The 144,179-nt window shown below is 42.5% G+C and overlaps 1 protein-coding gene across 1 annotated transcript; it reads right to left on the reverse strand.

The window, feature by feature from the left end:
* Positions 1 to 9,274: 9,274 nt before the first annotated feature.
* On the reverse strand, positions 9,275 to 110,372 carry IL17RE (interleukin 17 receptor E). The gene is made up of 16 exons (XM_063428147.1): positions 110,080 to 110,372; positions 64,716 to 64,731; positions 62,908 to 63,045; positions 49,247 to 49,338; positions 48,690 to 48,813; positions 40,406 to 40,548; positions 39,305 to 39,367; positions 36,477 to 36,543; positions 35,967 to 36,157; positions 35,812 to 35,859; positions 35,065 to 35,113; positions 28,162 to 28,307; positions 22,785 to 22,853; positions 16,921 to 16,972; positions 13,602 to 13,709; positions 9,275 to 11,201 (listed from the first exon to the last, which is right to left on the reverse strand). Exons 1-16 carry the CDS (start codon positions 110,212 to 110,214, stop codon positions 10,567 to 10,569), a joined length of 2,076 nt encoding a protein of 691 aa, XP_063284217.1. The 5' UTR covers positions 110,215 to 110,372; the 3' UTR covers positions 9,275 to 10,566.
* Positions 110,373 to 144,179: the final 33,807 nt, after the last annotated feature.

Raw genomic sequence — 144,179 nt, forward strand, 5'->3', positions numbered from 1 at the left:
AACAGGGTTGATGTTCCAGGAGGGATAAGCCAAATGGCTAATGATTTAGGTAAACTAGAAAAATGGTCAGAGTTGTGGCAACTGACATTTAATGTGGATAAGTGCAAGATAATGCATCTTGGACGTAAAAACCCAAGGGCAGAGTACAGAATATTTGATAGAGTCCTAACCTCAACATCTGAGGAAAGGGATTTAGGGGTGATTATTTCTGATGACTTAAAGGTAGGCAGACAATGTAATAGAGCAGCAGGAAATGCTAGCAGAATGCTTGGTTGTATAGAGAGAGGCATTAGCAGTAGAAAGAGGGAAGTGCTCATGCCATTGTACAGAACACTGTTGAGACCTCACTTGGAGTATTGTACGCAGTACTGGAGACCGTATCTTCAGAAGGATATTGATACCTTAGAGAGAGTTCAGAGAACGGCTACTAAACTGGTTCATGGATTGCAGGATAAAACTTACCAGGAAAGGTTAAAGGATCTTAACATGTATAGCTTGGAGGAAAGACGAGACAGGGGGGATATGATAGAAACATTTAAATGCATAAAGGGAATCAACACAGTAAAGGAGGAGACTATATTTAAAAGCAGAAAAACTACCACAACAAGAGGACATAGTCTTAAATTAGAGGGACAAAGGTTTAAAAATAATATCAGGAAGTATTACTTTACTGAGAGAGTAGTGGATGTATGGAATAGCCTTCCAGCTGAAGTTTAAGCATGCGTGAGATAGGCATAAGGCTATCCTAACTATAAGATAAGGCCAGGGACTAATGAAAGTATTTAGAAAATTGGGCAGACTAGATGGGCCGAAGGGTTCTTATCTGCCGTCAGGGGCGGAATGACCGGTCGGGCACTTCGGACATGGTCCGAGGGCCCGACCGGGAGGGGGGCCCGCCATCAGGGGGCCCGGCCGCCCCTTTAAATGCTGCAGCCGCCTGAGCGCTCTCTTAAGAGCCTCAGGCGGCTGCAGCTTCTCACCTCCCCTCCCCTGTAGCGTGGCCGAGCTGCACTCCGGTCCGCGGTGCCCGGCCGGAGTGATAGGAAGGTGCACACTTCCTGTCAGTCCGGCCGGGTACAGGAAACAGAAACTCCTGTTCCGCGAGTGCAGCTCGGCCACGCTACAGGGGAGTGGGTAAGAACAAAGGGGGGGTTAAGAACAAAGGGGGGGGTAAGAACAAAGGGGGAGGGGGTAAGAACAAAGGAGGGGGCGGGTAAGAACAAAGGGGGGTAAGAACAAAGGGGGGGTAAGAACAAAGAGAGAGGGAAGGGGGGTAAGAACAAAGAGGGATGGGGGTAAGAACAAAGAGGGATGGGGGGGTAAGAACAAAAAGGGGAGGGGGGGTAAGAACAAAGAGGGAGGGGGGTAAGAACAGATAGGGCTGGGGGGGTAAGAAGAAGGAGGGAGGGGGGTAAGAAGGAAGAGGGGGGTAAGAAGAAAGAGGGGGGATAAGAAGAGAAAGGGAGGGGGGGTAAGAAGAAAGAGGGAGGGGGTAAGAAGAAAGAGGGGGGGTAAGAAGAAAGAGGGAGAGGGGGTAAGAAGAGAAAGGGGGGGTAAGAAGAGAAAGGGAGGGGGATAAGAAGAGAAAGGGAGGGGGGTAAGAAGAGAGAGGGAGGGGGGGTAAGAAGAGAGAGGGAGGGGGGTAAGAAGAGAGGGGGGTAAGAAGCGAAAGGGAGGGGGTAAGAAGAGAGAGGGAGGGGGGTAAGAAGAGAGAGGGAGGGGGGTAAGAAGAGAGGAGGGGGGAGTAAGAAGAGAGGAGGGGGTAAAAAGAGGGGGAGGGGGAGTAAGAAGGGAGGGGGGGAGTAAAAAGAGGAAGTAAGAAGAGGGAGAGGGGGGAGTAAGAAGAGGGGGGAGGGGGGAGTAAGAAGACCTGTCGCAGGTCTTGTGCCAGCCACGGCTAGAGTAACAGGCCACTCGGGCCGGAGGGCTACGTTGGGGCACAATGTGCTTGGCTGGACAATTTTGGCGTGACCTGCAATTCACGAGAGGGCCATAGCAATGAGGTGTAGGCTTAGATTGCTGCTTGTGGCTGTTCCCCCATGGCGTTTTTCCTGAGTCTCTTGGTGAGTGTTTGGGTAGACGGTGGTGCTGACCGGCCAGGTGGTCTCGTGGTGTTGCGCTGCGACTTGCATGCTTGGTGATAGGCCTCTGAGCTTTAGGTGTATTTCTCAGGGTGCTATGAGGAGTGGTGGGCTGAGGTTGGTCCAGTGGGTGAGACCAGGTTAGGCTCCGAGTGGCTCCCTGCTGGCCGTGTTGCCTCCGCTTTCCATCCAGCCTCTTTGTGATTTGTTTAAGGTTTGTCTGGCTTAACTTCTTGTCAGTCCGTATGTTGCTTTGGGTTGGTTTTGTCATGGCACACTGTACCTCTTTCTGTAGGGTTAGTTCTCTATATTTAGCCCAGAATGCATTAAAGGCTTTGACGATGCCGTCCTCCCCGGGTAGCCCTCGTTTTGGGGGTTTCGAGTGAGATGGGCCTTGGTTCGGCGGCCATCTTGGCTTCCTCCGTGTGGAAGTGTAACTCTTCAGGGCCTCTCCGGCTAGGACGGGGTGAGTATTTCTGCGCCTTATGGCGGACCAGGATGACACCCCTGCTGGTCCATGGGGGGGGGAGCTATTATGGGCTCCACAGTCGACCGGAGTGCAAGGAGAGCGGCCATCTCCCCCCGCTCTGGCCTCCCGTAGGCCGCATGGTTGCGTCATCGTGGAGTTGCTGACCGCCGGCGGATTTTACCGCACGCACTGTCCCCGAGCTGTTTGCGAGTGCCCAGTAGGTGAGTGGGGTGGTACACAGTTTGTTTTGGCTGGGTAGTCAGGCGATTTCCCGGTCTTGGGCCCAGAGCTCGGGTGGCATGCGACCGTCCGCTCCGGCAGTCAGGCTCCGCCCCCCCTATTGCTAGCATTTTTAATAACAAATATTGGTCAAATGAAGACTCCGAAATTCACATTGATACATTCATACAACTGAATCTGTCATTGCATTTCTCCCTTTTCTAACAGAACAGCTCAAGCACCATAACCACTAAAGCATGCTGCAGAGGTTTTAATAGCAAATGTGCTCTCCTCTCCCCAGTTTTGACATCCTGGGGTCTGCCTACCTCCTGCTGCAGTCACTTCTACAGTCAGGCGTTCCTGCACAGAGCTAAGCCTGGTGGTGCAGAACTGTTCTCATTGGCTGAGTGCTTAGCTGATAATCTTGAGCCAATGAGCCGGCCCTGCACTAGGGCGCTTAGCTTAGTGAAGCTAATGAAAGCTCCTTGCAAAGAGCTTCCGGCATCAGGGGAGGCCGTGACGGACACTCAGCAGGTCCCAAGTAAGTTGTCAAACTATTCTTAAATGGTTAGATTATTTACACTGGGAGGGCCCTACTATGTGGTATTGGTGCTTCGAGTATTCATTTTTGGATGGGACACTATAGGCACCCAGAGCACTTTATCTCATTGAAGTGGTCTGGGTGCAATGTCCTCGCCCCCCTTAGTCCTGCAGTGTAAAACATTGCAGTTTTAGAGAAATTGCAATAATTACATTGCAGTGCTTAGGCTGTCTCTAGTGGCTGTCTACTAGAAAGCCACTAGAGGCACTTCCTGCAGTTTCATGGAGTGTGACACTGTGAAATGCTGCTGGACGTCCTCACGCTTTGCATGGGGATGTCCACAGTTTTCTAATCCCCTATAGAAAAGCACTGAGTCAATGCTTTCCTGTGAAGTCCTAATGCATGCGCGGCACACACTGGCAGATGGCAGAGAAAGAGCGCGACCCAGGGCAAAGGGACATCATCACTGGAATCAGGATTAGGAAGGAAATGGAGTGCAGTTTGAGCATGTATTAGGGATAACCCCTGGAGCATGTCTACTTTCCTAATCCTTGGTAGCCACATCCACAATTTGAACAAAACCGATATAGGCAGTCCAGAAAATTAAAAAAAAATTGTATATAAAATTTTGACTTTTTTGAGTTTCTACTCTTCTTCATGTGGCACAATTCCCCATAAATGCTATACCTCCAAGTATTTATTTGCAAAATCGTGTCCATTCTTTCCTCTTGTACTTGATAGGTTGCATGGAAAACTTAATACTACTTTTCAATACCTAGCATGGTATTCTTTGGGGGTCCTCTAAAGCTCCAAACCCTGTCTAGCCAATCTCTCCAATTATGTGGATTCCCATCTGCTTGTTTTGCAATACGGAATAAGGGATGTTCTTATAATTTATTAAACTACGTTGCCTTACGAACCTTTCGTTAGTATGGATCTATGGAATGTTAGTTATTCGTTGTGATTCATTATTCAACAATCTGCTGACCAATTTTTTTGCACTCTACCTGTCTTAACCCCTTCAGGACGGAGTCAATAGTACACGTTCTGATCAAAACAAAACGTAAACAAAAACTGGAATTTGCGCTATATGTCTGTTCACCCGTAGTTTCCCTCTTTCATATTTTATGCGCCCACACTAATTATATATAATTTTGTTCAGGAGAAACAGGGCTTTCATTTCATATCAAATATTTATATATGAAACATAATTTATTATGAATAAAATAAAAAAAACTGTGAGAAATTTTAATTAAAAAAAAAAAATTGTAGTTCCGCCTCACATTTTAGCTGTAAATGTCATAATACGGTTAGGTTTTACTGCAAAAAAAATGCACATATTTGTAATCAGCGATGTCTCACGAGTACAACAGTACCCCCCATTAACAGGTTTTATGGTGTTTTGGAAAGTTACAGGGTCAAATATAGAACGTTCCATTTTCAAATTGAAATTTGAGACGGTGTGGTAGCCCAGGAATGAGAATTACCCCCATAATGGCATACCATTTGAAAAAGTAGACAAGCCAAGGTATTGAAAGTGGGGTATGTTTAGTCTTTTTAGTAGCCACTTAGTCACAAACACTGGCCAAAGTTAGCGTTCATATTTGTTTTTGTGTGAAAAAAGCAAAAAACTAATATTTGGCCAGTGTTTGTGACTAAGTGGCTACTAAGAAAGACTGGACATACCCCACTTGCAATACCTCGGGTTGTCTACTTTTGCAAATGGTATGCCATCATGGGGGTAATTCTCATTCCTGGGCAACCATACGCTCTTAAAGGCAACATAACCAATCTGGCAAATTTCAATGTCAAAAAACTGAAATGCAAGCCTTATATGTGACTCTCTAACTTTCCAAAACACCATAAAACCTGTACATGGGGGGTACTGTTATTCTCGGGAGACTTCGCTAAACACAAATATTAGTGTTTTAAAACAGTAAAACATATTACAACAATAATATAGTCCATAAAAGTGCCCTTCGTTTGTAAAAAAAATGCAAAAAACTTCACTTTTACTTAAAATATCGTTGTAATACAATTTACCAGTTTGAAACACAAATATTTGAGTTCAGCGAAGTCTCCCGAGTAAAACAGTACCCCCTATGTACAGGTTTTATGGTGTCTTGGAGAGTTACAGGGTCAAATATAGTGCTTGCGAATTAAATTCTCTGCATTTTCTCCCTGTGTTGTCAGGCATGTCAATCAAATTTTAATTAATAAAATCACATAATTATGTTAAAAGATTATTTAAATATACACGTAGAATTTTAATATACATGCATTTATAGGTATTTAAATTCTACGTGCATACTAATGTACTCTTTTATGTAATTATATGTATTTATCTATATATATATATATTTGCGGTTATTTGTATTATATATATATATATAGAATGTCATTCTCAGTGTATTTTGTTACCAATATATATATTAATAACAAAATACAGTTAGAATGAAATTACATATGAATATATAATTTATATTAAATTTTGTTTCAATATTTTATTTATTTATTTGATTATTTTATTTATTTATTTATTATTGTAATTATACGTATATATATATATATACTAATATTAAAATACACTTTGTATGACATTACATATATATAATATGTATATATATTATATATAATATATATATATATATATATTATATATATATAAAAATACTTTTAATTTAATTTTACACTTGTCTAATATTTTTTTTTTACACTACCTACCAGCAGGGGGACTGTCTGATATTTTAGACAGTCCCCCTGCTGGCAGATCCATAGCCAGCTATAGGGGGCCATGTGATCGCTCTTTGAGAGCGATCACATGGCCCCCAGGGGCCTGATTTGCCGGGGGAGGGCTGTCTGGGCTGTGAGGCAGCCCTCCAGAAGAGGATCACGGCGGAGGTGAGTACATCTCTCCTCCTGGGGCAGAAAGCCGTTACGGCGTTCTATGCCGCCGCAACGGCTTTAAAGCCCTTTAAAGCCGGGACGGCATAGAACGCCGTAACAGCGTTAAGGGGTTAATAAAGAAATTTTACATTAATCAGCTGCATCCTACCACAAGATTGGGGACACATAATGTCAGCGCTCAAAGGCAAGACGCCATTAAAATTCAAAGACTCCCAATTGACTTTCTACCAAGACCTAACAAAAGCTACTCTCCAATGGAGAAAACCCTCAGCGATTTTACTGACCAGTTACGCTCAGCGGGAATACCATATCGTTGGGGAAACCCACGCCACCTACTGGTCACACATCAAGGAAACACATACAAAATAATCTCTGGTACAGACACCACTGCGATACTACAAAAACTAGGTCTACCAACCACGAACAACCAGACCGTTACTCCAGTGACGATCGAGCCGTTCACTTCGAGGACCCGGAGAGTGGACACTCAGGCCACCTGACGGGTAAGGGGGTAGAAGTCTCCCAACCCAACCTGTTCAAAGGCTAAAAGCTGTTAATTGTCTCTCAAGTTAATGTTTTACTAAACTCCTATGTTGATGGCCCGCAAGTTAAAAGTCTGGCCCATTGCCGCTCAAAGAGCTTGCCAGAGAAGGCGCAGGCAACCTGGCGCACCAAACACACGCACAACAACACAGAGCGCAACTTTCCCCCCCGACAGCCCCTAGGTTAGGGTCACCACCCCTCAAGAGCAGCTCCCACAGACCACAGAACAGACACCTCCGTTGAGATAAAACACTCCCTGACAAGCTGCTACACGAACAAACTGACTGACTGCCCAATCTATTGGTAACCATTACAGATCCATGAAGGGGACCAACCGCACACACAACAACCACTCTATTCATATAAACCTGAATACCCACGACGGATTGCACCACCAACCCACTGCCTAGGATTTCATAATCGTTTCACATATATAAAAAAGGTGCCAAATCACAACATATGTATTAAGAATCTGATGTTGATTTCCACTCGAATGTTCGCTATTGCATATGGCAACTGTACTTCTTGTTACTCGGCACACAAAAATAAAGAATTAAAAAAAAAAAAAGAATCATTTTACATTATGTTAGAGGATTGTAGCATTTATCCAGAAAGCAAATGCCATATTGTCTCTTTAAAAATACATACTCACACACTCTCCTTGCTCTCTTGCAGTATGCATATTCCTATTGCAAATGAATCAAAACATATACATGACTCTAGGGTATAGAAACACACTTTTATCAATGTATACATTATTTTGGTAGTCAAGGTTTTTACAGAGGTCTGTGTAATATAAACTCAACAGACAACACTGTAATATTATTTAAATAATTATGCTTTACGCTCACTGATGCTCCCTGCATGCCGTTGTTTTGGACTTTTCTGGTTGGGCCCTGCTCACCACTATTTTCATTTATTTTAGAATATTTACTGCATTACTTGCATCAACAAGACAATTAGTCCTCTTTCTTAAATTTGGGCCCTTTACGATTTATATAGGAGAGAGGTCTTGGATATTAGATGGGTATTAGATATGTAGAGGCAGTGGACTGGGAACTATAAGGCAAATGTGCTCCGTGCTGATGAGACTCACAAGGTCAGAACTGCAGTCCATGGCTCGTTTCTGATCACTGATCTTTTAGATCATAGCCCATGCTTACAAAAGCTGTGTTTAAAACAGTGTCCGTTGCGAAGGGTACCTGCAGATTTCCAATATGCAACTCTTGAATAGTTGTGGAAACATGATTTTTTTCAAACTTCTGATTTCTGTGCCCCAGGGGCCTCTTTAAAGTCCAAATGATGCATTACAGCATTTAATTTAATATTCTCCATAACATTCTATGAACTATTCCAGTTAGGCTGTATGGAATGGGTAAACCCACTACAGACATATATTAGATACACTGCGGCCAAATCAGCAACCTACATTAACATGTGGTGGTTACGCCCAAAAGCATAGTCATACTGGAAAACAATAAATTCTCTCCTCAAATCAGTATTTCAAAACGAAATCCCTCTGTATATCTTTTGTCCAGAACTTTGGAAGGTCTGCATAAAAATAAACTGCTACGATGAAAAGCATTAGCTGCTAGAAGAGTTCTGAAGGATATTTAGACCACAGGCAATACCTCTCATGTAAAGTCATTCTCCAACAGTTTAACATTAAATGAGAACACTGGGGCTCCCACACTGTAGGTATGGCTAATGCAGAATGTACCAAGTTATACCAGCAATGGTATACTGGGCAACAGTAATAGACTGAGAGCATTCAGCTGACACTGTCTGTGAATCACTGCTTCCTAATGGTGCTTGGACTTATTGATTGCAAAACGATTTAACACTGAACAAAGAACCAGTGCCAGAGGAGTCCAGGTACCATAACCACTTCAATGAAATAAAGAGCTTATGTTGCTTAGATTATCCCTTCCCTCCCCCCCTCTCTTTTGAGAGTAATCGTACTTCTGTTTGTAAATGTAGCATTCTACAGAAATTATTTCATCATTTTTTATACTGATTTGAAACACGTGTGATGATGCTTGTGATGAGTCTTATAAATAAGAAATACAAAACCACATCAGCTCTTGGTCAGGATTTAATTACATTTTTTTAAATAAATAAAAAATTTGAATCATCCAATACAAAATAACATTAAAAAAAGGCAAAATGACATCAATTGCACTAACAGTTTTTGTTTTTTTGTTTTTTGTTTTTTAAACACCCCTCAAGGACACATGACGGAAATATTCTGCCATGATTCCCTTTTATTTCAGTGGTGTCCTTAAGGGGTGACTGTTTTACTTACTTCCCTTGTATATCCTTATACATATAAATACTTCAGTAGAATTTATATAATGAGTAAAACAGGAACCGTCACCAACAGAAATGCAAGAGTTCCTTTGTATATATTGTCAACAGTTGTAAAAAAGACTTTAACCCCTTAAGGACCAAACTTCTGGAATAAAAGGGAATCATGGCATGTCACACATGTCATGTGTCCTTAAGGGGTTAAAGGTCTTCCAAAGTTTTTTATTCTCCATTGGTTTGTTATAGTGTGCTCCCCATGTACTTTAAATCCAGCATGAATGGATGGTTTTCAATAAAGTGGGGGAAAGGCCTGATTTCTTCTTCTGATTTCTGCACACCATCCCTTATTTAATTAAACTTTTCCTCCCCCTACTCAACACCCCCTTTCTTTTCACAAATTCTCCCCTTTATGCATTTGCCAGTATTTGTCTATTGTTTCTTGGGTTCCTCATTTTCTCCACGCTCCAGTTTCTTCCCTCCTTATTTTCCATTTATGGAGCTTTAATTCATTTACACTCTTTATATTGTGAAAGTTTTACAGGTGAGTTTACCAAAGACTGGTAACACCATTGTCTGCCTTATTCATACGTATGTTGCCATTTTTCTTCTAAAACTTAATAAACATGTCTGCTCTAACAAAATGCTTTATGCAACAGTCAATACATTGTTTAATGAAAAGAGAAGTTGCACATGACTTACTGTGCATCATTTATTTAAATGAAGATGTAACACAATGATCTTGTTATGAAAAATAAAAAAATAAAAAGAGAACTGAAGTTAAACTGTGTTGCAACAAAAGCACAATGAAAACTCAGACTCAAACATTCATATTTCTTGGGCAATATATTGTTTCCAAATATATCCAATATCTGAAATTCCTAAATCTTCTTAACCATTTGACTATATCAATTGACTCTGAAGTCAAACCTTTCATTATCTGTGGCTAGCACATGGTTCATTTCCAATTCAACGCTAAAACGTCTAAATATTCTTCATACCAACACTCCATATCCCACATAATTTAAACTCAAAAACAACAACACAAACTTTCAACTGGATAAACCAAACTGCATGACCACAGTAAAACGGAGGGAAAGTGTCCCACTGCAGTTTTTCCACTTCTGATGATAAAATATCCCTGTGTACTAGTTTTATAAAATAAAAATTCAGCAGCAGGATTTTCCAAAAATGCTGGAGGAGAATGCACCACGTGCCCAAGTATCCGCATAATATGTAACCCAGGAGGACGGTGTGAATAGGCTGTTTGGAGCAGAGCTAAAGTGGTGGACTACATCCCAGGAGATTTCTCTGTCATCCCTGAAATCAAAGAAATTATATTAATGACTTTGTAGGTAGGCACGTGTAGAACTGGAACGGACTTAGACATGGACTCCTCTCCTGTGGCACTCTAAACATGTAGACAGTATATGTTACAGGAGCCCAGCCATAAAATACTCTATTACTGTGTACAACAAATCTGGTAAAAAGTGTGTTCCCTATTAACCAACTCCTTCGTGAAGTTTCTGCCTGCATAGTTCCACGTGTTTCTTGAGTTTCATGGTGTTCTCTGAGCTTATTAACTTCTTCATTAAGTACTTGGCCACTGCCTTTATCAGACAATGTGGTGACAGGCAGGTGGTGTCCTGCAATTTGCTAACCAGTCTGTAAAAGTCCTTCAATAGGCGAAACCTGGAGAGCTTCTTTAAATTAATGGGAATATCCTGTTTTTCGCAAAGTCCTTCAAAGTAAACCACATTGTAATTATTTAGAATTTCCTTCTTCTCCTCTTTCTCCAAGTCATGCTGCAGGCACGCCATAGCTGCACCAAACAGGTTTGTTGGATCTGTCCACCCATAGGCTGCAAAACCTCTGTTTCTCCATTGTTCATACATAGACTTGCTTCTTTTCGTCCAAACAAGGATGACACTCCCTTTCCTTTGGCTCACCAGTTTCCTTTTTTGATAAAACCATGGCACCATTCCAATTTGACTGACTGTATTCATGTCCCACAGGTCCAAGATGACCTCGCAGCCAAGGACACTTTGCAGGAAATCGGCAAAGGCACAAATTAGAATTTTGTACTCGGGAGAATCTGGAGAATACACCAGTAGCACGGTTCTTCTCCAAAGTGGAGCTATAAGGAAAGAAGTAATGGAAAACGGTGAAGTTCTTTAAGTAAGTAGTATAAATTAGATCCTGGAAATCAAAAAATATACCAAATTAGATGGATTTCAGAGCTCATTTATTGCTCTTCAATCTGTGAGGATGATTCACTAAAGTTGTGGCTATGGCTGCATTGGAGAATTATTTCAGCTAAGACCATTTTTACCTCAGTTTTCCGATTCTCACTTAATACAATAAAGAACTTTTAACCTGATTTGATTTTAAAAATGTTTTGCCAAGAATACATTAAAATCGGCCTTGTTTTCAAGTATATCCAGGGAACTAGCAAACAATATAATTATACTGAATATAATACTATATTATAAGAACCTGCCATGATAGTATTTAATAGTTTGAAATGTTTACATTACACTTTATGCGCACACTATATACATATTGTTTTTTTTTTTATAAGCAGTAAGACATGATTATGTAACCGCATGTATGCTCCATGAGATACTTTTAAGCAAGTAAAAACACACTGGGTTTTTTAATAAATTGAGAATTTAAATTGAATTTCAAATTTAAGGTTAAAATAGGCAAACTGGAAAAAATCTCTAAGTCAGTTATGCTTTCTATTCAGTTACTCTGAAATTCCCTTTAAATTCTTACTTTAGTAAGTAACTCTGTAAATGTATCCTTCAAATTAGTTAATATTCATTTTTTTTCTCGTATCTATTAACCAGCGTAAACCGTTTCAGTATTGATAAAATAATCAATCGTAGCTACAGATGTTTATAATCACAATTACATGATTTATAGTTTTGTACTATGCATGGTCACCTTTTTATGGAGCTAATCCCACTTAACTGCAAGGGGTAACATTATGTTTTCATTTTTAGTTTGGCACAGTCTACTGCCAATAGAGGATGCCACAGTATTTGCTTTCCGTAAATCTCAGCCAATCTCTAAACAACCAACACATCTTCACTCGTACAGCTTTTGCCTACGTTTAAATCACACGCGCTCTTCTACAAGATTGATACTGCCCCCCTTTTCCACAAATGGGGAAGTTATACAAATAATGATTAGAATTGCAACTCAAAATCAATGTATCAAGATGTACCAGCATGAATACACACAGACAGGTTACCAATCAATAACAACAAATTTATGCAATTTTTCTTACACCCACTTCTATTGTACTTTTTAAATATAAGAATCATTGTTTGGGTGGAGGAGATACCTTTCAGGGTTATTCACTAAGGTGAGAGTTCAAAGTGAATGCAGAGAGAATTACAAATCTGAGGTCAAAATAAAACAAATATAGGTAGATATTTCCAAAAGGTGACAAGGTGTGAGCCATGTACTGCAGGATCACAATGTCACCTGTCATTTTTAATGGTTTGTTGAAGACATTCCCTATGCAGTTATTTGATTTGTGTCACTAAATTATTTGCAGAATTTTTCCACCCGGAAACATTTTCTTAGCCATCTATACTTTCCGTTTGTCTACTTTGGCCTTGAATTTGCAATTCACTTTGAAGTCTCACTACTATGTTTATTTATTGTGTTTTAAGTTTGTCGCAATTGTGCTGCTTTTGAAGCAGGGATATTTGCACGTTTGTCAGTGTGGTTGCTCCCGGAGGTGCAGTCTAATTGTACCCATACTGGATAAAGGGAGGTGCTTGATTTACTATGAAATAGGCAGAGTCTGTGCTTTTTAATGTCAAATTGACACGTGCAATTGCTACTATAACTGGAAAATAGAGAGAGTTAAGAATTAGCAGCACATAACTACTACTGTAAGGTGGGAACCAATGCTGACACCCAACTGTGTTCGCAGAGTGTTATTCAGTTATTATACAAGTGACCTGGCAATGCTTTGACACCACAGTGTCTTTGTCAAATTGAGTGGATACAATTTGAACAAATTAGTCTCAGCATTGCTTCTATTGCAGACCACTAGATGGAGATCTTTCCAAGAATCCAATGGATCCATCCATTCTCAATCACTGATTACTGCAGGAACAGTCAATTTAATGGTCATAAGCTATGCATATGTCATTGCAATACAACAAGGATAATATTGTTTTGTTATCTGAATGCGAAGATTCTTTGAAAATGTGTTTATGATTATTAACTGTGGCCGTTGCAGAGCTATAAATCCATGCCCCAGGCAGACGGGGAACTTGCTATCAACAACAATGTTATTTGGAGACATCTGCTAAAAACTGAGTGACATAAATCAAATACCTGCACAGGGAATGTCTGCAATAAAGTATTTCAAATGACAGGTGATGTCGCCACCCTGCAGTAAATGGCTCACACCTTGTTACCTTTTGGAAATATCTATCTAGGTTTGTTTTTAGTAACCAGCTTGCACGAGGTGAAGATGAGTGTGATAGAATCACTAGATATTTTTTCTCACCTGTAAATATTTTCCAGATCCTTTGGTAGGCCAGGAATAGAAGTACGATCAATATGGAAACCGCCAGCATCGCGCCAATAGACACCAGGCCCAGATGTTTGTGGGAAACTGCAAGAAACAAATAAATAGAGATAAAGCTATAGACATGTAATACACCATGTATGTATAAACTGGTTTGCAATGATGTGGGCCTAGCACCAGAGAAGTGATTCACTCAGGGGTAAGTACTCCAGCAAATCGGATTTCTGGCAATTTCCCCTTTTCCATTTTTCTGCGATTCATAAAATGACAACCACTGAGTTAGGTAATAATAACATCCAGATCCAAGGACAAACTCAAATGTTACTGAAAGCTGAATACACCCTTCCCAGTATTTGGCCTTAACAGAAATATATGTATGAGTCCATACTAATCAGGCTCCTCACTGCCATATGTGGCCCCTGACCTGAATAGAATGAGGCATGCAATGGTATAGAATGAGCAAGCACAGACCAAATTTCCCCCTCTTCTTACATGGTATAAAGTGTAGAAGTAAATGGAGACATGTATGAGGTTATATCCAGCACATGCATTCACTAATAATGCAGCTAACAGGTAGGGGAAAGGATGATCTCGCTATTATCTCGCACTGAATCATCCATGGAAGGCATTGCAGAAGGGTATATTGTAGTTCTAACTGCACTTGTTACAATCCATATTTTAGAAGACAGCTGCCCACTTGCTTCTGGTGTAAACTGAACACAGCGGCTGACAAGATGAATTCTATGAGGTTAACATTGTAAGTAGGGTTAAATGGTCTAGGAATATTGGAATTAAAAGGTCAGCCTACGTATTATAAGCACGCTGCATCATTGCAAAGTGTATGTTGTTTAACCCCTTAAGGACACATGACATGTGTGACATGTCATGATTCCCTTTTATTCCAGAAGTTTGGTCCTTAAGGGGTTAAAGCACCCGGAACCCACTCCTTTTCTCAAAGAGGGCTATAGCAACCATTATTTGTAAAAATCACTGCCGTTATAAGACTGCTCAGACTGCCAGCTCACTTGCCAGTTTCACTTTCATTCTCATTGTGCATGCAGCATGCACACACCACAGTTTGCATCTCAGTTGATACTGGCATCTTAATAAAGTGCTATCAGCCTCAGCACAGCTGTTATCAGTTTACTGAGCAACTCCAGTCATCCTTCCTGATAACTGAAACTGCACTTTGTGGATACTTATCTTTACTACTTAACTAATTATCTCATAATCCTCTGCTTGACAAATGTCACCAAAAAAACTAAATAAGACACTCCTTAATGTTGGAAGGGTGTGCCCGCAGTGAGTAATTTCTTTCAGCTTTTTTTAATTTGTCTTGCCGATATTTATTCATTACAATATTGATATAATGCATTACAAATATATGGCCCACTTTTTACTAGGCAAACCAGTGTTCTGTTTATACCACTTCTTGCTTCAACCAATCAATCAAAACTGGTACCTGCCCAGGCGCACACTATGGGAAACATATGCGACAACTCTTATCAAAGAATAATGGGAAGTCTACAGCAGCTGGGGGTATAAAGGCTATTTTTACCGCAGATGATATCAGGGGTGGGGGATCTTTTTCATATACTCATTTGCACCCTTCCCCACCTCCCATATATCTACAGGGTGTGCAGAATTATTAGGCAAATGAGTATTTTGACCACATCATCCTCTTTATGCATGTTGTCTTACTCCAAGCTGTATAGGCTCGATAGCCTACTACCAATTAAGCATATTAGGTGATGTGCATCTCTGTAATGAGAAGGGGTGTGGTCTAATGACATCAACACCCTATATCAGGTGTGCATAATTATTAGGCAACTTCCTTTCCTTTGGCAAAATGGGTCAAAAGAAGGACTTGACAGGCTCAGAAAAGTCAAAAATAGTGAGATATCTTGCAGAGGGATGCAGCACTCTTAAAATTGCAAAGCTTCTGAAGCGTGATCATCGAACAATCAAGCGTTTCATTCAAAATAGTCAACAGGGTCGCAAGAAGCGTGTGGAGAAACCAAAGCATGCAGCTGCCAAGATGCCACTTGCCACCAGTTTGGCCATATTTCAGAGCTGCAACATCACTGGAGTGCCCAAAAGCACAAGGTGTGCAATACTCAGAGACATGGCCAAGGTAAGAAAGGCTGAAAGACGACCACCACTGAACAAGACACGCAAGCTGAAACGTCAAGACTGGGCCAAGAAATATCTCAAGACTGATTTTTCTAAGGTTTTATGGACTGATGAAATGAGAGTGAGTCTTGATGGGCCAGATGGATGGATTGGTAAAGGGCAGAGAGCTCCAGTCCGACTCAGACGCCAGCAAGGTGGAGGTGGAGTACTGGTTTGGGCTGGTATCATCAAAGATGAGCTTGTGGGGCCTTTTCGGGTTGAGGATGGAGTCAAGCTCAACTCCCAGTCCTACTGCCAGTTTCTGGAAGACACCTTCTTCAAGCAGTGGTACAGGAAGAAGTCTGCATCCTTCAAGAAAAACATGGTTTTCATGCAGGACAATGCTCCATCACACGCGTCCAAGTACTCCACAGCGTGGCTGGCAAGAAAGGGTATAAAAGAAGAAAATCTAATGACATGGCCTCCTTGTTCACCTGATCTGAACCCCATTGAGAACCTGTGGTCCATCATCAAATGTGAGATTTACAAGGAGGGAAAACAGTACACCTCTCTGAACAGTGTCTGGGAGGCTGTGGTTGCTGCTGCATGCAATGTTGATGGTGAACAGATCAAAACACTGACAGAATCCATGGATGGCAGGCTTTTGAGTGTCCTTGCAAAGAAAGGTGGCTATATTGGTCACTGATTTGTTTTTGTTTTGTTTTTGAATGTCAGAAATGTATATTTGTGAATGTTGAGATGTTATATTGGTTTCACTGGTAAAAATAAATAATTGAAATGGGTATATATTTGTTTTTTGTTAAGTTGCCTAATAATTATGCACAGTAATAGTCACCTGCACACACAGATATCCCCCTATAACTAAAAACAAACTAAAAACTACTTCCAAAAATATTCAGCTTTGATATTAATGAGTTTTTTGGGTTCATTGAGAACATGGTTGTTGTTCAATAATAAAATTATTCCTCAAAAATACAACTTGCCTAATAATTCTGCACTCCCTGTATATATCCTTATTTTCTGTATCTCTAGTCTATATGATTACATTCAATCGTTAAGGGGAGGTTTTTCATAAATCCTCACAAATCCCCCCCCCCCCAAATCATAAATCATGTCAATATTAAAATATAATAATACTAATACAAGGACAGTGAAAAACACTTACAGTCTGGGCAAAACAGATATTTGTGTGAAAACCGGACATCAGAACGCCACACCTGAAATATCATGAAAACGGCATTAATGGAGATATCAGAGCAGAATTATATATCTGGCTGTTAATGTATAGAATTTACAGGGAAAAAAAAATGTTCAGATTTTTACCTATAATGGCAACATATAAACATTATTTATTTTTATTGTTTTTGAAAAATGATTATTCCTTTTTTTCCAACTTACAAAATAGTGTATGGATTTAACAATGAAATCAGACATGGTAGGAAACAGAACCATGAATTGCAAAGTTGACAACACACGCAAAGCACTATAACTGCTGCGTAACTGCTGAATTTACTGGTAATGTTACTATCAGTCTGAAGATGGCATCCATTGTTCACTGCTGTTCAGGTTGGATGGACTCATACTTGTGATGCAGATGTTTTTTTTTTTGCGAGCATAAGGTCCAACAGTTGCTTAGGTAACAGTATACAGTCGTACAATTCAAAATGCGCAAAGGTAATACATATATTGTGCCCATTTTTTTTAAAGGTATACAAGAATATACAGTGGCTGTAACTAACATATATAACGTTGGCATTTTAACTCTATAAGGGTAAGTCGAGTGTGTAAGGTGTTGGAGGTGTCTAGAGGACATGCCTATCTCTGTATCCCTGAGCTCGGGGGGCGGGGGAGAAGTAGTAGATGTCGCCCTGTGGTTTGGTCCACTAATGAGTGGTGCGGTTAGTGTCATGTCCCCTTGCTGTCATGCCCTCTCCTGAGGTAGTGAGACATGTGGGTGATGCAGATGTTTAAGACAACAGACAGGCAGTCTGTGGGTGCTGGGGAGATTCTCATTATTGTCAACCTACTTTAACCCCTTCAGGACGGGTGACGGACGAGGTCCGTCATCAAGGGAATACCCTTAACGACGGGTGACGGACCTCGTCCGTCACGCGGTAAAATTAACCCCAGATCGCCGCAATCGCGGCGATCGTGGGGTTAATGGTGCTCCCGGTCTGCCTCTGTATTAGAGGCAGACCGGGAGCACCGAATCCGGCTGCCCCAGCACATGTACCCGCTCTGACAGCATGTCAGAGCGAGCACATGTGCTGTGTATACTTACCTTCCGCCTCCCTGCACTTCCGGGTTCACTGTGAAGTTCAGGGAGACGGATCAGTGCTGATCCTGCCCCCTAGTGTAAAAAAAGTAAATTTAAAATCCCACCCCCCTTTACCCATTTTAATAAAAAATTAACCCCTTCCCTGCCAATTGATCACTGACTACAGTGATCAATTGGCAGGGATTACATTTTAATATGATCTGATTTTTTTTTTTTAACCCCTGAGGGTTAATTTTTTTTTATTTTTTTTTTAACCCTCAGGGGTTAAATTTATTTTATTAATTAGTTTAAATATTTTAAAATTATAAATTTAGCTAGCTGGGGAGGGTGGAAGTTAGTGGGGAATTGGGGGATTTAGTGTTAGGCTAACTAGGGGTTAACGTTAAAAAAGTTTTAAAATAAGCTTTAAAAAGTTAAAAAATTAAGTTAAAAAAAAAGTTTTAATAACGTTTAAGTAAAAAATTTAAAAAAATAAACCCTTTACCCAGTCCAAATAAAAATTAACCCCTTCCCTGCCAGTCGATCACTGCCTACAGTGATCAAAATACAGATCACAGTATTATACTGTGATCTAATTTTTTTTAACCCCTGACGATTAACTTTTATTTATTTTTTTAACCCTCAGGGGTTACATTTATTTAATTAACTAATTTAAATATTGTATAATTAAATATTTTGCTAGCTGGGGTGGGTGGGAGTTATGGGAAAATGGGGAATTTACTGTTAGTGCTGCTTACTGCTAGTTAGGGGTTAACGGTAAAAAAAAAGCTTAGAAAAATGTTAAATCTGTAAAAAAAGTTTTACGAAAGTTTAAGAAACTTTAAAAAAATTAATAAGCATAACAAAAGTTTAAAAAATAGTTTTAAAAAGTAAAAAAAGTAAAAAAAAAGTTAAAAAATACATTTAATAACGCTCATTACCACTACACCTGGTACAAGCTAGCGGAAAAATTATCCCACGCTAAGGTTCAAAATATGCCTTTTGAAATACCCTGGGATGTCTTCTTTAAGAAATGGTATGGCTTTATGGGGTATTTGGATTATATAGCCTGGTAAAATACTCTAAAATGGGACATGGGCACAGCGTAAAAATGTAAAGTTTGAAAAAAATGGAATGGCTGTGTCCCAAATGTGCCCCTCCGATGTCCACATTTACCTGGCAAAGGTAAATACGGGGGTATTTTTGTACTCAGCCGACATAGCTAAGCAACATATAAAGTACTATAGAGTGGTGGTACACCTAAGGTTTGCAAAATATACTGTGCAAACTCACTTTGTGTGTCAAAAAGGCAGAAAAAACGCTTATTACCACTACACCTGGTACAAGCTAGCGGAAAAATGATCCCACGCTAAGGTTCAAAATATGCCTTTTGAAATACCCTGGGATGTCTTCTTTAAGAAATGGTATGGCTTTATGGGGTATTTGGATTATATAGCCTGGTAAAATACTCTAAAATGGGACATGGGCACAGCGTAAAAATGTAAAGTTTGAAAAAAATGGAATGGCTGTGTCCCAAATGTGCCCCTCCGATGTCCACATTTACCTGGCAAAGGTAAATACGGGGGTATTTTTGTACTCAGCCGACATAGCTGAGCAACATATAAAGTATTATAGAGTGGTGGTACACCTAAGGTTTGCAAAATATACTGTGCAAACTCACTTTGTGTGTCAAAAAGGCAGAAAAAACGCTTATTACCACTACACCTGGTACAAGCTAGCGGAAAAATGATCCCACGCTAAGGTTCAAAATATGCCTTTTGAAATACCCTGGGATGTCTTCTTTAAGAAATGGTATGCCTTTGTGGGGTATTTGGATTATATAGCCTGGTAAAATACTCTAAAATGGGACATGGGCACAGCGTAAAAATGTAAAGTTTGAAAAAAACTGGAATGACTATGTCCCAAATGTGCCCCTCTGATGTCCACATATACCTGGCAAAGGTACATACGGGGGTATTTTTGTACTCAGCTGACATAGCTGAGCAACATATGAAGTATTATACAGTCGTAGCACACATAAGGTTTGCAAAATATACTGTGCAAACTCACTTTGTGTGTCAAAAAGGCAGAAAAACGCTTATTACCACTACACCTGGTACAAGCTAGCGGAAAAATTATCCCACGCTAAGGTTCAAAATATGCCTTTTGAAATACCCTGGGGTGTCTACTTTAAGAAATGGTAGGCCTTTGTGGGGTAGTTTGAATTTAAAACCTGCGAAGATGCTTGGAAATTGCACATAGGCCCAGCGTCAAAATCCAAAGTTCTGTAAAAACTGATATGGCTTGGTCTCCAATATGGCACTGTAGCTTCACAAAATAGTGCCAAAGACATTCATTGGGGATGTCTTTTTACTCAGAAGACTTAGCTGAGCATAATTTGGAGGTTTTGAACTTAGTGGCACATATGAAATATACAAAATGCCCAGCAAAAATGCAATCCGTATGTAAAAAATGCACAAAATTATTTTTTACCACATACTTTGGCATGTAATGGTAAAAAAATGGGGGCATGTTAAGGCACAATATGCACCTTATGAGATACCCTGGAGTGTCTACTTTTACAAATGGTAGGCCTTTGTGGGGGTTTTTTGAACAGTCAAACTGTTATAATACCCCAAATGGAAGCATAGGCTCATTAAATCCGTCTCTCAAAATTCTACTGTGAATACTGAAAAGGACAGGTCTCCTGTATGGCACTGTAGCTTCACGAAATAGTGCCATAGACATACAATGGGGGTGTCCTTTTACTCAGAAGACTTAGCTGAGCATAATTTGGGGGGTTTGAACTTAGTGGCACATATGAAATATACAAAATGCCCAGCAAAAATGCAATCCGTATGTAAAAAATGCACAAAATTATTTTTTACCACATACTTTGGCATGTAATGGTAAAAAAATGGGGGCATGTTAAGGCACAATATGCACCTTATGAGATACCCTGGAGTGTCTACTTTTACAAATGGTAGGCCTTTGTGGGGTTTTTTTGAACAGTCAAACTGTTATAATACCCCAAATGGAAGCATAGGCTCATTAAATCCGTCTCTCAAAATTCTACTGTGAATACTGACAAGGACAGGTCTCCTATATGGCACTGTAGCTTCACAAAATAGTGCCAAAGACATACAATGGGGGTACCGTTGTACTCAGCAGAAGTAACTGAACACATAATAAAACTTTGTACAGGAATAGCACACACCAACTTTACAAAATACACATGAGAAGTTCTTTGTTATAAGTTTGTGTGCGAAAACCCCCAAAAAACACAATTTTACTCCAATATTTAGCAGAGGTTGGCGGTAAAATGGCTACGTAGAAAGTGTCAAAACAACCTTAGGTAAATAGCCTGTGGTGTCTACTTTATATAAATATATACTTTTGTGTGGCAATTTTGTTTTCTTTTATGGCTATTAAACTTACAAGACAAACATACCAAATTCTAAAATCGCTCCACATTAAAAGTTTATTTTACTCCTTGTGCTTTGTGACCTGTAACTACCAAAAAATCTTAAAATCCCAGACACATTATATATTCTGTAAATCAGAACAACTAAATGAATTTATTTTTAATTACTTTCCTTAACCTGCACTAATTGTGCACACATTATTATTGCAAAAACTGTTAAAAAAAAATCAAGATTTTTCATTTTTTTTTTGCATTTTTCTGTATTTTTTAATAATAAATAAGCATTTATGTAAATATATGTTACATCAAATTAAAGCCCTTTCTGTCCTTTAAAAAACGGTATATAATATGCGTCGGTGCAATAAATTAGTAAAATGCAAATTGCAGTTGAACGCAAACAGCAAAAAAATGCAAAAAATGCTTGTGTCATTAAGTGAAAGACAAGCTTCTGAAGCTCTGTCCTTAAGGGGTTAAAATGGTTTAACAAAGAAAATAAACAGAGAACAGCAGCCGTAAACCTATAGCATCCTATCCACTACATTGTGCTGCAGTGGTAATGATGATTAGTGTGCCCATCTAGTGAATATGCAAACCTCTGCAACTAGCTGTTTTTTTTATTTTGCTTATTGTATATATTGTGCACTTAAAGTGCTAATTCTCTAAATTCTCTATGACTTACAACAACCTTTTATGAGTGGCATTATATGTCTTAACTGTGAAGTTTGTGCTTGTAGTAAAAAGAACCAAAAACACTATGCTAGTTATTTACATACACGTTTCTCATTTATCTCCTCCCATTCCACTTAAGTACACATTTGCCACATGAAGCAACATACAGATTTTGGCCTTGCTGCATTATTGACATGATTATTTACTTAAGTGTGAACTGTTCAGAACTCAAAGTGAATTTCAAAATTGAAATTAAAATCTCCAAATCAGCATTCTGGCTTAAAATGTGAAATTCACTTTAAAGGGTTACCCCAAACATCATAACCACTAAAGACCGCTGACCCAGATGCTCTGTGATGGGGCAAACCATTAAGCAATGGTTTTCCCACCTACCTTGTTCTCCACCAGGAGCCGATGCACCCTGGTGATCCAGACGTACTTCCAGCTTCTGCGGTGATGCAGAAGCTAAGGCAAAAGGAACAAAAGTTACACAGAATTGTTATTATTCATCCTAGAACTCTACTTCCGGGCTGGCTGATGAAGTGGTCATGGTGATTGGAGTAACAGTTCAAATTCACATTACTGAATAATCCTAAGATTAATAATATAAGTAATTACATATAATTCTTTATATAGCACAAAATGATTTAATAGAGCTGTGAAATCTAAAACATGTTACCTGCACGCAGTTGCCCAAACTTAGATTGGGAATAGTAATGTACATCTGGCCTCCCTTGGTTGCGTTCCCCTGTAAGAAAGAAAATAATGTATTGATTGGTGTTTATATATCTCAGATTTTTTTTTTCCAAAGGATGTTTTCAATAAGGTGGGGTAATATCACTTCTATGAAATGGTGTGGCTGTAAGAGCAGCATTTGCTGCATCTATAGCTAGTCCCTAATGATCTGACTTTGTGGTAGCTTCAGCTTTTTATTCATGCTGATAGAATAGCGATAGGTGGTGCCCTCTGCACCTGAAGACTGATCTTCCAGAGGGGCATGGACTACAGCACAACATTGATCTGTCCACTGCCAAGTTTGCATGTCATATCAGTCATCTGTTGGTCACACATAAATGTATAATTTGATAAATTGTATTTATTTACTTAAAGGGACACTATAGTCACCAGAACAACTACAGCTTATTGCATTTGTTCTGGTGAGTAGAATCATTACCTTCAGGCTTTTTGCTGTAAACACTGTCTTTTCAGAGAAAATGCAGTGTTTACATTACAGCCTAGTGATAACTTCACTGGCCACTCCTCAGATAGCTGTTAGAGATCCTTCCTGGGTCATGGCTGCCTAAAATGCATCCAAACATTCAGTGTTTGCATTCAGACACTGAACTTTCCTCATAGAGATTCATTGATTCTATTCATCTCTATGAGGGGATGCTGATTGGCCAGGTCTGTGTTTGAATTGTGCTGGATCTGCCCCTGATCTGCCTCTTTGTCAGTTTCAGCCAATCCTGTGGGGAAGCACTATGATTGGATCAGGCCACCACTTCTGATGATGTTTTTTTTCTTTGAGGCAAACAGCATGCATAGTTACAGCTTCTGGCTTGAATACAGTCAGGGACGGACTGACAGCCTTCTGGGCCCTCTGGCAAAATTAGATCCTGGACTCTTCGAAAACCATATTAAGTATTAAAGGGACACTATAGTCACCAGAACAACTACAGATTAATGTAGTTGTTCTGATGCCCATAGCTAGTTCCTGCAGGCTTTTTAACGTAAACACTGGCTTTTAGAAAAGGAGGTGTTTACATTGCTGCCTAGGAACACCTTAAGTGGGAGTCATTCAGACAGCCACTAGAGTTGCTTGATAGGTCAGTGCTGCTGATGTTTAGTATCTCCACACTCTGCATGGAGACACCATAAGGATTGATTCATTGCATCTCAATGCAGAGGTGATAATTGGTGTAGTGTGGCATTTTGCTGCGCATGTTTTTCTATGAAAAAGAATTTGTGTAGTGCCAGAGAGTATAAAATGCAGACGTGTAGCGTAAATGGGTAAATGCATTGTTCCATGAGTGAGTAGAGCAGATGTTTTTAAAAGCAGGAGTGTATTTGTATGGAATGTTGATGTGTGAATGTAAGGGTGTATTTATGTTGAATGTGAATACAGGGGTGTAATTTGTGGAGGACTTGTGTGTTGGTGTATGAATGCCAGTGTGTATTAGTATGAAATGTCTGTGTGAGAATGTAAAGATAGATTTGTATGGACTGTTTGTGTGTGAATGCAGTATGTTTGCACAGTATATATGTGAATGCAGGAGTGTATTTTATGTGTGCAGAGTTTAAGCATGTGAATGAGGGGTGTATGTAACATTTGTGTAAGAGTACATGTGTATGTGTGAATTAGAGGTGTATTTCAACCTGTGTCAGTGTATGTGTGAATGAGAGATGTATTTTAAACCTGTGTGTGAATGAGAGGTGTATTTGAAACCTGTGTGTGAATGAGGTGTATTTGAAACCTGTGTCAGAGTGTGTGAATGAGAGGTGTATTTGAAACCTGTGTCAGAGTCAGTGAATGAGAGGTGTATTTGAAACCTGTGTGTGAATGAGAGGTGTATTTGAAACCTGTGTCAGAGTCCGTGAATGAGAGGTGTATTTGAAACCTGTGTGTGAATGAGAGGTGTATTTGAAACCTGTGTGTGAATGAGGTGTATTTGAAACCTGTGTCAGAGTGTGTGAATGAGAGGTGTATTTGAAACCTGTGTCAGAGTGTGTGAATGAGAGGTGTATTTGAAACCTGTGTCAGAGTGTGTGAATGAGAGGTGTATTTGAAACCTGTGTCAGAGTGTGTGAATGAGAGGTGTATTTGAAACCTGTGTCAGAGTGTGTGAATGAGAGGTGTATTTGAAACCTGTGTCAGAGTGTGTGAATGAGAGGTGTATTTAAAACCTGGGTCAGTGTGTGTGAATGAGAAATGTATTTGAAACCTGGGTCAGTGTGTGTGAATGAGAAATGTATTTAAAACCTGTGTCAGTGTGTGTGAATGAGAGGTGTATTTGAAACCTGTGTCAGTGTGTGTGAATGAGAGGTGTATTTGAAACCTGTGTCAGTGTGTGTGAATGAGAAATGTACTTGAAACCTGTGTCAGTGTGTGTGAATGAGAAATGTATTTGAAACCTGTGTCAGTGTGTGTGAATGAGAAATGTATTTGAAACCTGGGTCAGTGTGTGTGAATGAGAAATGTATTTGAAACCTGGGCCAGTGTGTGTGAATGAGAGGTGTATTTAAAACCTGTGTTAGTGTGTGTGAATGAGAAATGTATTTGAAACCTGTGTCAGTGTGTGTGAATGAGAAATGTATTTGAAACCTGGGTCAGTGTGTGTGAATGAGAAATGTATTTGAAACCTGGGCCAGTGTGTGTGAATGAGAGGTGTATTTAAAACCTGTGTTAGTGTGTGTGAATGAGAAATGTATTTGAAACCTGTGTCAGTGTGTGTGAATGAGAAATGTATTTGAAACCTGGGTCAGTGTGTGTGAATGAGAAATGTATTTGAAACCTGGGTCAGTGTGTGTGAATGAGAAATGTATTTGAAATTGAAACCTGGGTCAGTGTGTGTGAATGAGAGGTGTATTTAAAACCTGTGTACGTGTGTGTGAATGAGAAATGTATTTGAAACCTGGATCAGTGAGTGTGAATGAGAAATGTATTTGAAACCTGGATCAGTGTGTGTGAATGAGAGGTGTACTTAAAACACCCTGTGTACCTGTGCCCTGTCTAAGCCCTTTATCCCCCCTATTCCTCTCCCCTTTTCTCCCCTAGCCTGCTTACTTGCACCAGTTTGATGTTTTTTTTCCTTCCCCCAGCTTTCTCAAGCAGCACCTGGGGGCTGGGAGGGATCTGCTGTGCCAGGCTCCAGTCCTCACTATCCTTCCATGCTGTGAGAGCTCCGTGTGAGAGGAGAGCAGGGGTATGATGTCCCATCTTCACACGGAGCACTCTGTACTGATCGCAGGCATAGAGATGAGACCTGGCAGTGAGAGCAGGTATGCTGCCAGGTCTCACAATTAACGGGGGATTAATTTGCAAGGAGGTGTGTTGCAGGGGCCCTCCTATGTCATCATGGGCCCCTGCAACCTTTCTTTTGACTATGGAGATCTCTGATCTCCACTTCAGAATGATGCAGCCAGCCGGGCCCTGACTCACTCGGGCCCTCTGTCCATGACCGATCTGCCAGAGTGGTCAGTCCGCCCCTGAATACAGTAGATTTTGCTATATTTATGGATGCATGAGGGGCTAGATGGTGGTTTTAACACTATAGTGACAGGAATACATGTATGTGTTCCTGACCCTATAGTAATTCTTTAAACATATCAGTTAGTTAGTTTCGTATCCTCACCCCTGTTGTTCTTTGTTTCATTATTCTTAAATGAAAGCTGAACTTCACCCATTTTTTCAATTGCTCTAAACCAGCGTTTCCCAATTGTTGTTCTGTGGAACCCTAAGGTCCCGCGAGAACAAAATTGGGGTTCCGCTGTGAATTGCCACATCCAAGATGGCCATTGCTGTTCCTGGAAGGTCGGAAAGAGCAGAGATCACACGACCGCGATCTTATTAAGAGATTGCAAGACTGTGCCATTATGCAAGCCTTCTGTCAGCCCGCCCTCCGTTAGCCTTCACATCCACTCCAGTGATCCAGTGATAGAGAGTGGAAGCATTCAGACAGACGCTCAGCTCACATTGTTGGCCACAGGAGAAAGGATTTATTTTACTGCCTTTATATATAACAGCCCTTTAGAGTAGTGCCCTTTGAGGCATATGGGGGATAGGTTTATTTATTTTAATTTTTTGTAGAGATTGTGTTAAAAGTCTGCAGCTGAAAACAAGTTACTTGGGTTGAACTTCTCATATTTTTGTTGGTTAAACTTATTTACATATATTTTCTTATGCTTACTATCTGTTAAAACAGTATCCTTTGCAGTCAGGTAGTGAAATCTGTACTGAAGTGTTTTTTACACTCCAAGACTGCCTCAAAGTCCTGCTTATGGTTAAGTTCTGAGTGCTTTATAAAACATCCTTTGCAGTCAGGTAGTGAGATCTGATTTTTTTTCAGGTCAGATAAGTGTTTTTGTTATTTTACCAACCAACAACCATTAATTTAGACATCTGGTTAAAACAAGGAACTATCAAGAGAAAATTATTACTACTCCTAACTGTTCGTCACTTATAGAAACTGAGAAAAAAGATACAACAAGAAATCGAGAAAATAGGTCCCAATATGCTGAATCTACTGTTTCTCAAATAGCAGAGACAAGTGACAAGGCAAAGTTAAAGAGAAAAGCACACACTGCTACCCAATCTTCTTCTCAAACAAAGAAAAGAAAATATAATGAAAGATACTTATCATTTGGATTCACACGTGCCAAAAATAAACATATTCCTCAAGCACAATGCTTACTTCGCAAGAAAATATTTCCAAACAGTTCGTTAGCACCTGCTAAATTACGTCGTCATTTTGAGCAAAACCACACAGAGTACAAAGATAAAGACAATGCCTTTTTTAAGAGAAAAGCTTCAGAAGTATCATAAGACTAAACAGTTTATGAGCAAAATATTTTTAAATGATAATAAAAAAGCCGATTATTAAAAGGGTTGTGGTACGGCACAATTTTTTTCCGGGAGTTCCTCGATGTTGGTATACTGTATCCAAGGGTTCCACAGAAAAAAATAATTGGGAACCCCTGTTCTAACCAAAGGAATGTTTCAAAAGACTCATGATACTGTGTGCATGCGTATCATACATTGTGTGTATGTGTTATACGAATAATTTAACTACCCTCACTTGTCTTATATGGTAAAAAACTAAAGCGGGGCATTATGGTTGGGGAATGCTGCTGGATATAAAAGGCAGCAAAGTAATAACAGTGGCAAAAGGAATGGAAACGAAAGGGGGGAAAAAAAGAAAAGGGAAAATTAAAAAAGGAAAAGAAGAAAGGGAGTGAAGGTATTTGACAAGTGATTCAGTAATCATTTATAGTCTTTTAAAAAACTATTAGAATTTGTTGACTGCTCAGGACACAAATCCTCTAATGCGATGACTTACATGATATACAGATGAATGAGGATCACATTGTTTTGTGGTAATATTTGGCTTGCATATTACTACATCAAATGTCATTGGTACTGGAGTGGAGACAGTGATGAGTGTGTTAAAAAGTTGCCTTTCCACATGTACATCCCACACTCGATCTGTAATTAAAAAAGAAAGTAAAATTCAGTTTATAGGAACCCAATACTTTCATGTAATGTGTATGTCATTTGTGTAATTACATTTCTTATTTAATACTGGAATGAAGGCTATTGTTTGCACTAAATGATAGCGGTTTAAGCACATTTCACCATAACCATAAGTTTTATTGTAATCACATTAAGTTTTACTGTGGGCTTTATTGCCATGGTGCTCTGTGATACCACACCATCTGAGCTCCTACAAAGATGGACAGTCAGGAAGGGGAGGATTTTGGCTCCAAAGAGAAACTATCCTTCAATTGGTGTATACAGGGAATGCAATGCCTTATACAAATCTCACTCACAAGTAAACTACTGTCACTTTCAACCAGACAGTTTTAAGAAATTAAAAAGTCTCATCCACAGAATTAGTGTCCAATGGAAACAAAATATATCATACATTGTGTGTCTGCTTCCCTTTTCCTGGATTGCCTAGCTTTTAAAGGTCTAGCATAACTGCTGGCACAGTAAGTCATTGTTACTTTGGAGTCACAAGAGACTTGTCACATGCTGGTGGTATAACGAGATAGAATTCTCATTATATCATCAGGACTGGATCTGCAAATTAAGTCCAAATAAGATTATTTTAGTTTAAATGTAATTTAACCCCTTAAGGACACATGACATGTGTGACATGTCATGATTCCCTTTTATTCCAGAAGTTTGGTCCTTAAGGGGTTAAATAACATACAATGCAAATTAAACAACTGAAACTATACATATAGCTGTCGTAAAAGGTGTGTATAAAATAATCAGACAAAACCAGTTTGTTTTTAAAAATATGTAGGAAGTAATTTTAGCGCTATTGTTTAAAGTAAATTAACCTGGTTTGTTTTTCTAAGCTATTTAGTAAATTTGAACTATAAATATATAATTGTATTTATCTATGCTTAAATGTGCATGTTCTCTGATCCTATTAGTTCAATTTTCTTAGTAATTAGCTGTCATGATTTTGTGTTATTTTTTTATACAAATCCTTAGTGATTAAATATAATGACAGTCAACAAGCAGGATATCTTAGCATAGCCATACAGATTTACTGTATATGCATATACCGGTACTTTTATTTCTTTAGAATAAAATACACATGTATCATAGTTACTATATGCAACGTTACTATGTCTTTTATATTGTAAAATAGTAGTTCTAAGTGACATTTGTATAGTTCAGTTCATGAGTAAAAGTAAATGAATGTACAGCTTTGTTAGAAATCTGTATTATAGGATTGCAAAGAATTTCAAGTTGCAGACTGCTAGTGTTTGTTTAAAAAAAATCTGCGACCTATAAAAGACGTGTACAGTTGGGAGAAACAACACAGAGTTGACTATGATGAGCTATAAAATAGCTGTGTTAGAAAATGAAACTTATTTGCTAATTTGTTTTCTAAAACCTGCAAGTGGGCTGTCAACACACTGCTTAGTGACTAACCCTTAAATAGTTGCCTGCACATAAACAACAGAAATGTCATGCCTTGGTATTACACAGGCTATTAAATGCTATTTAGCAAATAAATGAAATTTCTTAAAGAAACATATTTACCGTGAGACATGTCAACAACAGAAAATGCCACTGACCTGTAACAAATGCCATTACTAAATAGAAACAAAATTAAAATGGCTTTGTCACCTTAAGAGTACATTTCTGCTATTGCTTCTCTTCCATTATCGGTTCTTCTATTCTGATCTATTTCTCTTTATAACATATGACAAAGTAGGGACTACTTTGCCGTATGTATTTTTCCTAAGCTTGAAAACGGTGGAGCTTGAAGGACAATTGTCACCTCAAAACTATTTTTTAATATAAAAAGAATTTCAAGTTTTGAAAGAAAACATATTCTTAAATTAACTATACGCAAAAAAATAATAATTAGAAAACCACAACACTGCCTTTAGTATAAATCAAGATTATTAAGCCATATAGATACACCTTGGGTTAGACAGTGTTTGTAAACCAACAGTTAGTCTCTATGGTCTTCCCAACTTCACTCCCATAGAGACTAATTGTCTGTTTTCAAACACTGTCTGACCCAAGATGTACGTATATGGCTGAAGAATCAGGTCATATACTAAAAGTAGGGTTACGTTTTCTTTTTTACACATACATAATTTTAGAAAAAAAATCTATTGGACGTCTAAACTTGCTAAAAGGATTATTATATTAATAAAAAGCTTTGAGGTGGCATTTGTCCTTTAAAGGACCACTCTAGGCACCCAGACCACTTCAGCTTAATGAGGTGGTCTGGGTGCCAGGTCCCTCTAGGATTAACCTTTTTTTTTATAAACATAGCAGTTTCAGAGAAACTGCTGTGTTTATACTGAGGGTTAATCCAGCCTCCAAAACCTCTAGTGGCTGTCTCATTGACAGCCGCTAGAGGCGCTTGCGTGCTTCTCACTGTGAAAATCAGTGAGAGCACGCAAGCGTCCATAGGAAAGCATTGTAAATGCTTTCCTATGCGACCGGCTGAATGCGAGCGCGGCTCCTGCCGCGCATGCGCATTCAGCCGATGACGTCGCAAGGAAGAAGAGGAGGAGGAGGAAAGCTCCCCGCCCGGCGCTGGAGAAAGAGGTAAGTTTAACCCCTTCCTCCCCCCAGAGCCCGGGCGGGAGTGGGTCCCTGAGGGTGGGGGCACCTTCAGGGCACTATAGTGCCAGGAAAACGAGTATGTTTTCCTGGCACTATAGTGGTCCTTTAAGGCAAGCTTGACAAAGGAAGTGGAGCTCGATTTGTGCCTTTGTCAAATACATAATGCAAAGTATTCCTACTTGGTCTTATTTTTTTTTATTTGTTTTAAAGAGAGCTAGATCAGAAATAAATTAAAAAGAAAAGATTCTAAGAGAGGAATAGACGAGGAAACACTAGGAGAAAGGTACGTTTGAGGTGACAGAGCAGATTTATAGAACCAATAAATGTAATTGTTATGAATACAGCCCATGATGTACTGATTTAATGAATAATGATGATATATACAGTATATAGTTTACATTATGCAGTCTGGCAGTGCGTAGTATTATTGGTTCTCCCTCCCAGTGTCTGATACCCACTGATGGTCACACGCTGACTCCACGTGCTTCCCATGGAGGCCGTCCCACACTCTCTGCCTGTGCTGGGGGTCCAGGCAGCAGCCAATGGCAGCCTCGGTCTCGCGGATTCGTTTCCGGAAGCGACTGTGATCCCGAGCGAACTCCTCCCAGACGCCTTTGCGCGCCATTTTGTTAGCATAACTCCAGGTGACTATGCGACGCACGCTGATAACTGGGGAGAAGCGGACTCTCCTGGCCTGGCCGGCCGCGTGCTCCAACTCCTCACCGCTCTCCATCTCAGGGTCCTCTCCCCCCCCTGGGCCACAGTCCATGCCTGTTGGTTTTGCCTGTCTCCTGTTGTTTCTTATGGCCCTGGGAGAGTCCATGTGCGAGCAGGGGGGGCGCTCTGCTGCTCTCTGGGGGTGTCCTGTCTGTCGGCATGGAGAAGGCCAGCGGGTGGTAGGGGTCCTGGCAGAAGGAGACCCACAACTCCTCGGCCTCTCTCTCCTCCTCGGAGTCTCTCTCGGAGTCTGAAGACCAGAATCCGTCTTCATGGTCGCAGAGCCGTGACCGGTCTCCACCCGCGGAGCTCCCCTCCATCTCTTGCCGAGACCTGCCCTCATCCGCTTGCATTGGAGCCCACAGACCGGAGCCCAGCTCTGACCGCTCCTACTGGGACCGGCTCCTACTGCGGGGCTCAGCCAGCGGCCGACCTGCTCACTGAGGGTGTGCTCCTCACACCGGCCGCCGGGGGCGCTGCAGCACATGGGCCAGCCAGGGCTATAGGGGCGTGACGTCACGGGCTGCAGCCCGGCCGAGACAACGCTACACGTGGGGGGGGAGAGGGGGAATAACTTATAGAGCATGAAAACCCAGAGAGAGCTATAACTTGGGGGTAGATGGATAGAGACTGGCAGGGTGTAGATATAACATGGGGGTAGATGGATAGAGACTGGCTGGGTGTAGATGGACCAAGAGGGATAGAACCTGGGAGGGACCACAAAATGGGAAAAGTAGAGCAAATAAAAGCCCCACACAGCTGAAACAGGAAAATCTAATCTTATTAGTCCATGATAAAGCATGCGAACAAAAAGGACTGATAAATGTCAACTCTTTGCTTTTACCTAAATTGATAGAAAAGCAGTAGATGTTAACAATGTTAGGCACCAGTTGTTTCTGAAGCCCCCTAATGATTGTCTGACAGTCACTAGTAGGTATGGAAATAGCAAAATCCTTTATTGTTTAATTTGCAAGACTGCAAGGGTCACCATGTATGCCCCCAAATCACTTTATTAAGATTAATTGGAAAATGTTTTTAGTTTGATTTTGAAGTGTTATTATAAAATATTGAGACACATGCAGAACAGATTGATGAAGCAAAATTGGATAATGTGGCACTCTGCAGCAAGGCCCATATCATGATGTGTCACATAATGAAAGAGTTATGGTGGGAAGAGGTCAGCTGTCTATAGATTACAATCTCAAAGAAAAGGAGGAACTGCCTCAAGGATTAAACTGTTGCAATTACAGACCCAAACATATAGTGGGAATTAACTGGTACACGAGGTTGCTGTTTGAACGTGCCATCTAACAGTTATCAGACCAGATATATAGGGTATAAAAGAGGAAGTGACTTGTTTGAGATAAGAATAGTTTTCAATTCAGCATGCAATAGTAGCAGTTAATGGACATATAGTGAGAATGTTGACTGACCAAGGTATGGAGAAGGGGGAAGAATATACAAAGGATGGGATGGAGGTAAACCATGTTAAAAAATGCAAAGGTAACCATATAGAAGCTAGACAGTCATCAAGAGTCTGAGTTTCGACAATTAAACTCTGGGTATGGGGCAGTATCGCTTCCTGTCGTTTCAAACTACTATTGATGCCATCCATACCACATTGTACATGAGTCTACATGGCTTATTGCTGAATAGCACTCAGAACAAACAAGAAATTAAGTAGGGCTCGGAACTCTCAACATTTGCAGGCATAATAACGGTCTGGGAGTTAAACTGCTACAGCCTAAGAACATGTTAAACTTTAAGACTATACCTTATTTTGATACATCTTAATATGGATTGTAATGAAGATTTTTAAACTCGAATCAGTGGTCCATATAAATTTCTGTGCATAGACGTAATGCCCTTGAGTGTCTCCTGTAATAGCAGCCTGCAATTCCCATTTGAATTGTTATTATATGTAAACATTATATCCATACTTTCTGATGAACTATATGACTAATCTTGGCACTCACCTTTTTGTAGACAAAAAAGGTAATCTTGCCTGGGTGCAAATCTCAGCGTTGTATATAAAAATACCAAAAATATATACAAGGTGCACTCACAGGTCTTGATAAGCAGTTAAGTTTATTCACTGGTGCAAATTACATGTGCAGGAAAAAAATCTGTGATCAACGTTTCGACCCTTATAGATCTTGAAAAAGGCCCTATAAGGGTCGAAACGTCGATCACAGATTGTTTCCTTCCTGCACATGTAATTTGCACCAGTGAATAAACTCAACTGCTTATCAAGACCTGTGAGTGCACCTTGTATATGTGTGTGTATATATATTCCATACAATGCCCATCAACAGGCTATTTGCATTTTTTCTTTCAGCTTTGCACAGACAGTATTTTACCAACTGGTCCTTTGTTTTCCTACACTATTTTTTCTTAACCTGTTGTAACTGGGTGTATTGAATAAAAACATGCATAATAGCTTTTTGTGGGCTTCAAATGTTAGGTGCAGCTTATGCCCATAAACGTAGAAAACTGTATGAAAAGGAACCTTCCAAGCACTATGACAGCCCTGGTACTCTCCCAGTAAGTGTAGTAAAAACCGTTAAAGGACTGTGTAGGACATAGCCCATTGGCTCAGAGTACTCCGCTGACACTCCTGAGTCCTTGAGGCTGATCTTAGTGGAGCTAATGGATCCAGAAGAGAAAGCAGTCGAGCTGTTTTCAAAAAGTTTGAATACTAAAACTGGGAGCGTGATGTAGTGGTTATGGTCCATTGAATGTTCCCTTAGGTCAAGGCTTTCAAACTCTTGTCTCCCTAGGTTTTGTTGGATTGCTACTCTCATAATTCTCTTTGTCTTTAGCATGCAAAGGAGTTTGAGAGATGTCGTCAACCAGTATATGATATATGGCACACACGTTTGTTTTCCTACATACTATAGAGTATTCAAAAAAAATGATCTTATCGCAAACGTGACACTTCCTCTTTCAGATTCGTTGGGCAGCTGTTGTAAATATGTTTAAACAGGTGACTTTGAGTTAACTTTGTTTAGTTTTTTTTGCTTTTATATAACTCTTCTACTTTTGTGATTTTTTTTAAAGTCGAATCTTAAGTCAGCTCAACTTACATGCTGTACAATGAATAGCATCCCAGTTTAGTTGTTGTGATGCCTAGAAGGTTTCTTTAATGGAAATTTCTTCTTTTCCAGCAACAAATCCACTTTAAAAAACATAAAATGTACGCTTTTGTTTTATTATTATTTAAACGTAAAGCACCAACAAGGTGGACTAAAAACCAAGTATTTGCAAAAGCGTTGCAAACGTTGGATGGGAAGTAACAGGCGACGCTGAGATCCCTGCTCAAACTAACTTACATTTAAAAGAAGAGGAGTGAACATTTGATGACCGTTGTTCTTGAAGATATAAAAGTCTATTAATGTTGCGTTTCCAGATATCTTACCTTTCGTCTTGTTAGGGCATTTTATGTAGCTTCTGTTTGATACTTCAAACTGAAAACAAAACCGACAAAAAACATGAAGATTAAAGGAGACCTCATGAGCAATGAATAAATTAGAAGCTAAGAAATAAATGAGAAGAAGATAATTCATGGTGGACTGCACTGCTAGTTTTCCTGTTTTATATATTGTATAAGTAATAATAAAAAATGCATAATTTCACATGTTTCTCTAAATCTTGGGTATCTTAGCCAATTCTTGTTCTCCTGTTAAAAAAGTAATGGGAAATACCACCCCATATATGCACATGTAAGATGAGACTACCTCGCACAATTGTTTGCTAAGCTCACAATTTGCATCCAGAAAAGGACAGAATAGCTTAATGTAGTTGTTCTGGTGTCTATACCATGTCTCCGCAGGCTTTTTTTTAATGTAAACCCTGTCTTTTCAAAGAAAAGGCAGTGTTTACCTTGCTCCCTAGGGACAATTTCAGTGGCCACTCCTCAGATGACCACTAGCAGTGCTTCCCGGGTCAGTGTGCAGCACTGCAACATTTATGTATTTTTATGCACTTTTAGTACATTTCTCCCTAAACAGTAAATTTTTGGTAAGTTGACAATTAACTTGCAATACTTTGACCAAAATAGTTTGGCTGGCAACAAATCTAAGCCTAAATCCAACTCAACCATAGTGGCCTGATATTTGCCAATCACTTGTCAGCTCTTTCATATTTACAATTGCTCCTGAAATACCTTAAAACAAAGGTGAGGATCCACGTCGGCACTGTCAAGCGTATACTCCTGTTGAGAGAGGAAGATTTCACATTACAGGCTTCCTTTCCATATGTAGAATAAAGAGCTATAAAAACTATCAGAGGATAAAATAAAGGTGTGTTTATTTATATTACCATTAAACACTGTTCATAGGTATGAATGTCCTGTGTCTTGATTACAGCATTGTGCAGTGTGGTGCAGTGAGAACTATTTTTTTGACACACAGAAACTCTTGGATCGTCAAAGCATTTCTTAACCATGCTCATGATGATACTGGAATGATCATGCGCGTTCAGCAAGGAAATATCCCAGAAATATTGGTTATCTGTAAGAGAGACAGGTAAAAAAACACTCAGAGAAATATTCACTGAATAGCAGCTAATCTTGTAAAATAGCAGAATCCTAACTTTTAAAAATACATGCAATTGTGAAATTAAAAGTTTGCCACAGTAGCCCCCTCAATGCTTCCCCATGGGCTTGGCTGGGATCATCATTGATTAACTCGGCCATATCGGATTAGCGACTCTGGATAAACTGGCGAGGGACGTAGGCAAGTGAAAGAATTTTATGAAAGTATTATAAAGAGGCCCTACGGTACTGAAAATCATGGAACCAAAAAGGTTAAATTTATTTGTATTTCTCACAGGCATTGTCTTCATCTTTAAATGGGCAAATCTGCTTCCTTCTGCTGTTATATCCATCATAAAAAACCTATGGAGTAAAAAGATAGTTTATAGATACATTAATAGGCCTTAGTAACATTACGAGCTATTAGCACTGTCACCTTTGTGGTTTTCCATAATGATAGTACAGATAGTAAACATAAATACTGGAATATGTGTGTGCGCTCCACAGATAAAACAAATGACAACAATTGGGTGTAATAGTACACTAAGTATGATAATAGTAAATATGAAAAATACAGGACTAAAATTCAGACAATGAACAAAAATGTATTGAGAGGTCCCAACATTGTCCTGCTACAGTATCAAATATAAAGAAGCAGCATGTAACAGCCGAGAGTGGGAGGTATATAAAAAGGGGGTATCACTCCTAAGTGTGGAAATAACGGAGTAGATACTATATATACATAAACAATAGTAAAGATAGTAGAAAGAGTGTGTTAGCTATAACCCAAGATGGTTCATGGAAATATGCATCTGCGTGTGTGTTTTTCAATAGATGCCCTGGGCAATTCAATTGCAAATATGTGTGTAGACTTGTGTCTATTCCTTTATAGTACTCTGATTTTTCTCATCGCAAATTACCCTCCATCTTGTTAGCGGACATGTATATCCTGGGATGTATTTACCACAAGGCAAACAAGGCATTTGCCTAGGGCGGCATTTTCAGGGGGGCGCCGAAAAATGCCACCCCAAGCTCCCAGACAAATGCCTTGTTTGCCTCATGTTCTGGGGCTGTCCACCTTACTGTGAGTGAGTGTAGCTGTCAATGGGTGTCTTTTCAGTGAGAATGGGTGTGCCAGTGAGTATGTCATTTTGTTTGTATCGTAGAGTGTGTGCCTGCCAGTGAGTCAGTGTGTCAGTGTGTGCCTGCCAGTGAGTCAGTGTGTCAGTGTGTGTCTGTCAGTGAAAGTGTGTGTTGGTTAAACAGTGTGTGCCAATGACTGTGTATCTGTCAGTGAGTGTATATCAGTGCATGTATCAATGAGGGCATGTGTCTGTCAGTCCAAAAAATGGCCTTGACACGAATTGGGGGCGCAATTTAGATTTTGGGGGTGCCCGAATTTAGTCGTGCCTAGGGCAGCACAAATCCAAAATACACCACTGTGTATATCATGTTATAATCACTGGTCTTATCCTTGTATTTTACTTTTTTTAAATAGAACTCGAAAAAGAAGGAATCGTCCTTTCTATTCCCTGCCTCTTTACCTTTAAAATAATAAGTTATTTTTATAAAAAGAAAAATGACTAGGGACAATTTTTGGCAAATACCAAAAAAGAGAGAAAAAATGTCCGTGTACTCATTTGGGTCTACATTTTAAATTTTCCTCCCAATTCATGTGTTTTGTAAATAAAGCCATATCAGGGTTATTTGGTAAATTGTAATTTGTTGGGAATTGCCAATAAAAAATCATATTTTCGGCAAAAAATAAAAGAGAAAGCTGAATGAAAAAGAAAATAGCTGAGATGGATAATATCCATTAGGCAACCTGGCCTCTAAAACTTGCATTTCCCTAATTACTTTCTAGTTACTTTCTAGTTTAATAAATAAATGGCTTGTGTTAGTAAGATGAATTTGCAACATTCCCAAGCAAGGGTGTATTTGGTGCAACATTTTATAAGCACTAGATGAGATCACAGATATTCTGTATCGATAGTAACACACTCCCATAGAGCAAAAATTTGTATCAGTTTTTTATCTTACCTTTAATTCAATCATCCATCATCCATTTAGATGTAGTGATGTCCCGAACGGTTCGCTGGCGAATAGCTATGGGCACCCAGATCACTTCATCTATATGAAGTGGTGTGTGTGCCATTACCCTGTCTGCTTAACCTTGCAATGTAAAACATTGGTTTAAATGCCTCTAGCACAGCGGTGCCCAAAAGGTAGATCCCCAGATGTTTTAAAACTACAGTGCATTCCAAAGGATTGCAAAGCATCATGGAAGTTGTAGTTCTAAAACATCTAGGGATCTACCTTTTGAGCACCCCTGTCACTTGGCTATTCCTATCAGGTGGTCTCTATAACACCTTCTGATTGGCGCAAGAATGCGCACTAGCATTCGGGTGGCTGAGTGCATGCGCAACTGCATTGGGTTAGCATTGGGGTGGCTGAGATCATCAGTCTTGATCATCTCAGGTAAGTAGTCAGGATTGCAGAGGGGAAGAAAAGATAAGTAAAATCACCTTTCTCCGTCACAGGGTGGGTCAATTTAATATTGCTGAACAAGCTTTCCAAATGATTTCACATTTTTGGATAAACTTTTAAAATGAGTTAATACTATAAAAATATGTGGGTTTTTTTAAAAATTTACATTTTGATTTTTTTTTATATATGAGATATGTGACGATATTTTAATATGCTGAAAAAAATTATCTGAAAAGTTTATCCAAAAATATATAAACACTTGGAAATCCAATCCAACAATATTAAATTGTGTCCCTGGTTATAAGGGCACTATAGCATTAGGTTTGTATTCCTAAAGCTAGCGTTTTCTTTAAGCACAGACTCTAACGTATTTGAGAGAGCCTGTCAGAGGCGGGGGGTGGCTTCCATAATTTAAGTATACTGTGTAATTATTTGTATGTGTATGTATACAGACAAGGACAAGCTATGTGGAGGAATTTGTAGAATTGGGAGCACCCAGCACTATAAGCTATGCAAGGATACGTGATCATTGAAATATCTTTAACTTCACTAACCACAATTACCATTTTGTTTTTATTTATAAAATGCCAACACAATTCACAAAAATAGACTTTGAACATTAAACAATAATTAATACCTCAATGCACAGGCAAGGGAGCAGATGTTCATACTTTAAAGTGAGTTTTTTGGATGCAGATACCTGTAAAAAATAAAGTGGGTAAGAGTTGCTTGCGTCAATATACCAAACCAGTACTATATAAACCACTATAAAGATTTACGACATTAGCGAGAGGCAGGCTGGACAGTTTTGTTTGCGTACCAAACTCTATACATATTTGATTGTGGGTATTTAGAGTTCTCCCCCTGCTGAGTCTGTTTGCCTACAGAAAATGTGTATGGAAGGCACAACCAGAAAGTCAAGGTGACAATATGACTAAAAGAAAACACAACAATCCTATTAACCTTTTGCTGAGAGATGTCACATGTCTCTCGATGATTGCCAGACTGAAGCAGACTATGCTGGAATATGATATCGTAACCCATCAAGTTGAATGTAAATGCGAGAAACTGCACTCAGTGCCAATGAAAGTGTTTGTTTTAGAAGGTCCAGAATTAAGTAAAACACGTAACAAATACAAACAGTAACAACGTATTACCGGGCTTTAGAATGGCCGGATTTAACGTAATAGAATAAACAGTCACGAGCCGAGGTCAGGAATACAGAAAGGAACAAATACGGAAAGAACAAAGCCAAAGGTTCAAGGATACCAGGAATACGGGAAGTCAAGCCAAGCCAAGATCAAAAACCAAATAGAATCAGGAACGCGCTCTCGGATAACCAGTGACAAGGAACTGAACAACCGCAGGTTTGGGTTTAAATAACCCAGTAAATCCTGCTATTCGCATTAGCCTCCCAATGCTTTCCTACGGGAACACAATGGATTGGCTGAGATCATCAAGACTGATGATCCCAGCCATGGAGGCGGGGCCAGCTATGACTAGACTGCATAGCCTGGGAAAAACTGTGAGTAAAATCACCTATTCAGAGTGATGAAAGGGGGCAGTGGACTCTAAGCTGCCAGTCACACAGGTACTATAGTGTATTCCTGACACTATATTATTCCTTTATAAATAATAAACAGCACACTCTGCCAAATGGAATATTGTGACTTGATTTGTACATCATTGGGTATAATTACAATTGAAATGCAAGGTGAACGGCCAGAAATAAGTTTACCATAAAGACTTCACTTTCGTTTATTTTCAGATCTGTGCATATTCCGTTATTGTAACATAATCTAGCAATGGCATCACGGTCTCCAGATAAGGATACTTCAATTTCACGATTCTCTGGGGAATGCTTGAACTGGAATTCAGGTGCTATTTTGGGGGGAAAAAAATACTATTAAGGGATATTTATTCAACATTCAAAATGTATGCAAAAATTTCTGAGCAGGAAATATAATTCCATTTCTATTCCTTCTAAGGAGGATATTTTGCCCTGAATTCACTTGACAGCCTGCATGTTCACAATTCCACAATGTCACTGTTTGTTTGTGTGTTTTGGGTTTTTTTTTTTTTGGGGGGGGGGGGGGGGGGGAATATATAAATCTATATGACAAAATGGAATATCCACTTTTTGTATTCTGTTTCTGCTTTATGGGCCAAATGGTTTTGGTTTGGTTTCATTACCACTATTTGGTATTCTTGAACCAAAAATAAAGAAATTTATCTTATATCAATGTAAAATGTATTAATGATACCAAATTTATATAAAAGGAGAATCGAGTTGTTACCTGTTTTATTAAATCAATCACATTCATTCGTAGGAGTCTCATAACCAACATTTGCAAACCTTTCTTGCCTATGAGAAGCCAATATTTATAATGCAGGGTGCCACCTAGTGGGTACAGTATTATTACACACTCTACACAAGATAGTGTTTTCTGTATATTTTTTTCTCGTTTGTTTAAAGTGACACTATAGTCACCAGAAGAACTACAGCTTAATGTACTTGTTCCGGTGAGTATAATCATTGCCTTCAGACATTTTCATGTAAACACTGCCTTTTCAGAGAAAAGGCAGTGTTTACATTGCCCCTAAGGACACCTCCAAGTGGCCACTCCTCAGCTACTGGAGGGGCTTCCTGGCTCAGGGCTGCACAGTAAGCAGCCCTGCCGTTCAGCGTCCCCACGCTCTGCATGGAGACGCTTAATTTAATGCTTCTCTATGAGGAGGTCCTGATTGACCAAAACGGCATTTAGCCCCGCCCCTGTGCCGATTTTAGCCAATCCAATGCTTTCCCTATGGGAAAGCATTGGATTGCAAAAAAAAATCAGCCATTTTGATGATGTCAAAAAGGGGGCGGAGCCAGCACTGGTGGACCCGCGGAGCATTGGAAAAAGGCTGAGTTATTACTTTTATAGGGGGCTATGGGGGGCAAACCACCTAAATGGTGGGTTTAGCACTATAGGGTCCTGACCATATAGTGATCCTTTAACAGAGCAATAAAGAAAGCTAAGACATAGGGTACAGTATCTTTCAGTGCAGAGAGCATATAAATCCTAACAAGTGCAGAAGATTCAAATTTTGCACCAACCTCTCGTCAAATTCATGCCTTCTTAAAATTAACCAAGAAACTTACATTGTATGTTACTCAATTGCGTAATTATATGCTAATACAGTGGTACCTCGGTTTACAAATTTAATGCGTTCTCTGGGACGTTTCTTATTGTGAAAAATTTGTAAACCGAAATGCAGTAAATGATTTTTATATCATGAAACATAACGAATTTTGTTTGGCTCAAACAAAATAACATTTCAGACAAAACAATAATTGCAACAACATATCACAGCCATTAGACATGTTACTGTATTTCAGTCCTGTTCAAAATACATCAGTTATGCTAACAAGCCCAAAAAAATAAGCAAACGAGGGAGATTTCTAGTCTCAAACAGATTAGATGTAGTGGAAATAAAGTTGATAACTATATATATACTGAGCTAGATCCGTGACTTTTTAGCGGAATACAGTCAATGCTTGAAGAGGTTATCTGGTTAGATGGAGCAGCTAGAACAAACTCACACAAGAACTTAATTTTCTTGTAAAAGTTTGTTCGAAAAAAATCAATTACTGGTACGTATTACATAGAAGATAATTAACCTAAAGGTAAAAGACTATATTTTTGTGCTTGAACGCCCTCAATCTTGCAATTGTAAATAAGGTCATTCTGCATGCAAAAATTATAGGCCAATCTCCCTTAGACATTAGAATTTCTGCAAAAATACTAGCCAATCATCTACACCAGATTGTGCCTCAGATAATATATCATGACAGAGATTAGAGAGTCATCATTTAAATAAGCAGAATAAGAGCACTTCATCTGATAGACTATGCACAAAATAGGCAATCTTGATATTACTAGGATTAGGAGTTGAATAGGCTTTTGACAAGATGTACTGGCTTTGTTTTTGGGACATCATTGCTCACTTCAGCATAAATAAAAAATATCTAGAGTATTCAATGTCTATATACCTCCCTAACGGCAAAGGTCATTACAAAGGGATTACAACTTCAGAAGAATATACATTTGCACTGAGTATAACAGCTTTTGGCATGGCAATCATGGAAAAGTATGACATTGTAGGAGTCTTCTGTGGTCTTCTGTGGGGACATGGAATTTAAAATCTGATTGTTTGCTGACAATAGAATACTGAACATAACTAATCCATAAATCAACTTACTCAGTCTGTACATGTCAGACATTTTGTGGGTAAAATTCAATTTTACATTTTTTTTTATATTGATAGATAGTATCTGTTGAATAACTTTTTTATATAATCCTAACACTAAATAACCCTACCGGTAGCTAACAGTCTGCAGTGAAGCAGAGAATGGTGGCGTGCTATTACGGCTCCAGTTAATTCCATCACATACTTACCTCCGCCTGGGAAGGAATCTGACACAGCAAGTCTCTGTATCACCAGACACAAAGTGAGAGCTCCTGACCAGGACTGGAACTGGAGTGATGGCCCTGCCTGTTGCTGCTTGGTTGCTCCAATAAGCAGCATGCTACCCAGACAGGGAGAAGGTTGTCCCCCTGCCTAATAGCAACAGCCTACTCCTGAGGTGCAGATCCACTGTTATTGCTGTAGCGGTCGCTCGGATTCTAGTGTTTCTTTAACTAGGGGACTCTAGTTCCAGAATAATAATAATATTATTGCAGTTACTTTCCTTTCAATTATCTTTTCAATTATCTTTTAGTGCATTCTTATTTTATTGCTCTGCACATACAGGCTGGGCCTGTGCAATGATTTTTGGCTACACAGGCGAATATGCCCCCCCCCCCGTGCCCCAAAAATGTATATTCACCTTTGTGCCTCATAACCCCTCTTGAATTTCTTATTCCCTTTAGTGTTACATAACCCCTCTTGAATATGTTATCCCTGTATAGTATATTATATCCGCCTTTAGTGTCTTACACCCACCCCCCGTGTCTCTTACTTGCCCACCAGCCCCTTTCTCTGTCACTGTGCTTTAGTGTGGGGGATAGGGGCAGAATTGAGTGGGATAGGGACTTCATTATTATTACAATATATATAGCGCCAGCAAATTCTGTAGCGCTGTACAATAGGGCTTTAGTGGGCGGATAGGGGCAGTAGTGTGTGTGTGGGACAGGAGCTTCAGCAGTAGTATCGAGGAATAGAGGCAGTATTGTGGGGGGTATAGGGACTTTAGCGAGGGGGGAATATGGTCAGTATTGTGGGGGAATAAGGGCAGTATTATGGGGGATTGGGGCGTTAGTAGTAGGGTTAGGAACAGTACTGGGAATGGGGCTTCAGTGTGGTGGGATATGGGCAGTATTGTGTTGGACAGGGGCATTAGTGAGAGAATAGGAACAGTATTGTGGGTAATGGAGCTTCAGTGTGGTGGGATATGGGTAGTATTGTGTGGGACAGGGGCATTAGTTAGGGGATAGGAACAGTATTGTGGGGGATTGAGTCTATGGTGGGGGGGATAGGAACAGTATTGTGGGGGATTGAGTCTGTGGTGGGGGAGATAGGAACAGTATTGTGGGGAATTGAGTCTACGGTGGGGGAAGATAGGAATAGTATTGTGGGGGATTGCGTCTATGGTAGGGGGAGATAGGAACAGTATTGTGGGATCTGGAGTTATGGTGGGGGGGGATCAGAACAGTGTTTTTGGGGTTGGAGCTTTAGTGGGGGTACAGGGGCAGTATTGTGGGAGACTGGGACTATGTTGAGGGGGATAGGAAAAGTATAGGGGCACAGGGCAGTATAGGGGGTTGTAGGACAGCATTGTGGGGGACTGGGGCTCTGGTGGGGGTATTGGAACAGTTTTGAGGGGAAGGGTAGCATTATGGGGGACTGGGGCTATTGTGGGGGGAAGGAACAGGTACAGTATTGTGGGGGACAGGGGCTATGGTGGGAGGGGGGATAGGTACAATATTGTAGGGGACTGGGGTTAAGGTGGGAGGGGGGATAGGGACAGTATTGTGGGAGACTGGGGTTATGTTGGCTTTACCTCTGACGAAGGCGCACTTCAAAGCGCTGAAACGTACGTTAGGTAGTCAGGAGTGGTTCCAGATTCTGTTATCTTTAGTTAGCCTAGTTTATTCTACTGATCCTGGGTTTATTTGAATCTTCGGAGGTTGTTGCTGGGAGGGAATTTGAGGGTATTTGAATTTTTTAGTATTCCTCATCCTGAGCTCTACTACAAATTTACATCCTTATTTATTTATTTAAGTTTTCATCCTTCATTTGACGTTCTGCCTTCAGGGGGGTGGTGGGAACTCTGGCATTTTTTTTGCTATATGGGAGTCTGGGCATGTTTTGCCTGATTGATACTCAGTGTTACCAACTGCATTTGCAACACTGTACTCCTATACATATATTTTTCCTTCCTCTCATGATATAGGAACGATCAGTTAATAATTCTGAAGGTTGTCTCTGGGAGGAAATTAGAATTTTATTTCCTTTCCTGGGCTGAACTTATATCTAAGTTTGTATCCGAATTTGATTCAAGTGTGTATCCTTTACTTGATAACATTTAATAAAAAGGGGGGGGGAGGTACTTCAGCTCCTTGTGTTATATGGAAGTATCGGCATGTTTTGCCTATCTGATACATAGTGTTACCGGTTACCGGTGTATCAACACAGGAGCCACTCTTCAGTAACCCTTCCCTGTATGTTATAGGATCGATCAGTGACTAGGGTTAACTCTGGATTTGAATCTCAGGTGGTTATCAAGGACAATAGATTTTTTCCATTTGGTGTTATTGTCCATTAACACAGTAATATAGACACCACTCCTTATCATCTTTTTTATTTATTACTTTTTATTTTTCTTTTGTTTTCACTGTGATCACTTACACTTATATATTTTTTTCTATTAGTATTTGCATTGTTTTATTTTACTTCATTAAAGGTTAAGTTTTAGCATTGCAGCAAGGTAGGGGTGTCCAGTCCTGGTCGACCTGGACAGAGATTAGGAGTGCCCTATTTCTCTCCAGTTCCTCCTCATTTATATCTTTCTTTAATTACGTATGTAAGGGTTACCCCCTTGTTTTGGACTCCCCTGGACACACTTATAGTCTGGTTACCGTTTGGCAACTGACTTTCTGTTCTTTTTGTCTTTATGTTGGGGGGATAGGAACAGTATGGGGCAGGTGTGGTATTGTCGGTGGTAGGGCAGCATTGTGGGGAACCAGGGCTCTGGTGGGAGTGATCCAAACAGTTTTAAAGGACACGGCAGCATTATGGGGGACAGGGGCTATGGTGGGAGGAGGGATGGTAACTGCATTGAGGGAGGAGGCCAGCAGTGTGGGGGGCTGGGGCAATGGTAGGAGGGAGGGACAGTATTGTGGAAAAGAAACCTTCTTCCTACCTTCTGGAGACCTGGAGTGTATCCACAGTCTGGGGTCCAGTGGGCTGCCGCAGTGCTCTTCTAAAGGAGCTCCGACCCAGATCCGCATTTACTGTATATGACATCACATTCCGGCTCCCAAGACCTCTACAGGATGCGCGAGGGAGCTATACAGGAAATGACCATCAGGAGATGAGTGCTGTGCAATTCTCTCCTGATAGTCAACTGGATATTTGCGCACCCTAAGGCCTCCTTATGGTAGTGCTGGCCCTGGATACAGGCTGCCTATTGTTGTGTGTTTTGCTACCCAGTGGTAACTCTCTATGTTTAGTCTGGCAAACCAGCTCTCACTAATTAATTGTCTTAAGCTTCTGGCTGGCTGTGCTGGTGTCACTAAATGTCTGATATTTTGCCATGCTTCTCTCAACTCTCACATGAGGCAGGTTCGGTTTAGCAGCCACAGTTTAATTTTTATATCGCTTGTGTGTTTGAGATGTCTATCTGTTTTATGCTAAAAGTGCAGAGATATACTACTTATGTTAATTGCTGTATATCAGTCTCCTTGTTGTTAAAATTCTTGCTACTATGCTATATTTATGATTTCTCTATGCACTCCAAAAATAAAGAATTGTAAAAAAAATTAATTAAAAAAAGGACATTAATTCTTGGGAACAACTACTTAAGAAACTTTTTCTGGAACATTATCTCTTGGGAACACCTGCTTAACACACTTTTTCTGGAACATTATCTTTTGGTACACATTTCTTTTCCTCTGGAATCTTGACACACTCTGTAAACTTCTTTGTTAGTCAGAAGATCAATTCTGGGACTTAGAAACTTTTCCAGAATGTCTCTTACTTTACTGTTCCATCTCCTCACACTTTACTTAATCTTAATCTTTACATTTTTCATCCATGAACATGGTCACACTGCTTTTACATCCACTCATAAATCCATTGGCTTACTTCCAGAACACAAGTGAAATTACTAGAGAACATATACAACTATAATTGGTTTATAAAATATACCTGGATAATGCTGATGCAGATTCCAAAAAAACTGGGAATCGTATCTAGCCAAAGGGAATAATATAATTCAGGATTTCAGACTCGGCTGAAATTAGTCAATTATATTGATGCACTGGTAAATTGCCAAGTTTAGCATATCAAGTTATTATCCAGAGATATTACACTCTTAATTGCTGCCAGCTACTGAGGAGGTTGCATTTAGTTGTAATATCAGTTAATTCAATTTGGATAACTGTTAAATACTGTAATAGAAAGATGTTAATGCCTAAAGTCTTTTTGGTTACTGGATGGTAAAGAATCAAGGAATGAATTGTGTGAAATTGTTCAAAGGTATTGAAACTTGTTTTTTCAAGTTTAAGTATTTACTCAGTGAGAATTACAGCCAGCAATGAGCTAGTTAAACAGCCGAACTGCTTTATCTTATCTGATTGGCAGCATCTGTGTTTTTATTGCTGTGTGCTGCATACAATTCCCTTAACATTTTTGTGATATCTGTAATTATTTTTATTGGTCAAAATTATGGAAAACTCATGTTGAGTTCTAGAGGTGATATACAAATGTTTGATGTGTATTATTTCTTTAGAAAGTGTTGGCTGATTATTCATGTGTGCTAAAATCTGTACTATTACTTGCTATATATACTGACACCTACTGGTAATTTGACTACTATAGTGATTTAGAAGTTATCTTGTGGTTATTGTAATTGAAATATTGTCATATTCTATCTCATATTGATTGTTACCAATTATTCACTGATTGTCACGCATATTATAATTATTTGTCAAAATAAATAATATTTTTATACATTTTTCTGAATTATAGTGTGAAATATAAATCCTCCAGCGTGTAATAGAGTTAAAAAAAATAGTGAATTAACTCATAGCTTTAATTAATAAGGGGATACATTGTAAGTATCACACCAGAAGATTTTGATGAAATTATACAATGGTTCCTTTTTTTAAACAAAACAAGTTATGCATTAAATACATAGGGGTACAACTGACAGTGAAGATATTAGACCTAAAGATTGGCTCTACATACATAATTACCTGATAATGTATAAAACATTAAATAATCTGCTGATAAAAACAAAATATTTTAAAATATCCTTAATTGGGAGTGTTTTTTCCATAAAGATAAACGGTTGATCTTTATAAAGATTTTACGAAACAACCTGATGTCGGCAGACATAACAAAATAACAGTGAAAAATCGTGAAATATCGTTCACAATGACACTGCTAAAGGGCAAGACTTGCAACAAAAGGAAGGTAGAGACCAACAACAAAAGGAGATTTTGGTGTACCTAGTTTCATGTTGTTTTACCATGCTGCATAATTTGCCCACCTTTTACAGTGGAGGTCTCCAACCAGTAATGTTGCCTGGGTAGTGCAGATAATAAACTGGCTTACTATGAGTCCCACTTAACCACTGCAAAGAAGACACATTTATCCAGGTATGGTGAAATGTAAGCTTTCAATTTTGTTATTCTCTATAATGCAAACAATTCTTTAACAATCGGTGCTAAGTATGGAAAATTTTAGATATAACAAAGTTATATGAATTAGTATATATCTTATCCTAAAGAAGCTACAAGAATTCAACTTACGTGCATATGGATCTGGTATGACAACATTCTTTGTAATTCCAAAACTGTAACCAGGCAGAGTAACCAGTGATATGGTTATTGGCTTACCAATCTTAACCGAACAGCATCTAAACTGTGCTTTCCACTAAACAGATTGAAGAAAAGAGTGAATCATTAAGTGGTCTGAGTAGTAAACCTTCTAGTGTCCAGAATTTCAAAAATTAGATCAGATAGAGGAAGAGATGGATGGATGGATGGATGGATAGATAGAGAGAGAGGGATAGATAGAGAGAGAGGGATAGATAGAGGGTAGATAGATAGATAGATAGATAGATAGATAGATAGATAGATAGTTAGTGGGATAGATAGATAAAGGGATAGAGGGATAGATGAATAGACAGACAGGCAGATAGATAGATAGATAGATAGATAAAGGGATATAGGGATAGATAGATAGATAGATAGATAGAAAGAAAGATAGATAGATAGATAGATAGATAGATAGATGTGTAGAGAGATAGATAGACAGATGGGTGCCTATAGTGGAATATATGACCCAGATAGGATTAGACACTTACCTTGCTTTTCTTTTTATACATTGTGATTTCAATTTTAGATGAATATATCTGGTTATAGTCTTCTACAATTAAACCAAATAGATTGGGGAGGCCTACAAGAAAACAGACAGAAAAATTGTCAACCATTACAAGTAGTTTAATGGGTTTCTCCAACCTCCACGACCACTTCTAATTTTAGAGCAAGAGGAAGGAATCTGTATGTGCAGGACTTTTACTTGAAACGCTCCACCTAGAAATTAAATAGAAATGAGAAATGTGCATTTTTATGCTGAGGGCTAGTTACAACCCTGGCACATGTGACTGTAAAATGTGTGGAAATATTACATCAGTTGTCAGAGCATCTGTGTCAGACACAATCAGATGTAACCTTTAAAGGTAGCTGTGGGAACGTGCCTGCAAGGAAAAGTCTATAGCCACCTCCATACCTCATCTGAGTCCTTCCAATCTGTCCTGTCCTCCCTACATTTCAGAATATTCCTCCTTCCTCACTTGTCCAACACCCACTTCCACCCATGTGCAGTGAGAGGGGTCCAATCAAATGCATCTCTATTAGAAGCATTTGACAGGACCAACTTTAGACTGAGTGGATTATTGTGACATATGTTCGTGTAAGTTTAGATAGGATAAAAAATTGACACTTTTTTCATTCATACTCATACTTATTCAAGCACTATCACAGGATAATAGCTACAGTGAATATAAAAGCTTTATGCATCTTCTAACTTTTTTTTTTATTAAGTTCACTTTTCAAACTCCAACAGCTGGGGGCAGTATTACCTGCTATAAGTGTGTTATGCATAGACCAATTGTAGAAATCCAAGTTTTAAAAAACAAATACGAACACAAGGCCTATAAATTGACTCATAAACAGCAGGGTAGAGGCCATCAAACTGGGACAATAAGTTTGCACACACACAGGTACAGACAATAAAGGTAGAACAATAGCCTGACTTCTATACTACAGATAAAGGCAGTCACGTTTTCCTCATCTATTGATTAAATACAACAAGACAGGCGCAATCTAAAGGGACCGTTGCCTGATACTTATACTACAAGCAAACCTCGCCAAACTGGGTCATATAACACAGATATAGACATGGAAGCTGAGCCAACATCTGAGTCCTACTATAGGTGGAGATAATGAAGTTGAGCCAAAAGTTTTGCTTTTATATTACAGATAGAGGTGGTCAAGCTGTGCCAAAATCCCCAAATCTGTTTCTTTTACTAAAGGTGGACGTGAAACATATACTAACAATTCTCCTACTGCTGGTAATGTATTGAATGTCAGACTAAGTAATGGTGGATCAACACCCTTAACCACTTTCAACTTTGCTCACCTTCTCTAGTGACAATAAAGAGATTGAATTAGGTGCTACACAGCTACTCTCGCAATCGTTGGACTTGTAAAACAAGTTTGACTGCAAATGGAGTGGAACAGAGGGGGCCAGGGTTAGCATCACTGGTTTGGGTGTTGCACTGTATATAGTCCAAATGACTGACATAGGAATATGTAGTAGTTTAAATGTCATATTTTTTATTTATTTTTTTGTATAAGGATTTAGGAGATTGAACGAGTCAATATCTCTAACGTGGATGTATTCATCAAACATGTAACATTATCTCAACATTGCTCTTATCTCTGTAAATTTTGACCTCTGGAAAATGCAATACCTTTGTACAAATATAGCTCAAAAACAAACCTAACAGAGATTACATCTCTGATTTTGAGATACTGTTTGCCATGCTAAATGTCTTTAAATGCCACATGACACTTATATTTAACCCTAAATCTCAAGAATTTCCTTCTCAATGACATAACAGAAACACTCAACGTGGTATATATTTGTGTTTCTTTAAACTATTAGTATGACTCACAAAGAGAATTGAAATCTTAGTTTTAGAACATTACGCACATTCGTTCTGTGCTGTGGGCAATGTTGAATTGATAATTAAGCAAGGTTTTTATTTTTGGTTAACACCTTTCCAAGATTCTCACTCCCACTTTCATTACTCTCTCTTCTTTAATCACTCACCCGGTTTATTTTATGCTCCCTCTTAGCATTATTCCCTAAAAGCGAATACCAGAAAAAGAACTTTACTCTGTCTTCTAAGTTGTGTCCGTGGGTGGGGATAATCGTGGTACTTTCCTCTAGTGGACTATCTGTGCCTTTTAGAAATGCCAGTGACAGATATGATCCTCTCTCACTAATGTGCATTATATATAAATGCAATAAGGCTACAATATTTTTTATCCCCTTTGAAGACCGATTTTTTTTTATTTCTATAACCATAGTAGGGTCCTTTGAAGCATGTTAGAATCAAATGCCGTTCTTATTCTCCATCAGCAGCTCTACATAGCTCCTCTGTCGTTAAATAAGTGATAAACGTTATTATGGAATAGGAAACTCAAAGACCAGATTGGTAAGATGGTATAGACTCTCATGGACCTCATGGGGTAAGGAAAATGTCAAAGGGACACTATAGTCACCAGAACAAATACAGCTTAATGATTCAATGCATCTCTGTGAAGAGAAGCTGATTGGTGCAGTGTTTTGCAGTGCGTGCAAGATAACCTCCCAATGCTCTCTGATGAGAAAGCATTGGATTAAATAAGATTATCAAGTTTAATGATTAGCTGGGGGCGGAGCTGACCGCAATACGGAGTGGACGTGGGTTCCATGAGCTCCGGTCCGGCGGACGGGAAAAAAACGAATAACGCCGGTCTCAAGGCCTGAAGAAGCACCAGGGTGCACTACCCACGTCGGGGGTGCACCACAGAAGTGGGGCATACCACCCCGACGCCCGTAGGGACCAGAGGCACTGAAAACCGGGTGCGGCCTACCTGAGCTGCTACCTGGGCATAGCGCCCGTTCACCCCGACCTCGGAGCTCCCAAGCGACGCAGCAAGCACCCTACTCCCCCCCCCCCCTTTGGACCGGTGGGGGTTATCCCGGTCCCCACTGGCTACTCTGAGCCCACTGACGGGCTTACTGACCATGCAGCATGCAGGGGTATTACCACGGCGAGACGCAGCCAAGATGGCGGCCCAGCAAAGGCACAACCCAAACAGAACAAGCTCCCGACCGCCAACGCAGGCACTGGAGGCATTTGACAGGCTGTGTACAAGCTTCTGGACGACACTGTGCAAACGGGGAATGACTCACAATCAAGCGGTGAGTGCAGTGGCTAAGTTGATCCGCCCTGCTGCCCGGCGCCGCCACTATGATCCCCGGCCTCAGCCCCCCAGGGCAGTTCACCAGCTACACAGAGGCAAGCGACAGACAGGGCTGGAAAAGGCGCCAAGAGGCTCGGGCATAACCATCCGCTCCCACGCTCCCAAACAAGCCCCACAACACGTGCCGACAACGCAAGCGACTCCTCGCACGATATCCTCGAGCGAATACAAAGCCACTTTAATGCATTTTGGGGGAAGCTGGAGGGTAAGCTGCTTCAAACTGCTTCACCACTGCCTCCCACTCCTACAAAAAGCACATCATGCACCTACTCCAATGAAGCGAAACGACATCCGCACAGCCGCCCAGCACCCACACCCACCCGAGCAAGGCGCCAGTACAAACCTGCCGTTTTATCCCGCCGCCGACACACTGCACAACGACCCCACGCTCCCAAATCGTACCGCCAGACTAGCCACCCACCGCAGTGCGGCTCACCGACACAGAGATGGCCGATGGACCCAGATCCGTTACAAGGCTATACTACTCAATCGCAGACAAGGCACAAGCGAGGGGAAGACATGGGAGCTGGAAATACACAGATATGGACACGACCCCAAGTCTCACCCACAAGTTCCCGAAGCTGACCAGCATAGTACAAGCCTGGGAGAGGCCCATACAAGGCGTAGGCTGATGCACGGGACTCTAGGGGAGTTGTTACCTTCAATACTCCCCTGCTCACGGAAGGCAACATAACTCCACGACTGTCATAATGCAGAGGACTACAGGTTCAAACGAGATATGTCTTTATGCTAACGCTCCCCTGTTATTTTAGTTTACCATGAGCAGGCTTACTGAGAGTGATTCAAAGTGGCCAGCAAAGCTAGTCTCCTAATTGCCCACATTTACTATATCTGTCTCCCTCCATTACTATGCAAGGGCAATGGGGCTCATATTACTCAGAACTCCGCTTCTAGCACTCGAATATACCAATTATAGATATAACTCGTTAGCAAATGAAACCATTTACTGTTTGTTCATATATTTTACCCTCTCTGTTCTATACCTTTGAATCGTTAAGGCTGCAGCGTGACTTAACATAATTTGAGTTTTCTAGACGTACCTGACTAGCGAGATATACTCAACTAAAACTTAAATGTGTGCATGTCATATAACTGCTATCCCACTGTTATAACTTGTCTGAAATGCATGGTTTGCCCCGCTATTGTGGTGACGCAAGTTCCCCTGTTATCTTAGTTTACCATGAGCAGGCTTACTGAGAGTGATTCAATGTGGTCAGCAAAGCTAGTCTCCTAACTGCCCACATTTACTATATTACTATATCTGTCTCCCTCCATTACTATGCAAGGGCAATGAGGCTCATATTACTCAGAACTCCGCTTCTAGCACTCGAATACACCAATCATAGATATAACTCGTTAGCAAATGAAACCATTTACTGTTTGTTCATATATTTTACCCTTTCTGTTCTATACCTTTGAATCGTTAAGGCTGCAGCGTGACTTAACATAATTTGAGTTTTCTAGACGTACCTGACTAGCGAGATATACTCAACTAAAACTAAAATGTGTGCATGTTATATAACTGTTATTCCTCTGTTATAACTTGTCTGAAATGCATGGTTTGCCCCGCTATTGTGGCGATGCAAGTTCAATATGTGTAATCTCTGCACACCAAAAATAAAGAATTAAAAAAAAAGTTTAATGATTAGCTAAGGGGGCGGATTGTGGGCGATAGACCTGCGTAGCGCTGGGGAAAAAGTGAGTAAAATAACCTTTTTAACTGGAGGTAAGTGGGGCTGGGGATTAAATTGTTATTTTAGAACTATAGTGTCAGAAATACATGTTTGTATTCCTGACACTATAGTCTTCCTTTAAGTAAATAATTAATTGATCAGAAACTTGATGAGAAATATTATTTTTTAAATGGTAACATTTTAGCCATGTCTGCATTCCTAAAGCAGTACTATTAAGGAGGTTCAATAGACTGTTAACTGAGAATGTTGGTCTATTCTTTAACTATTTATGGTCATATCTGAGTCCTGACATCATACTGTCAGTATAGGTTAGAACAGGGATAGGCAACAATCTGCCCTCTAGATGTTATAGCCTGCCAGCATTATGGCCAGCATTATGGCTCTAGGAGCATTATGGGAGATGTTGTCCACAACATCTGGAGTGCAAAGGTTGCGTACCCCAGGTTTAGAACGATTTAACAAATAGGCATCTAAATTTCTGAAGCATAGAATCAGGTTTATTAATCGTTACAAACATAGGTAGCTCAATTTGGCACTACCTAAATATAATATGATTGTAACATAAAATTGCACACATGGAGAAGTTTTGAAAAATCAGGTAATGAAAGCTTTAGAAAAATACATTATTAAATTATTACTGTCTCTTTAAGCTGTAATATGAATTACATCTTGGTTCATATTCTTGAAGCTATATTAATCTTCTATGTTCCAAAATAGAATTTATGAGAAGACTGAGAACAAGCAAGTTTTAACTCACTTGTGCCACTCAAAAGGGAACTTATGCTACCTGCATATCTGACTGATCCTATGAACTGATCTCACCCACAGGGGAAGTCTATATCTGATCAAAATGTTAGTTTCCCATTGCACAAGAGGCAGGTCCATCCTTCAGTGAAGAGAAGTCTCCCTAGGCACAGTTAGCAATAGTTATGCTATTTCAACTTGATTGGAACGTTCTTCTCTGTTGCATAGAACATGCAAAGTGTCACCCTATCTCCTGGAATATGTGCCACTGATTTTGAAAAAAAATCAGAGACAAGTTGTTAAAAAAATAAATAATGAAAAACATAAAAAATAAATAGATATTCAGCAACCCATAACGTGGAACAAAAATGTGTTTATAAAATAAATGTGCAATTAACTACCAGTAACACAAGACCTTGACTTGGTGAGCATTTATACAATGTGTTGAATGATCTTGTCTGTTTTTTTCGGTGCAAAAGACCAGTACATTGTTCACACATCACGCTGAAATGACATAGTTAGTGAAGTGAAGTACTTTTGGTATGTGCAGAATGCATCTGACAACACCCCGAGTTCCCCGAAGGTGTACACAAAAAAAATAATAAAAATAAGACAATGCGTCACCTGAAAATGACACAACACTGTGAACAAAGCCTGGGGATCTTTCTTAAACCCGAGGGATGGTACATCTGAAATGACATTTTGGATAAACACTACATGACATTATAAAGGTTACAGTGTCCTAGACGTGATAGCCGAATATCATTCTGATTACTCTTATATATACACTGACATGCAGCTAGCAGTGTATTCTGGAAGGCTGTAGTGGTTATTGCCCTTAGATGACCTCTGTAAGGCCGCACAGACCTGGAGGGGACAGCATTGCATAGGCCTGAATGGACAGGCACTATATTGGTGAATCTGGTTCGTCAATTGTTGGTCTATTGGTTGCTGCCAGTTAATTGCTTTGTTGTGAATGTGTAATGTGTACATGACTGACATCAATGGCCAGACAGTACCTTTACAGAGAAACTGTTCATTTATTTCTATCACAACAGCTTGTTGGGGACGTGTAATGTAGCCAGAAAAATAAATATATAGTGAGTTAGGATAGATTTCCCAGACAAACCCTGACAGGGCACTTCTCACACATGGAATCTTTACAATGATTGGGATCAGAATTTCACCCCTGTAGAGGCCGGTCCATGCAGACAGTATAGAAACTGGTGTTAAATAAGGTAAAAGCCAACCAAAAAAGAAAGCTGCCCATAAAATAATGGATTCTGTAGAATATTATATATTGCCTTGAAATAATGGATATTAATCAAAATGTTGTGTACATTTTGGCATCACAGTTTACTTAAACACCTGATTCTTGTCTATTAAAAGGTTACCCCCATCAAAACACTTCCTGATGTATCTGAATGGGCAGAAAAAAATTGAGTTGGTGTTTATGCAATAGGCTAGCTTAAGGGACATTATAGGCACCAGTATTAGCTTAATTGATTAATGGAGCAGTTTTGGTGTATAGATCATACCACTGCTGTCTCACTGCTCAATTCTCTGCTGTTTTGCCGTTATATCATTGTGTTTTAACACTTAGAGCCACAGCTCCCTGCATGTGACTTGCTCAGCCTTCCTAAACACTTCCTGTAAAGTAATCTATATATTCTGGGTTGTTGTATTGCTCAATTTGTCTAATCTAGAATGTCTTATCTACTGCTCAGTTAATAACCTGCTACAGCCTTCAGGAGCATCCTGTGTGTGATTAATGTTCAATTTAATTAAAGTTCTCTCCTGCAACTATATGCTCTGTCGGTAAAAGTCTGAATAATTGATGTATAATCCTGCTTTTTCATCTACAACTTTGTTTTAGCGTTATTTCCCTTAATTTGCTTCCTCTCTTTCTTCATATAACTAAGCTTTAGATGGTACAATAACGTGCATTGTATACATATGTGATCATCACTGAGCTGCAGAGCAATATACCTCACAGTAAGGTATGGGACATATGAGTATATGGCAGAGCTCCACAGCAATAAAAAGCCACAGCAATATCCGACGCATCAATTAGTTCCAATTCTATCAGTTAAAACAAACCATTGTTAACACAGCTCCAGCAAGCTGTAGTGGCTAGGTGGCTTAGAGTGTTCTATTGAATTCATGATAATTCAAACTTAAAAATCTTAAAATAACGCGCTCCGGGTGTAGGAGAGCATTTGTGAGAACGTCATGCAAAAATCATCCTGTTTTATTTATTTCTAATTTTTCATGACGACAGATACAAAAAAGCAATGGTCTTTTGCTGAAACCGAAAAAACAAACAAACATACATGCACCACAGTATCACCACAGATACAGTTACCCAGTAGTTGTTTTAAAAAAGGAGATGGCAGATTAAATGCAGACGGTGGCAAGCAACATTGAATAGGATGAAAGATCAAGAAAGGATACGTAAGCATAAGTTAATTATGCAGACGCACATAAGTGTTGTTGAAATCAAATTATGTGATTGCGTATGACATACACATAGCAGGAGCTATATCATGAATACCCATTGAATGCAGAACATAGAGAAGCTGCTGGTGAACTACAGTTTTGAAAGGTCCTGAAGAATTAAGAAGCCAGTAGAAGACACTTTTTTTTTATGTGTGTAGGGTTATGGTGCTATCGGGTTGTATAGAGAGACAAGGAAGACCAGGAAGTGGCTGAGATACCTATACTGGTCATCTCACATTGTCAGTGTCACAGTTCTCACGTGCCATCCAGACAGCCAGGTGTGGGCACCCCAGAAGTGCTCAACAGGGGATTTAAACCTGGGGCCTTCTGCATCCTAAGCGTGAGTTCCTGCCTCTGAGCCACTTCTGAACTTTGGTTCTAACCTTGTTTTCCTGACATTGCCTGCAGCACTAGGGACCTGGATATTACCGGTGGCTCCTACTTGTCCATCTAAGTTCACTTGAGGCAGTTCACTCATTAGCTGGGCATAAAACACTGCCCCTCCCTGAGAACATTGTCAGTTCGTTGTTTCTTGTATCCTGTTTCCTACGACTGACTTGACTTGTGACCCTTTCTGTTTGGATTATTCGTTATTGCCTGTTCGCTGCCTGCCCTGACTTTTGGAACCATGTCAGACTACTCTTCTGGATTTGCCCTTTTCTGTTTCCTCGTACCCGGATACTGTTCCTGTCTAAGCCCCCGTGCACAGATTTACAGCCCAGGTAGATTCTGATCTGGTTACCGTGGGCTGTGTTTATCTGCAAAGGTGAGCACAAAACTCTGCCTACCGGACTTCCAACTAAGGTAATCCGTGACAGTCAGTATTAATTTCAGGTATATTTGGATGTTATTTAATAACTGAGAGAGTTTAACCAATACACTCAGCAAATCAATGTCATCCAAGTATGCATAAAATTAATATTGCTAAAGTGAAAGTGTAGATGAGTTGGGAAATGCTCTACGGATGTCAAAAAAACTCATGGGTTTAGTCAAACTGGAAAGCAGTTTGACCAAGAACCGGAGGTCGTGTACACAGCCTAAAAGCCTCATAACCACTACATCCGCATGTTGCAGTTATGGTGCTCAGAGCGCTCCTTAAGCAGCACGGTTGAGTAATTTTACTCCTTAATAAGGGTTCATGAGGAAATGAATGTCATAATTTATTTTACATTAAGAGTAACTGCCAAGAAGCAAGGTACACAGGCCTTGGATCAACAGAAAAGTGACATAAGAACAAACTTAATTAAAATGTTTCATAATTGTTTACCCTTTGTCAAAGAATCCCTGACATAATTACCTCTGGCTCTGTCTCTGACAGTATTTTAATTCCGGCTTTCACTTTCCTCATTGATATGTTAATTTTTAGAGTATTACTCCAGTGATAACCTAACTAACCATAACTTGGAGAATAAGACTAAGAGAGCAGGTAATGAACTGTAACTGCTCAGCTGTTATTGAATTGAAGAGGATTATGGGAGTGATATTTCAGTACTTGTTGTGTGTGCAAGTCCTAGCCTAGTGACTATGAATTTTAGTTAAGAATATGTTAATACCACATTCTTTGTTGGTAAGATCAAATTTTACACCTGTTAATATTTTGCTCAAATAACCTGTACCATAGAGGAAGTGGCACTTGTGGAGTGGGGTTAACAATCTGGCCGCATTCAGTAGCATTGCCAGAAAGGCTTTGGGTTTTGTGTCACTGATATAGTAATATTGTAAAATACAGGTGAAACTCGAAAAATTTGAATATCGTACAAAAGTTCATTTATTTCATTAATGCAACGTAAAAGGGGAAACTAATATATGAGCTAGACGCATTACATGCAAAGCAAGATAGTTCAAGCCATGATTTGTCAGAAGTGCGATGATTATGGCTTACAGCACATGAAAACCCCAAATCCACAATCTCAGTAAATTAGAATATTGTGAAAAGGTGCAATATTCTAGGCTCACAGTGTCCCACTCTAATCAGCTAAGTAAGCCATAACACTTGCAAAGGGTTTCTGAGCCTTTAAATGGTCTCTCAGTCTGGTTCAGTAGGGATCACAACCATGGGGAAGACTGCTGACCTGACAGTTGTGCAAAAAAAACATAATTGACACCCTCCATAAGGAGGGAAAGCCTCAAAAGGTAATTGCGAAGGAAGTTGGATGTTCCCAAAGTGCAGTATCAAAGCACATTAATTATGTGGAAGGGGAAAGTGTGGAAGAAAAAGGTGCACAAGCAGCAGGGATGACCGCAGCCTGGAGAGGATTGTCAGGAAAAGGTAATTCAAAAGTGTTGGGGACTTTCACAAGGAGTGGACTGAGGCTGGAGTCAGTGCATCAAGAACCACCACACACAGACAGATCCTGGACATGGGCTTCAGATGTCGTATTCCTCTTGTCAAGCCGCTCCTGAACAACAAACTACGTCAGAAGCGTCTTACCTGGGCTAAAGAAAAACAGACCTGGTCTGTTGCTCAGTGGTCCAAAGTCCTCTTTTCTGATGAGAGCAACTTTTGCATCTCATTTGGAAACCAAGGACCCAGAGTCTGGAGGAAGAATGGAGAGGCACACACTGCAAGATGCTTGAAGTCCAGTGTGAAGTTTCCACAATCTGTGTTGATTTGGGGAGCCATGTCATCTGCTGGTGTTGGTCCACTGTGCTTCATTAAGTCCAGGGTCAACGCAGCGGTCTACCAGGAGATTTTGGAGCACTTCATGCTTCCTTCCGCAGATGAGCTTAATGGGGATGCTGACTTCATTTTCCAGCAGGACTTGGCACCTGCCCACACTGCCAAAAGCACCAAAGCCTGGTTCAATGACCGTGGGATTACTGTGCTTGATTGGCCCGCAAACTCACCTGACCTGAACCCCATAGAGAATCTATGGGGCATTGCCAAGAGAAAGATGAGAGACATGAGACCGAACAATGCAGAAGAGCTGAAGGCCGCTATTGAAGCATCCTGGTCTTCCATAACACCTCAGCAGTGCCACAGGCTGATAGCTTCCATGCCACGCCGCATTGAGGCAGTAATTGCTGCAAAAGGGGCCCAAACCAAGTACTGAGTCCATATGCATGCTTATACTTTTCAGAGGTCCGATATTGTTCTATGTACACTCCTTGTTTTATTGATTGCATGTAATATTCTAATTTACTGAGATTGTGGATTTGGGGTTTTCATGAGCTGTAAGCCATAATCATCGCACTTATGACAAATCACGGCTTGAACTATCTTGCTTTGTATGTAAAGCGTCTATCTCATATATTAGTTTCCCCTTTTACGTTGCATTACTGAAATAAATTAATTTTTGCACAATATTCTAATTTTCGAGTATCACCCGTATATAGTATACAGTTCAGTTTGGACGAGTGGCCTTTTTGAAGTTAATTAAAACAAAGTTTTGGAATGGTATTGCAAAATTGTATAGCATGTAAAGAATGTTTCATGACGTCAGAGCACATACCTATTGGGTTCAGTTTAAAAGTATTTAGAAAACTACTTAATTTGTCTCTGTGCATACCCAGACATGGGGCTGTGGACCTACCTATGGGACATCAGGACTCAAATCAAAGATGAGTTTAGACAATGTGAGACAATTGTTCCTGAAACATGTTTTTAATTTTATCTGTTATTTTGCATATATTCATATTACTATTATTGTGATGTTCATATCTCTCAAGTGTCTCCCTCTTTAGGGATGCAGTCAATGTTTTGTGGTCAAATCACTCTGTCCCTGCTTTCTGTCCTCACATTCCTCTTTTCTAATAGCTGCACATTGTTGGTGTGCATGAGTGTATATAGAGTTTCACAGCAGGAGCGTTGCTAGGTTTTAGGAGAAAGGAGTAGGACCCCCCATAGAAAGCTCTATGACAATAGTGGAGAGCTGGGAATATGTCATGGCATATAACCAGAGACGGTGCAAGGATTTCTGCTGCCCTAGACAAAGATCCATTTTGCTGCCCCCTCCTGAAAGCAAATAAAATCTCACAGAGGTTTATTCACTAAACTCTGAATTACAGTGAGTTGAAAACCAAATTGCAAAGTTTAAGCAAAAGCAGCGGAACTGTGACTGTAGCCGGATTAGAGAATTCTTCTAGATCTGCTATTTTGGCCTAAATTTTGCCATATGGCTTTTTAGTTAGGTCTGTCTAACACGCATATACTGCCTAATACTTACATCCATACACACATACTGCCTTATACCTACATCAATTCACACACACTGCCTAATACCTACATCCATACACACACACTGATTAATACATGCATCCCTACACACATACTGCTTAATGCGTACATCCATACACACACTCTGCCTAATACATGCATACATACACACATACTGCCTAATAAATACATTGAATACATAATTTATCGCTGTGATAAATTATGTATTCAATGCATTTGGTGAATTTAATTAACACACACACACAGACATACACACAGACACACTCACTGACACACAGACTCACACAGTTTAATTTTTCTTCTGCAAATTCAGCCTCCCTATGGTCCAGTGTGGGTCAGCTTCTCACTCTTCCAGCGTGCTGTATGCCAGGACTGGAATTACATCATATTCCAGCATCACAGAGAGTGCACGAGGGAGGAGTGAGAAGCTGTAAGAACAGCCTCCCTCGCCGCCAGCCTTCTCCTTCCCCCTCTCCTCTGGCATTTCATGGCAGAGCAGGCACCTGCAATCAAGGTAAGCAGGTGCCTGCTCTGCCATATTGAAAAAGGACAGCGTCAGGGGTGCCCTAAGGTGGCCAGATGGCCACCTCCTGGGCCCCCTGTGACAGGGCTCCTTCGGGCGCCTGGAGGATCAGTCCGGTGTTGTGGGGGGACGGGACGGCTCAAGAGCCACTCGCCCAGCGCTGTGGCCCCAGACAGGTGCAGGCAGCCCACGGTGGGCGCCCCCAGCAGGCAGGCGACCTAGGCAAATTCCTATTTTGCCTAACGGTGGCATATACCTGCCTTTCTATGTATCTTATATTCAGAGCTGCAGAGGCCAGAAGTAGCAACGGTCATCAATCATTGGCTGAGAGAATCAGCTGACCGCTGTGCCACGAAAGCCCCCACCAACAACGCCTATACTTTGCAGCAATACGATTCATAATAACCTCCCTGTAAAACTACAATAAATGTGTTTAGAAATTAGCCTGAGTAAAAAAGAATCTATAAACCAAACGTGCTCTGTGCAAATGTATCTGTTTGAATAAAGAAGAATCTTGGTCTTGTTTTAAACTACATTTTCATTTTACATGAAGAATTCAGTACGTCATGAAACTATCAGGTCATGAATTCACCCAAAATGTCTTATAATACTCCTGCTCTTGGACACCTTCAGCCACAAACCCCAAAATGAAAGTGTCCCTCTCTGACCATCTGAAATATTTGCAGGTGTTTATTTGGGTTTCTTTTTTTTAAAGACGTGTTCATATTTTCAAAATCTGGAGCACAGTAAGACATTCTTGCTCGGTACCTGAGGTGTTCAGCCTAACATTAATCCGGAGACATTTTTTGTTGATTTGCAATATGGGGTTGCTCAAAACGAAGGTGGAGAAATTGAGTGCTTCTGTTGGCAGTGAGTTTTTAGGTTCAACCATGTTAACGGTAACATCTGCAGAAGAAACACAGTAAAATAAGATTGTGTAGAAATATATTATGTGTGTAGTAATTAAGTCAACTTCAGAAGGATTCATTTCCTGAAACATTTATAGAGAAAGCCGACCATTTTCAATTGTCATCTGTCTAAGTAGAGAAGCTAAAAACTTTCTGGTAACTTTATTAGAACAAAACAGAAAACATCAGCTATTAAAGCGTCTCTGTTGCCCCATCACCCTCCAATTTTTAGCTTTTTGTAAAGTTTCAATCTTTATGAAATGCTTATAAAAACTGTGTTGGAATTTCATTAATCAAAATATATCATAAGACAAGCAGGAACTACTTTGTTTTATGGAAAAATCCTCCACGTGACAAAAGGCAGAACTATTAATGTCAGATTTTGTCACTTCCTCCAGTTGTCGCTAATAATGGCTATGGTAATAAAGCACATCTCATCCCAAGATGGGATCTAGCATAAGGATGGAGTGATTAAAGGAAAACTGTCAATATTCTTAGTATTACTGAAAATATTGTAATAATGTCCCTGCCTTCACTACCTCAGCCAGAGAACCAAAAGCTTCTGCCTCCTGCCTTAGGGATAGCTCATTGGCTGAGAGCATCAGTAGATCACTCTCTAATAATCTGAACCATTCAAAGCTGGTCTTGGGTCAGACAAAGAGCTTCTAGCTCTGGCATAGTAGAGGAGGCAGCAAGCAGTGTCCGATGGACCCCAGGAAAGAAGTCAACCATTCTAAAATGGTTTGACTACTTAGCGTGGAGGAGACGCCAGGGGCACTCCTGACACCATAACCACTACAGTGTGCTCTAGAGGTTATAATGCTTGGAGATTTCCTTAAAAAATAGCTAAGCAAGGATATGCACTGAAAAAAAAGGTATTTTTCCTTATGGGTATGCATTACAAAATAATACAAACCCAACCTGTGATATTTGATTTTAAAACAATTATATAATACAATGACAGCTGTTCTTTAAAATGGTGCACTCTAACAAGAGTGCCTACCTATAAATCGGCACTCTTCTTTGTGTGAAATGCGTTAAGTAATTCCGTATTCCTCCCTGTCTTTTTGTATTAAAACTGTTATTAAAAACTAATCAGGATCTCTTAAGCTCTCTGTGATACTGATCGCTGAGAACTAACCTGCTTTGTCTTTCATAAAGCATCAATATGGATACTCCCTAAAACCGTAGGAAATTATCTGAGTTTGGGAAAACTGACTGTTGTTCTATCAAAATTGCTTAGAACATTGTCTTTGGTTTTTAATTTGTATTGTTTGTTTAATAAATACAGGCTCATTTAACACTGCAGTACACACAAAAACATATTCGCTATCAACTTTTTACTTTTTGTAATACTGTGTAAATATTATGGTGAACTTATTACAACTCATCTAAGCTGACACTATCAATCCACCGTGAAATGATACTATAATGAGTAACAAAGGTTGGTAAAAAAAAATAGAAGCTGTCGATCTCTAGAGAGATAAAAACGAGAAACGTCACAATAAAAGTAGGCAAAACATTTTCACTTTGGGAATCAGATGGGCTTTACAAAACCTTTCAGAAGTTCATCCCAGAGGTGAACTAGTTAAACATGAAATTACGTATTTATTTATTTATTTAAAAACAGAGTAAGACAGACAGGTATGCAAATTAATATGTACTCACTTTTTATGCTGTAGTTCTGGAAAAGAAAACAGAAAATGTTTAGTTAGAAAAGTCATGTGAAATAAGACAATTTTTTATTGTTTACAATTTAAATAAAAATTATTGTAACTTTATACAAACACAATTATTTATTCTCACTTTCAAGTTATTAGTGGTAGTGATTATTATGTAATCTAGTAACAACCCCTGGATGTTGGGCTAAGGTAACATCCCCAGGACCTACTTGGAAACCAGAGTAATCTGAATGTACCTTTCCTGGTTAAATACTTTGTTATTGTTATTGTCATCGATTTATTTTTCCAAAATGAGTCATATTAATCCTACAAGCCTACATGCCCAGCCTGCGGGCATTCAATACAATACAGCTCCTAGGCGGACTGATACTAAGATTCAGAGAGCTTTCTTTCTTTTTTTCAATCATACTGTATGTTTTTTTTCTCTGACTATTGTTAAATCATGTTTGTGCTCTACAGCTAGTAAGTTAGTAAAAAGTATGCAGTGAAATGAAATACTGCATACGCCTAGGAGGGTGTGGGAAGATTGTTGTCGAAATAAAGGTTTAATTACAGGGTTTAGCAGTGTATATGAGTTTTAAAAAGTTGGGTTTTACTAGACACTAAAGACGTTTATACTAAACATCCACTGTGCATTTTTTTATGCAAAATTATAACAGTCTCATTATACTAGTCTTTCTTTTCTGAATTGGTTGATACAGTATCACTATGCTATGCTGTCTGGGATAGTATAGATTTATAGACTGTATGTTTTTTTGCCAGTACGATCCTTTGCGACATTTAATGTAGCCGTATACACATAACTAGAGCAGTATCATTGCGAGGTATGCAATCGGACAGTGTGTAGGCAGCCTTCAAGGGTGTCCCAGTGACCTACTATAAATCCCGGCTAAAGATCAAAATAGGAGGACCGGTTTGGAAAACAGGCAGACCAGTTCATACAAGGGATGTCAACCAAGGCTCTTAGCTAGCCCTTCTCAGGGCAGATCACTCAGAGAACACTTCTGAAGCTCTCTCTGCATAGTCCTGGTGCTCTCAGGACCGCAAAATCTGGGGCTATCCACAGTTTGGAGGACTGCAGTAGCCATAGTGGCATCAATACTAGGGATGAACGTTTTAAAATTCCCCCTCCCTGTTAAAAATAGGAAAAGACTCAGAAAAGTGACAGAACTACAATAAACTGGCCCCAAAAAATGATACTTAACCAAAAATGTGACTTGATTTGAAAACGTACAAAGTGACAGTAATCCCAGTCTATATTTAGTTAGAGAACTCTCACAGTCGGAAGATGACAATTTTTCCTTTTTAGTTATATAATAAAGAAATATCCCTTTAGTATTTAATATTTTAGCTTTTGTATTTTCCATGACTCGCTGCATAGTATTTCCTGGATAGCAAACAATATGCGTTTGATGGTATGTCACATGGAACAGCCACAGTCGTGCATTAAGAAATTGTTCCTTTATTATTTTTTTTTATTGTATTCACATCAAACATCAATTATCTTTTGTTTGTTCTAGTAACAGCTTTAACAAATGACATTTAACTTTACTTTAAAATAATCTCCTTACTCCTACTACACACACCTTGCAAAACAGCACACTCAAAATAGTTACGCTTCTCAAAAGTGAGAATTGAAAATTAATTCAAAGTGAATTTTAAATTTAAGCCCAAAGTTTCCCTGTAAATCTGGGATAACGATTTAGCTGATTTGCTAGTTAATTGGCAGCCACAATATAATGTTAGAACAAAAAAAAAAATGATTTTTGACGGGGAACTGTATTTTGTGTCCCTTTAAATCACACTGTAGCATGGTTTCCATATACTGTATGTGATTCTGTATAAATTACCCAGACAAAAAGATTTGTAGCACCTGACTTTCATGGCGGGATTAATCTGGAGGCATTTATTGCCCAGATTCCTGCTGCTCTGTATTGTTGCCAGGGATAGAATAATGTCATATCGCCCAGCACCACAGCCACATCACACTCTGGCAAGCAAGGTGCCGGTAGGCAGATGCCTGCTCTGGCAGTAATTGGTTGCACTGTGTAAAACGTAAATCAACCAATAAACGACATGTAATAAGTTATTTTTGCCGTTATATAAAAGATGTTAAAAGCACTCGTCAAAAGACAAGAAATATAGCAAAACCTATAATTAGGTACAAACTGAGAGTAGGGCCACAGTAAACAAATTACAACAAAAATGGCTAAAGCAAATAAGGGGCCCAAACCACGTATGTCAAAAAAATTAGCAACGATCTGAATGTCAGAAAACAGCAACAAGAAAAACAAAGACAAGAAGAAAGAATGAGAAAAGGAATGTACACATTGTGGGACGTAGGCCAGAATAATAGGGAGGGCACAGTGTTAGGAAGTGTATTCCAATCAAGGTTTCCACCTCCCAACATTTGAAATTGATGAAAAGGGACACGTACATTTTAGAGGTTTTGAGCAAGGCTGTAGCCAGGGCTCTCCTGAGAAATTTTAGGTGACTAATAACAATTTATGCAACTACAACGTAATTTAGAATAAGAAGAATGTACCTTCTTTACAAAGACTGATTTCTAAACACATTGATTGTAGTTTAAAGACACATTATTCAGTATTATTACTGTGGAGCTCTGTTATACACCCAGACTCACCAACAATATGGAGCTTCTAGAAAAAAGAAGGACATTAGGATAGAAAATATGGACACAGGAGTTTGGGCTTTAAAAAGGGACTCTCCCTCCTAAATAAAGACACCTGAGAGATATGGTAAAGGTTTCTGATTGCTGTAGTGACTCAAATCTAGGTTCCAGTCTGTGACTGTGGCCGTGGGGCAGGATACCACTGTTACCATGAAGCAGTTTGAAGGAATAAATGATAACGGTTTACATTTCAATTCCAAAAGACGATCAATAACTGAAGAAGTGATTAACCACCTAAGAGATGCTTGAGTTCAAGGTCTGGCATGAATTATAGAGCTATCTGTAATTCCTCAACATTCCAGGGTTTTACTAAAGTAAGAATTCAAAGTGCATTTCAAAGTTAAGTCCAAAAGTAGTCAACCAAACTGGAAATATGCTTCCTGTTTGGCTACTTTGGATTTATAGGGATACAATAGGCACCAAGACAACATTAGATTTTGGTGTATAGAACATGCACATGGATTCTCCCTCCTCTATTCTCTGCCATTTAGGAGTTAAATAACTTTGTATATACAGCCCTAGTCACACCTCCCTGCATGTGACTTCCTGTCACTTCCTGTAAAGTGAGATCTAATGTTTAGACTTTCTTTATTGCACATTCTGTTTAATTTAGAATTGTTTTATCTGCTGCTCTTTTAATAGCCTTCTAGACTCTGCCAGAGCCTCCTATATATGATAAAAGTTTAATTTACAGAGCAGTAGATAACAAATTCTAAAGTTAAAATGTAATCGAATATAAAAACGTTTTATTTTTTGTGTGCAGTCTTTGTCAGTCACAAGCAGGGGAGATGTGACTATGGCTGCATAAACAAAAACAAAAGTATTAATAATAGCAGATAATTGTGCAATCAGACTGAAGGGGCATGATCTGTACACCAAAACTCCTTCATTAAGCTAAAGTTGTTTTGGTGCCCATAATATTGAAAATATTATAAATAGAAATTTGAAAATAACTTTGAATCGACTTTGAATGTTTCCTTTAGGGAATAACACTTTCAGTCTTTCATTGTATCTACATATTATATCCAAAGCACTGAGGGTCAAATAAAAGTGACAATATGTGTATTCACTGAATGCCAACCTCTTACACAACTTCGAATGTCAGTCGTAAAATACAAGGAAATATGAATGACGGCACGGACTAGGAAGGTAAATATCTACTCTGGAAAACATACAACTAGGGAAATTTAAACAGCGCAATAGTTTAACTCTTTCATTGCAGATTTAAATGACTCTAATATCTGGATATAAATGTACTTATGTGGGTCATAACATTTGGAGTAAGTACTTGAAATGGTGACAGATCCCACCTAACAAAGTCTATGTATGAATGCCATCTATCTTAGCCAGGCCTGGACTAGCCATCATGCAAAGCAGGCAAATGCCAGGTGGGCCACGATGGCCATGGGCCGAGGATGGCAGGGGAGATCAAAAGATCTCTGTCCCTGCAGAGTGGGCGCTAACCAATCTTATATTCACGCCTGGTGGGGGAGATCGGCCGTTCAGAGCATTACTGTGAGTTACCACAGCAAAGCTATGACAAAGAACAGTGCTGGAGCTCGCAATAACAGGAATTTCGGCCTGCAACCGGTGGAGGTGCAGGTCTAGAGACAGACACCACTGGACCACCTCCCAGCCTAAAGGTAAAAAGAAGGGAGCGGGGAATATTAAACTTATTTTTTCCATTCATAATTACTTTTTTTTTTTTTTTTAAAACAAAGATATGTATACATATTTATTTAATTACAATTACAACCTCACACACATACAGTACATGACCCAACACATTCACATACATTGCACCGATCAAAAATACAAACTGTATCCCCTTTAGAGATACTAAACTCCTCCCACCCCCCCTCCCACACACACACTACATCTCTGACACACAAAGTACATCCCTGACACATACAGCACGTCCCTGACACACATAGTACATCCTATATACACACTATGGATTCCTTAGTTCCTTAGGAACACACTAGACCCCTACAGACACACACTGCACCACCTACACTGACACACTCAAAATCCCTGACACACAGAGTACATCCCAAGCAAACACAGCACTGCGCATTACACAGGGCTTTTTTTCCCATGCAAGAGCCCTTTAGCAGAGCTTTGCGCATGTGTCAGGATCGGGACAGGGATCCAACACGCAGAGTACAAACAGTAGCCAGATACGTATACCGGACCTTAGAATGGCCGGACTAACGTAAGTAGTACAGTATAGAATGGTCAAAGACAAGCCGAGGTCGAGGGTAACAGAAGACAGGTAAGCGAGAGACAAGCCGAATCAAGGGTAACAGAGATAAGCAGAGTAAGGTAAACAAGCCGGGTCAAAACCAAAAGGGATAATAGAATACACAAGCACTGAGTGACTAGAACAAGCTAGAACCACGACAGGGCAATGAGCTAATGAAAGAAGCTCTGTTAAATACCCTGTTCAGAGCAGTAACCACGCCTCCAAGGCGTCCTGATTGGTCCTGCAGCCATTGACTGACAGGTTGTTCCGGGGGAGTGTCCTGATGACTACTTCCTGCCTAGATGCTGTAAAAGGCAGTCACTCCCTCGCGGCCGGCCTAGCATGACCGGATAGACCGCGGGGAAGGGAGCCATCAGACCGTCTGGATGGAGGAACAGCTAAGTCTCTACCTCTTTCGGAGGTAGAGACCACAGGTACCCTGACAGTACCCCCCCTCTCAGATACGCCCACCGGGCGGAATGAACCGGGACGAGATGGGAAGCGAGAGTGATACGCCCTGCGGAGACGGGGAGCATGAACATCCTCCTGAGGTACCCAACTCCTCTCCTCAGGACCATATCCCTTCCAATCAACCAGATATTGTACTCTCCCCCGGGAGATTCGAGAATCAATAATAGAGTTAACCTCATACTCCTCCTGACCCTCCACCTGAACGGGGCGAGGAGGGGCTATTGTGGAGGAAAATCTGTTACATATGAGTGGTTTCAGCAATGAAACGTGAAACGAGTTCGGGATGCGTAAGGTATTAGGAAGAGCTAAACGATACGCAACTGGATTGATACGGGTCAGCACCCTGTAGGGTCCAATATAACGAGGAGCGAACTTCATGGAGGGCACTTTTAAACGGATGTTCCTCGTGCTCAGCCATACCCTATCACCTGGAACAAAGACCGGAGCCGCCCTTCTACGTTTATCAGCGTGTTTCTTGACCAACATAGAGTTGTGCACAAGGATTTGTCGAGTTTGATCCCACAACTTCCTCAAATTGGCAACATGAACATCAACCGACGGCACCCCCTGGGAAGGGGAATCCGAAGGAAGAATAGACGGATGAAAACCATAATTCATGAAGAAGGGGCTTGAATGAGTAGAATCGCAAACGAGATTGTTGTGTGCAAACTCCGCCCAAGGAATCAAACCGACCCAATCATCCTGGTGTTCAGAAACAAAGCATCGTAAATATTGTTCGATTTTCTGGTTGGTACGTTCAGCAGCTCCGTTAGACTGAGGATGATAGGCAGAAGAAAAGTTTAATTTAATACCAAGTTGAGAGCAGAAGGACCTCCAAAAGCGGGAAACAAATTGGGAGCCTCTGTCCGATACAATTTGAGAGGGTATCCCATGTAGGCGAAAAATCTCCTTAGCGAATATCTCTGCCAATTCGGGAGAAGACGGGAGTTTAGGCAGGGGAATGAAGTGTGCCATCTTAGTAAACCTGTCAACCACGGTGAGGATAACAGTCTGTCCTTTAGAGATAGGTAGATCGACAATAAAGTCCATGGCCAAACAGGACCATGGTTTTTCTGGAACCTCCAAGGGGTGCAGGAATCCACATGGAAGCGTATGGGGTTGTTTGGTTTTAGTACAAACTTCACATGCAGCGATGAACTCCTCAATATCCCTCCGTAAAGCAGGCCACCAGAAGTCCTTAGAGATCAACGCGTAAGTTTTGCGAATACCAGGATGTCCCGCCATCTTGCTATTATGTAAACACTGTAAAAGTTCCAGTTGAAGAGCAGGAGGAACGAAATGACGGCCCGCAGGAGTCTGTTTAGGTGCTAGATGTTGCAACTTAATGATCTCGGCCAGTAATGGAGAATGAATCCTGAGATTCGTATTAGCAATGATATTGCATTTCGGAACTATAGAAGAAAGAACTGGTTCAGGTACAGTAGAAGGTTCATATTGGCGAGATAATGCATCGGCTTTAGAGTTTTTAGAACCAGGTCTGTAAGTCAGTACATAATTGAAGTGAGTCAGGAATAAGGACCAACGAGCTTGTCTAGAGGATAAGCGCTTAGCCTCCCCAATATAGGACAAGTTTTTGTGGTCCGTCAAAATCGTAATAGGGTGTAGGGTCCCCTCCAACAAATGTCTCCACTCCTTTAAGGCTTTAATGACTGCTAACAGTTCCCTTTCCCCGATGTCATATCTGCTCTCAGGCCCAGAAAATTTCTTAGAGAAAAAACCACAAGGGTGTAACGATTTATCCACCCCTAACCTTTGAGACAGAACAGCCCCAACTGCTGTCTCAGAGGCATCGACCTCGAGCAAGAAAGGCAGAGTCGTATCAGGATGGACTAGAATGGGAGCCGAGGCAAAAAGTTCCTTGAGAGTCTTGAAAGCACCAAGAGCTTCCTTAGACCAGAACTTAGTATCAGCCCCTTGTTTGGTCATATTGGTAATAGGCGCAATGATAGAGGAGTATCCTTTAATGAAGCGCCTATAGTAGTTGGAAAAACCAATAAACCTTTGGATAGCCTTGAGTCCTTTGGGCAAGGGCCAGTCTAAAATAGATTGGAGTTTTACAGGATCCATTTTAAAACCCTCCCCAGAAATCACGTATCCAAGAAAGTCTACCTGAGACTGATCAAAACTGCACTTTTCCAATTTGCAATATAGACCATGTTGCAGCAGCTTGTGTAATACCTTTCTGACCTGTCTATGGTGAGTCTCAATCTCCTTAGAGTGTATTAGTATGTCGTCCAGGTAAACAATAACACAATCATGCTGAAACTCCCTAAGTACCTCATTAATCAAATCTTGAAATACTGCAGGAGCATTGCATAGTCCAAATGGCATAACAGTGTATTCGTAATGGCCATACCGGGTATTGAATGCCGTCATCCACTCGTGACCTTGCTGGATTCTCACCAAATTGTAAGCCCCTCTGAGATCTAACTTGGTGAAGATTTTGGAGCCCTTAAGACGATCAAATAACTCGGTAATCAGTGGGATAGGATAGGCATTTCTGACAGTTATTTTATTCAAGCCTCGGTAATCGATACAAGGTCTCAGCGTGCCATCCTTCTTCTTAATGAAAAAGAACCCAGCCCCGGCCGGAGAAGAAGACCTCCTGATGAATCCCTTTTCTAAATTCTCCCGAATATACTCCTCTAGAACCGAGTTTTCCTGAACAGACAAAGGATATACATGGCCCCTCGGAGGCATAGTGCCGGGTAGCAGCTTAATCTTACAGTCAAATGACCTGTGTGGAGGCAAAGAATCAGCATTCTTCTTGTCAAACACTGCCCTTAAGTCTAGGTAAAGGTCTGGTATTTGTCTTTCTGTGGACTGAGTAGGATTCTCCGGTATGTTAATATTAGCTAATGGAGAAACCTTGCACAAACACCGATCCTGGCAGCCCTGGCCCCACGAGAGTCTCTCTCCTAACTCCCAATCGATAATAGGGTTATGTTTTTTCAACCATGGGTACCCCAGAACTATGGGAACGGAAGGAGACGAAATGAGCAGAAGAGATAAATTCTCCACGTGTAGGATACCAACATTTAAATCAATGGGTACGGTCTCACGAAAGATAACAGGGTCTAGTAGTGGTCTACCATCTATGGCCTCAACGGCCAAAGGTGTCTCCCTTAGCTGGGATGGAAAATTGTTCTTACTAGCAAAGGCTTGGTCGATAAAATTCTCAGCAGCACCGGAATCTATCAATGCCATAGCCCTTACTACTTCCTTCCCCCTAGTTAAGGAAACTGGTAGCAGAAGCCTGTGATCCTTATAATTAGGAGTAGAGAACAAAATAGAAACACCCAAGGCCTGTCCTCTAGAGGGACTTAGGTGCGAGCGTTTCCCGGGCGGTTAGAACAGTTCGAGAGTAAATGACCCTTGGCTCCACAATACATACACAAACCCTCTCTTCTCCTGTGCTGTCTTTCCTCCTCAGAGAGGCGGGTATACCCTATCTGCATAGGTTCAGTAAGCAAAGATATCGTGGAGTCAGGACTTGGAAAAGCAGGAGCTAACCTAAAAGAAGGTCTCTGGTTCCTCTCTCGAGTGTTCTGTCTCTCTCTTAGACGTTCATCTATACGAGAGATGAACGAAATTAAATCCTCTAAATTCACAGGGAGTTCTCTGGTAGCAACCTCATCAAGGATTACATCAGATAGGCCATTCAAAAATACATCCATATACGCCTGCTCATTCCACTTGATTTCTGCCGCCAAAGACCTGAACTCTAGTGCATAATCCACCAGTGTTCGGTTCTCCTGTCTCAGGCGCAACAGTAATCTGGCTGCATTAACCTTTCTACCTGGAGGGTCAAATGTTCTTCTAAAAGCAGCTACAAATGCGTTATAGTTATAAACTAATGGGTTATCGTTCTCCCATAGTGGGTTGGCCCATCTCAGAGCTTTCTCAATGAGTAGGGTGATAATAAATCCTACTTTTGCCCTATCTGTAGGATAAGAGCGAGGTTGCAATTCAAAGTGGATACTAATTTGGTTTAAAAAACCACGACACTTCTCAGGAGCCCCACCATAGCGTACTGGGGGGGTAATGCGAGAAGAAGCACCCACTGTGGTTACCTCTAGACCTGAACAGACAGGAGAAACAGGGGTATTACGTATCTCCTCTGGTGGGTTATTGGCACAAGCTAATAGAGCCTGTAGCGCAAGCGCCATCTGATCCATTCTGTGATCCATGGCTTCAAACCTAGGATCAGGAGCAGCCAGCTGACTGTTTGTACTTGCAGGATCCATTAGCCCTGTCGTAATGTCAGGATCGGGACAGGGATCCAACACGCAGAGTACAAACAGTAGCCAGATACGTATACCGGACCTTAGAATGGCCGGACTAACGTAAGTAGTACAGTATAGAATGGTCAAAGACAAGCCGAGGTCGAGGGTAACAGAAGACAGGTAAGCGAGAGACAAGCCGAATCAAGGGTAACAGAGATAAGCAGAGTAAGGTAAACAAGCCGGGTCAAAACCAAAAGGGATAATAGAATACACAAGCACTGAGTGACTAGAACAAGCTAGAACCACGACAGGGCAATGAGCTAATGAAAGAAGCTCTGTTAAATACCCTGTTCAGAGCAGTAACCACGCCTCCAAGGCGTCCTGATTGGTCCTGCAGCCATTGACTGACAGGTTGTTCCGGGGGAGTGTCCTGATGACTACTTCCTGCCTAGATGCTGTAAAAGGCAGTCACTCCCTCGCGGCCGGCCTAGCATGACCGGATAGACTGCGGGGAAGGGAGCCATCAGACCGTCTGGATGGAGGAACAGCTAAGTCTCTACCTCTTTCGGAGGTAGAGACCACAGGTACCCTGACAGCATGGCCCTTGGAAGAGGATTGAACTAACATGCTGTAACAAACGCCTGGTATTTCGTATACCTGTTCGTTCGTATGCTCCCGAAATTCCAGGGACTTAGTGATTATAGCCTGTTCGCATGGAGCGCTGATTCGTCCATTCCCAAAATCCAAGTTGTGTATAAGAGTAAATCCAGTGGTTCGTCGGTAACATACCCAAACATCAGTCAAGACATAAAGAAGGGTAAAACAGAAATGTTTTATTATGGCCAGATGGCCTACTTTTATACAAAGCAGGGGATCTTACGCAAAGCCATAGTAGAACACTCCCACAATACGCCCAGAACACTCACACAACACACCCCGGAGCCTCTGTGTCTGGGAGATAATTTTGTGAACTCTGCCTAAAACTCATTATCTCCCAGGCATTAGCATGACTAAGCATAAACATAAAATATTAAAATGGCACATAATACATATAGACCCCCACATATTTTATATCCCTAGATAGCCTTGATCTGAGCGCCCAGGTTGTCCAAATAGCACTCAGATCCCACGAACAGAGCCAAATCGCCACCGGGGGAAAGTTTTGATCGACAGCACACGAGGCGCCTGCCCAAATTAGTTCCATAGAATCAGAGGTAGCGGTGGGTCAATTTTGGGAGTTCTAAAACAAAGACGAACGGTTTCCCTGGCTCATAGGTAGTGTTTGTTCACCTTGTTCATGTGAACAAACCAACCGAACAGTGCTATCCTGGTTTGTCGTGGAAAAAAGCAGGCGTTTGTGGAGTTTGTCTGGTGTTCGCGAGGTCTAGTGTCTGACTTAGAGTTCCAGACACCCGACGAACAAGTCCCGCTGCCTGCTTTTGTGCGATAATATAGCCGCCGTTTTCTTCAGCACAAGTTGTTCAGTTATACGAACGGCGGCCACACAGGGAGAGCACTTTAGTCTGTGGTTTCTTTGAACTTAATGAGTCATGGGGTTGGTCGGTGTTCGGTAGATTAATCTACCGAATGCAGGGAAAGTAAGTTGGGGAACAAAGTATATATATAGTTTTGTCACACATGCTTACTTTGTGGCGATGAGATTGTCATTGGTGATAACACCACACACCCTATCTGGCTCCACCCCCTACAAGTGGGCCTCTCTGACTAGAAAATGCCGGGCCAAGTATTTTTTGGGGGGCAATGTGATAGTATAAGTTTTAAAAGAGTTACCCATATTGTATCTCATCTCCTCCATCATCCTGATACCTTATTTATCTTCTTTAATTATCTATCCATTCCTTCAGGGAGAGTGTTACAGTTGACCTCCAGTGAGAGGTAATTAGCGACTTGGCTGTGTTTCAGTGAAGCTCCATGGATTTTGTGTACTGTTTCGTAGGGGTTGTGGTATAATGAAACAAGAAGGTCTTTGGGGAACAGGGTACTGGAATGTTACTGATAGTTGAGCAGAGATGCAATAGATGCCCAGTAAGGTTGAATTTTAGGGAAAAAAAACACCAAATGTGAGCTGTGGTGTTTGGATGTATCAGGAAATATGCAATGTAGAGCCTGAGGAGAAAGGTGCCATCTGCTCAGTAATTTATAATTAACTAGTGGCATTGCTGAAGCTACTGAGGAAGCATACTGAGTGAACATCGTGTTCCATTCCATATCTTTAATTACCTGGTCCAAATCCGACGGAAATCCTTTTGTTATTGCTTCACCTACCAGAGCACAAAATACAGAGTGATTCCTATAAGCAGGTTTGGGACTAATGCAGAATATCTGAAATTCAGTATGGATCACTGGATTTGCCATCTTTAGGGCTTTAAAAAGTGGCACATCTGAAAATATGGCTAATGCAGGAGTAGCGTTATTTCTCTGGGTTTTACTAGGTGTTCCAAGGGTATGATTTCTGGATTCTGTGTCACACCATGGAGTTTAAGATAAGAGTTTCCAATCGGCATGAGAGGTATAAGACCAGGAAAGAAGAGGGGATTGTGATAAACCAAAAATAGAAGTGTTGCTAGCACAGATAAGCCCATAGATGTGAGATAGAAGGGTATGCCAGAGAACAAATAGACCAGAGAGGTGCGCTCTACCATGATATTGCAGACAAGTGGACCAATGTAAACATTTTCAAGATCAAGCCACTGTTTAGAGACATCTGGCCTGCTTCATAGTTAGATTCGTGTTAACATAACTCCAAAATGATAGTAGTACAATTGTGTCCAATGTGAAAATGTCCAATGTGAAAAAAATAAAGGGTCAAAATACTTTCTGGATGCACTGTCTGTATCTATCTTGTTTATTTTGTCCCTGTGACTGAACATCTTCAGAGGTAAAAAGAGGTAATTATTGTATCTCCTTGTGACATCCGTTTATTGCTAATGTGTTTCACACCAATATAAACAATGGGGAAGGGAAAGGTCAACCACAGTAAAAGGAGAAATGACACGATTTGGTAAGAATTAGCAAGAGAACTTGATTCTAAATTAAGTTTGGTTAACAAAACAAAACTGTATATAGTTAACATGGTGATTAGATAAAACAAAACAAAACAATAGTTGGTGAAGTTCAGCCTATCAGCCCTTCTTAATTTCAAAATGCCATGCTTTACTACCTCAACACCCTAGACATCTAAAAATGCATCTAGCCTATTTTTAAAGGCAACTATCTTTATACCATTTATTTTATAATATTGTCCTACAGTGGATGGGCCTGCCACTTTTCTAGGCAGATCCACCCCTATTCTGGGCAGGCCCACCCATTATGGGCATTGCCAGTGACGGGGGTCACATCTTGTAGCCCCACGCACATGTCCCGTTCTCATACTTCCAAAATGTATGGAGAACTCCTTCCTGTCCTCCTCATTAGTTGACCTCTTGCCTTTTGTACAGTTCTGTGAATGAACAGATTAATAGCTAGGTTTTTGTGTTGGTGCCTCATATACTATTATACAATAAATTATAATATGAATCTGTATACTCAGTTATATGCCTCCCCGCTTATTGTACAGCAAGTACCATCTCACATATGATTTTTTGACAAAGTAGCCGACTAAAGAAGATGTTTTAATTTTATTATGTATTGTGTATGTGGGATTAGGGTTTCTGGTTGTTTTCCCTTTTTACTTTACTCTTGTTTTCAATGTTTTAAACATTTCTGTTTCTGCTAGTATGAGGCTTACTGCCTATTATTTTACATATAATTTATTATTTAACTGTATATTTTGATACTGTTGTCATATCTACTATGAGATGGTTGCAACGTTTCAAGTCTTTCTTCATAACAAAAATTACACAATAAATTCAGACTGTATTTAGAGGACAACAGCCACTCCTGCTATTTTAAGTAATGCTTAGTCTGGAATAGGTCTTTTTCCTGACCAATGATTGCTCTGTTTTGCCAGGCAGGCTGGGTGTTCATATTGTCAGTTGCTAGTACCGGGTACAGATGGCCTGTTTGTTCAATAAGAGACAAGTCAGTTAATGCTACATTAGTAGAGACATACTGGATACCGCACTCACCAAGTAACCCAGGTGCTCTGAAACCAAGGTTGGCCAGGCCTCCCTTCCAAGATATGCAGAATAAATAACGGTTCAGGCCTGAATATCTAGTTAATGCTACATCGACATTCTAAGTTGTTTAATCCCTTAGTGACCAGACCGTGTTTCAATTTTCTTACTGTTAAGGACCAGGGCTGTTTTTACATTTCTGCGGTGTTTGTGTTTAGCTGTAATTTTCCTCTTACTAATTTACTGTACCCACACATATTATATACCATTTTTCTTGCCGTTAAATGGTCTTTCTAAAGATACCATTATTTTCATCATATCATATAATTTATAAAAAAAAATGTATAAAATATATAAAAAAATGTAAAACAAAACAAACCTTTTCTAACTTTGACCCCCAAAATCTGTTGAACGTCTACAACCGCCAAAAAACACCCATGCTAAATAGTTTCTAAATTTTGTCCTGAAGTTTAGAAATACCCAATGTTAACACGTTCTTAGCTTTTTTTTTGTGTGTGCACATTATAGGGCAATAAGTACAAGTAGCACATTGTTTTTTCCAAACAATTTAAAAAAAAAATAACAAAAGTTACATTGTAACACTGATATCCTCAGGAATCACTGAATAACGCTTCACATGTATATATTTTTTTAAAAACAAGACAACCTAAGGTATTAAACTTTTGGTATTTTGACTCTATTCATGCAACCATTTTACCATTTTACCACCAATCTATGCCAAATGTAAAAACAAAATAATAATTGGTGATTTTTTTTACACACATAGCAATTTAAGAATACATGTACGGAGAACTTTAAGGGTTACTGCCAAAGAACACCCGAATATGTGTTCAGCAACATCTCCTGAGTACAGTGATACCACCTATGCATAGGTTTGTTGGGTTGTTTGGGGGGTGCAATGCCAAACTTCTGGCCTTTTTAAATATCCCAATTTATTTCCTTGCCATGAATGTGCATATATTTGAAAAGTTGACACCCCAAGGCATTGTATATGGAGTGTTTTTTTTGTAATTCTTTATTTTTCTGTGACAGAGAAGTAATACAATTATACTGACAATGCCACAACAGCGAAATGCGGTTTTGCAAAATAGATATTCACATGACATGGAGAAATAGCACATTTTTTTTATTTTTACCAATAGATATGTTAACATATATTAAGAGGAGGGTGTGCGTGAGCTTATGAGGCATTCATAGAGATTAAAACGTTGTGGGGTATTACAAAAAAATTGGTATAAATTCAAGAGGTAAAGCCCAGTGTTAGTAGGTAGGAGTGAAGACAGGAAATGAAACTCACTATTGGGGGTGTGCCAGTTATACAGGTTGGATGTGTACCAGAGAGTTTATGGGTTGTAATTAAATCACTGAGGAGAAGTGGTGCAAAGTGTTCAGAGAGAACTGCTGACCTTGATAAGGTATTCTTGGAGGTGGTAATGTGGTGCTATGTGTTTAGGTTTGCTTAAGCACTTTGCATCATTAGGTACCTCTAACCTAGGGGAGGTAGTCGGGGGAGGGAGAGGGAGGGAAATGTGTCTCACCTGAAAGCAATACTTTTTAGGTAGAAGGGCTTATATAATGAGCCCCTGTTAAGGTTTGTAAGGAACTAGTCAGAAAGTTTAAACAGAGATAGAAACAAGGCATTGACAAAAATAATTAACATAAACGTGAGCAATGACTGCAGCGGTATGTTCCCGGCTTCTCTCGATTAGAACGGCAAGCAGGTGTAGTCAGGTAGCAGGGCGATCTTCAGCTCCAGTGTTTGGGATGAACGAAAATATACCCCAACACGAAGGATTCAACTAAACAGAAGACAACACAGAGGGGGGATACGTCTACCGGACCTTAGAGTGGCCGGACTCGACATATATAGGAGAAGTACAGAGTCAGGAGCGATCCGAGGTCAAGGGCACAAAGAGACAGCGTAAACTAGGACTAGCCGGGGTCTGGTACACAGTAAACAGCAAGCCGGCAAACAGAACAGATAAGGATAAAGAGATAACGTAGTCAGAAAACAAAGCCAAGGTCAAGTACGAAGGAACACAAGTGAATACAACAAGCGCTAAAGGAAACTGAAACAGAAACCACGATAGGGCAAGGAACTAAGGGAAAAAGGTGAGTATATATATCTTAACATCTATTTTGATTGGTCCCTGTCACATCCACGCCCCCAAAAGGTGAGTGTATGGGGAGTGTGGCATGACAGGGACCAATGGGAGGCCTTTGCCAATTTAGGCTCCCACTGTCCCTTTAAGAGTGCGCCCGAGACCCGCGGCGCGCTCTTTGAGTCAGTCGGGACATGTGACCGCTTCTCACGGTCACTGCCCGCCTTCCTGTAGCAGTCGTCCTGTTGCGCGCGGCTTGAACAGAGGACCCCGGCTGGCCCCTGGAAAGGGTAAGTACCGCTACAGGTTCCTGGCCCCGACCGGAGAAGTTGTCGTTGGAGCGGACGTTGTAATAGCCAGTCTCAGGGATGTGAGGAGTGATGGTGCCTCAGCCAGAGAGGTGAGGGTGTGGGTTGTTCCGTTATAGGTCACTAAGAGGGAACCCGGTGCACCCCATCTGTATTTCACGCCGGCCGCTCTTAGTTGTTGTGTAACCGGTGCTAGCGTCCTGCGCCATTGCAGGGTTGATCTCGTCAAGTCCTGGTAAAAGGTTAAGTGTGATTCTTCGAATGATAGTGGCGTTTTGCCCCTCAGAGCTGCCATGATACGTCTAATATCTTGGGATGTGGTGCAGCGCAGTATGACATCACGATCCGTATTAGAAGAGGACCTGGTAGGGTCGGTGATTCTGTATACTCCGTCCATGGCAATTTTCTTTACCATGGCAGGGGGCAAGATACTCGCCAACAGCAGTCTCTAATAATGAGGCAGTTCGTCGGGTGAGACAGTGGCCGGTATGCCATGGATTTTAACATTGTTGCGTCTGTATCTATCCTCTAGGGAGGTCAGCTGTAAGGAGAGCATTTGGTGTGATTTGATAAGCTGTTGTACCTCAATTTGTACTTTTGATAGTCCAGCCTGAATGTCTATAATGTCCTCTTCAGTAGCTCGCACTGTCAGTAATCATATCTGACCTTAGTACTGCAAGTTCTGCTGCGAGTTACTTGTGGAAGTAGGACCTTCAGTTCATGCTTAGTCGTGGTACTGGAATCCTCCGTGGTCCCTGTGGGTGCTTGTGGTGTGGTGAGTGTGTCGGCCCGCTCTTGTGAGTCATGATGCTCGGGTAATGGGGCCCGGTAATGTGGTGAGGCGGCGGGGATTTTCTCCACGGGCACCACCTTGGGCTGCGTTTGTTTTTGGAGCATGGCTCAGATGTCTTGATGGTTGGACGGAGGGTTCGGCTTTTAGGAGCACCTACCATTATCAGACATCTGGGCCACTGGTTCAGGTTCTGGCTGTGGTCGGGCCAGGTATGTAGGCTCCCAGGGCTCATAAACTATGCTGAGGAGGGTCCCCAAGTCCGGACTCTCTCGCGTGGCGTAGACCCCTGGCTTGCGTCTTCGCTTGGGCACATTTTTAGGGAGAAAGAAGGGTATCAATTGGTGCAGGTATGGCTCCTGCGTCTTTTGGAGGATCTTTGAATGTCCGATTGTGTGAGTGGATGCAGATATGGGCGAGATTGTAGGTGATCAGCGGGAGTTGTCTAAGATGGCGTCTGTGCAGCTCAGTCCCCCCGTATATGGAGTGTTTTGATGCCTTTGATGCGTTTTAGTCCAAAAAATTGGAGAAAATGTGTGGTGGTAATTCTTACATTTTTATTTTTACAAACACATTTGTGTGTGATTTAGTGGAGCCTGTTGGTTATTGCAAGAAAACACGCCAGGTTGTTTTCTGCAAGGCCTCCTGAGTACACCCATGCCCCCCATGCATAGGATGGCCAGGATTTTGGGAAGGTTCAGTTACAATTGTATGACTTGTAATTTGAGTTAAAATTGAGAGTATTTGTTATGATTGGCCTATCTTTAGTTTGGGGCCTATTATGTATCCCAGTTTTATTTATTGTCATTAAAGTGTATATATTTGAAGCACAGACACCCCGAGGTATTGTACATGGAGTGCTTTCATGCCTTTCATGCAACCGTTTTAGCCCAAAACAATGGAGAAAGTGTGTGGTGGTAATTTGTTAATTTTTATTTTTACACACACATTGCTTTTTGACTGGGGGGGGGGCGCAGAGAGCCTTGCGACCTCTAACTACGGAGCTTGCTACCCACAAAGTGCCATATAAGTGGGGCACTCCACGATGCCTGATCATCCCTAGAGACTCTGGGACTTTAAAGATTACGGATGCGAGGGGGGCGGAGCCTAACCACTGAGACGAACGGACGCACACTGCTGAAGCTCCGAGCGAAAATCGAGAAATAACTCTTAAATAACGGGATACATTACTCCTACGGACAACCACACAAACAGGGGAACACTCCTAACCTCATGGGGTGAAAAAATAAAAAAATAGGGGCGGACAAACCTGCTCCAGGGCTGACGATAGGAGACATGTGGCGGCAAGCACGCAGCACGGGAGAATCCAACATAGCGGCCCTCCACGGAGGCTGCTCGGACCTCTACTTGGATGACTACTCTGAAGGTGCAGAGGAGGATTACCTCCCACCACCAGCCCCTAAACCGCCGGCGAAACTTAATAATCCCAAAGCTGACAAGGATGCAGACCTGGTAACTACCGGGGTATTGAAGGCATTGCTAGCCGACCTACAGAAGAATATCCTCACGGACGTCACCGCACTGAGAGGAGAGCTGCAGGGCCTGACAGGCCGCATAACAACACTGGAGGTCTCCTCCCAAGATCACCAGCAGCACATATCCTCACTCCAGACGGCCGTACAAGACTTACAACGCCAGAACCTACTACACGAAAGGCGTTTTGCGGCCCAAGAGGATAACAGAAGGAGATGTAATTTAAAGATCAGAGGGGTCCCAGATGAACTACACGAGACGGAATTACCACAAATGCTCAAAAAAATGCTGACGGCCATACAACCCGCCAGCCAAGCTAAACCCATCACTCCCACAGACTTTTTCAGGGTCCCCAAACCTCCCGGGGCCCCGGCCACAGCCACCAAAGATACCATACTCACCTTTAGAAACGAGAAGGACAAATCGGCCACACTCCGAGGCAAGACCCCACTACAGTTTGAAGGCATGAGCCTGACATTCTACGCCAACCTGTCCGGGGCGACACTGGCATGGCGCAGGTCACTCCGTCCCCTCACAACCTTGCTCCAGCGCAACAATATAAGGTACCGCTGGCGACCCTCCCAAACACTCCTCGTTCAACAAGGAGACAACACACATCAAATCCACGACGTTCGGGACGCAGCCAAGCTCCTACAAACCTTGGGCCTTCCACAGGTCCCACACATCCAAGAGAGAACCCAAGAGCCTACCTCCCCAAACCGCAACTGGGACCCGGCACGAATTCCCGCATTTGTGCCGAGAAATAATACACCGGACGCCTACGCCTCAATCACCACTTGAATGGAGAGACACTCCCACTCACCTGCACGGCGCAGTGAACCACCCTTCAGAGCTCAACGCTCTCGGACACACCGCTTGACCGTTATCCAATTGCAGAAACCTGATCCTCTATCCACCGGACCACGCACAACACCCCTTACTGTGGGCATCGACCTCCACGGCGCAATGCGGCATACCCGAAAACCAGTGAGCTCCAACTCCACGGACATTTCTCATTTGTTCCCTGACAGCAACAACTCTGAAGCGCACTATGAACACAGATCGACTGCTCCAGTACCCGACAACAACCATCTGCAACAGCATCTCGATATCAGGTTGGCGTACTAGACCTCCGAGGTAGGCACAGGTTGACGGCGCAGTACACTCACAGGGACCTACGCTACCCACCGTTGTTCTTGCCGCACTACCCAAACGCGCAAACTTGGGACACCACCTCTGAGTTGGACTTTTATTAGGACTGCTAATGTTAGGGTCATGTTTTCTTGTACCCTCAGTTATTATTTTTCAAGCAATAGCCAGGCTGGTACCCCAAACCGCTAATATGCTTGAGCGTTGTTCAGCTGCAAAAGTTAAGTTTTGTTGTGTTTCTGTTTTGTTTTATGCCACTTCTGTGGCACTTACATGCATAAGGGGCAATCGGCCAATCCAGCACCTTAGTAGGTGCGATAGTATAGTTCACTACATGGCGCATAGGAGGCTTTTTTCATAGCCTCCTGTTAAAATGACCCTACACAAAGTAAGTTGTGCTTTCCGTTTGACTTTCAGTTTAACCCATGATAAGTCATCTGTTAGCTATTACACAACATTCTATATCATAAATTGACTGCCCTGGCAAATCACCTTAGCAACGCCCACAATCACATAAGAAAGCCAGCTTAGGAGTCACGTCAAATACCGGCTGTAACAGGTGCAAGGTGCAATACCACAACTCATCATCTTCTCATTATAATGCAAATGATAATTTACTTCACATACCTGCTCAGACCAACACCCGGCGACTAATGCCGTTAAATTGCACTGATCCTCCACTTGTCTTATTCGACAACACACTTCCTATTTTTACGGTCTGAAGGCCCCTGCCAATTACAAGCGCTGTACAGCAGTTTGAATGACTGTTAATGGGCCTGTATTACATTCTACATGACCAACCTACAGCAACAGATTTACCCTATCGATAATTTTACATAGACACCTCATCTCTTGCTCAGCCTAGTTTGCACTTAAAATTACGGCCCCAACAACTTGCAACACTCACCAGATTCGCGGGACTGCGCCCATCCCATGGAAGGCATCGGCTGAGCTGTGCCTGAGGGACACCCAGATCATACCCTGCACTCAGTAGGGAAAAGGGACATGGCATACTGGTTCCACATTTAAGGTACGCTACCCTGCCTTCTATGCTTCAGTCATAGCTACTGCTATGTTTGCTTAACCAATGCATATGGCTGCCCACGGTTTCATAAGGCCTAGACAATCCTGACATACAGGCATCCTAAGCCCCATAAATTCAGAAATGTGTAGCCTGGGTGTCGTGCCACACTACTAGTGTATTAAGTCGTTTCTTGCATTTTCGATCCACAACCTAACCCACAATTCTTAATCTGACAAACACTTTCCTAGAACCTTTTGGTCACTGTTTATGTTGGTTTTTAATTAACCTGAATCTAGCATGTCACGCTTCTACACACCTTAGTCATGCAAATCATTAATTTCATATGTGTCAGTTCACTGGCCCACCCAGCATGATACCTAGCCTGATTTAAGCTAGCTAACGACACCTGCTATCAACTATAGACAGCACTAGGATTACTCAGCTGGTTTTAGTCTTTCTTGTTCTAATGTTTATACTTTTATATTAATTGTCTAGATCTACTCCTAGGCTAGCTAAGCGTTATATGTTCATTCACTCTAGACATGACTAAACAGCATGTTATATTTAACACTAACTTACTTAGCAAGCTAATGTACCGACAGTTTATATTTTTATTTTGTGATTTATTCTTATTTTGTTTTCTCAAGCCAGCCCTGGCCTGTAATGCTCAGCCTGATTGTAATTATTTAAAGGTAGGACGCACATAGCTACTTGGTTAAAGCGACTTACCCCAACCAGTAATATGATCTCAAACTAAATTGTTTTAGGCAGCATGTATAGCCTGACTGTTCTTTTTATCTGGATATGCCTGTCTCTGCTCGCACTTGAATCTCTATACTCTAGCAAAGCACGGCAACTACGATGTTCCACTATTGCCTGCCTGTAAAGTTAACCAATTGTGTTACTCGTTCTTAGTTTGATATCCTGCACGGCTTAACCTGCATAACTTCTTGGTTCTGTCTCATACACTGCATACCATGACTGCCTTGACCAGCTGTAACCGCATATAAAGTTTGCCTTCCACTTCAGCATAGTCAGGCGCATCCCCATCACTATATAGACACTGAAGCGACGTCCCACGACAACACTATTAACTTTTAGCTAATGCTAATACTCGACACTGTGACTGAACAAGATGTTTTCGTTAACCGACATAAAAATAAAAACAAGGCACTGTTATCCAGGAAATGTAACTAACGATGTATAAACCCTAACTTGTATGTCAATTTTGCATTTCCCTCTCTTCCTTATGTACCCCATTGCACATGCCTTAATAAAACAAAGATTGACAAAAGATTACGGATGCTTCGGAGATCCCTGCTGCCCTTCACACGCTGGGACTGAGAGCTGACGGCCCTGGGACCCTGACAGGGTTCGACCTTTTGTGCCGGCTGCACTGAGAGAGAGTCCTGCAACAGCAGTGATACCGTGAATGCAGCCTGCAGGCAACCTCTTTTGCCCCTCAATATCAATGTTAATGTTATCACTCATACTTTAAGTTTTACTATTTTTTTTTTTTTTTAATTCTTTATTTTTGCAGTGCATATGAGGGTAACATACAGGCATGTGGTACCCCAAAGGCAATCCACATGCATATTTCAAAACAAAGATTACATAACATGGAGAGCATTGGGGTATGGTAGTACAATGCACTAGTTTTATATTTAGGAACAACTTAAATCGTACTATTTAGGCAGTTTATAGATTGAGATTCTATCGACATTAAATATAATAGGCTAGCGTTGGTAAGTAACTCGGTTGCTATAACATCGATATGACATGGAGCCTATACATCTTTGAGAACACAATGCACATTTTTATGTATTATACGTTGGGAGACAATGATGCAAGAATCAAGTTAAAATACAAGTTGGTTGGCATTATACACAGGCTATACACGTTTAGAATTATGTATAGTAGGGTGCCTGTCATACATAGCTGCCCAAGCGTTAATCAGACAATAGGCGACCATATGCAAGGAAGATATCTTTTATAGATTTCTTTTATGCAGAAGACACAGATTAGGAGTGACACTGCAATTTGACTCAAATTAAAGCAAAAGAGGCTGGCAACCCCAGTGCATTGTGCCTGTCTGGGGTGCTGCTCCCCTTGTGAAAACTAAATATAGAGCCTGGTGGGCAATGTTTAAGATGTAGGATTAGAAGAGGCAAAAGTATAACCAGGAGTCTTACTTAACACGCGTTAACTGGGACTTCTGCATGAGGATGAAAAATAACTATCCCTAGCATCACATTACAGAGATGAACTCAACTGAAGGGTTGGGTTTTCTAGAGTCCCGTGATAGCCGTGTCGAGGCCCAGTAGTAAAAAATAAAAAAGAATAAAAATAGAAATAAAATAACAATAACCCTGATGATGGTTATTTGCTGAGAAGGGGGGACCTGAAGCTTGGTTAACCCTTGCCTGTTCGGGGTAGGTCATAGCCCCATGGTGTAGTCAGTGTCCAGAGAGCCTGCAGCTCAGACATGGCAATGTGCCAGGTGAAGGTAAGGTGTTCGCTGGGGTGTAGTGCTGTGTACTGCAGCTGAAGTCTGGGGTTTTTCCACTTCGATTTGGAACCATGCTCCTGTCTCTCAGGACGTTGCCGTTTGTAGGGTCCCCGGGTGCTTGCCACTGGGGTTGACTTAAGCCTCCTCCGGTGTCTGCGTCGCGTGGATGCAGGAGCTCGTCGAGGTCGCATGGTGCGGCTTTTGCTGGGGTTTAGCTGCCTCTGTGCAGAGGGGTTAGCAAGTGGATTAGTTGCTGGAGGTCGAGGAGCGGTTCGGGAGGGCATCTGTGAATTACTCTCTGAGGTATGCGTTTGTTGCCCTTGGAGTATGTCCTCCAGCTTCACCCAGAATGCTTCAAAGTGGTTTTGCAGGTTTGTCACTATGTCGGGTACTTTGTCATTGATTCCATTGCCACAAGCGTTATCCGCCATCTTGTGTGGAGTGCCCTGCGCGCTCTCTGCTCTTGCAATGTCACTTCGCTCTTCTGCCTGCTTTGCGTTGTGTCTCTTAAGTGGATCGGGATCACCCCCACCGGTCCGAGGGGGGGGGGAAACAGGGCTTGCTTGTGTTGTGGACAGCGTCTAGGCAGCTCCGGGTCGTGGGAGCATGCCAGGCCGCAGTCTCTGCCACGATACCAGCGGGTCTCGGTCGGGTCGCAAAACACCCCACTGCACTCCTCTCGGTATGGGGGGCCAGTGGGTGCTCAGATCCCTTACTTGTCTCGCTGAAAAGGCTCACCTTTTTGAATGGCCTAGCTGTTCCTGCTGGCAAATGGGGTATAATCCCCCATACTATCCTTACCCCATCCCCCCCACGTCACCCCCATTTTTACATATGGACCCGCTTTTAGCACAGTGGGTGATAGCCTATGGTGACCTGTTCTATTATACCTATCTTCAGGCTTACATGCCAGTCGCAAAGGCAGCTGGCATTTTCTACTCCAATGCAAACACTAAACCGCACATATCATAACTCCCTCTGGTGCGAGGTGTCCCTAATACTACATTTATATCTTACGATACTTAACCTTTAAGTTTAGCTTGTTCATCTACCAAAAGAAAAAGAAAAAAAAGGCAAATGTGCCATTATTATTGCCACTGCTTAGCTTGTGTATTTCTCTATGTACGCTGTTGTGGCGTATGACAAAAATAAACATTTTTTAAAAAATAAAAAATTGTCTGGCGTTGTAAAATTTAAAAACAAACAAACTCAGGAACAGTAAACGTAACCAAAAAAGAAAAAAAACTGAGCAGCAAATGAAAAAAAAAAAAGTAAAAATGGACCAGTGTGTGGTATTGCTTGAAGCAGAGTCCATGTTGCCCCCTCTTTAAACAGACTCTGCATCTTTTTTGAGTCTTCTGCTTTGCTGTAGTAGGGGGCTTTTAAAAATAAAGTGGGTAGCCCCAACTCTGCTCTCTCCCATCACCGCTCGAGGAGCAGGTGCATCTTGGTAAAAATCCACTAAATGGTCTGGAGCTGAAACTGTAAAAATGTCAGTTTCATTCTGGGGTTTGCTTTTTAGCACAACAAAAAAGCGTTGTGAGCCGCCAGCAACTAGCATACCATGCCCACGCTGACTACCAACTATGATACGACCACACAAAATCTTAATATACCAAAAACGCGACATGAGGACCAAGTGACACCTAACCAGATGACTACACACAAGACCGCAACGGCGGACCTACCTAGCTCACTAAGTTACTCTGGATTAACCTGCTACCTAACTCTTTATTGTTAATTGTTTATTATTTTCGCAACAAGTATGTTATGCCAACCTTTCTTCCATACAAAACACTTACGCTGCATGTTCATGACACTTTGATGATAGGCGACCCTAAGAGGTATTGTTAAATGTTGATATTGTCTTTATCGAGATAAAATGTACATTCTCCATGTAGCGTGAACCAAAATAAAGAATTTAAAAAAAAAAAGCGTTGTGGGTTGCAATCTGCATTAAGTAAATTGCAACCTTTTTGTACCAGGCCCTTGTCTTCCGTATAATTAGGTAGGGCTGCAGCAGCTTATCTGCTAGATCAACCCCACCCTTGATGCACACTAGCTTCCTTGTGCTCTCAGCTCTGCCACGTACAGAGACATCCACAGTGCTCTCACAGTGTGGATGGTGGTAAGAAGGTACACATGCATAGAAACATCCTTCTTGTCCCTGTACTTAACTGGCAACAGCTCCTCTTGGCGTAGAGCCGGGTGCTTGCAAGTTGTCCTGGGAAACCAGCGCAGTTCTTTTTTTATTGTACTGCAAGCTACTGTATTAAAACAATACAGTAGCTTGAACAAAGGGACACTTGTATAAAAATTGTCTGTATACAAGTGGTACCCTTTTTTAATCAGGGGGAATATCAGGTCCCAGACAATCTTGCTACTGGTTCCCATACGTTCTGGGCCACCTGGAGGGTCAAGGTAGCTATACATTCCCTCGTACACCCAGAAGGCCTGAGTATACCCAGTCTCGCTCTCACAGAGCTTATACACCTTTACACCATACCTGAAGCGCTTGGAAGGAATAGAATACTTGAATCCCAGCCTTCCCTCATACTTCATCAGGGATCCATCCACGCATATATTCCTTCCAGGTGTATAAGCCTCTGCAAACCTGGCAGTGAAGTGGGTAATCGGGGAGGGGGGGGGGGATTTTATACAGCCTGTCAAACTGGGGGTGCTCCTTAGGGTGGTACAGGCTGTTGTCGCTAAAGTGCATAAATTTTGTAGAATCGTTTCATACCTCTTCCTCGACATACACTGGGAGTAAATGGGGGTAGAGCAGATGGGGCTACTGCTCCTGTAGGAGCAGATGGAGGGCTTCTTTATGATGCCAACCAGCATAGTCAATGCCCAGAATTTTTTTTAATACTGGCACATCGATGGGGGCCCATTGTTGCTTTGTCAAAAAAGAGTCAGGCTTTACTACATTGATTTTATTTTATTTATTGATTTTTTTATGTTTTTACAAAAATTATTTATTCTTCACTGAGTGCCTCGATCTTTCGAGGCACTCAGCACACAGGCAGAGCATCGGAAGCCTGCCCAATAGCTTCCGATGCTCTGCTACACTGCCGGGCGCGACGTGGGGCAACCTGGAAGTGCAGTCAGGAGAGGCATTGCAGGATGCCTCGACATCAAGGCATCGCTGCAATACTGTTAGAGCGGCTAGAAGCCATCACGATCGCTTCCGGCGTTAACAACTGTTTTTTGTCGGACGTACCTGGTACATCAGCGGTCGCAAAGGGCTTAACAGCGAAAGTATATCCAGTGATGACGGCTGATCTCACAGAATCTATTAGGGACAGACCTGGTTGAATTCACAGGCATGGGTTGTGCGTACAGCTCATATTAATACACAGAACCCACACCTTCTTGTTTCCACTACAGTTCAATCCTTAGGTCTATATACATATATATCTAAATACATTTCCCAGCTCAGTCGATTTTAAAGTTCCCTTCAAGAAGGGAATTAACCCTGATTGAGTGAACATACAAGCTTGTCCTATTTGTTAAAGCAATGGGACATCCCAGAATGGGAGCTCTTTGGTCTTTCAAACAGTAGTCTGAGCCCTACAGAACAGTAGATTTCCCAGGTTTATTGACAATCCTGGAACAACAAATGGTAGACATGATAGGTGTGAGGCAATCACCATTTAAACAGAGGATGTTCCTGATTGCTTTTTGTGTATAACGTTGCCTCAAACATGCAAATGTTTTAGTTCCTTAATAATGTATATTTCCGTCAGCATTTTTACAGACTTATAACTTTAAGAAAGATATTTATAATGCATAATAAAACTTTATTTTACTTTTTTGAGTTACTGTATATTACTGCACATTACCAACATGCAATGAAAAAGAAAAAGAAAAAGTCCAGCCACAATACAACTAAACTGTAATCACATTTTATAACATACTAAATCTACCTCTGTTGGCGCCAACCACTTACATAGGGATCTTGAAATACAATTGGGTGAGTGCTAACACAAGTGTGCCAGGCTAATTATCCTATTAACATTCCACCCCACACTCGCATATGCCAAATTAAACGTTTCCTTGTATCGCTCTCCAAAACAGAGAACCTGGGTTAAAACGATGTCCGGATCCAACATGCAGGTGAAGGGTGGTTGTTGCAAGCATTAAAACGATTCACTGTCTGTAACCAAATATTCTTCCTAATTAATATCATGCTAAGAACGGTTCCATATTTCAGACGTTTTTTTAAAACAATATTTGTGCTACTTTTTTAAATCTTCCCGATTGCCAAAAATAAATAAATGAAATGTAATAAGGCGAAGACAATGCAGGAAACAGCCTGACAGTAGGCACCCAGACCACTTCAGCTCAATGAAGTGGTCTGGGTGCCAGGTCCCTCTAGGCCGGTTAACCCTGCCTGCTGTAAACATAGCAGTTTCAGAGAATACATACAGAGTATACAAATATTTTAAAAAAATATATATATATTTTACCTTTAAAGCACTGTACAATTAAACAGTTTTAATTTTGCAAGAGGAAATTTCAAGTGACTGAGAAAGTCAACAAACAGTTTAAAAAGGAAGTGTCGCATTCTATTGACATTTCCTCTATTGACAGAGTGATATGGTTGAGGTGTGCAGTTAACGTAAGTAGAAACAACCTTTTTCATATACAGCAGCTCTACTGCCCTATTCACATAATGCTTGGTCTGTGAATTTGTATCTGGTATAATTTTACCCTGATTTTATTCTCAGGATTATTGCAGGAAACCATATGACTTAGAAGGGCACTGTCATTTCCCAGGATTTTTAATACTACATTCACTTAGGCCAAATATTTGTAAAGCATGAATAAAAAATGTAAAAACATGAAGAAATCCATACTTCTTTATCCTGCAACTTGGAGCCTCCATCTGTATAACAAAAAAAAACATACAGAAAAGAGGAGAAATGAAACAACGTTTTTATTTCTTCACTTTATGTGTAATGTGTGCCCTGGCTGTGCCTGGACTGAACTGGATTGGAAGTTGCTAAATATTTAAGGAGTTACTCCAAGCGCCATGACCACTTTGGTGATTTGAAGTGGTCATGGTGGTAGGAGTCTGTATGTGCAGCATTTCTGCACAGGCTGCCTATTGTCAATTCTGTGCATATTTTATGTTTGTCGTTGGCAGCAGACATAATAATCTTCTCGCTCTTACCTCCCTCCCTTCCTTTCCACTTCTACAGCCTGTATTACTTTCTATTTTTTTAATATTCACACTGTCCTCCCTCTCTGGCTCCCTACTCCCTCCCTCGTGTGCTCCGAACTGGCTTAAAAGTCCAATCTAAGGTTTCTCTATGAGAAGTCTTTGATTGGGCCTCGCAATACTGCCCTAGTGTCACTTAGAAGCATGGAAAGACACACCAGCATGGAAAGACCCAGCTTGTCCTAAATTCCAGGTATGTTGTATATAAAAAAAATAATAATAATAATAATAATAATAATAATTTTAGACTTATTGTAAAGTGAAAGAAGGGGGTGGCAGATAAAGTATAATGCTGATATAGGTTAATTCTATTTATTCAGTGGTATAATTTCCGAAGCCATAATGTTTCTCCTTTAATTTGCTTTGGATGCAAGATTCTACCAGCACAACGTTGCACTTAATGCTGATACAGCAAAAAAAGGGTTTAATAAAAACAACAACAAAGAAACACACAAATTGCACAACAAGGTGAAGTAGAATTGTTTAAAAGTCATAAAAAACAATATCTAAATGTCTCCAATGGGGTTTTGCAAACCCTGAGCAGAACTTGGAAATCCCTCTTAGAAACATGTACAACAAGGCAAATATGTTTTTGTTTCATTTTTGAAATCCCACAGTTTTGTTTCCAAATCTATCAATATTGGACAAAAAGGATGCCTACAGATGGAATTTAAACATTTGGGAATGTTTTTTTTTTATTATTATAATTTAGTAGAGAATGATTTGTCTCAAGCAAATATTAGTATTCTGGGTTGATATTCAAAATTAATTTAATAAATATCCAAACTGCACTTTTGGGACAAACACATTTTATTCCTGAATTTTGTAAAACTCATCTATTTGGCGATACATAAATAACCAAAGCTCTGCTACAAGGAAGCAATAGAGTTTGGTTTCTATTACATGTAGATGGCACTTTCAAAAGGCTATAAATGTAAGTGTTTTGCTAGCACATCAGTAATATACCTGTATAGGTACATATTACTGTGTTAACTTTTCTTATCTGGCCTGGTCATCTTAAAGGGACATTATGATGAGTCAGTTTATTGGTAGCAATATTGTATACTGAAATCTACAAATATTGAATAACAAACTAGACAACATCAACGTGTCCACAGGCCTGCAGTCTTTGAAAAGGGTCCTATCTCTCAATCCCAATCAAACCAAAAATGCAATAATTACTAATGCATGGCTCAAAATGTCCACTCGACATCTCGAAAAGATCGATTGGAAATCAAGACAATGAATACCACACAAAAAAGCCACCATAAATAATAGGGACAGAGAGAACGAGGGCAGTTAGAGTATATGGGGCAGTGAAAATTAGAGGAAGAGAGACACTCACACAGGAAGTGGGACAGTCATAGAGGATGGGGGACACTGACCAGATACATTTAGATAAGAACCAGTGACATGTAATTGGACCCATTCCTGCAACCCTGAACGTGACATGACTTGAGAATAAAGGGTATTAGTGACATTGGAAGGTAATGGGCAAATACACCCACACACTGACCTCCATACACAACGACACTTTACACAAACTCCCATGCATTCACTAAACCTTCACTCAAACACACTCTTGCATTCTTACACACACACAGACTCCATGCTCTGGACAAAATGTCAATAAAAAAAAAAAAAAACGAACAAGTGTGGGGTGAGTGGGTGTTCGGTCCGTGCTTTGGGGACAGGCGCAGTCTGTTTCAGGCTGAAATAGTCCGTGCGTGAATTACCTCTATCCCCCCAGCACCGCCGTTGTCATTGCAGGATCAGTTGGCTGTGAGGGTGAGTGATCAGAGTCCCAGAAGCCGCGTTGCTGGTCGTGGGCTCCGTTATTAGGTGCTGGTCTTCCCCCAGTGCCTTGCGCACATGGCGTCCGCCATCTTAGGTCCGGCGGGGTGACCCCCCAGCCTCGTCCGCAGCATCCCGGTCTAGGCTCCAGGGTGAGGACCGGGATCACCCCCCCGGTCCATAGGGGGGGGAACGGGGCCGAGTCCGCCCAGATTCCCGCCTCAGTTGGGCGCTGTGTAGCAGGGCAGTGGGGCAGCGGCCGTCTGCCCCACTCACCGCCGGAAAAGGCCCCAGATCGCCACACTAGGATCTCTCCTCCAGGGGACTGCAGCTCGCAAGCCAGCCTCTCCCTGGATCCAGCAGTCCCCCATAGCAGGCATCAATACTATGTTTACATATGGGTTAATCCAGCCTCTAGTGGCTGTCTCATTGACAGCCACTAGAGGCGCTTCCGCGCTTCTCACTGTGATTTTCACAGTGAGAGGACGCCAGCATCCATAGGAAAGCATTGATAATACTGTCTTATGGACTGACTGAATGCGCGCACAGCTCTTGCCACGCATGCGCATTCAGCCGATAATGTCCAAAGGAGGAGGAGAGTCCCCAGCGCCAAGGGAGCCCGGCGCTGGAGAAAGGTAAGATTTTAACCCCTTCCTCCAAATTAGTGGTCCTGGCACTATAGTGGTCCTTTAACCTTGTTACACCCCTGGCTGTCAATCAGACAGAGGTCCTTTTACTTCCTGGTAGCTTAGGAAGTGGCAAGTTTCATACTCTACCACAAGGGGAATTAGCCCAACAAAATGTATTGTTTTATGAAATCTGTCATTTATCTGAAATAAAATGTATTCCTCTTAATCCATGTTTTTTTATTTGTCTCTTTGTGATGTGTGTGTTTTGAAGCAGCAGGAAGTTCAAGTGTTTCACTTGAAGAGGAACTGACACAATGTGGGTATGCCACAATGTGGGTTTAATATGAATGTATACTATACACCAGTCAGTCAAGGAACGCCTGACAACCATTGTAAATCTTGGGGATTGTATGATTCCCTATGCATAGCACAGGGAGTACGCATGCACACATGTATGGCATCATGGGAGGAATGCTTGAGTGAAATATGCATGTACAACAGAAGCAAATTATTAAAGAAAATGCCAGTTACGCAGGTACTGATGTCAGTACAATTAACCCATAACTTCTACTGGGCGTTAAACAAGCACATCAGCTAAACAAGCTGTACGTGAAAAAAAGGACAGTCACCCAGGCTTGCTTGCCTAGAAATAGTAATGTTTGACGTAATTTCTATCTTAATGCATCTAGATTGTCTGGTATTTTGTTTTTTGTTCCTTTAAATCACATTTTGTCTTTGCGGCATGTGGTGTAATAAAAAAAAAAAAAAAAAAACGAACAAAACACACGCCACTTACTTTTAGGCCAATCTAGTAGTTTAAAATTTGAATTGCTAAAGCTTATACAAATGGTTATCTTTGATTTTTGTACGCTATATTAAGTATGTAACATTGAAACAATATTGTATTGTTTGCCCGTTCCAGGACACCCTTGAAAATGAGATACCGGTATATCTATGTATTCTTTATGTTAAAACACTTGCTAAATAAATAAATACTGGGAATTGTGATATCCTAAACTGATTTTCACATTTTGTCTTTGCGGCATGTGGTGTTATAAAAAAAAAACAAATCATTGCTTAATTTTTGGATTACTAAAATGAAGCCAACTTATCATGGTTTTTTTAGGGTTATGTGCAGCAGATTTCTCATTATATGACCGCTGTCTTGAGATCTTTAACCCCTTAAGGACCAAACTTCTGGAATAAAAGGGAATCATGACATGTCACACATGTCATGTGTCCTTAAGGGGTTAATTTCCCTTTTATTCTGGGCTCATTATGAGTAAGTGTATGAAGCACACAACATGTATGGTGATTATTTATTTGCATCCTCTTTTGGTATTTGGGAAGGTGTTTTTATTTTGGCTTATATGTAAAATCACCAGAGTCATTTTTAATTTTAATGCATAAAAGACAATTTTGTTCACCTTTTCTCTACGAGCAGCTTTGGTTTACTTTTCTTGCTTGTTCGCTTTAAATGGATAGTTTCCCCAACTCCAGAAATCATATAGCAGATTGTAACAAAACTGGGACGGGACCTTATACTGGGTCTTTGCTGCAGAATCCTAAACTGTTGGCAGTATGTTTAACTAAAGTGCTTTATACGATTTTATTTGGTGACTGAAAACAGAACTTTTTTTTTTTTTTTTTTTTGTAAATATGATTTTTATTGACGAAAATGCAGATGTGTATAAGCATGCAAAGTCGGTGAGGAGACACGCAGGCCTCATGCGTAATATTATATATCCATTCATTTAACTTGACATCATAGTCCTATGGGCTCGCAGGCCTCATTTTCAGTAGGTCGTGGTTCAATACTTTTGCCAGCTTCCCCACTTCCCCTCATCCGTTCCGTTGCAATTCCCCTTATCTAATTTGTGTACCTGTGTTCGGGGTGTTAGGCACCTTCTGTCTGGATAATTGGGGTTATCTGGTTCTAACCTGGGAGACTCTATCTTTAACCCTGGGTTCTTGTATTTATCTTCCCCATGTGTGGTTGTGTCTCGGGGTCCTGTCTCCTTTTATCTTTCTTCCCAGATGTCAGTATCCTGCGTTCCTTGTTCGCGTTTGTATTTTGGATATATGTTCGCTGGACCATGTTCCTAACAATTCGCTAGGCATCTCCTATGTCCTGCGGTCTCCCTCCCAACCTTTCTGTCGTCAAATATTACGTGTCTGTTATTGCTTCCCTCTTGTCATTGTTCGGTTAGGTTAGGTTGTAGTGGTCTTGTGTGGTTTTTCCTGGTTGTTGTGTGTTTGCTCATATGGGTTCCTTGCTCGGGAAGGTAGTTGGAACCGTTTGTTTATTCGATCTAGTGTTGGTATGGTTGAGTCCTGGTGTTATGTCCTGTATCGATCGGTGTATGTGTCAGTGGGTATCTGTACCTTTAGTTATATATGTGGTGTTGGCGTGTCGTGGGCCCATATCAGTTGTGGTGTCCCAAGTTTCTCATTTTGAGTTGTTGCTCTGTGTCTTCCTTTGCCTGAGGTGGTTCTCAACAATTCTGGGTGAATTCCCCTTTTGAGTACCATCTAACCTCACGTGTCACCTCGTAAGCTCCAGTGTTATCGCAAATTTTGCTCGTTTCCTGCTTCACAATGTTAGCATGGGTGTCGTCCCTACTTGTGTCTTGCTCTGGATCGTGTTTGTGTGTCGTCTCTGGTTGGTTCGGTGAGGGGGGAGGGAAAAAAGGGGGGGAAAGGGGGGAAGGACGAGTAGGGCCGGCTGGGGCGGGGGGGTCGTGAATCTAAGGTGTGCAGGTCACCCTCCTGGCGCGCCCGCGTCCCCCGTCTCCGCTCTTCTGTGTGGACATTATTGTGTGTCTGCTTGCATCTCGTCTCCTACACTATATATAATAGCCATGGCCTCCAGAGTTCCGTGTGTCGTTCTCCTCTGCCCAGTAAATCCGCTATCTTGGCTTCTGCAGTGCGTATTTTTTCCACTCTGCGCTTCCATTGTTCTGTTGTGGGTGGTTCTTCTTTCTTCCAATGCAGTGGGATCAAGGATTTAGCTGCGTTCAGCAGGTGCCTCATGATCGATTTTTTATAGGTAGAAAGGGGTTGCTCCGTGTGATGTAATAGGGCTGCTTCCATTGTCAAGTGTGGGGGGTCGTCTAGTATTTCTTGTATTTCATGTTCTATGCTCCTCCAGTATGGCTGAATTTTCATGCAGTCCCACCAGATGTGCCGTATGGAGCCGGGGCCTTTCGTTGCATCTCCAGCAAGTGTTCGGGATAGTCTGGATGTATCGGCTGAGTACGGATGGTGTGCGATACCAGTGTGTTAGCAGCTTATAGTTTACCTCTTGTGTTGTAGTATCAAGAATTTTTCCCATTGGTCGTCTGAAAGCAGAACTTGCGGTTAATGTATTGGGTACATAAAGCACTTAGGTATTAGGGTTTAACATTAAAGCAGAGCCAATGTAGTGGTTAGGGTACCACAAATGCCCTGGCTCCCTCCCTGGGTGTTCATTCAAACTGCTTGAAAATGGTTTGATAACTTAATTGGGCCCAGCCGGGCACTGGTCACCTCCTCCTATGCAGCCAGAAGCTCCTGCCCTGAGCTAAGCCTGGTGGTGCAGGGAGGTGCTCATTGGCTGACAGTGCTCAGGTTACAGTCTCAGTGAAATAGTTAACCCTGCATGGCATCGCATAGTGCAAGGGAGTTAATGAAAGCTCCTACAAGGAGGGACTAGCACCAGAGGAGCTGGAAGCTTGCAACTAGCGGGCCAAAAGTAAGTTGTCAAACCGTTCTCAAACTGTTTGTCTTCTAACCCTGGGACTACTAACACAGGAGGTTTACTTGGATCGAGGTCAGGTCCTTAAAGTAGTCTGCTGTGTGGTGTTAAGGGACCAGTCCAAGCTCCATAGTCAATGCCAGAACACTGACCTCTACCTCCCCTCCTCTCCCTATTTTGAGACAAACCATTTTAGAACTTTGACGTTTTACCTGTATTCCACAGGGGCCGCTACCCACCACCATGCTGGTCTGAGAGCCACAAGCTCCAGCTAGGAGCTTTCATTGGCTGAGAGCATATCCTTGCACTTCTGGGCTTAGCCCAGACAGAGAGCTTCCATCTCTCACAAAGACGTAGTGGAGACAGGGAGCATATGTCTCCCACCGAGCTGTAATGGAGGTGGGAGCAGATACCTGGTAAGAAATCAAACTGTTCTAAAATGGTTTGACTCCTTACACTGGGGGGAACCAGTGGTACTCCTGTCACCATAACAAGCACACCTGACATTTTCAAGTTAGTTTAATTTAAAGTGTAAAAACACAACTTGTTTCATGTAATTAATTATATAATGCTATAATTAAACATATTTTGGAAATAGCAGAACACACCTATATGAGTAACTAGTATTTGCATACTTATAGCTAAACACACAATCATAATATTTTAAAATGTAACCTGAGCGAATGTAGGGCAATGTACAAAATATGGAGCAATTAACAGAAACATTCAATGTGTTTCTATTGTAACTGCTCCAAATTCAATATTATGCCACAGAATTTCTCTTGGCTGATAAAAAGGACTTGTAATACTTTACTGTCCCTCATTTTCCTTTTACTAAAGAGGTCAACTGTCACTTCCCATAAATTTTAATACTGTATTTACTTATCCCTATATTTAACAAAATATGTATGTGTGAGTTGTGAAAAATAAAATTAAAGGGACACTATAGTCACCAGAACAACTACAGCTTATTATATTTGTTCTGGTGAGTAGAATCATTACCTTCAGATAACTTCACTGGCCACTCCTCAGATGGCTGTTAGAGATCCTTCCTGGGTCATGGCTGCCTAAAATGCATCCAAACATTCAGTATCTCCTCCCTCTGCATGCAGACACTGAACTTTCATCATAGAGATTAATTTATTCAATTCATCTCTATCAGGCCCGTCGCTACCGGACAGGCAAACCAAGCAACTGCTTGGGGCCCCGAGCTGGCCCAGGGCCCCAAGCAGAGCCGGCAGGTCGTCCGGACCCCACATTCAGTGGGTACATACCGGGTCGCAGGGGGCCCTGCGACCCCGGTATGTACCCACTGGGCCAGCCTCTTCTCCTGGGGGGCCCAGCAGCCGGTCACCTCAGGGCCCCCCAGAGGCTGGCCCTGCTGACACCCGGCAGGCGCGCGAGGGAGCACTCTCCTCTGAGTGCTTCCTCTTCAGCTCCCTCGCGCACCGTACTGATGCCGGAGCCGGAAGATGACGTCATCTTCCGGCTCCGGCATCAGTATGCGGCGCGCGAGGGAGCTGAAGAGGAAGCACTCAGCCAGGGAGAGTGCTCCCTCACGCGCCTGCCGGGTGTCAGGGAGGACATTTCAGTGAGTGGGGGTGGGGGAGAGGGAGGAAATTTGAGGGGGGTGGGAGGAAATTTGAGGGGGAGGGAGGAAATTTGAGGGGGAGGGAGGAAATTTGAGGGGGGAGGGAGGAAATTTGAGGGGGGAGGAGGAAATTTGAGTGGGTGGGGGGAGGAAATTTGAGTGGGTGGGGGGGGAAATTTGAGTGGGTGGGGGGGAGAGGGAGGGAGGAAATTTGAGGGAGTGGGGGGGAGAGGGAGGGAGGAAATTTGAGTGGGTGGGGGGAGAGGGAGGGAGGAAATTTGAGGGAGTGGGGGGGGAGGGAGGAAATTTGGGGGGGAGAGGAAGGGAGGAAATTTGAAGGGGGGAGAGGAAGGAAATTTGAGGGAGGGGAGGGAGAGGTAGGAATTTGAGGGGGGGAGAGGAAGGGAGGAAATTTGAGGGAGGGGGAGAGGAAGGGAGGAAATTTGAGGGGGGAGAGGAAGGGAGGAAATTTGAGGGGGGAGAGGAAGGAAATTTGAGGGAGGGGGAGAGGAAGGAAATTTGAGGGAGGGGGAGAGGAAGGAAATTTGAGGGGGGAGGAAGGAAATTGGAGGGGGGAGAAGGAAGGAAATGAGAGGGGGGGAGAAGAAGGAAATTGGAGGGGGAGAAGGCAATGAGAGGGAGGGGGAGAAGAAGGAAATTGGAGAGGGAGGAGAAGAAGGAAATTGACGGGGGTAGGGGGAGAGGTTGACATCCATCACACACACACACAATGCACCCCTTGCACACAGCAACACACAATGCACCCCTTCCACACACTCAGTGCATCCCTTACAGCAGTGTTTCCCAACCCAGTCCTCAAGGCACACCTACCAGTCCAGGATTTAGGGGTGACCCAGTTGTGTGTAAGGTGTTTTTTCTTTTTTTTCTAAAAACACCTTAGACAAAACTGGGTAATCCTTAAATCCTGGACTGGTAGGTGTGCCTTGAGGACTGAGTTGGGAAACACTGCCTTACAGACGCACACACTGCATCCCATACATACACAAACTCACCTTGCAGCCCTTACACATACAAACACAGATTCACACAATGCATTCCTTACACACATCAGGACACCCCCCCCCCCCCCACACACACACACCCCTGTGAACAAACTCATTGGTGGAACATGAAGGTGGACCCTGGGACCCAGACCTTGAGCTGTGTAAATGACCCGCAAAAAAATGGAGCTGCTTCCCGTTCTCCCAGAACATTGATTTTTTGTGACCACAGTTACAAACCGCCTCCAGAGAGCCTGTTCTACACCAGACCAGTGGAGCCAGACAGCAGCTGAAGCCCATCATCATCCTCATCTTGTTGTAAGTAGGCAATCTACTATATTATTCGTGCCACTAATCTCTAATTTACCTCACATTAAAGGGACACTATATTCCCCAGAACCACTGCAGCTTAATGTAGTGGTTCTGGTGTCTATAGCCTGTCCCTGCAGGCCTTTTATTGTAAACACGGCAGCACTGCAGCACTGTGTTAGTTAACATGGCAGATCATATGGGTGGGGCACTGTGATATCACATGGGGGGCGGCAAACTTTACTTTTGCCTAGGGCGGCAAAAATACTTGCACCGGCCCTGCAGACACTGCATCCCTGTGGGCGGACTCGGGGGGGGGGGGGGGGCAGGCGCCCTGTAGGCCTTGCGTGCATGTGGGGGGTGAGGGGGGGTTGGAGTTTGGGGGGCCTCCATGTCCGTTTTGCTTGGGGCCCCCAAATTCCTTCAAACGGCCCTGATCTCTATAAGAAGATGCTGATTGGTCAGGGCTGTGTTTGAATTGTGCTGGCTCTGCCCCTGATCTGCCTCTTTGTCAGTCTCAGCCAATCCCATGGGGAAACATTGTGATTGGACCAAGCTACCACTTCTGCTGATGTCAGCAGGCAGTGGGCAGGTCAAAAGGAAACAGGGACAAATCATGCAGCTCCAGACTAGAATACAAGTAAGATTTTTTTTTTTTGTAAATTTGTTTTTATTGGAGTTTTAACAACAAGTGTTTGTTATATATTTTCATATTATGAACCGTGTGGAACTCGCAGGTCCCGTGTTAAACATGCATTCAATATTATTAGTCAATTATGTGGAGGAATCGTTTTGGCACGCAGGCCAGGAACAGTTGAGGACTCGCAGGTCCTTTCTCTTATACACGTATCCTCCCATTGTCTGAATTCTTCAGTTAATGTGTTCGGTTCAACGAGAAATAACATGAATAACCAATTCTAGTAACGTGTTGGTCTAGCTGTCGGGTATGGGTAAAGCGGGTGGTGGTAGGTCCTAGTGTGTGTTGGATTGTTCGGTCCGTCCCGGTTGAGCAGGTCTTCCCTCCGCCCCCCCTGTGTCTTGTGTCGTAGCCCTACGCGATTTGTATGGCTAAGTAGGATTTATCATTCGTCCTTACCAGTGGATTGTCGGTTACCATTAGGGTGCGCTTTGTGTAGTGCAGTGTGGTTGTGTGCGGAGTGTCCATATTCCCTAGCGCTCGTGTATGTCTACCGTTCTATACTCCCCATGTTCCCAGCAGTCGTCGGTTCGGGGAGTTCTTCTGGTAGTCGGGTAGTGGCTGTTGTCCTGGTATCCTAGTGAGCTTAGGGTTAGTCAGCTGCTTGGTCTGAGGAGTGAATAATCTGGGCTGATGGTCTCAAGTGTGTGGTCGCTTACCAGGAGTGGTTAGTGACTTACAAGTAAGATTTTACTATATTTAGGGAGGCAAGAGGGAGCCAGGGTGGCCAGATGGTGGTTTTAACCGTATAGGGTCAGGAATACATGTTTGTGTTCCTGGCCCTATAGTGTTCCTTTAGATAAGGACAGTCACCCCTCTTTATCCTGCAGCTGGGTGCCTCCATCTTAGCTTTCAATCATTGCTAAAGCATACAGAAAAACGACAAAATAAACAATGTTATTAATTCTCTTCGTCATGTGCAATGTTTGTCCTTGCTTTGCCCAGTCTGTACAGGTTTATGATGTAATTTTCTCAATCAAATTTTCTCAGTGATAGCTGGGAGGAGTTACGGAGAGTCACTTCCTCCCAGCGTTTGATGATCTCATCACAGGGAGGTGACGCTGTTAAAGTGCCCAGTGCTGACCAGGCCCCCCTGAAAATCCATCTCCTTCGAGTGGCCCTGACAGCATGGGTCACCCGATGGGCACCGTAACATGCGGCCCCGGCGGTTTGCCCCGCGGGCCGGTGCCGCAAATGATGATGGCGGGAACCCGGTCGCAGGGGTGAATGTGTCCTCCACACAAAGTATGTGGGGTGTGCGTTTATGTGTCCTCCTTACAAAGTATAATGTATCCATATTTTATTGTTGCCACCCTCCCTGCTTACCTCATAGGCAGGAAGCAGGTCAATGACCACTGGTGTCCAGATGGTGTCCCTTGTGATATAGTGGAATTGCTTGTGTATCCATTGTGGTCTGTAGGGTTGTGCTGCAGGTCTGCACCTATGGCTTTGTTAATGTTCCCTTCTGGTCTTTGACTGGGAGCATTGGAGTTGATCTGGACCTGGCAGGGGTGCAGACCTGCTGCTCCTGCACAGTTACAAGAGAGCACAGAGCCAATACAAATGTAAAATTGTGTATTCACAATCTCGGGGTATGGTAGTGAAGGGGCTAAACAGTTATATAATGAATTCTAGTAGCCTTAAATGTTTTTATTTATGCATTGAAATAGTTAGTTTGGAAGATTATGGAAAAAGGTATTACAATTTCTCAAACAACCATTGCATTTATTCTATGTGGACATTAGGCCCATACACTTGTCATCATTGGAACTCTGATGGCATTTTAGGAATCTGCAATAACAAAAAGAAGCTTCTGTGGTATTTTAGATCATCATATGTAAAAGGTGTTTCATGACAAAAAAATATTGAATACATACTTTAACCCCTTTGTAAAAGAAGAATTAAAGGGACTCTGTCCCCTTAAAACAATTTAATTGATACCTTAGTGTTTTGAGGGATAAAGTCCCTTTACTATATTAATATAAAATTCATGTACTTTTTTTAATGCATGAACAATTAATTTAACAGAAAATGCATACTTTCAAATCCTGGAAGGCAACAACAAATTAAATTATCAAGATTTAACAAATATGTGGATTTAGGCTAACGACATGGCCATAATGTTTCAAACCCAACCCAGCACTATCTCTATTCTGGTGGTTCATCATCTAATTGTAACATCAAACAAACTTGATAAATGCTAAGCAAACCGGCCAAGAGGCTCTCATCAAATTTTATTATAATATAGTTACTTGGAGTATGTATGAATACTGTAAGTATTAACTCTGAGTGGACAGAAATACTGCTATTTCTCATGAGAAATGTTTTTTAACATTTGATTCATTATGCAATTAATTGCAGTTGGTTAACATAGTAAAAAGAGGTAAATATACACCAAGTTTTACAATGTTTTCAACGTGACTCATTTGGTAATCTGTTCATAATTCAAAGTTTGGTGATTCAACCCCAGCGGTTTTGTTTTAGAATATGTTGGTAATTGGTTATAACAGCTACTATGGCTCTTTTGTTTATCAACTCCCAGTGCTCTCAGACACTGAATGACCTGGTCAGTTTAACAGTGATTATTTTAGCTGGTAATTCTTAGAACTTTGACTCTCTGTGCCCTATACATTCTTCAGCTTTTCTGCAATAATTTTTCAAAATTGCTTAGAAAACAACCAAACAAAAAATCTAGGACGTGTAGGTTCCTCTTTACTTAGAAAGTTAAAAGTTTCCAAGTAATCCTTGTAATTTATCTAACATTGTATGTCTGTCTACAACCGATTTACCACAACCAAACCTTGGTGTTTCTATAATGTCCCCTTCACTACTTATTGCTTAACAAAACAGCCACACTTAAATACTCTATGGAGGTATTTTCCAGGTTCTGCTCGTATTTTTGAGAGTGCAGATTTCCAAGATGTCATTAACATATAAACATTATAACTGCATATTAGCATGAAATCCACATACACTGAGTTTTAATTTGGCAAAAGCCAGGCATCTTTATTTTAAAGGGTACGTCTATTACAGAATAAATATTAAGTGTTGTTGATATCTTTCTGAAACACACTGGCTTCAATAGAATAGAAGGATAGAGAGGCACTAACATACAACAACATACAACAAGCATATAGTACTTAAATAAGATTATACAGAGGGAAAAAGGGATAGATGTTATTTTAACTGAAGGTGAAGTACCCGGGTTACAGGGAATTAGTTCAATTTAGGTAGAGGCACCCAGCATGAACGGATAGATTAACTAGCAGAGGCATGGAGGGAGACAAAGATAAGGTAATTGTGGAAAAAATTGCTTGGAGAGCTGACATGGGACAGGAGGCCCGAAAGCAGATGCTTGTCTCGGGCAACAAAAAGGGTTAGTCCCACCAGTAGTTGTAATGATGCTATGGATACCCTGCCTTCCCTAACCAACGGTTTGCTTCTTATCTGAGTCCCACTGGACGCTGAGTCTCTTCTGAAGCTCGGTGTCACACAGAAGCCAGATGCCGGTCCTAACGTTTTTTCATTGGTTGAGAGTGTCAGGTGAATAATGTCAGCCAATGAATGACCCTCAGTAAAAGGAATATGCATATAATTGACATTAGCCAGCCCGGAACTCATGCTGCAGGCTGGATGATGACACTCCTGAAGGTGGAGTTACACCTCCGGCAGCAATTTAAAAATATCTTAGTATGTGCAGAATTTCAAGGTGAAACATTGCACATACCAACTCCAAGTACCATGACCACTTCAAAACACTGAAGTGGTCATGTTGCTTGAAGTAACCGTTTTAAAAATGCAGCATTTTTTTGATGTTTTAGTTTCTCTTCAAGTTTAACAACATCCTTCACAGTACAAGTTTCAGAGGTTTGCCAAACATTAGCTATTAAGACAGTTATAACAATTACAATGTACACAGCAAATCTACAATGAAAGTGGAAATCTACCTAGAAGGATGTATTTTACGTAAGAGTATTGCGGGAGAAAAATAACTATAATCGCCAAATCTGGGAAATGAGCTTTCCCAGGAATTTACGAGACTTGTGCACAACTGTGTTTCAGCTGGTACAAACAAATCAAATGCCTTATAATAATCTCTTTAATTCCGTCTGGAATTTGCCTGTGGAGTCTTATTCAACATTAGTGCACAAGCCTAAAACTTACTGCTCCAACAAATGTGTCACGTCTTGCTCAGCACGTATGTAAAAAGGAAAAAAACAAGGATAAACACAGAGCGATGCTGATTTGTGTGTACAAAGATAAGTTTATCAACCACTTTGATAAGTTCATTGTCGCAATAAACTACTTGTTAATGGTCTGTTAAAACACAGGCACTTCTTTTTCCTTATTGTGGTAATCACACACACAAAAAAAAGGTCAAAGTCAGTTATTGTAGCTATTTGCATTCGGAATTACCCAACTGTTAGTAACATTTAAAATGAAATGTGTAGCATAACGTAAAGTTGCCTCTTTTTCATTAATATGGCGTTAGTAAACTAGCACAATCCTTTGCAAAACTGTACAAAATGCCAACTGATGAACAATCCAATAGAAACTGGGGATATTAATTTGGTTTTTAAGGTATTTGCACAATTTTTACAATTTACAGTTATTTACAAAAGTGAGAGACAATCCAGCCTCAATTCTACACTAAGGCGAGAAATAGCTGTGCTTTCAGATTGGCTACTGTGGCCTTAAATTTATTTTGAATTCAATTTGAAATATTACTTTAGTAAATGAACCATTTAAGTCTCAGAATTGCTCTTCACAAATAACCCACAATATCATCAGAATTATCTCACATCTAGATGCATCAGGAATCCAGAACTATTCGCTAACTCCAAACTATAGCATATTAAAAATCCAAATGCCAACATCTATGTAAAATAGCAGAACTGTGATTATAAGTGATTTTGAAAAAAAAAATACAGATCAGCTTCTACAGCCTCAAAGTTGCCATTTGTATTTTATAATTCTGCAATTTAGAGTTTTGTGAATAGACTCCATAGCTATATGCTACCGATTTCCAAATAGCTAATTATAGCATCACCTAAGAGCAGAAACATGTGCAAAACCGGACTGATTGCATTAGTACAGTGACACAGAAACTTCATTCAGCCTTGCCATGGTAATAAATGTGCACCTTTCATAGCTCAGATGACCTGATGTCAGTCATCAATACATTGACATTGTGCTCGCCAAACTGCTATTGTCTTCCATAGTGCTAATCCCAAACTGTACATACTCCAGCATTTGGTATTACAGTTAACTTGGTAACCTATTTTCCAAGTATTATTTAATTAGAATCAATATCATGGAATGGAATGTGGCTGCTGGTTCCATTGGTTTCAATTGGGCAATCGCCCCAATTTTAGATAGTTTAAACCACTTTTCATAATACAACACTTTTATACATAACTCCTGAGAACCAACTTATTGTGTGCATTTTCTCAGACTTTGTATATAACAGGAGTGCCCAAAAGGTAGATCCCCAGATGTTTTAAAACTACAGCTTCCACAATGCTTTGTCATTCTAAAGGCATGCAAAGCATCAAGGGAGTTGTAGTTGTACAACATCTGGGGATCTACATTTAAGGCACCCGTGGTATATAATATAATGTGCCTATTATAACTACTTGAGACCATTTAAAATCACATGGGAGTCTGTTTTTGGATCCCCAACACAGGGGTAAAGAAGCAATAAATCTTAAAAAATGTTAGGCAATAAATCTTCAAGACGTTGTAAGAAATATTAGTGTAGATATTAGCAATTGAAAATGTAGTCATCGGCAAGTAGAAATTCACTCTTTTGGTGTGTTACCATGGACCTTACAAGGCTGCAGTGGCGAGCAACGTGTGGCCTGGCTGGAAGCTAAACACCTGAAACTTTAAGTCCAGATTGATCTTGGTTTGAATATATGTGACATAGGTAAACACAGAATCTGACAATTTCACAGAATAAAAATAAAGAGCTATGCATAAATTGTGGTGAGATTAAAACGTGATAAAACTCTCCACTGATTCATGGAAATTCAAATTGTACTGATGTACATCATCTACATATCAAAAGTCAGGAGTTGAGACAAGTCTGTCCTGGGAACAGCAATCCCAAGAAATTATGTGTTCTCAATTCTCCCAGCATGCCCTGCTGGACTTGCAAATGGGCACAGGTGAGCATAACAATACAGCAACAATACAGCAACAAAGAGATGCACATAAACTTCATGACATTTGTGAAGAATTATACATATTAAAAAAAACATACTTTAGAAATTAATTTATAGTAAAATTCTAAACAATATTGGCCAATTGTTGGACATAGGGAGTATTGACAAATAAGACTATAACTAAATTGAAGATACAATTCTTTGGTTTTTTTTGATATCTCTTTTAAAATCTGTTAAAATTTGTTTTTCTTTTCTTCATTCACCTTGGTTAATTTCATTTTGAGAGGGATGCATTTATTTATTTTTTTAATAAAATTATACTATAATTAGCAAACACATCTATGCTGTGCATACTATACACCAGGGGTGGGCAAAAGATAGATCACAAAATGTTTTGGAACTGCAACTTAAATTATGCTTTGCCATTCTATATGGCTGGCAGAGCTTCGTGGGAGTTGCAGTTCCGGAGATCTAGCTTTTATCCAGTCTTGGTCTACATTGTTTATTTTGGCTACATCCCTTTCACGTAAAAATATGCGATGGAGGTAATATAACAGAATTCTTAACCTGTTTTTAAGAAATTGGCAACTGACCTTTGGAATCATTGTGTAAATACACTTTGCTGAGGGCACTGATCAGGTGTTTGGCAGTTCTTAGAAAATGTGAACTTTTTAAAACTTTGTTAATTATTTCGATTTTTTTCATGTTCACTAAAGTCAAATATTTAACTCAAAATTAACCAAATAAAACAGTTAAAACAGCAGTAGTCCTTAATTCTAAGTTCTTCCACTGACACATTTTGAGTTCCATCATTGTTTGCAAGTAATGCAATCAGCAGCAAAGCTATACAAAACGCATCAAGAAATGTCATAACAGAAACAACAACTACTACACATAACTTACATACTTCCAGTACGTACTGGAAAAACTGGTAACTTGTCTAGAGTTAACCACTTCAATGAAAGGGGGTGAGGCATTGCTACAAAGATTCTAAGCGCAAAACATAAAAAATTAAAATAAAATAATATATATATACTGTTTATTGTCTAAGTAGATTAGCAATGTGCTTACCATATTTGATTTGGTGAGTACACAGATATCTTCCTTCTGAGAGTCCTGCCCAGAGCTTAATCCCAGGAGCAGGAGTAGTAGAACGTGGGTGAGTACACCCGGCAGATAAATCCAGGTTGCCAGTAGAATCCCCATGTGTCCCGAGTGTTGATCCCATGGGGGTCATGTTAAGTATTCAGGGCTCCCAAGCACCATGTTGGAGCTGACAGCAGTCCAGCAGAGAGACAGTGTGGGACCACAGTGTGATGAGCTACACCTGGCTAGGTGACATATTTTTGGCTCCTCCTTGAGCCTCTTCCCCCTCCCCTTCTCTGTGGCAGTCCCTATCCACCCACCTTCTGCTTCTCTGTGTTTAATTTCCTGGCAACCAGCCTCTCCCATAAATGACTGTAAACCTGCTTGAAGCAGGACAACGCCTCCACCCAGGAAGCCCACAGCACCATTTATTGAGGCTCTTACATGAGGGTGAGGGAGGTTTCAGCAGCTGCAGAGTGCAACTCACATCATGCTCTGGGATAACTGGGCAATATGTGAGTTTTCATAGACAAGTCTGTGGCTCTATAAATGCAGATAAATGCATCTAACATGCCCAGCTACCACATCTTCTGCTCCCCACACCTAATTACAGCATGGACAAGATAAACATGGGGAAATTTCCCCCCCCTGCACCCCCCCCCCCTTCCATATGCTCTGCCCACCATGTGATATCACCAGGGGTCAAGTGCTGGGGAATAAAGTGTGGGAGCTCACCCAAGATCCAATTCCCCCACCTCCCCCCCAAAAATAATATACACTCTTATGCATATATAAACACGTGCACACACACACTGACAGGTGCACACATACACACTCACAGGCACACACACTCAGACACACACATACTCAGACACACACACATATACTCACAGACACACACACACACACATACATTCACAGACACACACACATACTCAGAAAGACTCACAGACACACACACATACACTTACAGACACACATACACTCAGACACACACACACATACACTCACAGACACACACACACACACACACATTCACTCACAGACACACACACATACACTCACAGACACACATATACACTCACAGAAACACACAAATTATTCATATTTTTAAAACTACCTGGAGAGCTGGCGTGGACCTGTCCCAGGGGTCCAGTGGGCTTCAGTGCGACGGGTGGCTATCTCCTGTCAGATGTGACGAGGGAGCTGTGTCCTCTCTGCTCTGCTCCCTCTCGCCGCGCGGGCTGTCTACTGATGCCGGGAGGCGGAATATGATGTCATATTACGGCTCCCGGGATCAGCAAACAGCGCGCTGTGGAGCAAAGAGGACACAGCTCCCTCGCCGCATCTGACAGGGAGACAGCCGTCCGCCGGGGGGGGTCCTGAGGTGGCCATCATGCCACCTCTTGGGGCCCCCCCATGACAGGGGGAACACAGCGGGCATTTGGGGGCGGCATTCTCTGCTGCCCCCTGAGTGCCTGCAGGAGCAACAGGAAAGGCGTTCCTGCTGTGAAAAAGTGCAGGAACGCCGTTCCCACGCGTTCCTGCAGGACTTGAGCCCTGGATATCACAATACCCCACCCATATAATCTGCTATATGGGCCAAAGCCAGTTCTGCACAGAGTGTCTTGTGGCGAAACCAACCTCGCCACTGGGCCCTGGAGAAGCCTGTTTGCTAGCCTCCTACCTACTGACTATGGCCCCTGGGTTATTTGGGGCATATTGTACTGTATATTGCTGCTACTGGCCCTTTTAACAGCATCTATGGACATATTGGGACTTTTGGGACTACTGTCCCTTTAAGATTGTGAAGCATATTCAAGTGTACTGCCTGTAATATTATATATGTATTTATAGATGTGTTAAGTTTATCCTGGGTGATTTGTATGCAGCATTCTGATTGTTCGGTAGAATCACTCCATTCAGTATATTGAGTGAAACTACCGAACAACCAGACCACCCAGGAATGAGTGTGCCTCCAATTACCGTTTGCAACAATGTTGCAAACAGGTAATTGGCAATCAGTGCAGTGTGGTCTTTGTCCTCTGGGTGGCCGCCATTCGGGAAACAAACACGTGGCGGCGGCCATCTTAAACTACCGAACAGCGGTGTTTTGCCGTCGAGTGTCTGGAACTAAAATCGGACACTTGACTAGGCAAACACCGCTGAGACCTCCATACTTCCAGAAATTCGTATGGAAACTACCGAATGACCCGCCGTTCGGTAGAAAGAGCCCCATAAACAAGGGAATTCATTCAAACCCTCTCCAGGCTCTATAACACAGGCAATTCGCCTGTTTTCATTCCCTTGTTTGTGACCGACCGCAGGGCCAAAATGCATGGAACTGTTTTCGGATACTTTACCCATGCGGTCGGTCAAATCTTTGGAACCCCATATCTCACGAACCATTCATCCGAATTACTTGAATTTTGAATATGTTGTCCCCCTGAATAAGGGCTATCCAGCGATGCTGGATTTAAAGGTGTACCCCCGGGTTTTGGGGTACATCCAGAACTTGGCTGAAAAAGTGTACCGGATAATTGAGTTTAATGTTATCTGAGGGGAGGGGATGTGTGGGCTGAACCATGTATGTGATTGGTTATTTTATGCCTCCCCCTGGGTGTGGCCTGTATGTGGATTAGTGTAATAAAAGCCAGGCTGGATGTGCCAGTCCAGAGTTCCTGTTTTACCCTCAAAGTGATGTGTCGTCTCATTATTGGGGGGAAGGATTTATTGTATGCTGTTCCAGTTGACTGCTAGGAGTACAAGCCTATTCGTATGGTTCCTATTCAATGGTCTACAGCATTCATATGCTTGGGAGAATTTAAAGGTTTCTCGGATTCGGTGATTGTGGTGTCTGCCAGAGTGCTTGGAGTCCTCAGGAAGCACTAGGAGCATCCTTTAACGGAGGTACCCAGTCGGGGTGCCAGGTGATCCGTTACATTGGTGGCAGCGGTGGGATGGCGTCCTAGTGCGAGGTAAAGCAGCTCGGAGACACAGTGCGTTTGGATTTACAATTGAGGGCAACGCTAGCAGTCGTGCAGCGCCCCTGGGAGCAGACAAGTATGGAAGGTTCTGGCTCTGGAGATGATTGGCTGGCCGAGGTGAGGCAGCGAGTGGCTGAGTATGGGGATGATATACCCATGGAGACACGCCGGGTGATCTGGAACCAGGTCATGGCCGAGCGAAACACAAGGCTGGACCGAGAATTCCGGTTGGCAAAAGAGAGGAAGTATGCTCAGCAGCAGGAGCGTTACAGCAGCCGGGTAGAGGCTGCATCCGAGGAGGTTAGCCGTCTTTCCCTGAGGCGGCGGGAGGAACCCGAAGTGGGGGTCCTCATAGACTGGTCCTGTGAGGAACCACAACAGGCAGGTAGAGATGGGACCAAGGTCACTCCACCGGGATGCTGGGCAGCCGGCCCAGATCCCCAGCAGCAACCAGAGTTGCCAGGTGGGGAAGCAGGTGGCCCTTACTCACAAATGTTGAGGGGCCTCACGGATTGGTCCTGGGAAGACCCACCAATGGCAGGTGGAGATGGGACTGCGGTCTCTCTACCGGCCCTACAGGGATGCTGGGCAGTCGGCCCAGATCCCCAGCGGCAGTGTGCGTTACAGGGAGCTGAAGGTGCCGTTCTGGCTCCCCAGCGGCAGTCTACGGTGCAGGGAGAGGAGCCTGTTATCCCCTCTCCCCAGCGGTTGAAGGTGTGTAAGGGAGAGGAGTTTGTTATTCCCTCTCCCCAGCGGCAGCACAGCTCACCAAGGGGAGACAGTAAGCCCCTCACCAGCGCAGATGGGACCGTGGTCTCTGCGCCCTGCCTACAGGGAGTACAGAGGGTCAGCCCTGCTCCCCAGCGGCTGAAAGTGTGTAAGGGAGATGAGTTTGTTACCCCCTCTCCCCAGCAGCAGCTTAGCACACCAAGGGGAGACAGTAAGCCCCACACCAGCGCAGATGGGACCGTGGTCTCTGCGCCCAAGCTACAGGGAGCTGAAGGGGCCGTCCTCCCTCCCCAGCGGCAGTGTGATTTGTTGGGAATTGGGAGCCCAGTCTCCATTCCCCAGCGGCAGGCTGAGTTACAGGGGGCAGAGGTAGTTGGTCCTACCCCCCAGCAGCAGAGTGATATGCCGGGAAGGCAGTGTGAAGTGCAGGGAGAGGAGAGCAGCGTCCTCCCTCCCCAGCGGAAGGCTGAGTTACAGGGGGCAGAGGTAGTTGGTCCTACCCCCCAGCAGCAGCGTGATTTTTTGGGAATAGAGAGCCCAGTCTCTATTCCCCAGCAGCAGGACACTGAATTGGGAGGAGAGACAGTCGGTCTCCCTCCACAAAGACTGAAAGTAGGCATGGGAGAGGAGATTGTTACCTCCTCTCCCCAGCGGCAGATCATCAATGGGCAGAGTGTTCTAATGGGAGAGGAGATTGTTACCACCTCTCCCCAGCGGCAGATCATCAATGGGCAGAGTGTTCTAATGGGAGAGGAGCTGGTTACCACCTCTCCCCAGCGGCAGCTTAATGTACCAGGGGGAGACTGTAAGCCCCACACCTGTGCAGATGGGACCGTGGTCTCTGCACTTCCAGCACAGGGGGTAGGGACGGTCGGTCCTGCCCCCCCACAACAGGGCTGTTTAGCCAAAGGGGAGACCGTCGGTCTCCAGCAACCAGGCTCCAACCAGACTACTCCTGTAGTAGTGCTGGCACCAGGGCAGAGTACCGCTGGTCTCTGCCCACTCAGCAACCCACCAAAACAGCCTACCAGTCCCCCACACAGCCGGGGTGAGGCACTTGGACCTGGACAAGTTTTTCCATTACTCAGGTGTAGTAACCATTTATTGTGGGTGGGCTGTACTGCTGTTTCTGTTTTGTGGGTGGGCTGCTGGACTAACAAGGGCACTGACCGGCAAGAGGTCAGGTACCCTGTTAGTCTGTTTGGAAAAGGGGAGAAATGTGGCGAAACCAACCTCGCCACTGGGCCCTGGAGAAGCCTGTTTGCTAGCCTCCTACCTACTGACTATGGCCCCTGGGTTATTTGGGGCATATTGTACTGTATATTGCTGCTACTGGCCCTTTTAACAGCATCTATGGACATATTGGGACTTTTGGGACTACTGTCCCTTTAAGATTGTGAAGCATATTCAAGTGTACTGCCTGTAATATTATATATGTATTTATAGATGTGTTAAGTTTATCCTGGGTGATTTGTATGCAGCATTCTGATTGTTCGGTAGAATCACTCCATTCAGTATATTGAGTGAAACTACCGAACAACCAGACCACCCAGGAATGAGTGTGCCTCCAATTACCGTTTGCAACAATGTTGCAAACAGGTAATTGGCAATCAGTGCAGTGTGGTCTTTGTCCTCTGGGTGGCCGCCATTCGGGAAACAAACACGTGGCGGCGGCCATCTTAAACTACCGAACAGCGGTGTTTTGCCGTCGAGTGTCTGGAACTAAAATCGGACACTTGACTAGGCAAACACCGCTGAGACCTCCATACTTCCAGAAATTCGTATGGAAACTACCGAATGACCCGCCGTTCGGTAGAAAGAGCCCCATAAACAAGGGAATTCATTCAAACCCTCTCCAGGCTCTATAACACAGGCAATTCGCCTGTTTTCATTCCCTTGTTTGTGACCGACCGCAGGGCCAAAATGCATGGAACTGTTTTCGGATACTTTACCCATGCGGTCGGTCAAATCTTTGGAACCCCATATCTCACGAACCATTCATCCGAATTACTTGAATTTTGAATATGTTGTCCCCCTGAATAAGGGCTATCCAGCGATGCTGGATTTAAAGGTGTACCCCCGGGTTTTGGGGTACATCCAGAACTTGGCTGAAAAAGTGTACCGGATAATTGAGTTTAATGTTATCTGAGGGGAGGGGATGTGTGGGCTGAACCATGTATGTGATTGGTTATTTTATGCCTCCCCCTGGGTGTGGCCTGTATGTGGATTAGTGTAATAAAAGCCAGGCTGGATGTGCCAGTCCAGAGTTCCTGTTTTACCCTCAAAGTGATGTGTCGTCTCATTATTGGGGGGAAGGATTTATTGTATGCTGTTCCAGTTGACTGCTAGGAGTACAAGCCTATTCGTATGGTTCCTATTCAATGGTCTACAGCATTCATATGCTTGGGAGAATTTAAAGGTTTCTCGGATTCGGTGATTGTGGTGTCTGCCAGAGTGCTTGGAGTCCTCAGGAAGCACTAGGAGCATCCTTTAACGGAGGTACCCAGTCGGGGTGCCAGGTGATCCGTTACATTGGTGGCAGCGGTGGGATGGCGTCCTAGTGCGAGGTAAAGCAGCTCGGAGACACAGTGCGTTTGGATTTACAATTGAGGGCAACGCTAGCAGTCGTGCAGCGCCCCTGGGAGCAGACAAGTATGGAAGGTTCTGGCTCTGGAGATGATTGGCTGGCCGAGGTGAGGCAGCGAGTGGCTGAGTATGGGGATGATATACCCATGGAGACACGCCGGGTGATCTGGAACCAGGTCATGGCCGAGCGAAACACAAGGCTGGACCGAGAATTCCGGTTGGCAAAAGAGAGGAAGTATGCTCAGCAGCAGGAGCGTTACAGCAGCCGGGTAGAGGCTGCATCCGAGGAGGTTAGCCGTCTTTCCCTGAGGCGGCGGGAGGAACCCGAAGTGGGGGTCCTCATAGACTGGTCCTGTGAGGAACCACAACAGGCAGGTAGAGATGGGACCAAGGTCACTCCACCGGGATGCTGGGCAGCCGGCCCAGATCCCCAGCAGCAACCAGAGTTGCCAGGTGGGGAAGCAGGTGGCCCTTACTCACAAATGTTGAGGGGCCTCACGGATTGGTCCTGGGAAGACCCACCAATGGCAGGTGGAGATGGGACTGCGGTCTCTCTACCGGCCCTACAGGGATGCTGGGCAGTCGGCCCAGATCCCCAGCGGCAGTGTGCGTTACAGGGAGCTGAAGGTGCCGTTCTGGCTCCCCAGCGGCAGTCTACGGTGCAGGGAGAGGAGCCTGTTATCCCCTCTCCCCAGCGGTTGAAGGTGTGTAAGGGAGAGGAGTTTGTTATTCCCTCTCCCCAGCGGCAGCACAGCTCACCAAGGGGAGACAGTAAGCCCCTCACCAGCGCAGATGGGACCGTGGTCTCTGCGCCCTGCCTACAGGGAGTACAGAGGGTCAGCCCTGCTCCCCAGCGGCTGAAAGTGTGTAAGGGAGAGGAGTTTGTTACCCCCTCTCCCCAGCAGCAGCTTAGCACACCAAGGGGAGACAGTAAGCCCCACACCAGCGCAGATGGGACCGTGGTCTCTGCGCCCAAGCTACAGGGAGCTGAAGGGGCCGTCCTCCCTCCCCAGCGGCAGTGTGATTTGTTGGGAATTGGGAGCCCAGTCTCCATTCCCCAGCGGCAGGCTGAGTTACAGGGGGCAGAGGTAGTTGGTCCTACCCCCCAGCAGCAGAGTGATATGCCGGGAAGGCAGTGTGAAGTGCAGGGAGAGGAGAGCAGCGTCCTCCCTCCCCAGCGGAAGGCTGAGTTACAGGGGGCAGAGGTAGTTGGTCCTACCCCCCAGCAGCAGCGTGATTTTTTGGGAATAGAGAGCCCAGTCTCTATTCCCCAGCAGCAGGACACTGAATTGGGAGGAGAGACAGTCGGTCTCCCTCCACAAAGACTGAAAGTAGGCATGGGAGAGGAGATTGTTACCTCCTCTCCCCAGCGGCAGATCATCAATGGGCAGAGTGTTCTAATGGGAGAGGAGATTGTTACCACCTCTCCCCAGCGGCAGATCATCAATGGGCAGAGTGTTCTAATGGGAGAGGAGCTGGTTACCACCTCTCCCCAGCGGCAGCTTAATGTACCAGGGGGAGACTGTAAGCCCCACACCTGTGCAGATGGGACCGTGGTCTCTGCACTTCCAGCACAGGGGGTAGGGACGGTCGGTCCTGCCCCCCCACAACAGGGCTGTTTAGCCAAAGGGGAGACAGTCGGTCTCCAGCAACCAGGCTCCAACCAGACTACTCCTGTAGTAGTGCTGGCACCAGGGCAGAGTACCGCTGGTCTCTGCCCACTCAGCAACCCACCAAAACAGCCTACCAGTCCCCCACACAGCCGGGGTGAGGCACTTGGACCTGGACAAGTTTTTCCATTACTCAGGTGTAGTAACCATTTATTGTGGGTGGGCTGTACTGCTGTTTCTGTTTTGTGGGTGGGCTGCTGGACTAACAAGGGCACTGACCGGCAAGAGGTCAGGTACCCTGTTAGTCTGTTTGGAAAAGGGGAGAAATGTGGCGAAACCAACCTCGCCACTGGGCCCTGGAGAAGCCTGTTTGCTAGCCTCCTACCTACTGACTATGGCCCCTGGGTTATTTGGGGCATATTGTACTGTATATTGCTGCTACTGGCCCTTTTAACAGCATCTATGGACATATTGGGACTTTTGGGACTACTGTCCCTTTAAGATTGTGAAGCATATTCAAGTGTACTGCCTGTAATATTATATATGTATTTATAGATGTGTTAAGTTTATCCTGGGTGATTTGTATGCAGCATTCTGATTGTTCGGTAGAATCACTCCATTCAGTATATTGAGTGAAACTACCGAACAACCAGACCACCCAGGAATGAGTGTGCCTCCAATTACCGTTTGCAACAATGTTGCAAACAGGTAATTGGCAATCAGTGCAGTGTGGTCTTTGTCCTCTGGGTGGCCGCCATTCGGGAAACAAACACGTGGCGGCGGCCATCTTAAACTACCGAACAGCGGTGTTTTGCCGTCGAGTGTCTGGAACTAAAATCGGACACTTGACTAGGCAAACACCGCTGAGACCTCCATACTTCCAGAAATTCGTATGGAAACTACCGAATGACCCGCCGTTCGGTAGAAAGAGCCCCATAAACAAGGGAATTCATTCAAACCCTCTCCAGGCTCTATAACACAGGCAATTCGCCTGTTTTTATTCCCTTGTTTGTGACCGACCGCAGGGCCAAAATGCATGGAACTGTTTTCGGATACTTTACCCATGCGGTCGGTCAAATCTTTGGAACCCCATATCTCACGAACCATTCATCCGAATTACTTGAATTTTGAATATGTTGTCCCCCTGAATAAGGGCTATCCAGCGATGCTGGATTTAAAGGTGTACCCCCGGGTTTTGGGGTACATCCAGAACTTGGCTGAAAAAGTGTACCGGATAATTGAGTTTAATGTTATCTGAGGGGAGGGGATGTGTGGGCTGAACCATGTATGTGATTGGTTATTTTATGCCTCCCCCTGGGTGTGGCCTGTATGTGGATTAGTGTAATAAAAGCCAGGCTGGATGTGCCAGTCCAGAGTTCCTGTTTTACCCTCAAAGTGATGTGTCGTCTCATTATTGGGGGGAAGGATTTATTGTATGCTGTTCCAGTTGACTGCTAGGAGTACAAGCCTATTCGTATGGTTCCTATTCAATGGTCTACAGCATTCATATGCTTGGGAGAATTTAAAGGTTTCTCGGATTCGGTGATTGTGGTGTCTGCCAGAGTGCTTGGAGTCCTCAGGAAGCACTAGGAGCATCCTTTAACGGAGGTACCCAGTCGGGGTGCCAGGTGATCCGTTACATGTCTTTTCTCTGAAAAGGCAGTATGTTTACATTAAAAAGCCTGCAGGGACAGGCTATAGACATCAGAACCAGGGCCGGCGCGTCCATAAGGCGGCACAGGCGGCCGCCTTAGGGCGCACCGGCTCTGGGGGCGCAAAATTCCAGTGACCGGCAGGAGGGAAGTGCTCCCTCCTGCCAGGTCACCTCCTGGATCCCCGGCGCGGCGTCCGGCTGAACTTGATTGCGAGGTGGCGAGAGAGCTCTGATCTCTCTGACCGGCTCCCTCGCAGGCTGTTTTCTGATGCCGCGGGAGCCGGAATATGACGTCATATTCCGGCTCCCGCGGCATCAGAAAACAGCCTGTGAGGGAGCCGGTCAGAGAGATCAGACCTCCCTCGCCACCTCGCAATCAAGTTCAGCCGGACGCCTCCCAGCAGCACTTGGTATTATCATATATTTTATACAAAAGCCCTGTGAGCTTTTTAGACACTCTCAATCCTTTGATAATTGCAGTATATATTTTTAAGAAAATAACTATTTACAAAGTGACATTCATTTAGCACTGGAATTGTCTATACAGTGTCGTAAGTTGTTCTGACCTCTTTTACTCCAAGTAATATAGTATCAGTGAAATATTACTATTAATGGGATACATTTGTATTCTGTACAGAGGATTAATAGTCACGAAGTGGTTATGGTGTAGAAGCAACTCTAACGGAAATAGTGTGAGTGTGTGCATGTGAGTATGTGTGTCTGTGAGTTTGTGTGTGAGTATGTGTCTGTCAGTGTGTGTGTGAGTATGTGTGTCTGTCAGTGTGTGTGTGAGTATGTGTGTCTGTCAGTGTGTGTGTGTGCATGTGTGTCTGTCAGTGTGTGTGCATGTGTGTCTGTCAGTGTGTGTGTGTGTGCATGTGAGTATGTGTGTCTGTGAGTTTGTGTGTGAGTATGTGTGTCTGTCAGTGTGTGTGTGTGAGTGTCTGTCAGTGTATGTGAGTATGTGTGTCTGTCAGTGTGTGTGTGAGTGAGTGTGTGTATGTGTGTCTGTGAGTTTGTGTGTGAGTATGTGTGTCTGTCAGTGTGTGTGTGTGTGCATGTGAGTATGTGTGTCTGTGAGTTTGTGTGTGTCTGAGTTTGTGTGTGTGAGTGAGTGTGTGTCTGTCGGTGTGTGTGTCTGTGTGCATGTGAGTATGTGTGTCTGTGTGGGCATGTGAGTGTGTGTGTGTTTGTCAATGAGTCTGTCAGTATTTGTGTGTCTGTCAGTGTGCGTGTGAGTGTCTGTCAATGAATGAGTGTGTCAGATAAGTGAGTCTGGCTGTCAGTTACGTCTGTGTTTGTCTTTGAGTGTGTGTGACTGTCAGTGTTTATACACCCCTGACTGTAGCGTGGCCAAGCGGAGTGTACCGTGGTACAGGGACTTCTGTTTCCTGTTCCTGGCAGGACTGACAGGAAAAGCTCACTGTACCGGGATTCGCTCCGCTCAGCTACGCTACAAGAAAGGTAGGAGGCACACCAGGAAGGGGAGGGGACCACTATCGGGGTGGGTGGCGCACCAAGGGACAGGGAGAGGAGGGGAGAGATACCCTGTGGTACAGGAAAAGGAGGGAGGGGGAGAGGAACACTAAGCGACAGGGAACAGAGGGGGGAGGGGAGAGGAACACTAAGGGACAGGCAAAGCAGGACAGAGGGGATAGGAACAGTAAGGGTCAGAGAAGGGAGGGACCATTAAGGGACGGGGAGAGGGGCTGGATGTGAAAAACACACAGCGGGGCTTGAGACGGAAAGAGACACACACAAAGGAGCTGGGAAGAGTAAAAGACACAAAGGGGCTGGGAGAAAAGGAGTCACACATAGGGTCTGAGAGGAGTAAGACACACAAAATGTGGGAGGATGTAAGAGTCATACAAAGAGGAGACATAGGAGACACACAGATATTTAAAGACGGGATAAGAAACACAAAAGGGAGGTTAAGAGGCACAGGTGAAGATGTTTTTTTGGGGGGGGGGGCGGAAAAATGCATCTTCGCCTATGTACCCAAAATTCTTTGCACCGGCCCTGATCAGAACCACTACATTACGCTGTAGTGGTTCTGCTGACTATAGTGTCCCTTTGATGTGAGGTAAATTAGGGATTAGTGCCACTAATAATATACTGGATTACCTACTTACCACCAGATGAGGACACGAGGATGATGATGGGTTCAGGCTGCAGTCTGGCCAGTCCACTGGTCTGGTGTTAGAACAGGCTCTCTGGAGGCAGTGCTCACAAAAATCAAGAAACAGGAAGCAGCTCCATTTTTTGGGGCCCCTTACACAGCTCAAGGTCTGAGCCCACATGCCTATGCCTATGCCTACAAGGCCCGCCCATAAGTCTTATGCCTACAAGACCCATCCATGAGCTCGCTGACAGGGAGTGGAGTGTATGTGTGTAGGTGATGTGTTATGTGCTATTGCAGAGCAGTCATGTCCAAAGACCGGCCCGCGCTCCGGTTTAATGCAGACCCACAGGTAATTTGGCTAATCTATCTATTGTGGCCCCCAGTGAATGCCCGAGCGCCACTCAGGATCCCTGGATCTTTGAACTCCTTGGTCCTGAGCGGCGTGCGGGGATTTACTGGGGGCCAAGAGATCGCGACTACGCAGATGAACGTGCAGTCACTGCTCGTCCTCGGTCTGTGATCTCTTGGACGTTGCGGGATCTCTTGGACGTCTACGTCACGGGATTTGGTTATTTCTCCCTGGAGGGACAGAATGGAGACGGACAGAATAAAGGGAGACAGAATGAAGAGAGACAGAATGAAAGAGAGAAGGGACATAAAAAAGAGAGACAGAATGAAAGAGAGAAGGGACAGAATAAAGAGACAGAATAAAGAGATTAAATGAAAAGTATGCCGTTTGCAATAAACATTGCATAAAATAGTTAATTTGCAATTAATTTTAATGGTTCAAAGAATGTCAGGCAAAATGGTCGGTCCTCACGCATGTTCACTTCATCAAATCTGGCCTTCTTTGAAAAAAGTTTGGACACCCCTGTTGTAGAGGATGTAATGTGTGTGTGTGTTCTTATGGAATTTAGTGCACAGGGATACCAGTTTGTGTAGGGGATGTAGTGTGTGTGTGTAAGGGATGCATTGTGTGAATCTGTGTTTGTATCAGTGGCGGATCCAGAACCTGATCTCGGGAGGGGCACTTGTTGATTATTTAAAGAAATAATCCAGGCACAATAACTACTACAGCTCAGTGTAGTAGTTATGGCGCCAGTAGTGCCAGGATCCCATCCCAGAGTAAGTAGTCAAACCGTTTAAGAACAGTTTGACAACATACCTGAGGTCTGCTCAGTGGTGTATTTTGGATTTGTGCTGCCCTAGGCATGACTAAATTCGGGCACCCCCAAAGTCTAAATTTGCCCCCCCAATTTGTGTCAAGGCCATTTTTTTGACTGACAGACACATGCCCTCATTGATACATTTTCTGATATACACTTACGTCACTGACAGATACACAGTCATTGGCACACACATACAGTCATTGGCACACACATACAGTCATTGGCACACACTGTTTAACCAACACACACTTTTACTGACAGACATACATTGACACACCCACTCACTGACAGGCACACACTCTCAGATACACATAAAATGACATACAAACACTGACACCCACTCACAGGCACACCCATTCTCACTCACAGACACACACTGACAGCTATACTCACTCACTCACAGTAAGGTGGACAGCCCCAGAACACGAGGCAAACAAGGCATTTGTCTGGGAGCTTGGGGTGGCATTTTTGGCACCCCCCTTGAAAGTGCCGCCCTAGGCAAATGCCTTTTTTGCCTTGTGGTAAATACATCCCTGGGTCTGCTGGGATATTGGGCATAGGAGCAGTGGTATGTGTTAGGGGTAAAGTGTATGTGAAAGATGCAGTGTGTGTGTGAGTGGTGAAGTGCGAGTGCGTGAGGGCGGCAGTGTATGTCAGGGTTGCAGTGTGTGTGTTAGGGGGCAGTGTATGTGTGGGGCAGTGTGTGTGTGAGAGAGCTGCAGTGTGTGTGTGTGTGAGGGTGGCAGTGTGTGTGAGAGTTGCAGTGTGTGTGTGTATGGGGGGCAGTGTTTGTGGGGCAGTGTGTGTAGTGTGTGTATGGGGGCAGTGTTTGTGGGGCAGTGTGTGCACTGTGTGTATGGGGGGCCGTGTTTGTGGGGCAGTGTGTGTAGTGTGTGTATGGGGGCAGTGTTTGTGGGGCAGTGTGTGTAGTGTGTGTATGGGGCAGTGTTTGTGGGGCGGTGTGTGCAGTGTGTGTATGGGGGCAGTGTTTGTGGGGCAGTGTGTGTATGGGGGCAGTGTTTGTGGGGCTGTGTGTGTAGTGTGTGTATGGGGGCAGTGTTTGTGGGGCAGTGTGTGTAGTGTGTGTACGGGGGCAGTGTATGTGGGGCAGTGTGTGTATGGGGGCAGTGTGTGTAGTGTGTAGTGTGTGTATGGGGGCAGTATTTGTGGGGCAGTGTGTGTAGTGTGTGGATGGGGCAGTGTGTGTAGTGTGTGCATGGGGCAGTGTTTGTGGGGCAGTGTGTGTAGTGTGTGCATGGGGGCAGTGTTTGTGGGGAAGTGTGTGTAGTTTGTGTATGGGGCAGTGTTTGTGGGGCAATTTGTGTAGTGTGTATGGGGCAGTGTTTGTGGGGCAATGTGTGTAGTGTGTGTATGGGGCAGTGTATGTGGGGCAGTGTGTGTATGGGGGCAGTGTGTGTAGGGGCAGTGTGTGTAGTGTGTGTATGGGGACAGTGTTTGTGGGGCAGTGTGTGTAGTGTGTGTACGGGGGCAGTGTATGTGGGGTAGTGTGTGTATGAGGGCAGTGTGTGTAGTGTGTGTATGGGGGCAGTGTTTGTGGGGCAGTGTGTGTACTGTGTGTATGGGGGCAGTGTGTGTAGTGTGTGTATGGGGGCAGTGTGTGTAGTGTGTGCATGGGGGCAGTGTTTGTGGGGCAGTGTGTGTACGGGGGCAGTGTTTGTGGGGCAGTGTGTGTAGTGTGTGTATGGGGGCAGTGTGTGTAGTGTGTGCATGGGGCAATTTGTGTAGTGTGTGTATGGGGGCAATGTGTGTAGTGTGCGTATGGGGGCAGTGTTAGTGGGGCAGTGTGTGTAGTGTGTGTGTGGGGCAATGTGTGTAGTGTGTGTATGGGGGCAGTGTTTGTGGGGCAGTGTGTGTAGTGTGTGTATGGGGGCAGTGTTTGTGGGGCAGTGTGTGTAGTGTGTGTATGGGGGCAGTGTTTGTGGGGCAGTGCGTGTAGTGTGTGTATGGGGGCAATGTTTGTGGGGCAGTGTGTGTAGTGTGTGTATGGAGGCAGTGTTTGTGGGGCAGTGTGTGTAGTGTGTGTATGGGGGGCAGTGTTTGTAGTGTGTCTATGGGGGCCAGTGTTTCTGGGGCAGTGTGTGTAGTGTGTGTATGGGGGCAGTGTGTGTAGTGTGCATGGGGGAGTGTGTGTATGGGGCAGTGTGTGTAGTGTGTGTATGGGGGGCAGTGTTTGTAGTGTGTGTATGGGGGGCAGTGTGTGTAGTGTGTGAATGGAGGCAGTGTTTCTGGGGCAGTGTGTGTAGTGTGTGTATGGGGGGCAGTGTTTGTAGAGTGTGTATGAGGGCCAGTGTTTCTGGGGCAGTGTGTGTAGTGTGTGTATGGGGGCAGTGTGTGTAGTGTGCATGGGGGAGTGTGTGTATGGGGCAGTGTGTGTAGTGTGTGTATGGGGGGCAGTGTTTGTAGTGTGTGTATGGGGGGCAGTGTGTGTAGTGTGTGTATGGGAGGCAGTGTTTCTGGGGCAGTGTGTGTAGTGTGTGTATGGGGGTAAGGAGGGTAGGGAGGATTTTTTTTTTTTTTTAAATTTTCTTAAAATGAATATATTTATGTCCCCCCTCCCTTCTTACCTTTATTGATGAGGAGGGGGGACATATTTTGTTCCCTGGTGGTCCAGTGGGATTCCCTGGTGGTCCGGTGGTGGTGGGGTGAACTCTAGCCCAGCTACAGGGCTAGAGTTCACTCTCGTGAGATTTGGAGCGTTGCCGTGGTTACCGCGGCAACGCTCCAAATCTCGCGAGAGGAGGGCCCGGAGGAGCTGCAGGTAAGAGCTCCCGGGTCCTCTCTCACTCCCTCCCCTGCCGGCTGTCAGCAATGTGCCTGCGGACCGGGGAGGGAGATCAGTGATCTCCCTCCCCGGTCCACAGGCACATTGCAGGGCTGGCACTTGGGCAATGCCAGCCCTGCATTAGCCGGCAGGGGAGAATCTCGGGGGGGGGGGGGGGCAATTGCCCCGTTGCCCCCCCCGGATCCGCCACTGGTTTGTATGTGTAAGGGATGCAAGGTATGTTACTGTGTACGTAATGTAATGTAATGCAATGTGTGTCTGTAATGGGTGCATTGTGTGTGCATTAAGAGAAGCAGTGTGTGTGTGTGTGTGTGTGTGTGTGTAAGGGGTGCATTGTGTGCTTCCTTGTATGTGTGCCAGGGCTGCATTATGTGTGTGTGTGTTTGTGAGGTATGCACTGTGCGTATGTGTGTGTGTGTAAGGGATGTATTGTGTGTTTCTGTCTGTGTAAGGGAAGCATGGTGTGTTTCTGTGTGTCTTTATGTGAGAAGGGATGCATTGTATGTTTCTGTGCATATGTAAGGATGCATTGTGTATGTGTGTAGTGTGAAAGAGAGGGTTTGTGGGGTACGATAGGGGCTGAGAGGGGAGCAGCTCTTTATTTCTATTATATTTATTTTGCTAATATACATTTTTTTTGAATATTTTTTCTTTAAATGTTGTGTCTTACACCCTTTATTGTATCTCTTACAAGCCCCTTGTGTGTCTCTTATCCACCCCTCTCTTTGTATGTCTCCTACATCCTCCAAACCCCTTTGCGTGTCTTACTCACCCAAGCCCCTTTGTGTCTTACTCTCCCTAGCTCCTTGGTGTGTCTCTTTCCCCCCCAGGCTCCTCTGTGTGTCTCCCTCACAAGCGACTCTGTGTGTCTCTCTCCTAAACCTCTCTGTGTGTTTGTGTCTCCCCTACCTGCCTTTTTTTAGCCCATGGACATAGTAGGAGGAATTGGCCCTGCCAGAGCTGGAGACAGGCATAGGAAGCTAATAGGAGGTGGCTATGGGGGTTAATAGGGCTTAAGGGGTGTATATATACTGGCCATTTTAGGTAGTGGCCATTTTAATCTACCTACCCTTACCTGTAGTTGTAGGGTCGGTGTCTCCCTCTTTTCTTTTACAGATGAACCCTGTGGAGGTCTTCTTGGCGAATATCCGGTCGATGGTGGATCAGTGTGGCATTGGATGGATCCAGGAGTGGCTCAGCAGTGGCAGTCTCCTCATCTGGTGAGTGTAATCCCAGCCACACTGATGGCTCATCTACCCCCCCCCCCCCCCCCCCCCACTGTACTCTCAGGAGCAAGGATAAACGGCTCAAGGCAGGAATAACTGGGGGTAGCAGTTTAGGTGCTCTTAATACGGCTCCAGAACCTTTTAGGGCAGGGACCACCCAGGAATACTGGCCAAGGCGTAGGAGTGCGGGTTGGGGGGGGGAGAGAGGGTATTCAAGCGCAGCACAGACTTCCATCAATCCCAGTGTTAACAATGAGGGCTGGGTCAATGCTCCTTCCAGAGGCAAGGAAAAACGTGCTGCACCAGGCTTGCAAGGCTTTGGATCACAGGACACTAGTGTGTGGCCCTATGCGGGAGGACCACAGGGGTTGCTCTCAGGTGGCAGGAGCATGTTCACCCGCGCCTAAGCAGGGTGGCCAGCTGGTATGCACGTCTGAGGATAGCCTGTCAGAAGGCAAGAAGGAACAGCACAATGGCAGGTGGTCTCTAGTAGGGCAGCGCAGCAGTGGAGGGCGCACAGGTTTTTATTTTTGCCTAGTTCCCTACTTCGCCACTCACAATGCCACTTTTTTGATGCTTGCTGTTACCTCACCCGAGGGTGTTAGAACAAACTAGGCTTTCCCTGGTGGACCTTCCCATACGGCTCTATCTAATGTTCTACATGGTGTAGAACATAATACTGTCTAGCATGTGTTTATGCTAATTTTGTTTGATTTTATTGTTGTTAACATGCAATTGCTACTCGTGTCCTCTAAAGGCAATTTTCATATTGTTACCTAGCTCAAGCCTCTTAGTTCTTAACCCACGATATTATATCCTTATACTCTTGTCTCATAAACCTGTATTATTTTTTCTGTTTTACAAACTTGATCATACACTAGACATGGCAGTTTATCTAGAACTAGCTATTATATTAAAAAAAATGTGCACAATTTCTGGAATGTCCCACATGTTTTGTACGATGATATGCTTGTGGTATGCTGTTGGGGTACCCAAGCCTGTTTGTCTATTTCTGCACTTATAAATAAAGAACAAAAAGAAAAACAGCAGTAAAGAAACTAAATTGGTAAACAATATTTGTAATACTAATATACCGGTAATATTGAGTTGCAGATATACAGTCCTGAAATATAAAGTATCCGGATGTCATTTAATGCAGACCATTTTTTCACATAAGTTCACTTGAGAAAAACCAAAAAGGCACCAAACCTTGACATAGGGTGTTAGTAGATCTCCCAGTAATTCCTAAGCACCGGTAAAAATGCTAACTTGCACTTTTAACTTGCACACACATGGGCACTTCACTGCACTGTGTGGTACACGTTTTTGTTATGGTTTAAGTTTTTCCTTTCAATTTATTTCTTTTTTTTAAAATTTATTTATTTATTTTTAAAATTCTTTATTTTGGTTGTGCACTGATTGAACAAACAGCCGGCGTGTGCCACAACAGCGACAGCCGGTAGGGAAATAAACTCTGGTATGACTTGTTATGGCATTTGAAATACAGGCACATTTTTTTTTTATATTATTGGAAAACAGTAGATCAGGAACACGTTTGATTTAAAATACTGTAGCATATTGTCATGGAGAAACAGAGATAGTAGAGACCTATGCGGGGAACATGACTTGTGCATAAAAGTGTACTTAGAGTGTGGCATAAAAGTGATAGAAAATTAACTGGATAACGGTACTCTTTACTAGCGTATGTGTGTTAACGATTAGGGTAACTGAATACTCGATTGTTAGAGTCAGGCGCAGTTTTAAGCAAACATATAAACATGTCTAACTACAGGCTGATTTGGGCGTATTTAGACAGACTGATTTAGCTGTAGTGTGGTTTAGGTTGGTACATGTCACTGGAGATATAGAATACAATATAGCATAAGGAGATTGGTTGAAACCGGGGTTGTGTGCCTGCAAACCAGTCTCTTTCAGCCCATGCCGGTCCGTGGCAGGTTGTCTTCCAGGGCAGGGTGGCCTTTGTGCCCCCCTAGCTTGCTGACACCGCTTCGGTCGTTGGCTCTGGCGGTGCCCCGTGGGCACAGCTGCCGCCCATTCGCTTGTGTTGCCCCGATCAGTGCTTGGCGTCGGTTCAGGCTGCAATAGGTGCTGGGATTGTGATCCGGTGGGTTGCATGCTTGTGACGGTCGGTGTGCATATCTGGATGCGTGCATTTGCCGGTAAGGGATTGCGCCCGATATGCCAGCCGCCATTTTCCGCCTGTGGGCCCGTTGTAGTCTGTGTTGTCGGGCGGCCATTTTGGAGGCTCGTGGTGTTTGCCTGTAGTAGCTCCGTCGAGCCGCAGGTCGCATCCACGAGGTCACCATTACCTCAGCTTGGTGGTAGGTAGCTCCCCTCCTCTGCAGGGCATCCCTGAAGCTTGAGCAGAGGTGGTCGAATGTTTCCAGAGGGGACATGGGTGGCTGGTTGCGTTTGCTCTGCTTTCTGCGTTTTCGCTGAGCCGCCATCTTGGATTTGCCCTGTGGGTCGGTTGCCCCAGCTTGACATGTGTTTGGGTCGCTTGCTTGCTTACAAGGCGGACCGGAATGTCCCCCACCGGTCCAGAGGGGGGGGGGGAGAGTTGCAGAGAGCTCGTTTGGTGGCTTTTGAGCCGAGGAGAGCGGCCGCCTCTCCCCGGCTTCAGCCTCAGTAGGCCGCATCCATATCTCCGTTTTCCCGGCTCCCGCGGGCCCCGGGGTGGCATCAATGGGTTCCGGAGGGCACCCCCGACGTGGGTGGCGCACCCCTGAGTGGCTTTGGGTGAGATTGTCTCCGTTCTTGCCCCGGATTGTGTCCGCTCGGCAGGAGCCCATGTTCGGTGCGTCTATGCGGCTCAGTGGCCAGGCTCCGCCCCCTCAATTTATTTCTTCTATGCCTATTTAGTAAGTTTAACAGGGAGAGAGGCTTTCTCTACTTTACTTTACTTTATCTTTCCTACTTTTGATTATTAGTGCTGCTGATCCCTTAGATCAGGGGTTCTCAAGCCAGTCCTCAGGACCCCCTACCAGTCCAGGATTTGGGGATTACCTGGGTGTGTCTAAGGTGTTTAGAAAAAGGGGAAAAAAACACCTTGGACTCTAAGGTGTTTTTTTCTTCTTATTCTAAACACCTTAGACACACCCAGGTAATCCCTAAACCATGGACTGGTAGGGGGTCCTTGAGGACAAGGTTGAGAACCCCTGCCTTAGACATTAACTTTTCTCCCTTTTAGCATTTTAATCGAGCTCAGGAATTAAGGGGAGATCTACTAACACCCTAGGCATTAAAAGGCCAGGACTCATTAAGCCTATATGTATATTGCAGACTTAGGTTTTTAGCAACTTCATCTCCTCACTTACTTAAAGGACCACTCTAGGCACCCAGACCACTTCAGCTTAATGAAGTGGTCTGGGTGCCAGGTCCAGCTAGGGTTAACCCATTTTTTTATAAACATAGCAGTTTCAGAGTTAGTAGTTCCCCCTAATCCTCTAGTGGCTGTCTCATTGACAGCCGCTAGAGGCGCTTGCGTGATTCTCACTGTGAAAATCACAGTGAGAGCACGCAAGCGTCCATAGGAAAGCATTGTAAATGCTTTCCTATGTGACCGGCTGAATGCGCGAGCAGCTCTTGCCGCGCGTGCGCATTCAGCCGACGGGGCGGAGAGGAGGCGGAGAGGAGGAGGAGAGCTCTCCGCCCAGCGCTGGAAAAAGGTAAGTTTTACCCCTTTTCCCCTTTCCAGAGCCGGGCGGGAGGGGGACCCTGATGGTGGGGGCACCCTCGGGGCACTCTAGTGCCAGGAAAACTAGTATGTTTTCCTGGCACTAGAGTGGTCCTTTAAGCATGGGAGTTTGTTATGACTTATGATTTACATTTTTTGTCTAGTAAGTCTCACAAGGAGAGAGGCTTTCTTTATTTTATTTTACTTTATCCGTCTGTCTACTTTTGATTATTAGGGCTACCAATCTTTTAGACAGTGACCTTTCTCCCTTTGGCACTTTTTCTGGTGCTTATGTACTAAGTGGAGATTTACTAACACCCCATCCATTAAAGGGCCAGGACTAATAAAGCCTATGTGGATATTGCAGAATTGGGTGTTTAGAAGCTTTATCTCCTCACTTACTTAGGCATGGGAGTAGCCTTATAAGGCTAGTTCGATATTTATTATTATTTTGAGTTAGTTTATTTTTGTGTTGACAACTTTCTGTTATTTCAGATATTTAGTGGTCTCTCTCTGGTTACATTGTTCCATACCACTCGATGATTTGGTGTCTACGTCTTTATCTCCAGTCAGCATTATATTCAGTTTGTGAATTTTTGCTTCTTTGTTTCTGTTACTAGTATCTAGGGTTAAGCCCTTGGGCATTGCTGTAGTGTCCTCCTGGTGCATGGGATCAGTGTGGAGTTGGTGTTTATTCCCTTTTACACCCATTTTCAAACGGAACCCATTTATTTCCGTTTTTTCTGGGTAATCTCTTGACATGTGCACCGTCGTTATTCGGCAGGTGCTAATTTAAACTTTAACTTAAATGAGACACAGACACCGTTTATACTGTTGGAGTATAAAGTCCACAGCTTTATTAAATCTTATATATAAATAAATTAACATATTTAGGGTCATTGTCAAAATGACATTATGTTATTCTCCCCCCGCACAATACCCCTGACAATGACCCTACCACCTGAACAATAATTAACATCCAAATATAACATTTAACTTGTAACACACGGCCTACCAAAGAGGCCCCAGCTCCATAAGTTAACTGTAGGGGTGTACCCCAGACACCCCTACACCCCCAGGTTCATAGCCACCAAAGAGCTAAAACCTACCAACCTTATTTCCATCCGGTCTACTCCAGCCTAGACCTTGGCCTGTCCACTTCCACTCCACCAAAATTCCGACTTTACCACGCCCTGTTCCCGCCGCTGTGACCAAACGGGAAAACACCTCAACCTTAGCAATGGCCACTCTCTAAGATGGCCGTTATTTAAACTAACCATACTCCTCCCCCCCACCGTATTAACCTAAACCAACCCCTAACCACATTACACCTGCCCACTCTCTGGCCCTGTCAAGGCCCACTCCTCCCACTTCGTTGTTCCATGGGCTCCATGACATGTGCACCATCGTTATTCGGCAGGTGCTAATTTAAACCTTAACCACCAAAATTCCGGCTTTACCACGCCCTGTTCCGCCACAGCACATGGCTTGAACCCTTAAGACCATGTGTGACCCCCACCCCACTGAAACAGGGCCCGGCTAATACCCTCCTGAAAACCCAAGTTAAGGAGATCGCTCCCTACATCCGACAAGTGTACCCCATCCTTTCTAAAATACCCGGCTAACATGCCCTCCAACTCCCGGTGCCTTACCACAACCCCGCCTTACCGTCTAACAAAAACCGCCATGGTCCTATTGACCTTACTCCTGCATCGGGCCATTGCAGCTGGGTTTCTAGCGTGTCTCCTCGTAAAACGAGGCACCATTTCGGACTAAACCACCACCACGCCAGGAACCAGCTCCAGCAGCTGATCCATGTCTCTCTTCATTCTCCGTACCATTCTCCGTACCAGTTCCCGTTAGAGGCCCCACTTACTTCACCCCTGCCTCCTTCCTCCCCCAATTCAGACCAACATGTCAGGCCTGATGTAAGAATGGAAATGTAAGGATTCCCATCTCCCTATACGTTTGATGCGGTCATCCCCTAGACCCAGACGCGCCGCTTCTGTCGCTGCCCCAATCCTAAATGAGTGCGTTCCGAACTGCTTGGGCTCCAGGCCCAGCTTCTGTAAGCCCAAGCGAAAAACCCTGATGAACTGAAAGCGCGACAGCGCCGTGCCGTCTGTGTGCCTGAAAAAACAACCCATACCGGCCGGGCGTAGTGCCAAGAATCCCGTGCCCAGCCCTACGGGGCACACCCCGGACCCCGGCAGCTCGAACAACACCACCGTGCAACCCTTACCAAAAATGTCCATCTTCGAGCGGCCCAGCCTGATCCGCACTCTGTCAGTACCTACCTCAACGTCCTCGAGCTGCAAACCGCCGGTCCCGGCCTTGTTTGCACTGACCAGCTACCCGATCCTGAAAGCCCCAAAAAATGCCCATACGAAAGCCCCCGCAAACAACGCCACCTCGAACGAGGAATTACAAATTTCTGGCAACGCCCCTACTAACCGTTGCAATAACGTGAACGACACAGGTCGCCTCGTATCCACCGACTTCTTCCCCCTACGGAATCCCCGCACCGCCTGCCGTACTAGGAAATGTTTTGTGGCATCTTCCCACCCGTTGACCTTAAATAAGAAGGCCAATGCGGACATGTGTCTGTCTACCATGGCTGGCGATGCCTGTTTCGCAAACAGCCGGCAGAGTATCCACAACAGAATGTCCACCCTTTGACCCGCCGAGGGATCCCCCCCTACCTGAACCACCGTTTCGTCCCAAGTCTTCCAAACCTTCACGTACGAGGACCAAGTGCTCAGCGCCAACGATTTCCTTATGTACTCCCCAAGCAAGATGTCCCGAGCTACCACATCTCGACTGGGCATACTTGCCCCTGTACTTGCGCGTCCGGTGCTGCCTCCCGAAAGCGGTCTCACTGTAAACGAGACAGCGCATCAGCCACTACATTCGTAAACCCCGGGATGTGCTTATCTGTAAACACTATGTTGAAAGACATACAGAGAAGTACTAGCTGCCACAATAGGCGCACCACCGGTGGCGAGGATGCAGACATGTTGTTGATGGCCTGCACCACTGCCATGTTGTCGGAGTAAAACACAACTCTTATTCGCTAGCTCTGGACCCCATAACGCCACCGCTACCACAACTGGGAAGAATTCCAAGAACGCTAAATTTCTGATCAGTGGGCTCGCCTTCCAAGACTTCGGCCACCCCTCCGCACACCATTTGCCCGCCAGGTATGCCCCGAAACCAATGCTGCCTGACGCGTCCGTGAACAGGCCCAGCACCTCTGATGACACGGCTGGCTCGTTAGTAAACACCCTCCCGTTAAATCAGCGTAAGAACCGGTCCCACACCCCAAATCCTCTTTCATATCCGCCGACACTTGAATATAATGGGACGGCAGCCGCACCCCGCTCGTCGCTTGGGCCAACCGCCTGAAAAAAAACCTCCCCATAGGGATGACCCTACAAGCGAAGTTAAGGCTCCCTACCAGGAACTGTAACCCCGGTAATGTTGCCTTTCTTGCACTCTTGACCGTGTCCACCAATTGCCGCAGGCTAATCAGTTTGTCCCTGGGCAATCTGCACTCCCCCACGTCCGTGTCGATTTCTAATCCTAGAAAACTAAGGCAAGTGGTGGGGCCCACCGTCTTCTCGTTTGCTGTGCTGTCCAGGCCCCCCTTTGCCATCAAGGGGACCTCCTGCGCCGAAGAGACCACTTCCCTGCCATCCCTTTGCACTACAGCAGCTCCCATGTTACCAGACTCACCGGGCCTCCCGTCCTGCGGACTCCAGACCGCGTGATCGCCCGCCGTCCCGGCCACATGATGGGCCGCCTTTAGACGGGACCTCCTGCCTGCCGCCAAGTTGCGGGGCGCCCTCCTCGCCGCCGGCTTCGATTTTGCGGCCGTCCTTGCCTGGCCGCCAATCCCGCTTGACGGCACAGTCCGCACTCCCGGCACCGCCGACCGTCCCTCAGCCGGACCCACTGCCGCTCCGCCACGTGCCGACGGACTCCTCCGCCGACGAGTTGCAGGCACCATGCCTAGGCTCAGCTGCTGGGGCGGTATCGTCCTCTGCGCGGGTCTTCGTTCCTGCGCCGGCAGAGGAGGAGCAGCTGCCTCCAGCTGCTCGTGAAGCCAGGCCAGACCCTTGTCCTTCACTGCCGCCCTGACTCCATTCAGGATCTCCTCCAAAGACGCCATGAACCTGCAGAAAAGAGAAAAAAGAAGAACCTTGCCGCCTGTCACAAGATGTCACAAGATGGCCGTTATTTAAACTAACCATACTCCTCCCCCCCCACCGTATTAACCTAAACCAACCCCTAACCACATTACACCTGCCCACTCTCTGGCCCTGTCAAGGCCCACTCCTCCCACTTCGTTGTTCCAAGGGCTCCACGTGTTAAAAATTAGTGTAGGACCCACGGATATTGGTGTAGTATGATGTAGTGGTGGGCTTAACACAATATGGCCGTGTATTGTAACTGAATCACCATATTTGTTTGCTCAGATAGGTGATTTTAAGTAGCCTTATAAAATGTTAACTATTTATTTTTTGTGTATCTGTGCTGTTCCCTAATCTGTATTGTTAGAGGTTTGTGAATTTACAGAGCTGAAAGGAGGTGACTAGTGGACCCCAGGTAACTTGTCAAACCAGTTGCAAGCTTTCAAACCAGACACAAAGTAAAATGTAGTGGTCATGGTGTTTGGAGCCAAGAAAATGAGAATTCACATATTCACCACAAATATATTCAGGGAATGCATAGTTTGAATGTTACACAATTGTCTGAAGGCTAATGCTACTGAAAGGGCAAATTACAGAGCTTCCAAAAAAAAAACAACTAAAAGGATCATTTTGTGGTATGCAATAGTTGTAAATATTTGTTGCTGTGTTGTAGACACTGTGTTTATTCATTTAGAATGTGTGTGTCACTGCCTTTAGGCAGTGATTTACTGGCAATAAGGTCAGAGTATTGGGTTTATTGCGCAGGATCTCCTGCAAATTAGACCATATGCAAGTGAGAGAAACTAGATCAAAACCTGCAATGCATTGTTTGTAAAATACAGCAGGCTATGGAGTGACTAAATATAGGCCTGATATTAAAGGAACACACTAAGCTCTACAGCGTGTGCATATATGTAAAGCAGTGGGATTCACATGCATTTTATTTCTATTCTCCATTCTCATTTTCACCCAAGAGCTCAGCTAATGTTTTCCTGGTACCTGATTTCATCTGTTCATACGTTTCTCCTGATTTCTGTACGCCTTTAAACTTGGCTTGTTTAATCGTTTATCCGTATTTCTCATGTCCTTGTCCTCAGGCATTCTTTCTGACACTTCTACCTTTAGTTGGGCCAATCTAAGGACTGGTACACGGAAAGTCTATTTTTTGCGAAATCGGTCGATATGTTTAGGTTCTGCCATGTTCCTGACAAAGCAACACATGTCCTTTCCTCTATCCAGCCTCCAATTGCTGTATGAATCACAGAACCTATTATAGACCAACAATACATTATAAATATGATATGCTTAAAGGGACTACAGTATTTGTTCGGGTGAGTATAATCATTCCCTTCAGGTATTTTGCAATAAACACTGTCTTTTCAGAGAAAATGCAGTGTTTACATTTACAGCCTAGGGATATCTCCACTGTCCACTCCTCAGATGGCTGCCCAATTCAGTGTCTCCGCCAGTGGTGTATCCTGGTTTTGTGCTGCCCTAGGCAGGACAAAACTCAGGCGCCCCCCCACCCCCCGCGCCACCCCCACCCAACCTTTCCCCCCGCCCCGCATTCTAAATACACACACATTCACTGACAGAAACACACACACACTAACAGACTCACTCACACTCAGTAACAAACACACTCACTAACAGATAGAGTAGGAAGTACAAGCGCTTATGTATATAGGTCAGTAATCTGGATAATTCCAAAGTTATATATTGTAGTGAGCTGCTATGTCACCGTGTTTATCTTTCTATCAAAGATAGTGGAAGTAGAAGGGATATCCGGTGTAGCGCTCTAATAATAGTGGATATACAGAAATAATAGAAAGGAATCCTAACTGTACCTTAAAAGTTCATATACTTTTATGAGTAGTATCACTCTATTCAGGGTAACCTTAAACAAAAAACACAAATATACAGAACATAGTGCAACCTGTATACAAAGTGTAAATACAAAAAGGGAGTGCGTAGATTACTAACTCACACTTTCAAGAGCTATCACACTAGCTCAGGTATATGCGCCTTAGGGTCCGTAGAGGCGACCCTCACCCTCCTTTCAGTCCAAGTTTTCTCCAGGTGCAATGTCCTAGGTAATGGGTATAGGAGGGAACATATAGCGTAGTACAGTCTATATATATAGAAGGTATAGTACGAGGTAATGTAGATATACTCACAAACCCGGAGCCAATGTATCGGCTCGTTTCATAAGGTGTATGTGGTTAAGGACCACATTCCTTCTTTGTTTAAGCAGGTAGAAATAAAAGCCATAAGTTTGAAAAATATATATATGTAATTTATTATGGAAAAATTTATATAACATGTAACTTTAAAATATTATGTAGATAAAATAACACTAGTGGCTTATAGTCCAAAAAGCAATTCTGTCTGCTCACTGTTCATCCAGGACGCGTTTCACCAAATTGGCTTCCTCAGCTGGAAAAAATGTTCAGAAGATATTGTGGACTCCTTCCTGCTTATATACCTTTATTCATTGTGGGCTTCAGGCTTGTATTTCGCGGGCAATTTCCATGGGAACGGAGATGTCCTGTGTTTCAAGCCTCCTCTTCGTTTTTTTACTTCCGGGTATGGTCACTTCCGGTTTCGGCTCCATTAGCATTATGCGTTCCACAGTGCGTTCCACAGTGCGTTCCACCGTGCGTTCCACTTATATGGCCGTGTTTGCAACTGTCCTTTGCCATATTAGTGGATGTTGTCCTCGGAAAATTTATGACATTGCATCAGAGAGAGTGGCAATACATCCAATGTACATATATTAGTTTATATATCCCTTGTGAGCCATATGTATATATATATATATTTATCACATGCATGGCTATTTATTTGTATAGTTAAAGAGACAGGTACTAATCTAAAATTATCAAAATTTATATATTGAGCTATTTAAAAACCCTAGTGATTATCACATTTAGGTAAAACTTACAGGGAATTTATAAAATCACAAGAATGTAATTTGAAGTATGGGTGGGAGCATCCCTATATGTAAAAAACTCCAAGGGTAATGGATGAACCCCAGAACAAATTTGATTTCGAATATGAGATATACTAGAGGTGTAAATATATATATATATATACATTTAAAAAACTTGTAATATCACAAAAAAAGGTGAAATTTAAAAATCCATTCCATTTCTATTTTGCTGAGTTTTAAATTAAAATTTCCTCCTCTCCAATCTTTAGATATTTTATTTATTCCCAGAAAAATTGTACCCTTTATCTCACAATTATGATGAGTTTTATAGTGTGATGACACGCTGTGTTTTTCGAAGCCTTTACTTATATTTCGACCGTGTTCTTCTATTCTTAGGTGTAGAGCTCTTGTGGTTTTACCTATATATTTTAGCCCACATGGGCATTGCATGAGGTAGATCAAGTTTTTCGAATGGCATGTTATGAATTCTTTAATCGGATATTCTAGCCCTTCATTACATGTGAATTTTTTTATATGCCTTTTTTTATTTTCCGTTCTTTTGCAGGCCAAACACATACCACAACCAAAAAAGCCCTTTTCTGTGTTTAAGAAAGTCATGCTGGTATTGGGTTTGTCTTTAATAAAGCTGGAAGTTAGGGACTTCTTTAAATTATTGACTCCTCTGTGAATAAAGCGAGGTTTCTCCGGGAGAAAAGTCTTTAAGGCTGGATCTTGGAGGAGGATGTGCCAGTATTTTGACACTGTCTTTCTTATTCTATAATTATTAGAGCTATAGCTACATATAAACGGAATTCCATTATTAATAGGTTCCTCTTTCTTTTTGTATTTTAAGATGCTAGTTCTCTCTATTTCTTTAATTTCCTGTCTTGATATTTCTAATTTTGACTCTTCATATCCCTTTTCTATGAAATCTGATTTGATTTTATTGGACTGGATTTCGAACATTTCTACATCTGTACAATTCCTTCTTATTCTAAGGAATTGTCCCTTAGGGGCATTCTCTAACCATGGTAGGAAGTGGCAACTGTCCCTTCCTATAAAGCTATTGGCTTCAACAGTTTTAAAATGATTTTTAGTTTTAATAGAACTGTTCTCTATATATATATGCAAATCTAAAAATATTACTTCTTTTTTGCTCCAGTTGCTTGTTAATTGGATCCCCCATGTATTGGAGTTTAGAATATTTAAAAAGACAGATAGATCTTCCTCTGGTCCCTCCCATATAAAAAAGATATCATCTATATAACGGCCATAGGTAACCAAGTTCTCCACCCAGTCATGCTGGCCATAAATAAAATGGTCTTCCCAGAATGCCATAAACAGATTGGCATAACTGGGGGCGAACTTGGTTCCCATGGCCGTACCCTTAATTTGGAGAAAGAATTCTTCATTATACCAGAAATAATTTTTATTTAAAATAAGCTCTATAGCTTCTAAAATAAATTGTATTTTTGTCGGGGTAAGATCTGAACTATGTTCCATAAAGTGTTTCGTTGCTTCATATCCGTATTTATGTGGGATATTACTATATAATGCTGTGACATCACAGGTAACTAGGAAGCAGTTATTATTCCATTTGCATTCATTTAGAAGTTTCAGCATCATCATCGTGTCTTTAATATAGGATTTGGTATTTTTAACTATGGGTTGTAAATGTATATCGACATATTGGGACAGCCTACTAGACATCGAATCTATTCCCGCCACAATGGGTCTCCCCGGGGGATTTTTTAGATCTTTGTGGACTTTCGGTAGGAAATAAAAGACAGGTATTTTAGGATATAAATTATTTAAAAAATTGAATTCTTTTTGATTTAAAATTTCTAGGTTCAGCCCTTTGTTAAAAAAGTTTACAAATATATTATTAATTTCATTACTCGGATTATTGCTTAGTTTCTTGTATGTTTCCGCATCGTTTAAAATTCTTTCAGCCTCCCTATGATAAAATTCTTTAGACATTAACACTATACTACCCCCTTTATCCGCAGGTTTTATAATGAGGTCTATGTCTTCTTTTAGGTCCTTTAGAGCCTTCTTTTCTTGTACACTTAAATTTTGGTTAAACGTTTTTATTTTATCTAATTTTTTTATGTCTGTCATAACCATGGTTTCGAAAGTGGTCATTTTTTCCGAAATCATATGTTTTGGGTAAAATTGCGATTTTGATTTCAAATCTGTATATGCCCTATTTTCTGATTCCATTTGACGTTCTATTGGGTTTTTCAGGAAGAATTTTTTTAGGCACAGGTTTCTCTTGAATCTATTAAGATCCACAAAAAAATCGAATTTATTCAGAGGTTGGTTAGGGGCAAATTTTAATCCTTTACTTAATACCTTTTTATGGTCTTCTGTGAGGATTTTATTGCTTAAATTGTGTATCCCTTTCATTGATGTTGAGTTCTGTATGGTTTCTCTCGTCTCTCTTTTTTTGGTGTATTTTCCTCCTCTTGTGCCTCTATACTTAAATCTCTTCTCCTTTTGGAGTGTGTAGTATTTAACTGATCTTCCTCCCGTTTGTGCCTTTCTTTTCCTTTGCTCCTCCAAAAATCCTCATCCTCACATTCATCTAGTACTTGGAATCTATTACTAGTATTGATTGGTTCCTCTTTTCTATACTGTTTGTAGGTGTTGTAAGGTCTATATTCTCTTTTCTCTTGTCTGTATTCCTGTCTCCTCTCTTGTCTTTCATCCCTATATCCTCTTTCATTGTCTTGTCTCTCTCTAGCATAGAAATCCCTTCTCCTCTGCTCTTTTTGTCGCCAATGTGGTACTCTCACCTTTTCCCAATCGTCATATGGTCGTCTATTCTGGTAGTGTCTTGGAGGGTAATTTCTGTATTGGTCAAATCTATTTTCTCTTGGTCTTGGGTAATAGTTTCTAGGTGTCTGTGTGCGTTTAGAAGGGGTCCCTTTTAGTTCTTGTCTTTCAACTTTTTTGGGAGTAATTGGTCTTTCCTCTAACTCTGTTCCTCCTCTTTTCTCATAGAGAGTTTTTTCCGTATGGTTGTGATTATATTTGGAAAAAGTTCTGACCTGTTTCGTTTTGTAATCTCTGATGTCTCTATAGTATTTATTTTTTTTAGTTTCTATTACCTCTCTCTCTATTTTATCCAGATTGTTTTTGATATCCTCTGTTACATTATCGAATTCTTCTTGATTCAATGAATTAAGTATTTCATTCTGGCATCTGTTAATCTCTAGATCTAATTCTTTTATATTCTCTTTCCGTCTTTTGATAATTAGGTTAATGGTCGTAATGGAAAACCCTTCTAGCATGGTATTCCATTCGTCCATAAAACCCACACTCTCCTTGTCGAAAGTGGGCATTTTAAAATATCTTAAACCCCTTGGAGTGATTCCATCTTTTTTTTTTTTTTTTTTTTTTTTTTTTTTATCTTTTTTTTTTTTTTTTTTTTAGTATAAATTCTTTTATTCTTATTTTTGACATAAATACAAAAACCAACAAACAGGACATGGTCTGTATTACATAATAATATAATCCGTAACATACAAAACCATCTTTTTTCTCTGTAAACAGACACAGTACATAATACATCGTTATCTGCGGGGGCAAGCCATGGGGGGAGGAGGAGGGCTGTCTAAGCTCAGGCCTATAACTATTCAGATAATAGCAAATCTCTGTACTCCCCTTAATTCAGCAGGTAGTTTCCAATTCATTAACCCAGCATTGCCATAGGTCAAATCTTTTTGGGGAATTCAGATATGGTATGCTTAAATCTCTTTCCATCCTCGCCTGAAGATTGATTTGAGTTTTAATAGCATCCCAAGGCAGGATTTGATTAGATCTCCAATTCCGTGCTAACACAATTTTAAATGCGATACAACAATGAATTATAAAACTCCTTACCGAATAGGACATATTCGGCCAATGCATATGTAACAGCACTACCTCTGGTTTCTTTTCTAGTTCTATTCCAGTTATGCCTTTAATAAAGCTTATCAGTCTCACTATTGAAAACTGAATATTTGGGCAGCTCCACCAGATGTGGAGAAATGATCCAACCTCTTTATCACATCGCCAACATCTTGAGGTAACTCCTGGATATATCTGAGATAGTTTACTCGGAACTAAGTACCATCTATAAATCACCTTGTAGTAGGTCTCCAATAGATTTAAACATTGGACCTGACTACGAGTATTATTTATAGCTTTACACCACTCTTGGAATTCTAAAATACAATTTAAATCTTTTTCCCATTTATTCTTCTGGGGAAAGCTCGATACTACTTTGATATTTCTAATTACCTCTATCGCTTTAGCCAATACTTTAGGTATGACCTGATTTGAGAATATTAATTTCAGCATAGTGGACGATTTTCCACGCTTTCTACTAAGATGTTTCTGCAAAAAGTATTTAAGCCTCAAGTAGTTAAAGCTCTCTCTTTGGGGGAGGTGATATTTTTGTATAATAGAGCCAAAAGACATTACTTTGTCTGGAGATAGTATCTGTGACACTTTATTTATTCCTTGTACTCTCCAGGTCTCTAAGGACAAATCTGTCATATTGGCTTCTATAATCCTAAGGTTTGCCGATTCCATTATTGTACCCTTCAAATCTAATTTATTTTTGATTTCCTCCCATACAGGCAGCATTTGGGCCCAGATCGTATTGTTTTTAATATGGAATGGATTTTTAAATTAAATAGTCTCATTCCGTACGGTCTTAATTCAGATTTTGAAATGTGCCATTTTTTAACTGATTGATTTTATCCACTCCTTTTAGTATTTCCCTTTTTATCTAGTAAGCATGTTGTGTATGGTATTTATTGGTCCTACTAAGCCACCTTTTTTTGTGATATTACAAGTTTTTTAAATGTATATATATATATATATTTACACCTCTAGTATATCTCATATTCGAAATCAAATTTGTTCTGGGGTTCATCCATTACCCTTGGAGTTTTTTACATATAGGGATGCTCCCACCCATACTTCAAATTACATTCTTGTGATTTTATAAATTCCCTGTAAGTTTTACCTAAATGTGATAATCACTAGGGTTTTTAAATAGCTCAATATATAAATTTTGATAATTTTAGATTAGTACCTGTCTCTTTAACTATACAAATAAATAGCCATGCATGTGATAAATATATATATATATACATATGGCTCACAAGGGATATATAAACTAATATATGTACATTGGATGTATTGCCACTCTCTCTGATGCAATGTCATAAATTTTCCGAGGACAACATCCACTAATATGGCAAAGGACAGTTGCAAACACGGCCATATAAGTGGAACGCACGGTGGAACGCACTGTGGAACGCACTGTGGAACGCATAATGCTAATGGAGCCGAAACCGGAAGTGACCATACCCGGAAGTAAAAAAACGAAGAGGAGGCTTGAAACACAGGACATCTCCGTTCCCATGGAAATTGCCCGCGAAATACAAGCCTGAAGCCCACAATGAATAAAGGTATATAAGCAGGAAGGAGTCCACAATATCTTCTGAACATTTTTTCCAGCTGAGGAAGCCAATTTGGTGAAACGCGTCCTGGATGAACAGTGAGCAGACAGAATTGCTTTTTGGACTATAAGCCACTAGTGTTATTTTATCTACATAATATTTTAAAGTTACATGTTATATAAATTTTTCCATAATAAATTACATATATATATTTTTCAAACTTATGGCTTTTATTTCTACCTGCTTAAACAAAGAAGGAATGTGGTCCTTAACCACATACACCTTATGAAACGAGCCGATACATTGGCTCCGGGTTTGTGAGTATATCTACATTACCTCGTACTATACCTTCTATATATATAGACTGTACTACGCTATATGTTCCCTCCTATACCCATTACCTAGGACATTGCACCTGGAGAAAACTTGGACTGAAAGGAGGGTGAGGGTCGCCTCTACGGACCCTAAGGCGCATATACCTGAGCTAGTGTGATAGCTCTTGAAAGTGTGAGTTAGTAATCTACGCACTCCCTTTTTGTATTTACACTTTGTATACAGGTTGCACTATGTTCTGTATATTTGTGTTTTTTGTTTAAGGTTACCCTGAATAGAGTGATACTACTCATAAAAGTATATGAACTTTTAAGGTACAGTTAGGATTCCTTTCTATTATTTCTGTATATCCACTATTATTAGAGCGCTACACCGGATATCCCTTCTACTTACACTCACTAACAGACACACACTAACAGACACACACTCACTAGCAGACACACACACACTCACTAACATACACACACTCACAGGCAAACACACACTAACAGACACAAACACTAACACACACACACACTGGCACACACACTAACAGACACACACTAACAGACACACACACACACTAACAGACACAAACACTAACAG

This window comes from Pelobates fuscus, chromosome 7 (assembly GCF_036172605.1).
Source record: "Pelobates fuscus isolate aPelFus1 chromosome 7, aPelFus1.pri, whole genome shotgun sequence".
Taxonomy (NCBI): domain Eukaryota; kingdom Metazoa; phylum Chordata; class Amphibia; order Anura; family Pelobatidae; genus Pelobates; species Pelobates fuscus.

Excerpts from the sequence above, each read along its gene's own strand:
- IL17RE (XM_063428147.1), bottom strand. The coding sequence starts at position 110,214 with ATGGGGATTCTACTGGCAACCTGGATTTATCTGCCGGGTGTACTCACC. Across the intron at positions 28,308-35,064 it reads ATGCCCTAACAAGACGAAAG|ATCGAGTGTGGGATGTACAT; the intron begins GTAAGATATCTG and ends TTTTAATTACAG. Across the intron at positions 16,973-22,784 it reads GTTTGGGCAACTGCGTGCAG|GTGTGGCGTTCTGATGTCCG; the intron begins GTAACATGTTTT and ends ATGATATTTCAG.